Genomic DNA, 144,179 nt, shown 5'->3' with positions numbered 1-144,179 from the left:
TAGATCTGATGAAAAGGAACAGCTTAGAAAGAGAAGCTTTCCTGGAGAAAGAATACTACGAGTTCCAGTTTTGAACTTATTGGAGTGATGGAAGGACAAACAAATGGAGATAGCCGTCAAGGGACTTGGAAAGAGAAAATGGGCACAAAGTTTCCATTAGGATTAAAACATAGACTTCCAAGTCTTTTTGAAAGAAGTGCTAACTGAAGCTCTGGGGGTGAATCAGCTCACCATGGAAAACAGAATGCAAAGAAAAGAAAACGAGAGAAAAAAAGGCAACATCTTGGAGCGTACCTATAGTTAATAGGAGGAAAAAGAGCAAGGAGTCAGCATAGAGATCTAAAAGAAATTCAGAAGGATCTCTGCAGCAACACTGAAGTCAAAGGAATCTTTCTTGTTTGTGTCCCTGAGTAGGTGTCTGTGATGACTGCTTTGTAAAACAGTACAGATTATAAATAAAAAAGTCTGTGGGCAGCAACAGAAAAACAGCACATACATTTTCAGTGCTACTGGGTCTGTCTGGCCCTGCCCACCATTGGTTTGGGGAGCAACTTAGTTCAGACTGGAGAACACCCACGTGAAACTTCGCTCGATGGTAACACGACATGTCTTCCACCTCTTCACACTGACTTCTCTTCGCCTCCTCTCTCCTCCAAACATAGGTTGGAGATTACACCCTCTCTGTATCAAAACAGCATATCTGAAATCATCTAATGGCACCCACATTCTTTTACTTGCCCATAGTCTTCCAAATTTTGTAAGGTGAATTTGGCCTCTCCAACTCTTATCCTGCATTATTGCTGTTGTTATTAACATATATATACATACATATATATATATATATATATATATATATTTTTTTTTTTTTTTTTTTTTTTTACCATATCTACACCTCAAAATTTCTCTCTTCTAGTTGTTTTTGCTCTGTTGGCTAGACCACAGAGCTCCTTGAGAGTAAGCAGGTGGGGGAAGGGGCATTATTGCAATTCACTGAATCTCTTTGGTAATACTTTCCTTATCTCTACCCTAGGCCTACTACTGGCCAGTAGGAATTGCTTAGCTGCCCAAGTGACAGCACTAGAGACTACTGACTTTTGACCTTGAAGGCCACATAAGATGGTAAATCCATTAAAAACTTAGTAATCACACTATAAATATTCTGAATGACCATTATTTTTACCTTTCTGTGAATCAAATGTACTAAAGATGACCTTTCTCAGGCCAAACAACTACTCTACTTTACTTAAAAATTATGACACATATCATGCATATATGTGACATATATTCTTTCTTATTCACAGAAGAGTGTATAAGATTTACTTGTACAGTTTACTTAAAGAATAATTATAAAACAAACACCCAGTTTCAGAAACAGAACATTGTCAGCCCCTCAGAAGCCCTCCCTGGTCACAACCCAGTTCTCTTTTCTTAATAGTTTTACTATTTAATGTATGTATCCTTAATATTAGAGTTGAGTTTTGCATTTCTGAACCTTACGTAAGTGGAAACACATGGTATCTATTCTTTGATTGACTTGCTTCTTTCACTCAATACTGAGATTCATCATATTATTATAAATGGTTACAGTTGTTGTTCATTTTCATTGGTGCATTATATTTCACCTTATGACATCATAATTTATCCATTCTGTTGTTATGTTTGGATTGTATGTTGTTTTTAGCTATTACAAACTTGCACATATACAAGAGATTCTGAAAAGAATTGCTGAGTCATAGCGAATGTGTATCTTCAACTTTACTAAAGTCACAGCTTTCCAAAGTGACTGTATCAATTTATGTTACCATTAGAGTATGAGGATCCTCTTTGCTTCATCCTTCTTAAAACTTGCTATTGTCAGGCTTAATTATTCTTTGGTCTGGTGGGTGTCTACTAGTATGGCATTGTGATTTTCATGTTCATTTCTGTGGTTGCTAATATGGATGTGCATATTTTCTATTGGTCATTTGTATTTCCTCTTTGGTGTTGTGCCTACTTAAGCCTTTTGCCTATTTTTAATATTAGGTCATCTGTCTGTTTCTTATTGATTTGTAGGTGTTTTTTTTTTTTTAGAATTAATTTTTTTTTTAATTAATTTATTTTTGGCTGCTTTGGGTCTTCGTTGCTGCACGCAGTCTTTCTCTAGTTGCTGCGAGCGGGGGCTACTCTTCGTTGCGGTGTGTGGGCTTCTCATTGTGGTGGCTTCTCTTGTTGCAGAGCATGGGCTCTAGGTGCTTGGGCTTCAGTAGTTGTAGTTGTGGCTCGCGGGCTCTAGAGCGCAGGCTCAGTAGTTGTGGCGCACAGGCTTAGTTGCTCCGTGGCATGTGGGATCTTCCCGGACCAGGGATCGAACCCATGTCCTCTTCATTGGTAGGTGGATTCTTAACCACTGCGCCACCAGGGAAGCCCGATGTAGTTGTTTTTTACATATTCTGGGTACTAATTCCTTGTTATATGCTTTGCAAACTTCTTCTCCCATATTGTGACTTTTCCACTCACTTCATGGTGTTATTTGGTAAACAAAAGTCCTTAATTTTAATGTAGTTGAATTTATTGATCTTTTCCTTTATGGCTAAAAAAAAATTATTCTCAATCCTAAAGTCATAAAATCATTCTTCCATACAGGTCCACAAAATTTATCTGAAATACTTGGAGACAGATGTGTTCTGGAATACAGACTTTTTTGGATACTGGAAAGGTACCATGGAACGTACAACATATACTATGTAGCAAGAACTGGGACAGTACCTATAATCAAAAATATCAATATTTCTACAGCAAAACATATAGCCAACTAAGTGATATATAAATAATGACTATCGTGACACTAAGTCACATTTTTCACCAAATGAGTTCCAAAGAGTTTGATGTTTCAAGGTTTGAGGATTTTGTAATTAGTACAAAAGTTATGGTAGCCTCATACAATAAAAATGGAATTATTTCAAAGTTTGGAGGAACTTACTGGTGGAGCCATTGACCTGGAATTTGTGTGTGAACCTTCATTACTACTGATTCAAATTTTTAATGGTTTGGGACTATTCATATTTTCTTCTCTTTAGTCAGCTAGTTGTTTTTCTTGAGATTTGTACAATCATCTACATTTTATTTGCATCAAATTGTTTACAAGATGTTCTGTTTTGATTTCTAAAGTCTAGGTTTCGTTATTGACATAGGTTATTAACATCTCTCCTTTTATTGCTCAATACTGTTAAATATTTGTCAATTTTTAAAAAAAATTTATTTATTTATTTATTTAATTTTGGGTGTGTCGGGTCTTCGTTTCTGTGCGAGGGCTTTCTCCACTTCCGGAGAGCGGAGGCCGGTCTTCATCGCGGTGCGCGGGCCTCTCACTGTCGCGGCCTCTCTTGTTGCGGAGCACAGGCTCCAGACGCGCAGGCTCAGTAGTTGTGGCTCACGGGCCCAGTTGCTCCGTGGCATGTGGGATCCTCCCAGACCAGGGCCCGAACCCGTGTCCCCTGCATTGGCAGGCAGACTCTCAACCACTGCGCCACCAGGGAAGCCCAATATTTGTCAATTTTATTAGTCTTTTCAAAAAAAAAAAAAATCAACTTCTGGATTTGTAAAATCTACTGTATGCAGTGGTGTGCTAGTTAATTAGCTCTGAACATAACGAAACAAAACACTACCTTGTTGGCTGATTTCCAGTGTGGAGCTTCCCATCGGGGCAATTTCAAGCTACCAGATTGATACTATTGACCATGGAATTGGGAAGAGGTGTGCACAGTTGGCTCTCCTGAGCCAGTACAGGCAGTGTCTGGCACACCACTACTTTCATTTCCCATTTCATTCATTTCTGCTTTCAGTATTATGTCCCTCCTTCCACTTCCCTTAATTTTGCTCTCCTTTTTCTAACTTCTTGAAAGGGAATGTTTAGCTAAAGACCTTTCAGCCTCTTTTCTAATGTACTTACTTAAGGCTATAAACTTCCCTCTACGTACTATACGTTAACTTTATTCCGCAGGTGTTGCTATCGTATTTTATTATTCAGCTCAAAACATTTTCTCATTACCATTATGACTCTTTGGCTATGGGTTATATGGACTTGTTTTTATAGTTCTTTATTGATTTCTAGCTTAACAGCACTGTGCTCAAATAACACGTGCTGAATGATTTCAATCTTTAAAATTCGTTGAGAGTTGCTTTGCAGCTAAGTATGCGGTTGATTTTGGTAATATGTCATGTTTGTGTTCCAAAAAACATGTTCTGATTTTGGTTGTGTTTTTCTGTGTATATTCATTAGGTCAAGTTTGTACATCATGTTATTCAAATTTTCTATACCCTTACTGATTTTTCTTTTGTTTGTCTTAACAATGACTGGGAAAGGCTTGTTAAAATCACCCACTATGGCCATATATTTTTTTCTTTATAATTTTGTTAAGATTCCCTTTATATATTATATATATATCATTAAGTGCATAACAATTTTAAACTTTAAATATATATTTTTTCAACTCATAAGTCATTCAAGACTCCTTCCATCCTTTTTGTATCTCATTAGTCATACTTAAAAGATACTATCCTTATATAAACTGCCCTTGATAGACACAGTATAAAAGAATTGGTGGCCCTGGTAAAGCTAAAGCAATCCACTTATTAGACTCCATTAACTATTACAGAAATACTTCCCATATTGTAGAACATGTGTTTGGTGGTACTTAGGCTTCACACAGCCAACCTGAAAATCTGCGTATGTTTATTTGTAAAGGATTAAATACCAGCACTGTGTGCAGAGCTGTAAACTGCTTGTGAGTTTTATAAGCACTTAGAATTCAACAGGACTAGATGATGGAGAAGATGGGATCTTTAAGAGAACTGGACGACTGACCTGTATCTACACACGTGCTTTCAAATAAAGATTCTGCTGAGATATTCATTAAAATACTAAAAAGGGCATCTTTCAAAATATCTGGAGCAGCGCTTTTCATTCCTTTTAAAACACACCTCGGCGTTTAGGGAGTAAACAGAGCCACAAGTGAGATTAAAACAATAATACAGGTATTAATTTTACCCACTCTCCTGACCAATTTGTATTACCTCCGGCAACTTTCAGATCCAAGTCCAAGAATCTTAGCTGTAAACTCTAATCAGGCTCACATTTTAATCCCACGAACTATCAGATCTCAGCCGACTGGAACTTGGTTTATGTCATATTCTATCACTAGATGTCTCCAAATACCAACTAAAAGGATCTTGTCCATCTACAGAAGAAAGCCGCAAGGGTTCAAGCAAGGGAAAGGTGATAATGTTGGTAAATGTAACAGGATCAAATCTGAATCGGGAAACTGGGAGCTTGGTGCCCTGGGTTCTCAGCTCAGTCACTTATTCGCCATGTGTCCTGGGGCGTCACCCGCCTCTTTCTGGGACCGTTCCTTTTTCTTTTTTTTTCTTTTTTCTTTTAATTTAAAAAGCGAGGAGTTAAGCCTTCGCGGCCCTTTAACGCTTCGTCCCGCTCTCATCTCAGGTGCCAACTTCCACACAAAGCCGCCGTTTCCGGCAGGGCTCGCACGTTAAGCTTTAAGACGGCGCTTGGCGAGATATATGCAGAAATTTAGATTCATGAAAGAAGCACAGTTCGTTAAAATCACGAAAAACTGCAGGGAGAGAGGCACCGAGACGTTAACAAAGCCAAGGCCGCTCTGAGGAGTGACCGGATCCCACCCACTCTCCATCTCCACACCCCCAGAACCCGCCTCCCTCGCCCGAGCAGGCCCGGAAGTCCCTGGGACAGGTAAGGGAACGGAACAGGAAGTCCCGCCCTCCTGGAACAGCGAACGGTAGCCCGTAAGGATCATTCCAAGGCCAGTGCATTCGCCGCGTGAATTGTTTCCTTGAGGGGGTGGGGGGGGTCTACGCCGCTTGAGCTCAAGCGGGCGAGGCGACAGTGCGGCGCCAGTCCTCGGCCCCGCGCCCTTCTTTCTCAGTTGTTGGGCTGCGTGACTCTCCTCCCGTCGGCGCCGAAGGGAGCCTGGTTCTGGGCGGGCGGAGAGGTGGGCTTGCTGGCGGGGCTGGCGGGGCGCGCCGGGGAGGGTACGGACCCCGGAGGTCGCTGACTTTCCGCGAGCCTCGGGCTCCTCTTCTGCAAGACAGAGCAGCACTCCTTGTCCTGCCTGGTGATTTTGCCCTCGTGCATTATTTGTATAGCACTTTGGTTCGAACAGCAACCTCGTAAAATGGGCACCGCTCCCCTGTTTTACCGATGGGGAAACAGGCTCGAGAGAATAAATGTGTCTGAAGTGACAGACCGTGTGAGAGCCATAATTCTAACTCCGGCTTTCTGAGACCAAGCTGCCACTCCAGCAGTGGAGCAAATTACATGGTGTAAGGGATAAGCGTCAAAAGCGAGTGCTCTTACGATACCGTTAATGTAATAGAACTGATTAGTTTCAGCCGCATCGTTAAAATCCGGAGGCCTAACTTTAAAAAAAGAGGGGTTTGGAGGGAACAACAGTATTTTTTCTCTGGCTTACCTTCTCTCGAATTACAAGTTCCTTGTTAATATCACATGTTTTGGTTTACAGCTTGAGCCCACTAGGAATGGCAGCCCCATCTATGAAAGAAAGGCAGGCTTGCTGGGGAGCCCGGGATGAGTACTGGAAGTGTTTAGATGAAAACACAGAGGACGCTTCTCAGTGCAAGAAGTTAAGAAGCTCATTTGAATCAAGTTGTCCCCAACAGTGGGTAAGTCACACTGGGACGTGTTTCTGTTTGCTGTCAAAATACATAGCGCTTACGGTGAGTGGTGGGCTATGAAATGAGGTACTGTTTGAGGCGTGTCAAATGAGCGGTTTCCGTGAGCAGCAGAGAAAACCTTGTCTCGTAATCCAGGCTTGTTTTATGTACATAGCAGGCACACCTTTGGAAAATGTCACCTGACACTTTAAAGGTGATTGAAAAGCAAAACATATGCACACTAACCAAAAAATTCCAACCTTCTAAATTGGTAGATTTCTCCCGGCTCTTCTGAGGGGATAGTATTTAATCTTGGGCAAGAGATGGCAAATTCATTGGCCTAGAGCTGCTATCAGAAATAAAGCATTCCCAGTTGCCCACCCAAAATCATATGGTCATATACCCAAAATACAAATACAAAGGAGTTTAGAAAGTGGAAGAAACAAAACGATCATATGGCGGATTCTGCCACCAGCTGCTCCAGGTGCCTTGCCGACAGGCGCTCCTGCTCTGTATTGCCAGTCCTTAGAATGGGAGGGGTTGGAAAAGGGAACTAACATCACTGAGCTCAGTAAGTGCCCCGGCGTGAGTGCCATGACGCTCCTTCATCAATACCCTTTGAGATGGGCGGTGTTGCCGTCAATATCCAGAGGAGGCAGCTGAAGCCCAGAGCGTTGAAATAACTTGCTTTCTCACTGTTGGAGCTGGAGAATGGGATGCTCGGAATTGAGATGAGGGCAAGGCTGTATCTGTTGGTAAGGACGAGGACTAGGCTTTGATCCTGGCAGTAAGGTAGGTTGGAGGACAAGATCATTGAAGAAAGAGGTCAACGACCTGAGAGGCCAGGGTACTGGGAGGATCAACCACATGGATACTGAACCACCCAAGAGTTATGATGTGAACACTGTTAGAGAAACTGACAGCAACCTACAAAGTTATAGGTGACTCCAACAAAGAAGGGAGCAGTAGAGCAAAGCAATCAAAATAACTGCTGCCGCATCTGACAGTGACAGCCATGCTCCCGTGGAAAACCGTTGTCTTCTGCAGACTTTTTTTTTTTTAAATTTTATTTATTTATTTTTGGCTATGTTGGGTCTTCGTTTCTGTGCAAGGGCTTTCTCTAGTTGCGGCAAGTGGGGGCCACTCTTCATCGCAGTGCGTGGGCCTCTCACCATCGCGGCCTCTCTTGTTGCGGAGCACAGGCTCCAGACGCGCAGGCTCAGTAGTTGTGGCTCACGGGCCTAGTTGCTCCGCGGCATGTGGGATCTTCCCATACCAGGGCTCGAACCCGTGTTCCCTGCATTAGCAGGCAGATTCTCAACCACTGTGCCACCAGGGAAGCCCTGCAGACTATTCTTAGTCTGTAACTGACCTCCCTTTTCCAGCCTGCGCCCTCAGGCCTTTGCTCCCTTTTCACCCGTGCTCTCTACTCAGGAGTCATACCCAGTGGCCATAGAATAGAAACGAAAGATATTTACAGAGATTTGTGTAAGAAGGTGGGGAAGGAGACAGAGGGAGAAGTGATGGGAGTACTCTCTGAGTGCATTCTGTGTGAGAAATTGTGTTTTCATTAGCTTTAATTTTCATTCAGTCTTGTGGGGTACTATTGTATCTCTTTTACATAATAGAAACTAAGGCTCAGAAAGGTGAAATAATTTGTTCAAGATCGGCTAACCAGCAAAGTAGTAGAGAGGGCATTTGAAAGTAGATTGCAAAGTTTGTATTCTTTTACTTAGCTGAAGTCACAGCCAGAGAATAAAGATAAAAATAAAACCACCAAATAGAGATTCACAATGAATACTTCTATGATAAAACACTAAAAATAAAAATTTCTTACATAATAAATATGCCATAAAACTGTGCTGTCACAAAACCAAATTACTCTTCTCTGCCCCTTGGCTTATCCCTTTTATAGCACGCATCAGTCGGCCTTGTATAATGGCCCGATTTAAAGTCTCCTATTGGTTCCCAACTTAGGAAGGAGCAGGGATCAGGTCTGTCATTGTAGCATCATCCAACGCAGTCTTCCACAAATAGAGCAACTGGACAGCCAAGATATTTGATCCTAACATCAGTTTCAGATCCTGTCTTTTCCCTGTGAACCTTTGAAATGTCTCAGAAATTCCAGTATTTTGGCATTCATGCTACTATCTTGCATCTCATCTAATGGCTTAGAGGACACTAGCATTATACATACACAGTGCTTCTCAAGAAACGCTTGTTGATTTATTAGCCTTTTGGACATTAGCCTCTTTGAGGTGCCACATGTCGAGGGTCCTCAACTGTTAGTTGAATGGAAAAGACTATGGAGCAGAGCTTTTCAAGCAGAGAGTACGGTATATGCAAAGGCATGGAAGCAAGATGCATGAGAAATCAGCACATTCAGGAAATGGGGTAGCTCTGGACGGATTGCATTTCAGGGTCTGGTGGTAAACCCAGAAGATAGACAGATGGGCAGAGATTAAGCCATGAATGACCTGATTTGTCTTACTGAGGAAGTTTGGATGTTGACCTTGAAGGCAGTAGGGATACCTTGAAAGACCTTTAAACAAGCAGTGCCATGATCAAATTGGAATTTCAAAAAGATTATCCTTGGCAGTGGTGTGATGGATGGATGAAGGAGGGTAGAGAAACCAGTTAAAGAGCTATTACAGCAATCCAAGTGAGAAATGACGTGGGCCTGTACTGTCGCAATCAAGGGGGAAAGAGATCGGAGCATTTGGTTGGATAGTGATGCAGTCACTGAAATAGGTGACGGGAGGAGAAACATGTCTGGAGAGGAGCTGAGTTCCGGACAAGTTGGGACTGAAGTCTAAGTAGGACCACTAAATGGCATTGTCATTTAGGCAGTCGGAGATGTGACAAGAGATGCAAAAATCTATTGATTTGCCATAGAAACGTTAAGAGCATTGTGCACTTCTTCGTCTGGTGCCCCTTACATACAACACCCGTCCCAGCTCAGTCAGCCTAAGGACACCAGGGGTGCGGAGTCTGACAGTGAGATTTATTAACGTACTGTAACCAGGGAGCCCCACGCACCGGTGCTGCTGTGGGCGTCTCACCAACCAAGGGAAAGGAGCTGTCAGAGGGTTTGGGGAAGGGCGGAGTTCAGGTGAAACTGAAATGAAGTGGTGCTTTGATAGGCTCAGAGCAAAGCAGGGCTGTGTATAAGCAGGTTGTCACCTCTGGACTGAGAAGTGAACCCAGGGTCTTATTTTCCACAAAGATAAATGCTGCCATGTCGTCATGCTCAGAAATCCTTATGTGAAGTCCTGCAGCTGAGCTGGAAATCAAGACTGCTGCTTTTTGTCAAAGTGCCTATCAGATCCCCCAGGGAAAAGTGGGGTGTTTCATTCTTACCGAAAGAACTTCAAAGAGCAAATTTCTGATAGTTCGATTTTAGAGAACAAAGTTTCTTGGTGCATAAGAAAGCAGTAGGGACTTCCCTGGTGGCGCAGTGGTTAAGAATCCACCTGCCAATGCAGGGGACACAGGTTTGAGCCCTGGTCTGGGAAGATCCCACATGCCGCGGAGCAGCTAAGCCCGTGCGCCACAACTACTGAGCCTGCGCTCTAGAGCCCGCGAGCCACAACTACTGAGCCTGCGTGCCACAACTCCTAAAGCCCGCACGCCTAGAGCCCGTGCTCCGCAACAAGAGAAGCCACTGCAATGAGAAGCCCGCGCACTGCAACGAAGAGTAGACCTTGCTCACCGCAACTAGAGAAAGCCCGCGCGCAGCAACAAAGACCGAACACAGCCAAAAAGCAGTAGTCACTCAAAGGGGTCTCTTAGGACAGTGTCTGGCTGCGGTGTGTCCTGCAGAGGAACGTTAACTTTGTAGCTGGCTTTATCTGAGTCTCTTATCCCAGCTTGAGACAGGGCAGGCACAGTTTTACATTCTTAACTCGGGCTCTACTGAAATATTTAAGAATTAAATCCTAAGAAAAGCTTTTCTGTTCTGACGGTGAAAACGTGTGTGGTGTCATGCCTTTGTCTTGTCTGCAAAGCAGCTCAGATGCAGATGCTATGAGGATTTGGTGGTTGGCCTTGATTTTCTACTTCTGTGATTTTACTGTTTCAGGATATGGGGCTTTAAGATACTCCAAATTCCCTATGGCAAGAGGAGGATGTAAACAGAAATAATAAAATGAAATACTTAGTGTATTAAAGTTTTACCATCAATTTACTTATTCATAGTTCATGAATATAATTTTTTTTTTTTATAATTTTTAACTATGTGTCTATCTCCTTAAATGTATGTTTCTGGATAAGATAAACTTAATACAAATATGATGGCTAGTGAATTACAAAACTTGTTGAACTTACAGTTGACAGGAGAAACTTGTACAGTGTCTTTAAATCATGAAGTCTTATGACCTGAGAGTCCTATGGACTCTGAACTTGCATAGTACATTTCACATGTGTAAGCACAGATATACTTCTTGAGAAGGTGCACAGGGTACTCAAATTCTCAACACGGTCAGTAACCCAAAAAGGGTTAGGACTCACTGGCCTATACTCTCTTTAGAGACTCTTATACATAAGATGCACTGATTCAAAATGGTTCTAAAATATAAATTAGGCCACTTATATGATTTATATTGAATAATTAGTTACATTTAAATCTGTGCTTTTGTTTAAGCTGCATAGCTTGCCCTTATCTCAGACCCTTTTTTCTCAACAGATAAAATATTTTGATAAAAGAAGAGACTACTTAAAATTCAAAGAAAAATTTGAAGCAGGAGAGTTCCAGCCTCCGAAAACGGCCGCAAAGTCCTAGGCTGTTCCTGAACATTTCAGAAAGGTTGAAATTATTTTTTCTGGACATTCAGAAATGCTCTGTGGGACAACAGTAGTTTGAATGATGGCAAACACCAATGCTTGTTCCATATATACAACTCTTAATTTAAATGGTCAAGTAACAAGATTCCATTTTTCAAAAGACAGACTTGAAATAAAACGGTATGAAATATGCTTAATTGAATAAAAACCACATATTTTAAGGAAAAAACAAATTTAAAGCTTATTATGAAAACGTGTACTTTTTTAAAAAAATTAATTAATTTATTTATTTATGGCTGTGTTGGGTCTTCGTTTCTGTGTGAGGGCTTTCTCTAGTTGCGGCAAGCGGGGGCCACTCTTCATCACAGTGCGCGGGCCTCTCACTGTCGCGGCCTCTCTTGTTGCGGAGCACAGGCTCCAGATGCGCAGGCTCAGCAGCCGTGGCCCACGGGCCCAGTTGCTCCGCGGCATGTGGGATCTTCCCGGACTAGGGCTCGAACACGTGTCCCCTGCATTGGCAGGCAGATTCTCAACCACTGCGCCACCAGGGAAGCCCCATGTGTACCTTTTTTGTTGTTGGAGGATGGGTAGTGGGCAAATACTATTATTGATAGAGATATGGATATACACTGAAAAAAATAAGATTTGCCATCGTCCTGGGAGTTAGCATTTAAATACAGACAGAAAAAAATGAGGAATGGGAGAAGGTTCAACTTAAAATATACAGGTAAAATAATAGACCATCTACAAAAAACCCTACAGCTAATATAGTTAATGATTAGACAATGAATGCTTTTTCCCTCAAATCAGTAACAAGGGAAGGATACCCTCACTTCTCCTATTCAACATGGTACTGGATTCCTAGCTACCTCAAAAGAAAAAAAGCACACAAATGGGAAGGAACAAATAAAACTGGCTCTATTCATGGACAATATGATTAACTCTGTAGAAAATCCCAAAGAATCGACAAAAAGAGCACCTAGAATTAATAAGTGAATCTTAGAAAGGTGGCAGGAAACAAGGTCAATATACAAAAGAAAATCAGGGGCTTCCCTGGTGGCGCAGTGGTTGAGAATCTGCCTGCCAATGCAGGGGACACGGGTTCGAGCCCTGGTCTGGGAAGATCCCACATGCCGCGGAGCAACTGGGCCCGTGAGCCACAACTACTGAGCCTGCGTGTCTGGAGCCTGTGCTCCGCAACAAGAGAGGCCATGATAGTGAGAAGCCCGCGCACCGCAATGAAGAGTGGCCCCCACTCGCCACAGCTAGAGAAAGCCCTCGCACAGAAACGAAGACCCAACACAGCTAAAAATAATAAATAAATAAATAAATAAATTTATAAAAAAAAAAGAAGAAAATCATATTTATGTATACCAGCAATGAACTGGAATCTAAAGTAAAATTTAAAATATGCCATTTACAATAGCACTAAAAAAACTAAAAATAAAAGGAATACTTAGATGTAAATCTAACAGTATGTGCAGGACCTATATTCTGAGAACTACAAAACACTTGAAATCAGAGATCAGCTTAACTGGGGAGAGGTACAGTGTTCATGGATTAGAAGACTCAGTGTTGTTAATTTACTGTTAAGTTCTCCCCAGTTTGTTCTATGGGTTCAAAACAACCCCAATCAAAATCTCAAGATTTTTGGTAGATATTGACAAGCTGATTCTAAAATTTGTGTGGAAAGTCAAAGGACCTAAGATAGCCAAAACAATTCTGAAAAGAACAAAATTGGAAGATTCATATTATATGATTTTAATGCTTATTGTAAAGCTACAGTGATTAAGATAGTATGGTATTGACAGAAGGATAGACACATAGTTCAGTAGAACAGAACAGAGACCAGAAATATACCCACACAGTTAGAGTCAACTGAGTTTGGACAAGGTGAAAAGGTGATTCCATAAAGGATAATCCTTTCAGCAAATGGTGCTGGAAAAATTGGATGTCCATGCGCAACAAAATGAACCTTGACATAAACTGCACCTTATTAAAAAAAAAAAAAAAAAAAGCGAAATGGATCATAGCCTTAAATGTAAAATATAAAACTATATAACTTCCAGAAGAAAATATGGAGAAATTCTGCATGATTTGGGGTTTGGAAGTGAATTTTTATAACTTTTAAAATTTTTTAAAAATTTGTTTTTTGGTTTTTTTTTTTTTTGATTTTTAGAAATTTCATGTAATGTCTGAAACATTTATATTAACATATTTCCATACAAATAACCCAATGAAAGTTTAGTATTAGTTGTTTTGTTTGTTTGTTTTTTTATACTGCAGGTTCTTATTAGGCATCACTTTTATACACATCAGTGTATACATCTCAATCCCAATCCCCCAATTCAGCACACCACCATCCCCACCCCACCGCAGTTTTCCCCCCTTGGTGTCCATATGTCCATTCTCTACATCTGTGTCTCAACTTCTGCCCTGCAAACCGGCTCATCTGTACCATTTTTCTAGGTTCCACATACATGCATTAATATACGATATTTGTTTTTCTCTTTCTGACTTACTTCACTCTGTATGACAGTCTCTAGATCCATCCACTTCTCAACAAATGACTCAATTTCGTTCCTTTTTATGGCTGAGTAATATTCCATTGTATATATGTACCACAACTTCTTTATCCGTTCGTCTGTTGATGGGCATTTAGGTTGCTTCCATGACCTGGCTATTGTAAACAGTGCTGCAATGAACATTTGGGTGCATGTGTCTTTTTGAATTACGGTTTTCTCTGGGTATATGCCCAGTAGTGGGATTGCTGGGTCATATGGTAATTCTATTTTTAGTTTTCTAAGGAACCTCCATATTGTTCTTAGTGGCTGTATCAATTTACATTCCCACCAACAGTGCAAGAGGGTTCCCTTTTCTCCACACCCTCTCCAGCATTTGTTGTTTGTAGATTTTCTGATGATGCCCATTCTAACAGGAGTGAGGTGATACCTCATTGTAGTTTTGATTTGCATTTCTCTAATAATTAGTGATGTTGAGCATCTTTTCATGTGCTTCGTGGCCGTCTGTATGTCTTCTTTGGAGAAATGTCTATTTAGGTCTTCTGCCCATTTTTGGATTGGGGTGTTTGTTTCTTTAATATTGAGCTGAATGAGCTGTTTATATATTTTGGAGATTAATCCTTTGTCTGTTGGTTCGTTTGCAAATATTTTCTCCCATTCTGAGGGTTGTCTTTTCATCTTGTTTATGGTTTCCTTTGCTGTGCAAAAGCTTTGAAGTTTCATTAGGTCCCATTTGTTTATTTTTGTTTTTATTTCCATTACTCTAGGAGATGGATCAAAAAAGATCTTGCTGTGATTTATGTCAAAGAGTGTTCTTCCTATGTTTTCCTCTAAGAGTTTTATAGTGTCCAGTCTTATATTTAGGTCTCTAATCCATTTTGAGTTTATTTTTGTGTATGGTGTTAGGGAGTATTCTAATTTCATTCTTTTACATGTAGCTGTCCAGTTTTCCCAGCACCACTTATTGAAGAGACTGTCTTTTCTCCATTGTATATCTTTGCCTCCTTTGTCATAGATTAGTTGACCATAGGTGCATGGGTTAATCTCTGGGCTTTCTATCTTGTTCCATTGATCTATGTTTCTGTTTTTGTGCCAGTACCATACTGTCTTGATTACTGTAGCTTTGTAGTATAGTCTGAAGTCAGGGAGTCTGATTCCTCCAGCTCCATTTTTTTCCCTCAAGACTGCTTTGGCTATTCGGGGTCTTTTGTGTCTCCATACAAATTTTAAGATGATTTGTTCTAGCTCCGTAAAAAATGCCATTGGTAATTTGATAGGGATTGCATTGAATCTGTAGATTGCTTTGGGTAGTATACTCATTTTCACAATGTTGATTCTTCCAATCCAAGAACATGGTATATCTCTCCATCTGTTGGTATCATCTTTAATTTCTTTCATCAGTGTCTTATAGTTTTCTGCATACAGGTCTTTTGTCTCCCTAGGTAGGTTTATTCCTAGGTATTTTATTCTTTTTGTTGCAATGGTAAATGGGAGTGTTTCCATAATTTCTCTTTCAGATTTTTCATCATTAGTGTATAGGAATGCAAGAGATTTCTGTGCATTAATTTTGTATTCTTCAACTTTACCATATTCATTCATTAGCTCTAGCAGTTTTCTGGTGGCAGTTTTAGGATTCTCTATGTATAGTATCATGTCATCCGCAAACAGTGACAGTTTTACTTCTTCTTTTCCAATTTGTATTCCTTTTATTTCTTTTTCTTCTCTGATTGCCGTGGCTAGGACTTCCAGAACTATGTTGAATAATAGTGGTGAGAGTGGACATCCTTGTCTCGTTCCTGATCTTAGAGGAAATGCTTTCAGTTTTTCACCATTGAGAATGATGTTTGCTGTGGGTTTGTCATATATGGCCTTTATTATGTTGAGGTAGGTTCCCTCTATGCCCACTTTCTGGAGAGTTTTTATCATAAATGGGTGTTGAATTTTGTCAAAAGCTTTTTCTGCATCTATATTGAGATGATCATATGGTATTTATTCTTCAATTTGTTAATATGGTGTATCACATTGATTGATTTGCGTATATTGAAGAATCCTTGCATCCCTGGGATAAATCCCACTTGATCGTGGTGTATGATCCTTTTAATGTGTTGTTGGATTCTGTTTGCTAGTATTTTGTTGAGGATTTTTGCATCTATATTCATCAGTGATATTGGTCTGTAATTTTCTTTTTTTGTAGTGTCTTTGTCTGGTTTTGGTATCAGGGTGATGATGGCCTCATAGAACGAGTTTGGGAGTGTTCCTTCCTCTGCAATTTTTTGGAAGAGTTTGAGAAGGATAGGTGTTAGCTCTTCTCTAAATGTTTGATAGAATTCACCTGTGAAGCCATCTGGTCCTGGACTTTTGTTTGTTGGAAGATTTTTAATCACAGTTTCAATTTCATTACTTGTCATTGGTCTGTTCATATTTTCTGTTTCTTCCTGGTTCAGTCTTGGAAGGTTATACCTTTCTAAAAATTTGTCCATTTCTTCCAGGTTGTCCATTTTATTGGCATAAAGTTGCTTGTAGTAGTCTCTTAGGATGCTTTGTATTTCTGCGGTGTCTGTTGTAACTTCTCCTTTTTCATTTCTGATTTTATTGATTTGAGTCCTCTCCCTCTTTTTCTTGATGAGTCTGGCTAATGGCTTATCAATTTTGTTTATCTTCTCAAAGAACCAACTTTTAGTTTTATTGATCTTTGCTATTGTTTTCTTTGTTTCTATTTCATTTATTTCTGCTCTGATCTTTATGATTTCTTTCCTTCTGCTAACTTTGGGTTTTGTTTGTTCTTCTTTCTCTAGTTTCTTTAGGTGTAAGGTTAGATTGTTTACTTGAGATTTTTCTTATTTCTTTAGGTAGGCTTGTATAGCTATAAACTTCCCTCTTAGAACTGCTTTCGCTGCATCCCATAGGTTTTGGGTCGTCGTGTTTTCATTGTCATTTGTCTCTAGGTATTTTTTTATTTCCTCTTTGATTTCTTCAGTGATCTCTTGGTTATTTAGTAACGTATTGTTTAGCCTCCATGTGTTTGTCTTTTTTACGTTTTTTTCCCCCATAATTCATTTCTAATCTCATAGCGTTGTGGTCAGAAAGGATGCTTGATATGATTTCAATTTTCTTAAATTTACTGAGGCTTGATTTGTGACCCAAGATGTGATCTATCCTGGAGAATGTTCCGTGCGCACTTGAGAAGAACGTGTAATCTGCTGTTTTTGGATGGAATGTCCTATATATATCAATTAAATCTATCTGGTCTATTGTGTCATTTAAAGCTTGTGTTTCCTTATTTATTTTCATTTTGGATGATCTGTCCATTGGTGTAAGTGAGGTGTTAAAGCCCCCCACTATGATTGTGTTACTGTCAATTTCCTCTTTTATAGGTGTTAGCAGTTGCCTTATGTATTGAGGTGCTCCTATGTTGGGTGCATATATATTTATAATTGTTATATCTTCTTCTTGGATTGATCCCTTGATCATTATGTAGTGTCCTTCCTTGTCTCTTGTAACATTCTTTATTTTAAAGTCTATTTTATCTGATATGAGTATAGCTACTCCAGCTTTCTTTTGATTTCCATTTGCATGGAATATCTTTTTCCATCCCCTCACTTTCCGTCTGTATGTGTCCCTAGGTCTAAAGTGTGTCTCTTGTAGACAGCATATATATGGGTCTTGTTTTTGTGTCCATTCAGCCAGTCTATGTCTTTTGGTTGGGGCATTTAATCCATTCACGTTTAAGGTAATTATCGATATGTATGTTCCTATGACCATTTTCTTAATTGTTTTGGGTTTGTTTTTGTAGGTCCTTTTCTTCTCTTGTGTTTCCCACTTAGAGAAGTTCCTTTAGCATTTGTTGTAGAGCTGGTTTGGTGGTGCTGAATTCTCTTAGCTTTTGCTTGTCTGTAAAGCTTTTGATTTCTCCATCAAATCTAAATGAGATCCTTGCCGGGTAGAGTAATCTTGGTTGTAGGTTCTTCCCTTTCATCACTTTAAGTATATCATGCCACTCCCTTCTGGCTTGCAGAGTTTCTGCTGAGAAATCAGCTGTTAACCTTATGGGAGTTCCCTTGTATGTTATTTGTCGTTTTTCCCTTGCTGCTTTCAATAATTTTTCTGTCTTTAATTTTTGCCACTTTGATTACTATGTGTCTCGGCGTGTTTCTCCTTGGGTTTATCCTGTATGGGACTCTCTGCGCTTCCTGGACTTGGGTGGCTATTTCCTTTCCCATGTTAGGGAAGTTTTCGACTATAATCTCTTCAAATATTTTCTCTGGTCCTTTCTCTCTCTCTTCTCTTTCTGGGACCCCTATAATGCGAATGTTGTTGTGTTTAATGTTGTCCCAGAGGTCTCTTAGGCTGTCTTCATTTCTTTCATTCTTTTTTCTTTAGTCTGTTCTGCAGCAGTGAATTCCACCATTCTGTCTTCCAGGTCACTTATCCGTTCTTCTGCCTCAGTTATTCTGCTATTGATTCCTTCTAGTGTAGTTTTCATTTCAGTTATTGTATTGTTCATCTCTGTTTGTTTGTTCTTTAATTCTTCTAGGTCTTTGTTAATCATTTCTTGCATCTTCTTCTCGATCTTTGCCTCCATTCTCTTTCCGAGGTCCTGGATCATCTTCACTATCATTATTCTGAATTCTTTTTCTGGAAGGCTGCCTATCTCCACTTCATTTAGTTGTTTTTCTGGGGTTTTATCTTGTTCCTTCATCTGGTATGTAGCCCTCTGCCTTTTCATGTTGTCTGTCTTTCTGTGAATGTGGTTTTCGTTCCACAGGCTGCAGGATTGTAGTTCTTCTTGCTTCTGCTGTCTGCCCTCTGGTGGTTGAGGCTATCTAAGAGGCTTCATGGGAGGCTCTGGTGGTGGGTAGAGCTGACTGTTGCTGTGGCGGTCAGAGCTCAGTAAAACTAAAAATTTGTTTTATTTATTTTATTTTTGGCTGAATTGGATCTTCTTTGTGCTGCATGGGCTTCTCATTGCAGTGGCTTCTCTTGTTGCAGAGCACAGGCTGTAGACACACAGGCTTCAGTAGTTGTGGTTCTAGGGCTCTAGAGTGCAGGCTCAGTAGTTGTGGCGCACGGGCTTAGTTGCTCCACGGCATCTGGGATCTTCCCGGACCAGGGATCGAACCCGTGTCCCCTGCATTGGCAGGTGGATTCTTAACCACTGTGCCACCAGGGAAGCCCTGGAAGTGAATTTTTAGATGATGACCTCAAAAGCACAATCCATAAGAGGAAAAAAAAAAAAGCTAAGTTGGACTTTATCAGTATTAAAAATTTCTGCTCTGTGAAAGATACAATTAAGAGAATGAAAAGAATGAACTGGGAGAAAATATTGCAAATCACATATCTTATTAAAGAACTTGTATCCAGAATAACAAACTCTTATTTTAAAAATAGCCCAAGTTTGGGGGCTTCCCTGGTGGCGCAGTGGTTAAGAATCCACCTGCAAATGCAGGGGACATGGGTTCGAGCCCTGGTCCAGGAAGATCCCACATGCCGTGGAGCAACTAAGCCCGTGTGCCTAGAGCCCATGCTCTGCAGCAAGAGAAGCCACTGTAATGAGAAGCCCGTGCACTGCAACAAAGAGTAGCCCCTGCTCGCCACAACTAGAGAAAGCCCGTGTGCAGCAACGAAGACCCAATGCAGCCAAAAATTAATTAATTAATTAAAAAAAAAATAGCCCAAGTTTAAAAAATAGGCAAATTACGTGAATATTTTCACAACTCTATTCATAGTGTTAGAAATAATATTATATTATGAAAAGATGCTCCATATTATTTGTAGAGTAAATTAAAACCATGATGACCTATCACTACACACCTGTTAGAGTGCCTTAAATTAAAAAAAGTTGATAGTACCAAGTGCTGATGAAGATGCAGGGCAACAGAAACTGGCCTTCACTGCTGGTGGGGAAAGGGGTTGACTCTGAAAGGGTTACACAAAGGAAGTGTCAGGCGGAAGCTGTTTTCTGTGGCACTGTGGTGGTGCATCCACGTATGCACTTGTCAAAACCCACAGGACTGTATGCTGTAGAGAGTGACTTTGTGTGCACATTAAAATCACATCAACCAGGGGGACTTCCCTGGTGGTCCAGTGGTTAAGACTCTGCGCTTCCAATGCAGGGGGCCCGGGTTCAATCCCTGGTCGGGGAACTAGATCCCACGTACTGCAGCTAAGCCCGCATGCCACAACTACTGAGCCCACACGCTCTAGAGCCTGTGGGCCGCAACTAGAGAAGCCCGTGCGTCTGTAGCAACGAAGAGCCCACACAGCCTAATGAAAAAAAGAAAGAAAATACTAGTCCCATCCATCTCAAGATAAGTAAATAAATAAAAATAAAATCAACCAGGATTTTGGAGGAATTCTAGTTTGGAACGAAGAATGATAAATGAATCTAACTACTATATGACAAACTCACTGAAAGCGATGGATAAGAAAGGGGCTGACCCACGTAACTGTGAAAAATGGTGTTCTGACTGGATTCTGTAAGACTGAAGACAAAAAGAACTACGCAAATCGCTAAAGTTCACAGGGCTGTGGTGCAGCAATTGTGAAACTACCAGAGAACCAGGTTTGTGTTAAAAGACGCAGTTAAAAATAAGCAAGAGGTGCATGTTAGAATGAACCTTGTGTTGGTGTCAGAGATAGCGGGAAGAATTCCTGTGTATGTGAACATATCTGGATGTAGTACTTGTACACACATGGGCTGGTGGACACCCAGGTCCCCTAGCTCTGTCCACTGAGAGGGCCTGCAGTGACAAGTCCAGCACCCAGATGTGCAATGAGCACATCCAGCACCCAGACCTCGATTTCTAATAGTATTCACCAATAAATGGAACCAATGATCCTTGGTGAAATGTCTGACTCTAGAACTGGTATAGACAGTAAAGGTGAGCCTGGAGCATTGTGTATATAATATAAGAATGTAAGGAAGTACTTAAAAAAAAAAAAAAGAATGGGAGCGTGCCAAAGGACACAAGAGCCAACCATCCACCCTGCCATAAACAGATGACTGACGAAAGGACAAGACTTTCTTACAGAGGAATTCCAAGTAATAAAGGACATCCACTAATGAATGATAAAATCATTAAAAGAGAAAAGTTCAAGAGAAACAGCTTATTAGCATAGCCTCCAAATATCTCTCCCAAAATGTTTATTAAATACTGTGGCAGTTTTTTTTTTTTAATTTTATTTATTTATTTTTATATTTTTTAATTTTTGGCTGTGTTGGGTCTTGGTTTCTGTGCGAGGGCTTTCTCTAGTTGCGGCAAGTGGGGGCCACTCTTCATCGCGGTGCACGGGCCTCTCACTATCGCGGCCTCTCTTGTTGCGGAGCACAGGCTCCAGACGCGCAGGCTCAGTAGTTGTGGCTCACGGGCCCAGTTGCTCCGCGGCATGCGGGATCTTCCCAGACCAGGGCTTGAACCCGTGTCCCCTGCATTAGCAGGCAGATTCTCAACCACTGTGCCACCAGGGAAGCCCTGTGGCAGTTTTTTTTTAAAAAATTATTTATTTTTGGCTGTGTCGGGTCTTCGTTTCTGTGCCAGGGCTTTCTCGTTGTGGTGAGCGGGGGCCACTCTTCATCGCGGTGCGCGGGCCTCTCACCAGCACGGCCTCTCGTTGCGGAGCACAGGCTCCAGACGCGCAGGCTCAGCAGTTGTGGCTCACGGGCCTAGTCACTTCGCAGCACATGGGATCTTCCCAGACCAGGGCTCGAACCCGCGTCCCCTGCGTCGGCAGGCAGACTCTCAACCACTGCGCCACCAGGAAAGCCCAATACTGTGGTGGTTTTAACAGTTGCCTCTGAATCCTCTGATACTCCTCCCTCCAAGAGGGGAAGTTCATTTTCCCTCCCCTTGAGTGCAGGCTAGGCTTAGTGACTTGCTTCTAACAGACTGTGGAAGTGAAAAATGGCAGCTTTACAGAGGAGAACATGACAAACACTGCCTTAAACAAAAGATGGAGGTAGTAAAGTCATGCTGAGAGGTGATGAGAAGGGCACTTAATCCTTCCTTAAAAACCATGACCTCAGTCTGATAGGAGAAAACACCAGACAAACCCAAATTATGAGACATTTACAAAATACCTGACTATTCAAAAGTGTCAAGGTCATGAAAGACAAGGAAAGACTGAGAATCCATCAGAGACTGGAGGAGACCAAGAAGCAGCATCCTGGATGCCAAAGCCGGTGCTCCTGGAACCGAAGAAGTGTTACTAGTGGGAAACGGGAAATCTAGATATAGATCAGGATTGTGGTCTGCTTAGCGAACAGCACCATTATCAATGTTAATTTCTTAGTTTTGATAAATGTCCATGGTTATGTAAGATCCTATTAGAGGCATCTGGGTGAAGGACATATGGAAACGATGTACTATCTTTGCAGCTCTCCTGCAAAACAAAAGTTATTTTATTGAAGGTACAGAAGAAAAAAATACATACAGGTAACAAACTCTGAAACTTAATTATTATTAAAAAAGGACCCAGACATGATTGAAGTGCGTTGCTGGATGGTGATAGTTACCATTAAATAATAAAGTAATCCTAATAAATATCAAACAAAAAAACCTCAGAAGAACAAAAACAGTAAATCAACCCTCCTGGGTTCCATTCTCACTACTGGTAACCATGTGCAAGGGTAAGTCACCTCCTTTGGGTCCATGTTGACAACCGTCAGAAGATAGACTATTTCTAATCACTATTTGAACCCTGAGTGAAGATGGCATATGAAGATTTCCTAAAAACTTCATATGAACGATTATGGCCTCGTTTATGGCTTTAAAAATAAATTATGAACTTCATAGGGAAGCTGGTTTGGCACCTGGCCAAGCATGTTTCCTCCCTGCGCAGAAGGAGATACAAATCAGCAGAGAGAGGCCAATGACTCCTCCTCAGGCTGAAACGTTGCTTCCACCCCCCACCATGCGCTTGACAAGGGTGTGGTATTCACAGATCATTAGAGCTGCCTTAATTCTGCCTTCCTCCTACCACGATCCACATTTCTGACAATACTAGTTTCTAGGAAAGAAACGATCTTTTTAAAATACATTGCTTTATTTCCACAATTGCTTAAAATATTTTATTAAAGAAGCAACACAACTTAGCTTTAAAAAAGGTTTATTAAAGGGGACAACAAACAGCGATATAGTTAAGGCACGTGACAAAGTTTTGGCATTAAACTGCAAATAAAGAAATGCAAATTATCCCAATAGATTTCAGAATCTATCTCATCAGTCCAAATAGTTGTAAAACAATGTTTCAACAGCACCGGTAGATAACTCGATAACTTGATAAGTCGTCTCAGGCAAGGCACGAGCTTCAGGACCCGGGGTCCCCCTGCTTCAGCAGCTGCTGCCTGGTGTACTCCCAGACGAGCAGAGCTCCGCTCACGTGGACGTTGAGGGAGCGGGTGATGCCCTGCTGAGGGATTTCCACACACACATCCACCTGCTGGATCAGATTTGCTGGGATTCCTTCCCGTTCATTTCTGATTCAGAAAAATGGGAGAAGAAAGGTTAGTTTTCTTATGATAAACAGTTTTCTTCTCAGATATCCTGGATGTTACTGGAAGAGACAGGTTAACAAAATGACACAAGTCTATGGTACCAGGAGAATAAAGAAGAGTGTAACAAGAAGGTTTATGGGTCAATTCTGTGTTCACCTGATCATCCCAAACGGGTGAAATAAAATGAAAACTAGGGGGGCTTTCCATAAACCTTGCAAGTCAAAAGCCAGGTACAGGTGTATGATCAAGGGTACAGGTGTATGATCAAGAGTCCAGGTAAAACTGTAAACCTTCTGAAACGTTTTCTAGACAGAGACTCAAGACAGTGTTCTTACCCCAACAAGAGTAGAGACTTCTCAGGGAAGCAGTACTGGGTTAGGTCTAAACTTTTCACAGTCTGTTCCACACCCACGATGGTGTAACCTTCTGCTTTTTTCTGTTGCAGATAATCGATCAGCTGAGGTGGTTTTACCTTAATATTCGTTTAAAAAGAGCAGAATATTAAATCATGCCTTTATAGCCCTCCTGGGGGTAAAATCAGTTAAAGAAAAAAAAACTTTTATGAAACTGAAATTTGTTAAAAGGAAAAGGACAGAATTATACACTATAAAAAAGAACGCTCCCAACATCTCAAATTTATCAAACAAGAGTGACTTATAACAGGACACATTTTACTGAAAAGAATTCTACATTATTGATTTCTAAAAATACAACAGTGTGAAAGATAATAAGAATAGGAGAACAGAGTGGGCTGTATTTTACTTTTCAGTATTATTTTTAAGCTGTTAAAGGCTGGACTACTGCAAAAGGGTTGATAACGTGAAGACAGAGTACTACAAGAGAGTCTAGCAAATGAAAATTTTAATAATAAATCCTTCGCGCCCACCTCCACCAAAGGAAGCCACTGTTCGGCTGAAACGCTGAGGTGCTGAAACTGCTTGTCTCTGATGCACTGAAGGTTGCCGACCACGAGCGCCGAGGCCCCGAACACCTCACAGGTCCGGCACAGCCCTGCACAGGACAAGCCGGGGTTACTGCCGCCAGCCTAAGGCCAAGTTCTCTAGGTCCCAGGCATTGCTCTGAAGCTCCCGGAGAGGGGGAAATGTGGAGGAGAGGCCACAAATGGCACTGGGTCAATTACAGATTTTCAGGGTCAGAAGATGTTAAGCAAGCCCAGTGGAAACTCTAATTTTACCTCCTAAGTTGGTTGGTTTGTCAATGAGTGAGGCCACGACAATCAGTCTGCTGAGTGACTTTCCAAGTTTGGCCGCACGATCCTGAAGTACCAGCTCCAGGTCTAAGTCGGGGACACTGTTTCTCCATGGGATAATCTTCTTCTGAACATCACTCCACTCTGACTCGTTATCTGCTTCGCCTGAGTTAGAACCTGGGAAAGAAAAAGAAAATATAAATCTCTCTCTACTGATTTACATGCGTATATACTTTTTTAAGAGCTTAAAATGATAGGTTAGAATGAGATTCATTGACTAAAGAACTTTACTTGAATTCAGATACAACTGTCATTTTCAGTAACAGTTTAAAATGTTCAGATTCTACCCTGCTAACCAAAATACGACAACATTTCATAAAAATCAAAGATGCACATTTTTTTCCGTTTTAGCATACCCCAAATTGGGAAGCATCTTAGAATCCATGAGGGTATCATGGGTTTGGTAGCATTTTTTTCTTAGTTACATAAAATAATGGCATATCTTACAAACAATGGTGTTATTAGATTGGAATTTCCTGCAGAAATACTATATGCTGGAAAACAACATAAATAGTCTTTATCTTAAATTATTTTCCAAGTACTTGGGGGACCTTTTCTAAAAACGAGGACTGTTCTTTGGAGCAGTTATCTCCTGGCTACCCCGATGAGTACACGATGTCATTGACCTGTCTAATGCGCGTTGTGATCTCTAGTTCAGGACTGAGACTCTCCTTCCAGGCTCTCTTTCCCACTCCAAACCTGACTGAGCAAACGGGGGCACTTAGGTTACCTGGGGGGGGGGTTAGAGACACGCACGGAACCACGACGCGGTACTGTACTGAGGGTGTGCTCACACAGACGGGAGTTGCTAATGTCTGGGGGAGGGAGGGGCAAAAGAGCAAGACGCAGGAGGGCTCAAGGGAAGGGAGTATGAGAGTCTGCAAAGGAGAGCGTGTGGGAAGGGCAGGGCAGACCGTGGACACGTGCGCAGGAGCAGGACGCGGAAGGACAAGGACTCAGGCAGCCGCGGTGCCTTGGCGTTGCTCACAGCCTGAAGTGGAGGGAGGGATGTGACTCAGGCCAGGTCCTTAGGGCTTTGTGTATAAAATGATAAAGAATTTATTCTACAGACAGGAGGCAGTACAGGGTTTTAAGAAGGGGGCTAACAGTACTGGTTTTGTGTTGCAGAAAAATCTCTTAAAAACGATGTGGAGGATAAGTCGGGGAGGGAAAACCACTGAGAGGCTTTTACACTAGCCCAGCAAAGACGAAAACAATCTCTGCAAGAGGGGCTGAAGAGGAAGAGCAGAATCGCCCAGATCTGGTAACGGACGGATGTGGCTAGAGCAACAGCAGAAGAATGACTCCTGTGAGACCACTAATAGGAAGGGGGTTAGAGGAGGCACGTCTGGGCAGAAAGGTAACGTGGATTTGGATACCAAGTTGAAAGAGCTTATAGATGAGCTGGTGGGAGCATCCAGAAGCCTCAGGAAAGAGGCTGGCCAGAGATAAAGATCTGAAAGTTGCAGTTACATAGGTGGTGGTTTCCAGTTGTGGAAATTAATAAAAATGTGCAGAGAGAGCAAACAGAATGAGAAGAAAACCAGGCCAATGAAAGCATTTAGGGGACCCTAGCATTCACGTCTCAGCAGAGAAACCCTGTTGCAATATCCCTCTCTTTACCAAAAACAAACAAAACAAACAAAACAAACAGAAAGACCTCTGTAGCCTTCTCCCCATCCGGTAACTCCCCACTTCTCTGCTCCACTCCCTGCGTGGCAGAGCTCAGGTAAGATGTCCAGATGTGCCACTCCCCTCTCCTCTCCTCCCAGTCAGCCTGGCCCCTCCACCCGGAAAAGGCTCTCGTCACTGTCTTTTGCCCCCCAATCCACTTCTGCTCTTCCCCAGGCTTTGCGTGACTTGCTCTCACTTCATGTACGCCTCTGCTCAATGTCAACTCCTTAAAAAGGTCTTTTTAATCCTCTCTCACACTCTTTACCCTGCTTTATTTTCTGCATAGTACTTTTTACTACCTGACATCTTATCTGTTTGTTTAGGGTTGTCCCCCTGTAGGAATGTAAGAGCTCTGAGGGCAGGGCCTTTGTCTTCTGTTCAGCACACAGGGGGCAATCAGTAAATCTTTGTTGACTGAGTAAATAAATTTAAGGTGATAGTCTTAAAATGAACCATCTAGAGTATTTGATAAAAAAAAATGCACTTTCCTAGAACTCTCCTCCAGACAAAAATCTAAGGGTGGGACCCAAGAATCTGCACTTTTAACATGTTGTCCAAGGGATTCCTGAAAACACTAAAATTTGAGAGAACTATAAATATAAGGGACAAGGGAGGGGAACTCAAAGGAGAGTGAGAAAAGTCAGACTGAGGAGAAAAATCAGGATAGCAAGAAATGAGCAAATAAATGCTACATAAGGTCAGGTATGGTAAGAAAAGAGCGTCTATTTAGATTTTGTAACGAAGTAGACAAAGACAATTTCTGCTTTTCTGAAGGAAGTTTTAATGACGCTTACGGGTTGGGGAAGCCAGAAGGAGGACGAAATGTGAGTGACAGAAACGCTCAGAACGCAGATCACTACTACGCATCTCTTCAGGTTAGCTGTGACTTTAAAAATGGGCGGGGGACTTGATCCCTGGTTTTCTGGGGCAGCTGGATTGTGAAGGGAAGGAGGAGAAGCAACAGAGGGAAAGGTGGGTCCTGGAGAAAGCTCCAGGGAAGGATGGGGGCGGGGGCACGTGGAAGGAGGGCTGGAGCCACAGGGAAAAGATGGGTAAGACATGAGTAATGTTCAGCCAGACCGAGCCGGGAATGCAGAGCTCTGCTTCACTCCCAAATAGGACAAGAAAAAGAGATTTCTTAATTTGGTCCTTTTTTATATCTATATTTTTTCAGAAATATATAGTAGAAGAGCAATGAATATTAATTAACAATACTTCAAAGAAGAGAGAAGCCTTTAGCTTTATATAGTAAAGCAGATCAAGCTCTCTTTGGCTATTAAGAGCAAAGCCAACGTCAACTGAAAGTACTAGTCAGAGTGACACCACACTTTCTGTCTTTTCTCTAAGTGGAGGAGCAGAATTCACCACATCAGTGAAAAAGTGATACTATCAACCACCTATTCTAAGTAACGTGAATCAATGAGCCTGACCAAGGCAACAGGGAGAAAAAGTAAAACAAAAGTTTTTCTTACCTATGTCCTGCTGGGACCAGTCACCTGGTTTTAGTTCACAAAGTTGAGTTGGAGAAAGGTACCACTGAAATCCTGCATCTAAAGGAATGTCAGTGAACCTGGTAAATTTACCAATGGCAATCCATTCGTCCTCAACAAGGCCGGAAAGGCGTGGAAGTATGTAAAATATGGTCTGAAAGGAGAATTGTAAAAATCTAAATTTTTTTTCCTTAAAAATAACAAAGAAATACAGGATAACATGTTTAAAGTACAACTTATTATTACTGATGTGTTCTCCCAAACTATCACATCTGATCAAATTACATACTTTCATTTATATCTTGTAGCAATTGTCTATCTATACTTCTTATCTTCTCTAAGAAATTAAGGGATTAATTTAGGAAATCCTTGAGAGCGGCAGATCTTCCACTCCAGTATTTCTAACTGTATGTAACATAATATACACCATGCTCTTAATACAAGCAAGAAGTGTTTTGGAATTAATCAGCATTAATGTTGGACAACATTTGGATAAGTGCTATTTACTGACAACCAGACACCTCCATAAGCAATCAAGTTCAAGGTCTTGTGATGCCAGATCTTTACTATCGCTGCCAATATACAAATTTAGAATCTAGATTTTGCCTCGACTGTATCTTAGCTGTGTGACGTTAGACAAGCCATTAGCCTTTCTCAGCTTCAACTTCCTCATTGGTAAAATGAGGGTAAAATCGGGTAGAAGAGCACATGAAAGTGATTTGTAAACTGCACAGTGTGACACCACTGTGAACAGCAGTTATTCAGTCATTACATAACAATCCTCCTTCCCTTTTCTTACCTATGACAAGAAAACTGAGATCCAGATAATCCTTAAATGTGAAAAGGCACATAAGGAAGCAGAAGCACAGTAGGCAATTTTAAAATAAAGTAATAAACTTATAACAATGTCCAAGTCTTCATAAAAGTTTTTAGAATGAATATGGTTTTCTCTTTATTAGCAATATTTGTGCAAATTGAAACTGGCATAATGAATGCAAGCTGTTTATTAAGTAGGTACCAAGTATAGCTCCAAACGTATAGAGAAACAGAGTCTTGCGTGCCATTATTTTATTGATATGTACAGTTATGGTTCGTATAATTAATAGAGAATAAAATATATAAAACATATGAGGGTGAGGCAAAGTCAAGATGAAGGAAAAGGGGAAGCAAGGGACTTACTCCTGCTGGAGAACTGAATAGAAAAGGCTGACTTAGCACTAGAGAGTTATTAAGAGTCCTCAGAAAGATGTCAAACAAAGCATTCTGGGCGCTAAAGGACACAGAACAGAGCACGTTAAAATGTTTGAAAAATCCTAAATAATTTTTGCAATGAAGCAACAAAGTACACAATAATGTTCTATGATGACTATCTCACAATATATAGATCTGTATTTTTTTTAAAGGCCAGCTTATTAGTAATCCACACACACACACACAACCCAACAAAAAAAACTGCTTATGCACGGTAGCTAAAGTTTCTGATACTTCCAAGTTCCTAGATCACATGTTTTAAATTCCAAGGCAGAACACTATACTTGTAGTCGAAAAAGGGAGAAAGTAATATCGTATGTACAAATTTTAATAATCTATATATTAAGTTAATTAATTCACATGCTAACTGGAATAAGTTTAAAGAAATTATATAAGCACATTCTGTTATGATCAGTGAGATGGTGGATCATTTGCTATACAATTCCAGTCATCCAGAACCTAAAACAGGCACTTAAAAGAGTAGATCTTTTCGCCCTTTCATACCAATGGGCTTCGTTACGACAGATCTCACCTGCACAAATGCTCTCACTCATTTCCTTTTAATGTCAGAACAGATTTCTGTTCAGAGTTAAATATTCCCCCTCCCAGTGTTTACAAGCCAGACACTGCCTGAGAAACAGAAAGTGAAAATGACTCGCCAGTTTTCACTGCTGAAGAGTGAAGCGCAAGCAGCTATCTGCCCCAAGTGGCAACACGACACGGAGCACTTTACCACGTGAAGGCGGTGTTGCAGGGACAGTTAACCTCGTTATGCCTTCAACCACCGCGGCAGAAAGGAAGCACCCGGACTAAAGATACAGAAGAGAGTTCGCAAATGATATTCTCTGCTCACCTCCAGACAGTAATCCTTCAGTGGGTGGAACGTTGCAAAAAAGAAATGCTCCTGGATCCGTTGCCAATTCTTCTTCGCGTTCCTAGGTGTTAAAGATACAAGTGAGGTACAGACTAGTGAACCCACTCTGGTAAGGGGGAAACCCAAGTAGCTGTCTTAAAGAGGTACCGCAGAATTTAGAATGAATGGAAAATCTTGTGAATTTTATCCCAAGATTTATAACCCCTATCTCCAAGATCAATATCCTTTAAAAGCTGACCCTAAATCTGACATTTTGAAATGAAACTCAAAGAGACAAAGAAATTAAATAACTCTGTCACAGTCCTACATCAAACAATGACTCAACAAGAATGAAACTCAGGTCTCCACTCCATCAAAGAGACAGTCGTCAGTCAACAGACAACGATGGGAAAATCTCACAGGAACAGCTGCCGCAGGTACAACTCACATGCTTGGGGAAAAAATTCTAAAAGGGGACCGTTAAGAAATCTAGGCTGGGATCCTTATGTCTCTCTCTCTAGCCATAAATGCTTTTTTTTTTTTTTTAAGGAGAGAAAATCGTTACCTAAGTTACTTTTTTTTTTGGCTTCACCGCGCAGCATGTGGGATCTCAGTTCCCCAACCAGGGATCAAACCCACGCCCACTGCAGTGGAAGCGCGGAGTCTTAACCTCGGGACTGCCAGGGAGGTCCACATAAGTCACGTTTTCTACCCTGAAGATTCATGACACGCAGCCAAACTGTACCAACTTTCATAAGCCAAATGAAAGTAATAGGTTTTAAATACTTAGATACACACAAACAACAAAAACCAAAAATTTGTTAAGTTTTAGAAGGCAAAAGAGGTAGGAATAAAAATTACAAAACATGGCCACCAGCAGGTTTCAGTTTAAATTCATGACCAACAACCCAAAAGCTAAGCAGCAATTTCAAGACACCTTCCCGACAAGATCATTCTCCTGCTTCGGCCAACGTACCTTCTTCACCCCCGAGTTCCCAGCCCAGTTCCCAGTTCCCTGCCGGCTGGGCCTCAACATCAGTGGGGTGAGAAGAGGAGACCTGAGATGAGAGACTGGCCCCTCCTTATGCACCTGTCTTCTCTGCCCCTTGGCTTTCAAGGGTCTCCTCAAAGGACAACACCCCAATATGCGTCCGAGCTCCCATCCCCCTGGGTTTTGCTCTGAGTCGTGCACCCCGACCTACTCCATCACAGCAGCGGTGTTGTATCTGTTTGATATTGAGCATCTGAGTAGGATGTTGTTTGGGGGATAGAGAAGTTCTCTTAGAAAAGAAAAAGGCAAGAGCTTCCAGCTTTAACCGGGACATCTGAAGGCTTATGAGCATGGCTTTAGAGTCAGGCCATGCTGCTTCTCAGCAGTTCTTTGACAACAGAGGATGAAAACATTTGGCTACGCTGAAGAGAAACATCTAGAGGTCCCCAAATTAAAGATCAAGGATTAAAGAGCAAAAAAAGAAAGAAAAAAAAAAAAAGGTCTGACGGAGCTGACAGCACTTAGAACTGTAATTAAACTGCACATCAAATAGTGAGCTGCTTAAATGCTGCTTAATCTGAGCTCTGTGCCCTGCAGCGTGATGGGCTCAACAGAAGCTGCTGAAGCTGGGCACCCTCTATGCCCTCTCTGCACACAATGCTGGACCGAGGGGTAAGGGGACAAGGCCTGCTTACCCTGCTCCGTGCATGTTTTCCACTTGATTCAGACTGGATTCAATAATGGAAGTCAAAGCATCAAGTTCTTCAATGTGCAACGTCTTACACATGCTCCAGATTTTCTTAAGAGCAACTAAGGCATACAGTCGAATGCTAAAATTGTGATTAAAACACCAGTGCAGTACGATAATAAGGGCTTGCTTCAGAATTAGTTTCTGAAAAGGAGAAACATTCTTCAGATGTAAACGTGGACCATTTTACCCTTGGCTGTATGACCAAGAACAAGGTGTACAGGTGACAAAAATGCTACAAAATAAAATCTTATTTCACTGGTTTTACATTGTCATTCTCAGACAGATACAATGGCAGGAGTAATTTCCTCAAGAAGGAAAAGTATCTTCCCAGCTCCTTAGTTTTTATTTACCATGCTGCCACACATGTTTTCCCCCATACTCCAGTACCTAGGTTAATCTGAATGAAGTACTTTCATGCTAACCATTGTATGACCAGTGTTTTAAGAAGTCTCCATCACTTATTACCTTACCATGGGCTGAAAAAGTTAGAAATATTAAGTGAACTTGAGCAAGGTATCTCATAAAGTGCTGTTTTCCCCCCTGGTCTGAACTACTTACTCTGTTTTCCCTAATGGTGACCTTGGACCCACACAGCACTGAGTGGTGGCAGGAAAATTAAGAAGTGGGGAGAAAAATAATAAGAGTTTAAACTTTCCTGTAGACTTTTCCTGTGAATTCACAGAGTTTTTCACCTTTACAGCCAGGAGATTTTATGCAATGATAATCCCTGATTTCTAAAACCACACAGTTCAACAGATATTGAAAGGCAAAGGAAGTGACATGTATTAATGTGGAAACCAGATGGGCTCAAACTTTTAATAGAGTATCAGGAGCTACCTTAATGCTCCTACCAAATGGCTCGTGTGTAAATGTTACTGGGATGCACCATGCTAAGAGCCCTGCAATAGTACAGTTTCTTGTCTATCTTACTTCTCTCAACAGACTGCAAGCAAATCTCTTCCCTGCATATTTAAAACAGAAAGATAACAACTGCTATTATGTGATGCTAGAGCTCTCTTAACTCTTACCAGAAAGGTGTTAACCCAAGTTTTCACATAAGTATAACTAACACACTGCCATCTGGCTGACAGGCACTGTAACACACCATCAATTTTAAGATATTATCATGGTTTTTGAGGTTAAAATGTGGTGGGGAGAAAGCCCTGTTCTTAGGATTGATGAAATAGGTTAACAACGAAATCTGATTGTTACCGTGCTTAAAGGCAACACTTTGAAAAATTCTAGGAAACCTATCCCCCCAGTATTTTTACCTCACTTTCAACACTAAACAACATTTATTTCAGACAGCTGACCACTGAACAACAGGGGTTTGAACTGTGCAGGTCCACTTATACGTGGATTTTTTTCACTAAAGACGTACTGCAGTGCTACATGATCCTCGGGTGGTTGAATCCACAGATACAGATGAGGAACCTTGTATTACGGTGACCGTAAAGTTACGTGTGGATTTCCCACTGCGCAGAGGGTCGGTCCTCCCAACTCCTGTGTTGACCGAGGGTCAACTGTGTTAAGTTTCTCCCAGTTTGCAACATATAAGTACATTCTATGTAGATCCAATAATATAGAATCTTGCTCTAAATCTTTACCAGCAGGTTTTCCTGAATTCTCCTCAGTTGCCATAGTGATTAACCAGAATTAGCTAAGATCTCTACTTATCTAGGGAAGATGCTTTAAACCTGAGAAAGATGAAGAACTGGCTTTCACACTCTGAATAATGACAGTCATTTTATATAAACCTTCAATAACACAATGGCTTTTAATACTCTGACCATGAGTTTCTTTGTACAAGCATTTGTTAAATAACTCTGCCAGCCAAGGAACAGTTAAATGCAATAAGGGAAGTCTTATTTAAATAATCTTACGTAAATACTTGTATAAAGTTAAGCATCCTATCATTAAAAGTTGCCCATTAATTTGTCTAGAGATTTAACATGTGCTCAGGCGTTATCTCAGTGTGTGTGTGCCCGTGGGTAACACCTTATTGTGCATTTGTGTCTAAGTGCGTGTGCCATTAGGAGGGGAGCGGAAGGGAAGGGGAGAAATTGCAAAACACACAAGGACTACTCTACATGAAAACGATTAGTACAAATGTATAAGTTCTATTTTGATAGTCAAGTCTGAACTCTTCTTAAAAACAATATAAACTCACCTTTTCTGGAATATTTTCAGTAATGATGTCCAAATGCGACAAAGCTGATAAAAATGTACAAATGCTTGTTTTAAGGTTTTCTTCACCCTGAAAATAAATCAGATACACGGAACAGTCATTCAAGGCTGCCGCGAGCCCGTGCACATCAAGGCACCGGGCCGGACGCTTGGGGCCCAGGCCGTGAGGCCGGCTACTCCCCGACGCAGCCACGGCCTGGGTGGGGTTAGAGGAGGAAAAGTGAGAAAGGACAGGAACGTCCCAGAGCCAAACGCCCGCACACACAACACTCAGCAGACGCACGCCCGCTAACCACTCAGGCGAGGAGTAACTGGTGGGGACCGGGGCGAGCTCACTGCAGGGAGAGAAGGGCTGGCTGGAGAAAGGGGGGGTGGGCAGGGGAACAGGAACGAGGAGGAACAGGTGAAGGTGAGCAAGATGAACAAAGACAGGCAAGCGGGAGGCAAAGGCCCCCGTGCGGAGGGGAGCGGCAGAGCTTAAATGGAGCCCTGCAGCTGCTTCAAAAAAGCCTCAATGAAACGCTACTTATAAGAGTGTTCAACTGGAATTCGGAAACCTTCCCAATGATAGTGACTTGGAATTACACATTATTTTAATGATAAAAGACTGACGGACGCCAGGTAGACTGGAAAGAGACTACAGACACCACAGTTCAGAAACTGTTCCAAAAGGCGAATCAGATGATTAATTCCTTTATGTAACTTGTAGTTACTGACTGTCTTCCATGGACCAGTTACTGTGGCAGAAACAGAGGAAAACAAAAATAGATAAGATTCCTGCCTTCCTGGAGCTTACGGTCTAATGGAGAGGAAAGACAAAATCAAACCAGACAATAAATTAAAATTCCCATTATAAAAAGAACTATTTATGTGCTACAAAAACCTACACTAAGGGGATCTAAACTACTCAGGGAGGTAGAGAACTGCGATCTGAAGGAAGAGAAGCAGCTACGCAGGCAAAGAGGAGGAAGAACAGAAGAGGTCAGAGCGGTCCTCGGCCACGTGGGGGGGGGGGCCCGATGAGGCAAGCTGTCCGGTAATCAGGCCCTAATGCAGCCCCGCCCAGCTGGGGGGCTCGGTCCCGCCACCTGCTCTGGCCGACGAGCAGCAGGGCGCGATCAGAGGCTGGGAAAGCGTGGGTACACCAAGACGCGTCCTCCTGGAAGGCCCGTCCTTGGAACCCTGAGCAACCACAGAGAGAGGTGCAGAACCAGCGGTGCCTGGCACCTCGGCTGTCCCCACTGCTGCAGCCAAGGTGCCCAGCACGTGGCCGAAGAAGCCGTTTGCAGGTCCCAGCCCAGTGGACACCACATGCACAACAGCCCAGCCGGTCCAGTCAATCCAGAAGCTGGAAACATAGCAGAGTGTTGTTGTTCACACCCCTGGCCTTTGGAATGTTCCAGCAACAGAAAACTGAGCCCATCCATGCATCCATGACTCGAGTGCAGAGGTGGGGACGTGGGGGCACACGGACTGGACGGGGAGGAGGGCACAGACCACGTGAGACCTGCAGGCCACTCAAGACTTCGGTCTTTGTTCTGAGAGCAGCGTTTTAAGAAAGTGGACGACCTGATCACATTTTCATTTTGAAGAACCTGCTCTGGCCTCGGTGTGGAGAGCAGACTGAAAGGGAGGAAGAGGGGACGCAGGTGGTCCACCGAGGGGAGCAGTGCAGTGGACGATGCAGCCTGGACCAAGGCCAAACGCAGAGACGGGAGGTGGTGACTGAGAAACACTCGGGAGGTAAGACCGACAGGATCTGGTCCAGAGTCAGGAAAAGCGCTGAGTTCCCTGCTTTGTGCAGCTGTATAGACGGTGGTGCTGTTTACAATAGTAGAAAAAGATCAAGTTTGGGGCAAAAATAAGGCACCTGCTGTCAGACATCCAAGTTTTAGATGATTTATAAACATTCAAGAAGGATGTCCGCAGCGGGGGTCAGCAAAGCTTTGTGTAAAGGACCAAACAGTGAATAAAAATACAGCTGTGAGGTCCACACAGTCTGTTGTGAACAGTCGACTCTGTCCTTTCAGCTCAAACACAGCCATGAACGATATGTACTGATACGTGAACGGGCATGGCTGTGCGCCACCAAACGTGGCCAGGCCGGGAGTGGCTGCAGTCAGCCTGATGGAGCACTTAGGGGAACATGTCTGGAAGAGAGAGAGACATTATCGGGTCATTCACGTCAGATGATAAGTGAATCCATGACCCAGACAAAACTGACTATAAAACAAGGAGAAATTAAGGAAAGAAGGCAGCCCAGCCTTGAGAAGCACTAACATTTAACAGCTGGGGATGGAAGGAAATGCCCAGAAAGGACACAGAAAAGAGGAAACAGAGGGGCAGGAGGGACCAGGGAAGTGTGCTACTGCACCAGGAACAAGGAGGTCGTCTGCAGCATGGATGGATGTGGAGAAGCAGGAGGAGGCTGACCACCGACCCTGGCAACAGGGTCGTCTGAGAAGTGACCGAGCTGGAGGTGGGTCCGCTGGATCGAACTGTGGGCGAGGAGAGCATGAAAACCCCGAAACTGTGGCATACAGACACTTCTTTCAGCAAGTCTGGCTCTGACAGGGTAGGGAGATAGGTGATTATAGGCGTCCTCTACAGAGCAGCTCAGTGTAAATACCCGTAACAATGGATGAGAAACCATCTGGTTAAGAAGGGGAGACTAGGTATAGGAGAGAGACTGAGGGCTAAGGTTCCTGAGAAGGCAGACAGGAAGAGAAGCCAGAGAACAAGCAGAGGAATTACCTCAACAGCAGATTCAGGTCCTTGATGATAAAGGAGGGAAGCAGTCTTGGGTGGATGTGGACAAGGTATTGGGTTGGCCAAAAAGTTCGTTCGGGTTTTTCCAGAAGATGTTATGCCAAAACCTGAATGAACTTTTCGGCCAACCCTATATATTTATTTGCGTGACTGCTCTTGAGAAGGTAAAGGTATTCCTATGCGATGACTGCTATTTTCTCGGAAACATAAAAGCTAAGGTCACCTGCTTCAAATAAAGGAGGAAAAGGGTGTAGTGGACACTGCCTGTTTTGGGGTATCTATTCTGAATCCCCTTCCAAGTTCAGGGAATTCTTCACCTTATAGGTCTTGTGAGAAGCTGGAAATGCCAGACATTCATTTTCCCAGCCTCCTTGCAGCTAAGAGAAGTCACCTGACCTGGACCCAGGGACGCCTGCCCTGAATGCTGGGTTGAGAACCCGTTACCCAGAGAGGCAGAGCCCACAGAGAACCCACTCCGTGCAGGCGGCAGAGGCGGCAGGCGGACGGCTGGCCAAGGCTGCAGCACTGCCGCGATGGCACCAGGCGTCCCGTGGGGTGAAGCAATGGCCCTGGTGGACCTGCTCTACGGCACGCCTGTGGCTACAGTTCTGGAAACCACTGAGCCCCACCTTGTTCCTGCCTATTTTCCAAGCTGGATTCTGCAGCTTTCTGGGCGTTGTGTAAGCTACCTCACTTCCCCCATTTCCGCTGTTTTTCATCCCTTTGATTCAATCCGCAAACGTTTTACTTGCTTACAGTGAAAAACCCTGACTGATGTCCACAAGGAAAAGATGTGAAGAGAATATACCAGCTCTGAGAGCTCTTTATGGAAAATGAGAGACTGAGCAGAGTGGAAAAACAGGACGGTACTGGTGGCTTGACCAGGGACAGGAGAGTCAGGGAGGCTGGAAGCACACCAGAGCCAGGGGCCTTCCGTGAGAATTTCTGAGGCAGCGCCCACCCGCTTGAGAGCAGACAAATCAAGCAAGATTGATAAAGCAACAGGTCTGAGAAGCAATGCAAGGAAAAAATGTCAAAGTATGTTTCTTAATTCTATGGACATGAAGAGGAGAAGGAAGAGACAGGAGAGGAACCCTGGAACAGTGAAGACGAACGTGGCTTCTGAAATGAAACAGACATGTGAATTAGAGCTCTGTCGTTTCTTAGTGGTGTGACAAGTTACTTAATCTCTCTGGACTTCAGTTTTTTCACTAAGTAAAATGTAAAAATTCCGACCTACTTTTCAGGATCATTGTGAAGGTGGTGCCGCCATGCTTATAGTAACACCCAGGTTTCAGGAGAGGAGCCTGGGACAGTGAAGGACCGCGGTGCGTGCGTGCGTGTGTGTGTGTGTGTGTCAGGGATTTCAGGCAAGGACACGCTCGTCAATTTCATGTTATACAGGATGAAGTTTGAAGTGATTATGTGAGAGGGCCTAGGAGATGGCTGGGATGCAGGGAACCAGCAGAGACAGGGTGTACACAGCAAAGGGAGTACAGACAGAGAAGGACAAGGGACTGCAGAAGGGATCACCACAGTGCACAGTGAGCTGCAGAAAAAGCAACAGTCAACGAGAAAGGCTGCACGGCAGTAAGGAAGATGAAGACAAAAGACAAGGCTGTTTGTAGCTGCACATGAAGCCCTCAACGTGCGCCTTCTGAAGATGCGGCAGAGCCCAGTGGTTTAAGAAGAGCAAGAGAGAAAGGCGAAGACACTCACTCTCGAAGTTTAATAGAAGGAAAAGAAGACACTAGGACGACGGCCAGATGGAGGAAAAGTCAACAGAATAAGAGTGAAGAACTCAGGGTAAAGTCACAGAAGGAAATGCACATAAGGACACAGATACAGATGAGGAAGAGAGAACAACAGTTTCTCCCACTGAAACAGAAAGGAAGAAGCAGAAAGAGATACTTTTCACACACAGAAGGCAAGGTCATTTACCGAGAAAGGGAAGGGTGAACTTGGGAACCAGCAGAAAATACTCGAGGCAAGTATTTAGAACTGATGTTTGGGAACAACTTGCTATTTGTCAGGAAGCCCGCAACTGCAGACTCTATCCCTAATCTTAGTACCGATGCCTTAAAAATGATTTTCAAGATATAAGAATGTTGGGGATGGGGTGTCAGAGGTGAGCGTGAGGCTACAGAGGAGGTAAGAATGGAAACGAACTGACACTTGCTTTTGGCTGGGTGGTAGGGGTTCCCTTCTACTCTCTCTGCTTTGGTTATATTTGAAATTTCCCTACTAAGAAATTCTTTAAAATGTAAGGAATGCATTTAATTCCTCACCATTCTTAATTCCTCATCATTCTTTATTTTTGTTGTTTTTTTTACTTTTTTGGCTGCACCCTGCAGCATGTGGGATCTTCGTTCCCCGACCAGGGATCGAACCTGCGCCCCTGCATTGGAAGCACGGAGTCTTAACCACTGGACCACCAGGGAAGTCCCCAATTCCTCATCATTCTTATCTCTAAGATCAAACAAAGACACTGCTTGGTAAATAAACATGTAGAAGGCACCTATTTCCCTTACTTCTTAATAACGGAAGCCTTTTCCATCTTTGTTTTGTTGGAATAGAAGAACTCTCAAATAAAAAGTATGCTATACTCAAGATAAATGCCAGGGCTTTCTGTCTCCTAAATTAATTCAAATCCTGCAAAACACAATTTAGGATGTCAGTACATTAGAAGCAGGGCAACTGACAGCCAGAAAACTATTAAAGTGAAACAATCTCCCAGCATAGCTAAGATCTTTTCTTCATTAAAAAAAATTATGAAAAATCTCCTTTACTTACGTAAGAAAAACAGTCCCAGAACTTTGGAAGAAATTGAGGGAATTTATGAAGAATCAATATAATAATCCATTCTATAAAATATTTTATGGATGCTTGATTACTGATGAAACCAGCCTGGAAAATCTTGTCAATAATTCTATTCAAGAAATTCTGAGAAAAATAAAGCACACAAATTAAACTGTTATGGTTATTGATTTTAAAAAACTTATTTTTATTGAGCTATCACTGACATATAACGTATAAGTTCAGGTGTACAACACGTTGATGTGATGATACGTTTACAGATCGCAGTATGACTACCACCTTAGCAGCACTGGCCTCTATCATGTCACATAGTGATTTCTTTTCTGTGGTGGGAAAAATTAAAATCTATTCCTTATCAACTTTGAAAATGGTTACTAATTTTAATTAAGAAACAGTCACTATTTAAAAAACAGCTTAAAGTTTTATCGTGGCATATGAGACTTTAAACGGTTAAAATATTACAATAAAATACTGAGGGGAAAAATATATTAAATGGGGCCATGTAAATCAGTTTCCAATTTATTTCTACAACACCTAATTGCCTTAGTATTCTATTAAAAAAACTTCTGAATAAACTTCAATTTTAAGAACTGAAGTATAAATTTTAAGCAGATGACTTTCTCAATTTTAAAGCAGCACATGACAGTTTCTACTACATAGTTTATTCATATGAAAACATTATGCTTAAATGCACGAATGTAATAAATGTTATACCTGATCGAATCTGGGGAGAAGTACAAGCAGAGTCTGCCATATTCGGTTTTTCACTCTATGTTGTTGAGAATTCACATAGTATCGAGTTCTTGACTTGGACACCAATTCATCCTTGTGGGGGGGAGAGTGGGACCAATATTAAATTACCTACTGAATTTGTGATTAATGAAAACAAAATCAATGACAACTTCAAGTTTAAAAAGTATAAACTAGGCATAGGAGCCTGTTATACTCCAAAAGGCAGAAGGATAAGAAAGACACTTTCTTATGATACTTTTTCCAAGTTTAACTTATCTGCTTTTTTTTAAAAAAAAAAAGTTTTCTTATTCTTAATTAATTAATTAATTAATTAATTTTTATTTCTGGGCCATGCCGTGCAGCATGTGGGATCTTAGTTCCCTGACCAGGGATCGAACCCATGCCCCCTGCATTGGAAGCGTGGAGTTAACCACTGGACCACCAGGAAGTCTAAACTTATCTGCTTTTAAAATGAGAAAAGGAACCATACAAATTTACATAGTAAAAAAAGTACTTGAAAATATACTTCTCTTTCCTTGTGCCCAGTTAAGGGGGTGACATGGGGTCACAGGGGTGGACTTTGCACTAAAAATTTTTTTAAGTTTATCGTATTTTAGTAAATAGTGACAGATCTGAAGAAAATATATTAGCAAGGGAATATAATGCCCCTTGATTGTGTAAGTTTGGAATAATGGGATCTGCAATTTGATACAAACACCACTAAGACAGGGGCACCTCAGTAAATGGACAGTGCAATGCCATCACCAGCCACAAGGCAACAGCAGCACGGAGTCCTTCTACATTAGCAGCGCTCTCCCCGGCTTTAATGGTCTGTGCTGTCTAAATTCAGCCAACTGCCAGGTTTACTTCTGTTACGTCACTGCTAGTGCTTGAACTGTTAAGTTAAGATACTTAAAGGTAAAATAAAGCATATTTACTTTTTCTAATAGCTTGATTGCAAGATCTTCCATAAACAACTTATGAGACATATTTGAGCCATCTAATAAACACAGGAATTTGACAGCACAAATTCTCACATAATGGTCCTCTCTTTTAGTACTAAAAAATATAAAATGATAGATTATGTTAATACATTTTCAAAATTAAAAAACACATTAGACATTAATTTCAAAATATCAAAACCTTCCAAAGTTTTCTAAAATTAAGTAGCTTCATAGCTTCATATTTAATGACAATGCATTTTAAATCAGGATAGACAGTGGAAGATAACAAACAAATACATCAACAGGAGATCCTGTACACAAAGTCTGAATGAGCACAAATTCACCCAGACTTCTGGAAAAACAACGCACACACTACTGATACTGGGTCAGTAATACCTTATCTGTGGACAAAACAGATCACAGCTCATGACACTGTTCCTGGAAGAGGACCACTGACACCTCCTGCTCAGGGGCAAGAACACACATCAACACCTCGACGCTGTCAACACTGTGTACTCTAAGTGCACGTCTCCAAGTGAAGGGCAAACTCAGAAAGCACTCACTGTGTGTGCTGAGCGTCCCAGCATTTTCAGTATCCAAATGGGGAAAAATAAATTCACTGAAATTGTTAATTAAGTATTTCCAAGTTCATTAAAACTATTATAATGTGAATAAATGTCATTTTAATTTAACAATATCTGTCTAGTAGAGATCAAAATATTCTGGAGACGTCAACTAAAAAAATTTCACTTATTGTTATACTATAACCAGCCAAGAAAACAAAAAATTAATTAAAATAATTGACAATGAAAAATGTATATATTTAATGAAGAGAGGCAGATTTAAAACATAGCTATGACTCTTAGAATAATAAACACTTTGTGGTAACTGTACACAATTGTCATTTGTTTTCCTAAACAAACTCTAAAATCAAAGTGAATCATGACAACACAATTTATTATCTTCTTTATAAACACCTATGCACAAAGTTTTGAAAATTATGTGAGAAAATAAAAACTTTTAAAAAAGCTCCAAAAAAATTATTTCAGCAGTTAGATAAGAATAGGCTTACCCCAGACATCAAAACTTTAGGGCCTATTCCAACAGTAATTTTATTTTTGCGTGAGCATAGTGACTTGTTAAACAGTGGATTTTAGCCAAAAAAAAAAATAAACTATGTGCGCTGATGATCACCCCTCCACCCAAATAAAGAAGAGGGATGGGGATTGCATGTTCCCCACAGTTATTTCCTTATTTATGCTGGACTTTGCACTAAATTTTTTTTAAGTTTATCATATTTCAGTAAATAGTGACAGATCTGAAGAAAATATATTAGCAAGGCAATATAATTTCTAACACAATTTGGAAGGCTCATGCAATACCTTATACAGAATGTTTCTCATATGATGTTATATTTTGAATGCCGCATTTATATCAAGATATGGAGGACCCACCATACTTACTTTTCAATAACCATGTTCGCTGCACACTCATGCCCAAGATTTTCTATGAAGGTCTGTACATCCTGAATAAGTCTTTCCATAAAACACATGTGACAAAGAACAACAAGTTTTAGAAGAAAAAAATGAAAGTCCCAAATTAAAAATTAATCAATATTCTTCTAACTGAAAGCCTTAAAATAAAGACCCAATTCTACCCAAATAGACACTTAATGTAAGTTATGTGAGGCTGAAATAATGGCATCTTTTACCTTTGATCACGCCGAAACACTGTTCCAAATATACACGCCTCATAGACAAGTTCGCTGTAATTTTTAGCAGTAGATAAAGACACATTTGAAGCAGAAACTATCCAAGATTTGCAGCAATAACTTATCAATATATTGAAGACTCCAGTTTTTATAGTAGACATTTCAATTATCCTGTACATAATCTGGAATGAAATAACAATAGTTGCTTTATCCTTTGACCAATTTTTTTCAAAAAAAAAAAAAAAAATTCATGTTGCTAAAAACTGTTACTTGAATGCCTTCAAATGGTAGTTTCAACATAACCATAAATAGAGTCTAAAAAATTAAAAATTCTTTACTGTTTGCAAGATGCTACCCATTCACAGAATGCTAATTTTTCATTTCTTAATACTAAAAATAAATAAAATTTTACTGATACTGATATTCACCCAGAACTATCCCAGAGGAACAACTGCCCAGAGTGATAGAATGAAAGGGAGAAAAAACGCCTCACCCTTGACATTTTCAGTTTTCTTTGCACTTGCCAGGGGCCTCCCTTTCCTCAAAACAAAAGAGGCCCCACTCTCTAAGTGTGTACCGTGGGTCAGGAAAGGACACAGAGACAGCAGGGTAATAAATGGATTTATTTTCCATCTTCCCCTTTGGATAAGGAGTGTATGTGAATCTGAGGCATGATGGAATTCCATCACCGTATGTTCCCTACTACGTATCAGTGACTGTAAACACAAATGCCTCCAGAAACCAGAAAGACCTTTGGATAGGTTATATTCAGAGAAATATTTCCTTGAACAAGAAAAGCAACAGCACAGATGCACTGACACATGGCACATGACGTTTGCCCTCAGGGTCCAGGAGAAATCAAGCCATGGTCTGGAATGGAGCAAGAGAAAGGGTGTGCCCCACCTGGATGGGCCAGGGACCAGTCACCGCCAGGCCACTGCTGTCATGTAGCAATGACCAGTGCTGCCAGATCATGCAATTTTCCAAGAGAAGAGGAAATACAGGTTTTCATGCAAATTTCCCAATTCTTAGAAGCTGGCAACTAATTCAAAAAATTTTAATTTGATTATATGAACCAAATATGTTTGTAAGGCAGATGTGGTTCATGGGCTACCACTGTGCACCTACTTCTTTACATCTAACAGATTTTCTTGTTCTTACTCATGACACTGAAGAAGGTTCAAAATATTTACTGACTGAATAAATAAATAACAACAAATCTAATATGTAATTACAAATATAACTGTCTTCTTCATGTGCTACAGGTCACACAAATTAAAATGAAAACAAAAAGTTCCCTCTTTTTTCTAAAATCATCAGATTCACAGAAACAGAAAGTAGAACGGTGCTTGCCAGGGGCTGGAAGGCGGCAGGGGGGCAGGGGGGGAAGGGGAGATGCTTAATGGGGACAGAGCTTCAGTTCCACAAGGTGAAAAAGTTCTGGGGGTCTGTCACAATTATGTAAATATAGTTAACACTACTGAACAGTACACTTAAAAATGGTTAAGATGCTACATCTTATGTTATGTGTTTTTCAATCCCAATTTTTAAAAAAGTTACCTCTTTGATTTTGAAATATGCCTGGCCCTTGATTTTTGCAGCAATGGTAAGAACTTTGGGATCAAAAACAAACTGAACAAAAGCTTTTAAATTAGACCAGAATATCAGCTGAGTGTTGCTTAAAGAAGCTATGATTTTCCAAGCCATGTCAAAAGACACTATGCAGAGAGATTCAGAGGAGGTCAGAAGCTGGTAGGGAAAAAAAAAAAAGAAAGAAATACATAATTATCACAATTTCAGAAACTGATGGTCTGTTCTTATGGTTATTCTTCAATTCAGGTCTCACTGTATCTTACCTTGGGAACCAAAATTTTCATGCAGTGGAACACAGGTAAAACTTGATCAGAAGGAAGAATTGTGAGGGCTTCTAGTGCGGACTGCAAAGTCCTTACTGGCATTTGAACAGCAGGTAGAATGGGTTCCAGAATTTCATCCTCTGAGGCTGGTATAAGGGTGTGATATTTTTTCAACAAGAAAGAGAGGCAGACCCACTGATCATGAATATATTGTGCAACTATTTTCCCCCATCCTTGGGAAGATGATGACTCTTCAAAAAAACTGAGACAAAAAATAAAGTCACTACCCCATCCTTCTTTAAGTCTGTCTCAATTTCTTTTGCAGGTAGTAGTACACTATCCTTACAAGGGGAGAAATTAAACAGTCATTATTAAATATCCTGTCTACCAAAAAACAAGGAAACCGCATAAACCTCAATTTCCTAACTACACTGAAAGTAGGTACTTGCACTCACTTTAAATGATTCACTGAAAACTAAATGCAGAAAAGTTAATGGGTTTCCAGTAATAGGGATGAATAATTTGATAATATGTTATCATCCTGAATGAAGCCTCATCTTGAAGCTTCCGTAACCCTTCACGTAAGGTTGAGCGATCACTAATTATCTCAATGACTCAAACAAAAATGGATTTTTAAACATTAGCAAAAAAGATGCCTTTCATGTATATGCTGCTCTCCAAGGGGTGAACACACCTGCCGTCCTCCTCTGTGTGGGGCTTCTGCAGCGTCTGATTGAGCTGGAGGGAGGAGAGGAACCTTTCCGTGGCTCCCGCATCCTGAGAGTCCAGCTGTAGCTCTGGCTTCTGGTCAGTGGCCTCACACACCGTGGCCAAGGCAGCCATACTAACAACTCTCTGAATCTGTCTACCCAGCGTCGGTTCCTGGGGAGGAAATGGGACAATCTTTTACTGAACATAAGCAAATCCTAACCAATAAGGACCTGGGCTCCCAGTCTATGGGAATCTCATGCCCTCCTTTCCCTCTTCGTGCCTGCTACTGAATATCAGAGGAAATAAAAGGAAATCCAATATACGTCACTCAGTTTACCATTTCTGTACAGACTGGTGGCAAACAAACAAAGTGGCAATAAAAATTCAGCAATTCAGACTAAAAGACAATGTGGATACAACGTTCCTATGGGTGAGTCTTATTTCAACTGTTTGGCTAAAGTAGACTTAAAAAAAAAAAAAAGACTCCTGGCATAGATACAAACAACCCCTTCAGTCAGCTGTACGCTGCTTTTGGTGACACAGCACAGCAGTTAAGAGCCGGACTCGAACCACATGGCCTAGGTCTGGACCCTGGCTCTGCACTTACCACCAGCTGACTGTGGACACACTACACCTTGGTTTACTCATCTGCAAGATGGGGACAGTAACAGAATCTACTTCACAGGATTATTGTGAAGATTAAATAAATCGGTTATTTCACGTAAAGCACTTGGAACTCTACAGGCAGGAGCAGAAAGGAGGAAACCAAGACAGCCTGGCTTTGTTCTTACAGAGAGAAAGTCAATAATCTCAACCAAGAAGCCAGGAGTGGCGGTAAGAACCTAGATAGGGAAAATACTCCCCTGAGAGACCAAAGCAGTTCTCCCAAATACCGCCCACCGGTGACATCTCTACAGAAAGGAAACTTCTACTACTTATTTCATACCTTCCCTCACCACCACCACAGAAAATCAAGGATCTCTGCAGATAAATTTTACTTAGCAACACTGCCAATATAGGAAATAAAATTTAGGGCTACTTTTGAGCCAATACGGTCCCTATTAACCGTAAAGTAATTCAGTGAATTAGTAAAGAAAGTAAGCCAATCTTTAAAAATTACTGTGGTATGGTTCACATTTCTGATCTACATTCAAAACTCACAATGTCCTTTTGTAACACTAATACACTAATATGCAGTAGACAGGATGCTGAAATATTAATCAGTCCTCCTTATAATTTTCTTTTAATACAGTTCTTGAAAACTACTTTAAAAATTAGATTATTAAAGCAATCAAGTAGCTATTTTAATTAGCAGCCCAGACTAGACTATGATTCAGCTCAAATTTTTAAAACCCTTACCATGTGTGTTAAGTGAAAACAGCTAACATTTACTGAGGACTTTCTATGTGCCAGGTACTGTTCTAAAGGTTTACCATGCATGAGCTTGCTTTAATTCTCACATCAGCCTTATAACCCTTATTTCGCAGGTGCAGTAAATGAAGCACAGAGAGGTTAAGTAAGTTCCCCAAGGTCACACAGCTAGCAAAGATAAAGCCAGGATTCACAACCAGGAAGTCTAACTCCAAAGCCTGTGCTCATAACCACTATGCCTTATTATATCATGTTTCAGAAATGCCTCTAGGTCCTAAAATCTAGTGGAGAAGACATATACACATAAATTATTCCAAAAACAAGTAAGATGGAAAAAAAACACAAAGATGGAGGCATAAAGAGCAACAGATAAATGAAGAAAAGAATGAGACACTGATCAAATTTCATTTAAGAGAAAATGTAACTTGAGCTGGGACGAAAAGGATGCACCAGATACTGACAAGTGTATGTTGAGGGGAGGGCGCTCTCAGTGGAAGGACCAGACACAATGGAAGCCCAGATGAGGCAGGATATGGCACGTGCTTGTGATCTGTGAAGCTCCCTATGGTGGCCTAGCGTGACTGCAGCATAGGGGGCTCTGTGGAAAGGAAGGGGAGACGCTGTGAACAACTGGGCTAGAAAATGAGGTAGAAATCCAAGCACGGAGGCTCTGGACACAGGACTGGTGAATCTGGACACATTAACATGTCCCTTACTGGTACCCAGGCGAAAGACCTAGTGAAAATCCACTATCTGTATCTAAATGATTTTACTATTGCAGTCACCACACCTTTGTTGTGCACCTAATATTATGATAGGAGTCCCAATCTTCCTCAAATATTATGAACAAGGGATATTATTTTCAAAATTAAATTTCAGCAGATGCTTTTTATGTATCAAAATATTGTCTAATAGTCCAATATGTATTCTGCGTATGCCTTACTCAACATAATTACAAGCCTTGAAGCAAAGAGGATTACCTGTCCACGGTCCATCTCTTGAAGATGCCGAATGGATGCGTTTTTCAAAGGAGAAATAACTCTCCAAATAGGGTTGCCTCTTTTCCACCCAACCTTCAAGTGGAGATTTATAAGTTCAGTTAATACCATCAGGTACAAATGGCAACGATCCAGATCTGAAACCTAAGAGAAACCATAAAACACTTAACAAGCAAGGTTCATGATTTTCACAAAGCTATGAGAGTTTACGCAGGAAATAAATTAGTTTATCTAAAAGTACTGAGAGACGACATTGATGAGAGGAGAAGTCATCTCTTCCAAGAAGCCTTCCATCAACTCCCCAGGCAGAGCTAAGCACGTCCTCCTCTGTGCTTAGACGGTGACTCTGCATTCAGCACGACTTACTCAGCTGGCTCCCCACCTTGATTATGAGACCCTGGAAGGCAGAAACTATGTCCTACCAATTCTTGCATCCCAGGCTAACACATCATAAATAATCACAATAACAAGTGTAGCAACTGCCACTGCCACTTCCTTTGCTTCAGGCAGCTTTAATACTCCATTCTCACAAGGAATGGTCACTGTTCCACTTTCCTAAGACTAAGTTCAGAGAGGTTAAACAACTTACCCAGCACATCAGAGCTAGTAAGCGGGATGGGGGGCAGGGAAGGGGACAGAATTAAAGGCAGGGCTTCTCAACTCATAGACACAGGCAGACTGGGTTCGGTCCAGCTCTATCATCACCAGCTCTGTGACCTACTGCAAGTGACCTAACTTCTTTGGGCCTCAGATTCCTTACCTGTAAAATGGGGAGGGTAGTATCTCTCCATCACAGGGTTTTTGTTGAAAGAATCAAGTGAGAGAAAGCATTCTGAAGGGACTGGCCCTGAGTGGTAGCCCTGCTTATTATCGCTGTGCCAATCACTCTACCCTCAGGCTTCCGTGGCACACAGGAAGCACAGAATTCATTCAGTTTATCAGTTTTTACTGAGCAACGCTTAGATGCCAGGCGCTTTGCCGAGCGCTAGGATACAATGCAGAGAGAAGGGAACAATGCCAGTGCTTGGTGCCAAGACTGAACACAGGGGGTGAGAGTGAGGGATAAAGCTGCCAGGATTCCCAAGTTTTAGGCTTGAAGAAACCGGCTGGATCATGTACATCCACCGAGAAGGGAACCTGGGGCGGGGGAAGGCGGATAACCTGCAGGAACGATACGGAGTTCAGTTTTAAATAGCGTATATGGGGGAAATTCAACCGGAGTTGTCAAACGGCAACTGGGTGAATGGGTGCTCACCTCAGAAGGTCAGTCTGAGGCAGAAACGAGTGTGAGGGGCCCTGGCATAACTAAAGCTGGGGATGCCGATGAGGTCCCCTAGACAGGAGAGAATGAGAAAAGGAGGGGCCCGGGCCAACCTGAAAAACGCTGACTTCCAAGGCTACGCAGCAAAGAATGGACATTCATGGGAGTAACGGCCGGAGGGATGGGAAACAACAGGAAGATGATGTCATAAACGCCAGCGTTTCAAGGCGGAGGCGTCAACAGTGTCCATTGGGGCGGAGGGGGGTCACGAAAAACACGGTCTGAAAAGCATCGCCAGGTGCAGGACAAAGGAGCCACTTCTACTCAGAGGAGCTGAGGGGTTTGTTTACAGACCAGCTCACAAAGGGAAGGAAACAGGGTACCAGAAGGAACGCGGAATTGAGCGGGTTCTTGTTAGATGAGGGACCCTTAAAGCTGTTTCAACGCTCACGGAGAGAATCCAGGAGGAAAGGAGAGGTGAGAAATACAAGAAAGAGAGAGGCTGATCAACAGGGTAAAGCCGCTGAGCAAATGGGAGAGGATGAGATCCAGACCGCCTTCCTCTCCTGTAAGGGAGGGAAGGCGGGGAGGATGGTTTCAGGGGTGGGTGAGGCAGACACAGGGCAGTCTGAAGCGGGGGTGACGCCGGCCCAGGCTGCTGTTTCCTCTGTGAAGTGAGGGGGACGGTTCAGCTCTCCCTGATTCACGGCCCCGTGCGGGTAGCTTGAAATCAACCACGGAAACTGATAAACACTACAAATCAGGGCTTTTCCCCCAAGAGCCAGTTGTTAGATACTGACCATCACGCTGCTGAGGGGAAGGAAAATGCGGGAAGAGATTTTTTTTAAACTCTAATAAGCTACCAAACAAATGTGCCTAATTGGGAATTCTAATACCTAATGTATTAAAGAGTGGATTTTTCAAAATAATTTTAAACTATTATATAATGAATTTACTTTTTAAAATCTTTCCATCTGAAGGATAAAATCACATTAACCTTTCCCTTTTTAAAGCAAATTTTAGCTTCAAATTCCAAACAAACGAAAACAGTTATGTTATATAACGGGTACATGGGGGTTCACTATACTTCTTTTGTGTATGTCTGAAAACGTCCACAATAAACTGGGAAAGTAATACTGATAACAATAAAGCAATATTGGAACAAAACAAGAAAAGTTACATCTTAATTAAATGCCTTCTTGGAAATGTAGGTGTAGCAAAACTACTATTAACAATTATTTACGAGAAATGCAAAAGAGAAACACTCCCCCCTCCAGAGGATTTTTTCTTTGCCTTCTTATCACAATAACTCAAGTCTTTCGGTATAAAACTTGTCTTTTTATATTTTCACACTTGCTTATCAGCTATCAAACAAATGTCCTTAATTGGATATTCTAATAAAAGTTGTTAAAATTAGTATGTTTTCTCACTCTATTGACAAGCTAATGATTGTGACTGCTTCAACATTTGTCCCTAGAGATTTCAAACACCCCCAAAATTAATAATAGGCATTTCTATAAAATTGATATTTTCAAAATATTCTTGAAGAAAGGGAGAAAACTTTCTTTCAGATGTCCTAGAAAGAACAAAGTGTGTGGACAGTAGAGACAGAGAAGACAGCTACATTCACAGAGCACCTTCTTTACCTCAGATCAATTGTTCCCAGCTCTAATTGCATTTCAGGATCACGTACAGAGCTTAAAAAATATGTGTGTATTGATACCTGATACCCAAATCCGCCAAGTCAGAATCTCCGGATACTGGGACCAAATATGCATTCAATATGCTAAGTACTTCAAATGTGTTTTACCATGTGACATTCTCTAAGCCCTAATAAGCAGATGTATTATCTCCACTTTGCAGATGAGGAAACTGAGGCTCAGAAAAGCTACAACTTTCCCAAGGTCAGTTATACAGACTGAACTGGAACTAGGAGACTCCAAAGCTTATATTTTTTTCTGCTCCCAAAGGCCGCTTTTTGAGAAACTATCACGTTAATTTTCAACTTAATACAGTGCCTGCCAGTCAGTAATCACTCAAAATATTGGTGAAAAGACTGAAAAGTTACTCCAATACATACTTACACTACTTAGTTCCTTCATAGTAAGTCTTCTGAGAATAAATTCCGAAATGCTCTCTGTGGTAGACATGACAAAGTTCTGAAGAAGAGTACACACCTCATCTGTAGGCGCAACTAAAATGATAGAAAAAAGTTTATTTGGTACAAAGTACACCCGACAGTCTAGTAAAAGCTCACCTATGTTAAGCGTATACATGAATCACTTACCAAAAATGAATTCTAACGATATAATAGTCATTAATACCATGGGGATATCTACAATTAATCTTAAAAATCACTTAGGCATTTTAGTTCTGGATACGATGCAACAAAGACACACTGCCCTCTCTCACTGAATTCAGCTACAAAACCTGGACGGAATATTCGAAACAGCCATTTGAAGACTCTGAAAGGCAAAAAGCAGCAGATGGATTCAGAAAGAAGTAACCCTGAACAGCAGTGAGTTTGCTCCTGTCCTCCTACAGACTGGACCCAGATGGAGAAGCGGTCAAGAAAGTGGGCAGCAGACTGGAAGCCCACCTTCTGGTCAGGGAATGAAAAAGGAGGATCTCAGAGAACCGGACGGTGAGTACTTAGGAGATTCCAGAGAGGGAGGCGCTCAGGAAAATGGCCCCAGCAAGTGGCTTATGAAGTGCTGGGCTCACCCCTGAGCTGCTAGGCCTGGATGTGATAATATTCAGCACGTCAAAGACTTTCAGAACGGAACTAACAGACAACTGCACAGGTCCCAGCCTGACCACCAGATGGAACACATGGGGCACAGGTCAAGATAGCACTGCAAAGGACATGAAAACAAAACTGACAGTGGAACCAGCACCCACAAAAGCTGGAACATCAGGAATTGAGGCCTAAACCAAGCCAGGCTGACTGTCTGCTACACAAAAATATCAACGTTGTCCACAGGATCTGACCAAGATCCAGGGTCTCACAACACAATATTCAAAATATCTAGGATACAATCGAAAATAACTGGGTATATGAAGCGTGAGCTATTCCCTATCTCACATGGGAAAAGAATCTACAAATGAAAACACCAAGATGATGGTGATATTAGAATAACCTGACCAAGACTTTAAAGCTATTAAAAAATGCTTCAACAATCAATCAACACATACTCTTGAAACAAATGGAAAACCAGAAAGTCTCAGGAAAGAAATAGAAGATATACACAAAAACCAAACAGAGATTTTATCACTGAAAGTACAATAACTGAAAATTTTAAAACTCACTGGATGGGATTAATAGAAAGGAGATGCAAGAGAAAAGAATCAGTGAACTTGAAAACAGATCAATAAAATATGCAATCTGACACGGTAGAGCCAAACTGCTGACAACCGAAAACAAAGAAACAATCTTGAAAGCACAGAGAAACAATTTATTACCTGGGGGAAAAACAATGTGAGTGACTACAGAGTTCTACTGAGAAACCATGGAGGCCAGAAGCAAATGGAACACTTTTAAATTGCTGAAAGAAAAGACCTATCAAACCAGAATTTTATATCCAACAAAAATATTATTCAGAAGGCAAAATAAAGACATTCTCAGATGAAGGGAAACTATGAGAATTCATTGCCAAGAAACTTGCTACAAAAGAAATATTAAAAGACATTTTTCGAACAAACGGTATACAATGCCACAGGAGAACATGGAACGTCAGGGATGAAAGAGCAAAAGAAACTGCAAATATCTTAGTAAATACAACAGACCATTCTCTTGAGTCTTTAAAATGTGTCTGATGGTTGACAGCAAAAAACATAACATTGTCCAGTAGGATTTTCAACAAGAGTAAATGTAAGATATCTGTAATAAATGGGGGAGAGGAGGTTAAGGGACCTATAAGGTAGTAACATTTCTATGTTAATTTTAAGTGGTAAAATATTAATTCTAAGCTGACTGTAAAAAGTATGTGCATCATAATCCCTAGAGTAAGAGATAAGTCCATAATTATAGTTGGGTTCAACAATCCTAAAATCAGCAAGAATACAAAACTGAAAAACACCATGAAGCTCTTGAATACAATTGAGATTTATAGAACACTCCCCCCAACAACAGCACACATACTCTTTTCAAGTGTACGTGGAATAGTCACCAAAATAAACCATACCTAGATCATTAAATAAACCTTAACAATTTTTTAAAAGTTGACATTGTACAAAGTATGCCCTTTTGACTAGAACAGAATTAAATTAAAAAGCAATAACAGAAAGACAACAGGAAAATCTCTATATACATTTCCAAATAATTCACAGGTAAAAGAGAAAGTCTCAAAAAAAAAACCCAGAAAATATTCTTAACTGAAAATACAACATACCAAAATTTGTGGGATGCAGTTAACAACAAAACTTAAGAAAATTCATAGCATTAGATGTCATTTTAAAAAAGAAGAGAGATCTAAAGTCAATCATCTAAGCTTCCACCTAAATGTCAATAAAAAGGCAAAATAAACCAAAAGCAAGCACAAAGACATAAACATAAAAACCCAGAAATCAATGAAATTGAAAAGAGAAAAATCAACAGAGAAAATTCAATGAAACCAAAAGTTGGTTCTTTGAAAAGGTCAATAGAATTGATAAACCACTAGCCAGTCTTAGAGAGACAGAGAGAGAGCAATACCACTACCACTATCAGGAGTTAAAAAGGAATTACTTCAGACCCCAGATCCTGCAGGCATTTTAAGGATAAGGGAACACTACGGACAACTCCGGAAATATAACTGTCCTCATTCACAAATGACATCATTGTCTACCAAAAAATCCCAAGGACCTATTAAAAAAACTGCTACCACTAATAAGTGCTTCAGCAAGGTTACAGGATACAAGGTCAACACACAAAAATCAATCACATTTCTGTATACTAGCAATGCACAACTGAAAACCAAAAAATTTTTAAATATATCATTTACAATAATCTTCCGTCAAAAGACATAAATCTAACAAAACCTGCACAGAATCTATATGCTGAAAGCTAAAAAACTCTGATGAAAAAGACAGCCTAAATAAATCAAGAGACGTACCATATTCATGAATTAAAAATCCCAATATAATAAAGAAAGCAATTCTAAAAAAATTGATCTGTAGATTTAATGCAATTCCAATCAATTCCAGCAGGATTTTTTTTTTTTTTGGTAAATGCAAACAAGCTGATTATAAAGTTTATACTGAAAGGCAAAGGAGCTAGAATAGCTAGAAATATTTTTGACAAAGAAGAATAAATTTGAAAGAATCACAATACCCATTTAAAGACTTACTGTAAATCTACAGTAACCAAAACAGTACAGTATTGGCAAAGGGATAAAAATACAGATCAAAAGAATCCAGAAATAGATCCACATAAATACGGTCAATAAATTATTGAGCTATAAATCACATATCTTACAATTCACCCTTTAAAAGTGTATAATTTAATCGTGTCTAGTACAGACACTCCCATTTACCACTGCAACAAAAAGAATAAAATACCTAGGAATAAACCTATCTAAGGAGACAAAAGACCTGAATGCAGAAGACTATGACACTGATGAAAAAAATTAAAGATGATACAAACAGATGGAGAGATATACCATGTTCTTGGATTGGAAGAATCAACATTGTGAAAATGACTATACCATCCAAAGCAATCTACAGATTCAGTGCAATCCCTATCAAAATACCAATGGCATTTTTCACAGAACTCAAACAAAAAAATTGCACAATTTGTATGGAAACACAAAAGACCCTGAATAGCCAAAGCAATCTTGAGAAAGAAAAACGGAGCTGGAGGAATCAGGCTCCCAGACTTCAGACTATACTACAAAGCTACAGTAATCAAGAAAGTATGGTACTGGCACAAAAACAGAAATATAGATCAATGGAACAGGATAGAAAACCCAGAGATAAACCCATGCACATATGGTCACCTTATCTTTGATAAAGGAGGCAAGAGTATACAATGGAGAAAAGACAGCCTCTTCAATAAGTGGTGCTGGGAAAACTGGACAGCTACATGTAAAAGAATGAAATTAGAACACTTCCTAACACCATACACAAAAATAAAGTCAAAATGGATTAAAGACCTAAATGTAAGGCCAGACACTATACAACTCTTAGAGGAAAACATAGGCAGAACGCTCTATAACATACTTCACAGCAAGATCCTTTTTGACCCACCTCCTAGAGAAATGGAAATAAAAACAAAAATAAACAAATGGGACCTAAGGAAACCTAAAAGCTTTTGCACAGCAAAGGAAACCATAAACAAGATGAAAAGACAACCCTCAGAATGGGAGAAAATATTTTCAAATGAAGCAACTGACAAAGGATTAATCTCCAAAATATACAAGCAACTCATGCAGTTGAGTATCAAAAAAACAAACAACCCAATCCAAAAATGAGCAGAAGACCTAAATAGACATTTCTCCAAAGAAGATATACAGATTGCCCACAAACACATGAAAAGATGCTCAACATCATTAATCATTAGAGAAATGCAAATCAGAACTACAATGAGGTATCACCTCACACCGGTCAGAATGGCCATCATCAAAAAATCTACAAACAATAAATGCTGGAGAGGGTATGGAGAAAAGGGAACCCTCTGCACTGTTGGTGGGAATGTAAATTGATACAGCCACTATGGAGAACAGTATGCAGGTTCCTTAAAAATTAAAAATAGAACTACCATATGACCCAGCAATCCCACTACTGGGCATATACCCTGAGAAAACCATAATTCAAAAAGAGTCATGTACCACAATGTTCACTGCAGCACTATTTACAATAGCCAGGACATGGAAGCAACCTAAGTGTCCATCGACAGATGAATGGGTAAAGAAGATGTGGCACACATATACAATGGAATATTAGCCATAAAAAGAAATGAAATTGAGTTATTTGTAGTGAGGTGGATGGACCTAGAGTCTGTCATACAGAGTGAAGTAAGTCAGAAAGAGAAAAACAAATACTGTATGCTAACACATATAGGTGGAATCTAAAAAAAAAAAAAAAAAAAGGGTCTGATGAACCTAGGGGCAGGACAGGAATAAAGATGGAGATGTAGAGAATGGACTTGAGGACACGGGGAGCAGGGGAAGGGTAAGCTGAGACCAAGTGAGAGAGTAACACTGACATATATACACTACCAAATGTAAAACAGATAGTTAGTAGGAAGCAGCTGCACAGCACAGGGAGATCAGCTCAGTGCTTTGCTACCACCTAGGGGGTGGGATAAGGAGGGTCAGAGGAAGAAGCAAGAGGGAGGGGATATGGGGATATACGTATGCATACAGCTGATTCACTTTGTTATACAGCAGAAACTAACACAACACCGTAAAGCAATTATACTCCAGTAAAGATGTTAAAGAAAAAGAAAAGTGGTTAAAGTGTAAATTTTGCTATGTATATTTTACCACGATTTTTAAAAAATAAAAGCTACCTCAGGAAGAAAAGTTCAAAGAGACACAACAGATCAAGGCCAGAAAACAAAAGCAACTCAGGAAAAAACTGACAGCAACAAGGATTACACGTGGATATTATATGTGGATATGTCCACATATACTGGGTTGGGTTTTTCCATAAGATGGTATGGCAAACACCGAACGAAGTTTTTGGCCAACCCAATATATTGTATGTGGGTATTGTGACACAGTCAGCGAGTAGTTAGGACAGAAGAAGTGTGATTAGGCCAGTGACTTCGACCCATATAATCCAATGCAACAAAGGGAGAGTTACAGTGTAACTATAAGCACGTTTCCTCAAACATTAAAATAAACGTTGTACAGTTATTCTGAATTAAAAAAAATAACCACTGGAACATCATTTATTTAGAGCTTTAAGCTGACAGAAGCAGCAGAGACCATTTAACCAAAGTTATGAATTAGGCTTTAGTTTATTTTGAACATTTTAGGACATCTTTGGGGGAGTTTTTAAGTAAAATGGGTTTTCCCACGTAAGCCATCATTGCTCATAAGTAGGTGAAAATGTGTTTGCATTTCCCAGGAGTATGTTTTAATTTTACACGTCTTCCCTTCCGCAGCAGACCCAGGCTTAGCCAAGTATCCTTGTATATACTATATAAATAGCTGTAAATACAAATAGTTGCTGGAGCACGGCAAATTCAAGCTTTGCTTTTTGGAACTTTCTGGAATCTTTCCCCTGAATATTTTCAGTCCATGGTTGGTTGAATTCATAAATACAGACGGCTGACTGTACCTAGTTATTTCTGACTTTACCATTATGTGTTCATTGACCCTTGTACTATTAGTTAATCCTAGATTATTTACTCATTTATAAAATGGAAAAACTATTTTCCTCTTCCCCCATCAAAGAAATCCTTTCAGGATTTAGATCTATTTAAAGGTAGTTAAATAGATCTAAATTAGCAGATGTAAGCTATTATAGATAGAATGGATAAACAACAAGGTCTACTGTATAGCACAGAGAACTATATTCAATATCCTATGATAAACCATAATGGAAAAGAATATTAACAAAACGTAAATATATGTATAACTAAATCACTTTACTGTACAGCAGAAATTAACACAACAGTGTGAACAACTATACTTCAATTAAAAAAACATAAAGTTAATTAAGCTTATTATGGTCTACCAGTTATCTGGAAGTCAACTACTATCAAAATTACACACTGATTTCTTTGGCTCTTACTTGTAGTATAATGAGAGATGCATGAGGAGCAATGGGAACTTACATTCTGCAGATGAGAACATAAAATGTGTACACAACTACTTAGAAAAACAATTTTGCATTATCTTAAAAGCTGAATATGCACATACTCTAAGAACCAGTCACTTTGGCCCCAGGGGCACGCATGTGCCCTGGAGAGACACAGGCCTAGAAGAGACACGTAGACAAGCATTCAAGGCAGCACTGTACATAATAGTAGTAGACGAAATGCAGTCCAGTGTCCAGCAATAGAAGAACACATAACTGTGGTGTCATCACACAATGGAAGGTAACACAACGGGGAAAATGCGGAAGTGTAAGAAAGGACATGCATGGATGATTCTTAGAAACCTGCTAAGTGAAAAAGTTACAGAAGACTTCTTACAGTAAAGTAACATTTCTATAAAGCTCAAAAGCAGGAAAATGAGACAACATATTGCTGAGGAGTATCGATTTATGTGGTAAAACCATTTTTTAAGTGCATGGAAGTAATACAGATAAAAGTCAAAATAAGGAGGCAAAAGGCAGGGATTGGGGAGTCATAGGTAAATTCATTCTTAGCAACAAATGCCATGGTGGTGCGTTCATGGGTGTTTATTTAATTATTTTGCATCATAATTACATATAACCATCACACGTTCTTGTGTGTATCAACTATCACAACAATTTTCCAAAAGGTACCCGTAACCCAGTCCTGCACTTGAAGGCACTGAGTCTAGTGCTTTCAACAGTCAAGACATGTCAAATGAGCCCAAATTTATGCCCTTAAAGGAGTTAGAAGTCTTATAAAAAGTTACTGTTATGTGTACAGCATTCGGTTCTGCTACCATTACCAAAAATACCAGAACTTGGAAACAAGCTTTGATATTTCACAAGCCTATATTAAAATCTAAACTTTCGTATTATCCTCAGGTTTAACCTAATACCAATGCTTCTCTAGAATACTCTTTTCTAAATAGAAAATTTCTAAAATTCCAAATGAAACTGGTCAGAAAGATTGGGAATCAAGGCTTACCCATCGATATTCTCATATCTGATGTCCATGGGTTTTCAACTACTGTTTTACATAAATCTTAGTTTAAGGAACGAAGAAAGTGCTCAATGCTTCCATCTACCACCACTGTACTTCCTGGATGAAGTATTTTCTACTTAGAGGTGCTGAGGGGTGAACATATTTAAAAACAAATAATTATAAAATTATTGCTATTCTCATGCTTTAGTTTACTTTCTGCAACATCCAGCAGCACAGTGGCAATCAGAAATGGATCTTGGCTTAAAACATGTATGAAATAGTGATCATTTTCAATAGTCTGGAAATCAGTGAGAGCCCATTGGAAAAAAAAAAAAAGCAAAAGCAAATGAAATCACATTCTAAAATCAACAGTGAGCAACAAATGTAAACATTAAAACGTCAGCTCGGTGAGGGCAGTTTGCTACTTTGCCTCTGCATCCCCAGCACCACCAGGAGATACTCAGTAAATATTTGTTGAATGCATGAAGTTAAAAGGTCAGGAATTTCCTCTCATTCTGAGTACCAACGATATATCCAGCAAAACACCAACAGAAACTAATGATCCTCACCATCTTGGGTACTGGAACCTTTCAACAAGCAAGTGTGCAGTAACTTCAACAGCAACTGCAGGCATCTGTCAGTTTTCAGCAAGGGCATGTAGGCATTTGTACCAAACTTCACAAGGGCATCCAGGAGAGGATCTAAGAATATCCTTAATACATTCTGTGTCCTCCGCTTTTCACTAGACATTAAAAGACATGCCCAAATCAAGCATTTCAAAAGCATAAAGAAATTGTTTTCCATCTACAGTCGTGGAACTGGTTAGCTAATGATTCCATTGGACACAGTTACTCTTAGGGATGATCCAAACACCTAGAACCTGTTAGGATGGACCTTTCTGTTTGTGCTTTTTCAGTGAGTTCAGCGATTCACTGGAGAAGAAAGCACAGGGAGCAACACATGTTCTCAACTCTGGGCACAGTATGAATGAAATCCTATATCCAATTTACTGGCAAATTAAAATGCTGAGACCCCGCTTCCATATTTCAAAAAACCAAAAACCAAAACAAATATATGCCAGTCAAGGAAATGAGACATGTTAACAAAAAAATATATAAAGAACTAAAGATTTGTGAAAAACTGTTATCACTAACTTTAGTACTAAAACTCTGTCTAGAAAAGAGATTTGATGTTAATCAAATTAATTGTATTATCATGCAAATAAATACACTACCTAATGAAGCTGCCTTTTGCAACAATTATAATCTGGTGACAATCTGCTCACGTTTCTCAAAATATAAATGAGATTGTTTTATCTTTATTACCTTTTAAAAAAATAACACATTTTACAGAAGGGTAAAATCCAGTAAATGTCTTTACCTGATCTTATGCTAGGACCTTACAACCCATTCTTCTAATATTCTTATACAAAACCTGTGATTCGTGTATATAGTTTTTTTTTTTAACCTTCTCTAGTTTAAACCTCTAATCTTATGAAGTTATTGTTAATTTTAAACATTTTTAAAGTATACTGCCAATGTTCTAGTTCTTTCCTTTAATACACTGTGATCAATTCCATACCAATCATTTAAAAGTCTGAATATGTACCATAAATCTGATTAGCCTTTTTTAAAGAAAGTTTTCAAGTTTAGAAACACTTACCTATATTGACTCTTCATTCCTTCCACATCTATGGCCAGCAAGACCATCATAGCAACAAGCTTGGCTTCAAGCCAATCAGGCATACAGCAGTTTTCTCCTCCTTAAATAACAAGTTAAGGTTTGCAAAGCATTAACAAAATCCTTCCAAGATGATGTTTCAAAAATAACACAGCTACATGATTATGTTTTATCCGTATTAGAGAAATACAGCTGAGAAGAAATATAGTAGAACACCCCACAGCATAGCTCATTGTTGTTACATACTTAACTGTGAACACAAAGACATCTCTGCATGCCGACTACATGCCATGCACTGGCTTCAGTGCTGCAGACACAATGGTTTCTGTCCTCATGATATTTACCGTGCAGGAGAAAAGAGCATTCATCAAAGAATATGCAGAGAAATGTAAAATGATGACTGTAGTGAATGCTCTAAATGGTGCAAGTAGAGTGTATACTGGGAAGACAAAGTCACTCTGAAGCAATGACAGTTGAGCTGGGTATAAAAGCTGGGAAAGAATGAGGTAGGTGAAGGGAGACATGACCTTTCCAGGCGGAAGGAAGTACATGTCAAGGGCCTCCAGCAGGGGAGAGCACACCATATTCCAGGAAAGGGCTGGGGTACACAATAGGGGGGAGCACCAAAGATGAGGTTACAGGATCAGGCGGGAGAGACCAGGGACTTTGTAGGCATGTAACGGGTTTCTGTCTTCATCCCAAAGGCAAGAGGAAGACACTAAAGGTCAAAGTGAATGTGCATAAAGAAGTGGAGGAGACGTGTAAGATCAAAGTTTGTATTTTAAAAAGATTTCTCTAGGTACAATGTGGGAAAGAGATTTTAGAGGAAGCAAGAGTAGATGCAAGGTGACTGGTTAAGAGGCAATTCTGCCATCTCAGTTGAGGTGAGAGTTCCCTAAAATGGAACCAGAAAGGGGATGGAATGGATACAGACACAAAGGCTTTGCTTCTTAGACCTGTGTTCAAACCCCAGTCCTACTGTTTGTTAGCTGTGGGAGTCCGGGACAGCCGAATGTTCTCTCAGAAAGCTTAGGTCATCTTCTATGAAATCAAACTAAATAAACCTATGACTTTCCTTGGGTTTATTATAAAAATTAAATAATATATGCAGAGTTCCTAGAACAACTTTTGGAAGACAGAACTTGGTTAACTGATAAAATTATTTTCCTATCACTGAAAGCCAGTTAAAGTAAAATAAATCATAGATAGAACATTTCATTTTCATTCTATTGTAAGATTATACTCTTCATCTCAACTCCCAAGAAAAATTTAGTTAAGGGATCTAGTTTTCCAGCCCAGCGGTTCAGATACTTAAAACATATTTTAAAATATTCTAATATATTTGGGGAGTAATTTAATATATTTTGATACAAATTTGTTAGAATAGTACAGAAGACAGACAATACTAAAAACATACTTGTATGGAGGGTAACTTAGTTTAAAAATGCAACAAAAGGATAAACTTTATGCTTTAAAATGTTATAAATATCATTTAGTTATCAGTAAGAAATCTGTAGTTTTTAGAAAATCTAAAAGTTGGTGCTCTCCAAAATAGGTTAAGTTGATAGGTGTTTATAAAAGTGAATTATTGAAACTTGTTCTCTGAAACATTTTTACTCACATTAGCTTTATATCCCACATTTACATATAAAAACTCATTAATGAAGACTAAAATGAAATCAAGTGCCAATTCAGTATTCAGTTGCCTATAATTTCTAGCAATCATATAATCAGATACCTTTTGACCTTGTAGGAGGCAGGGGTCAGGTAGGGGTGCTATTTGAGAATGAAATGTTTCCAATCACAATGCCACTTTTTGAAGTCCTAAACAATTTTTCACCTCGGATACTGAAAGGGAAGGTTATAAATCAGAAGTTTAGTGGATTTTTAATGATTTCTGATTTCAAGGAGAGCCACAGGACCAGGCTGATAACATTAGAGTGCCTGACCCGCCCCGTGGAGGACACTCCTGCAGAGATTTCTGCCAAGTCCTCTACCACCACACTAGGGAAATCCAGGCTACAGAACAGTGGGTCGCAAACCTCAGCATGTATTAGAAGTCCCCCAGAGGGCTTGTTAAAACCCAGAGGGTGAGCCCTACACTCAGAGTTTCTGATTCAGCAGGTGTGGGATAGAGTTCAAGAATTCGCATTTCTAAAATGTTGCCAGGTGATGGTGATGTTGCCTGTCTGGAAATCCTTCTCGGAGAACCACTGGCAGAGAATCCTTTATACACGCTCCCCCCTTTCTCTCTCTGAGGCTAGAAAAGTGAAAGTAAGCAGCAATGGTCTTAAAGAAACAAAAGGTCACTGGCTATCTTCAATCACCTTAATTTACCCCTGAATTATCACTCAAATCTTGCTACCACGAATTCTAAAAACTGAGTGTAATTCTAGAAAATGCAAAGTAATCTATAGTGTCAGAAAGCATACCAGGGTTGGTCTGGGGATGGAGAGGGACAGGCAGAAGTGGGAGACAAAGAGGTGTGAAAACACTTCGGGGGGTGATGGACGTGTTCATTATCTTGTTAACCTGATGGTTTCCTGAGCATACACAGAGGTCAAACCCATTACACTGCACAGTTTAAATATGTGCAATTTAATGTATGCCAATCACACCTCAATAAAGCTGTTTCTAAAATCTGTTACACAGCTGCAGCATACTACTTTGGGATTATTACCTATCTTCAGCTTGGTTACATTTTAAGTAGGCACATCATTTTACTACAAAATCTTTACTCAAAATATCCTTTCTGATGGACTCTCTAATTTAAGTATAAATTTCTTCATATATATTTCACTTTTTGGTTGATCTTAACATGTCCAAGTTTTGACAAGCTTTTATTGCTGCTTCCAAACTATATCTCACTTTCTCTATTTCAGAGAGCCTTCTCTGAAAGCTCTCCAACATTTTTGCTTGTTGATGATGCTGGTTTTGTGTGGTTTTAGTTGTTGTTGCTTTGTTTTGCTACATATCACATATATGGTATGGTACATATATATCTACCTAACATATATCCATCCTTATCTCTTAACCATTCCTACCTGGGCTCCATGCTATAGACAGACAGAAACAGATGGATGCCTACCTACTTTCAGTTCCCTGGACGCAAGTTCATCCAAGCCTTGCAGGGTACGCCTTCTCCCTTTCCGCCTAAATTTCTACCCACTCGTTCGCTGTCACCTCACCTGGTGACCTCTCCTGACCCCCACAGGTCTACCTGTTCTGGATCAGTATTGCTCACCCGGGTTCCCCATCCCAGCGCCTATGGCTTTCAAGGCCTTGCGCTAAGATTATCTGCTTACTTATCAACTCCCTTGCTAGACCATGCTCTCTCTGAGGGTGGGGGACATATCTTTTATTTCTGTAACTCCAGTGTCTGGCACTTAGAAAACACTTGATATATGGTTGCTGAATAATCAGTGTAAAATCTATCTGTACTGACCATGTCAAACCCAAAGAAAAAAGCTACTTTAGGTGTAGGATCTGATTAAAAACGTTTGAGCTGATGAGTCTTTATATAAAAACAAATTTGAATGTTATATGTATTTTATGCTCAAAAACTCAAGTTAAGTAATGTTTGCTTTGGAATTTATTACCTTGTTCTGAAAACTGCCCAGTAATTGATAACTAAACTAAAATTTTATAAAGGCACTTAGCCAAGGGCATTAAGAGTCAAAAATATTACACACACACACATCTCCTTTGCACTTGAGATCAATTTTTTAAAAACTTAAAATAGCATATTATATAAACAGTATGTTTTAAGTCCTAGAAATGTTAAGGAAGAAACTCTAAAAATCTTATTTTATCCAATTTTGAATTATTTAATCATACCTGATGCTGTTATGCACTGAATTATAAGACAAGTTCTATAGATACTTCAGGGAGTTGAATCTATGTTTACTCTAGTAGGGACTAAAATTTATTTACTTTTATAGGCCTAAGAAAAGAATCTCGCAAGTAACAGTACAGAAAATTTACTAGACGACGCAGAAAATAAAACATAAAAGAGAAATGTTCTAAGAAGAACAAACAGATAAACTCATGTATTTTGGAAGGATAATTATCTAATCATTTAAGACCTATTCCATGATCAGATTAGAGAAATCGGGAGATGAAAATGACTTGGTCTGAGACAAAGCTAGGAAATTTAAGACACGTTAAATTCAAAGATGCAATTTACCCCAATTATCACTAATGACTTTAATGATGAGGAAGCATTAGAAACGTAAAATGAAACTTAATTAATGAATCTGCTAATGGTTCTTCTCTCACGCAGTCTTAACACATTTCCCTAAAGAAGATGCAAAACTGATCTTTGCTAAGTATCTGGTAAAAAGAAGAAACTAACAAACATAATTTTTCTCTAAAATTACTTTTCATAATCAGTTCACACTAAATGTAATGCTTTGAAAACAAACAAAAGATGAACAGATTTATCTACAAATATTTCCACTACCGAGGCTCCAAAAACACATCTGCAGATGGAGCCAACAAAGATTCAGTAATTGTAGAATAATAAATGTATTTGTGTCCGAGTCCTACCCAGGCAACTTCTTAAAACGTTTAAAATAGTTTAAAATCTCAAGTTCTAGAACAGATAAAGTACAAGTTAGGAAACAGTATTTTTACATTCTGTTTATTCACATTATTTGGCTGAAATACAAGTCTGACATCCATAAATCGGCATATATTTGGTTAAGCCTGAATCTCCATCTGAAAAACTACTAAAAAGCTCTTTGAAAATGTTTTGGATATATCAGTCCATAAAAATGATTTCAGACTTACCTTCCCAGGCAGGTGACTTAATATACTCTTGGACTAGGTTCTTTACATAAGCATTTAAAGAGGATGTCTCGTGAAGTCCAATGGAGCTACAAGTTGAGGGTCGCCTGAAACAGCTTTCATTAACACGCAGCCAATCACAGAGCTAGAAAAGAAAACAGTTACTACTTATTTTAAAAGCTTAACTGAACAAAAGGGTTTCTAACTCCCCTAAGCCAATTTTCTTTCCTCCACAATAAACTGAATTTAAATGACTGAATACAACAAAGTAACAGAACATTTATTGTCATGATTGAGTTCCACAGATAGCTCAGACAGAAAAGTGTTCGCATGTATGTGTGTATATACACATACGTGTGTGTGTGTGTGTGTGTGTGTGTGTGTTTTCTAACCTCTTCAAAGAACTTATAAACTTCATTAACAGGCAAGAATTTTTAAAGGACCTAATATAAAATGCACATTTTGATAAGGTGTTCTAACAAACAATCTCTACGAAAAATAACTCATTATGCAAAACAAATTACAGTCTTAAATTAAAATTTATTCCAGCTTCATATACTAAAACAAGGATTTATTTATGAGAGAACGTAGAATTTGAGATCTAAGTTATAATGGAAGTTCCTACCCTCCTTGCAAGTTTATTTTCTATGATATGTGCATTTTAAAATACAGTTGATCCAAATGTAAGGCCAGGACTTCCCTGGTGGTGCAGTGGTTAAGAATCCGCCTGCCAATGCAGGGGACACGGGTTCGATCCCTGGTCTGGGAAGATCCCACATGCTGCAGAGCAACTAAGCCTGTGTGCCACAACTATTGATCCTGCGCTCTAGAGCCCGCAAGCCACAACCACTGAAGCCCAGGCACCTAGAGGCCGTGATTCGCAACAAGAGAAGCCACCACAATGAGAAGCCCGTTCACCACAACAAAGAGTAGCTCCTTCTTGACGCCAACTAGAGAAAGCCCACGCGCAGCAATGAAGATCCAACACAACCAAAAACAAACAAACAAACAAACAAAAAGAGTTAGGTTTAAAAAACACACACACACCACACAAATGTAAGGCCAGACACTTTAAAACTCTTAGAGGAAAACATAGGCAGAACACTCTGTGACATACATCACAGCAAGATCCTTTTTGACCCACCTCCTAGAGAAATGGAAATAAAAACAAAAATAAACAAATGAAAAAATGACCAAATGAAACTTAAAAGCTTTTGCACAGCAAAGGAAACCATAAACAAGATGAAAAGACAACCCTCAGAATGGGAGAAAATATTTGCAATCAAAGCAACTGACAAAGGATTAATATACAAGCAGCTCATGCAGCTCAATATTAAAAAAACAAACAACCCAATCCAAAAATGGGCAGAAGACATAAATAGACATTTCTCCAAAGAAGATATACAGATTGCCAACAAACACATGAAAAGATGCTCAACATCACTAATCATTAGGGAAATGCAAATCAAAACTACGATGAGGTATCACCTCACACCGGTCAGAATGGCCATCATCAAAAAATCTACAAACAACAAATGCTGGAGAGGGTTTGGAGAAAAGGGAACCCACTGCACTGTTGGTAGGAATGTAAACTGATACAGCCACTATGAAGAACAGTATGGAGGTTCCTTAAAAAACTAACAATAGAATTACCATACAACCCAGCAATCCCACTACTGGGCATATACCCTGAGAAAACCGTAATTCAAAAAGACACATGCACCCCAATGTTCATTGCAGCTCTATTTACAATAGCCAGGTCATGGAAGTAACCTAAGTATCCATCGACAGGCGAATGAATAAAGAAGATGTGGCACACATATACAATGGAATATTACTCAGCCATAAAAAAAAGGAACTGAGTTATTTATAGTGAGGTGGATGGACCCAGCGTCCGTCATAGAGAGTGAAGTAAGTCAGAAAGAGAAAAACAAATACCATATGCTAACACATATATATGGAATCTAAAAAAAATGGTTCTGATGAACCTAGGGGCAGGACAGGAATAAAGACACAGACGTAGAGAATGGACTTGAGGTCATGGGGCGGGGGAAGGGTAAGCTGGGACAAAGTGAGAGAGTGGCATGGACATATATACACTACCAAATGTAAAATAGATAGCTAGTGGGAAGCAGCTGCATAGCACAGGGAGATCAGCTTGGTGCTTTGTGACCACCTAGAGGGGTGGGATAGGGAGGATGGGAAGGAGACACAAGAAGGAGGGTATATGGGGATATACGTATGCATACAGCTGATTCACTTTGTTATACAGCAGAAACTTACACAACATTGTAAAGCAATTATACTCCAATAAAGATGTTAAAAAAAATACAGTTGATCCTTAACGACACGGGTTTACACTGTGCAGGTCCACTTACACATGGATATTTTCAACAAAAAAATTACCTGCCATTTTATTATCTGCCATTACCTTACTCTATGCCCTCATTATTTCACGCCTGAATTATTTTAACATAATCCAAGCTGATTTCTCTTGTTTCTCTCCAGGCGTACCTAGCTGGAATTGCTTTCTAAAGGAAATAATCACATCTCTAGCCTCAGTGATCTCTTAGGCACTGGAGAAATACAAAATTTAAAACAAAAAAAGGTTCCTGTCCTCAAAAAATATATAACCTAAAGAGGACACAGATTAGGATTCTGGATAAGAGCTACCAGCAGTTATGGATTGAGTCCCACGGTTTAAAACAAAAAGGAGGAGGACACAGACGACTGAGGAACCCGCGGAGAAGGGCAGCCCCTCGGACCACAGCAGGACCTCACGGCCCTGCACGTGGGGGGAGCAGACAGGGCTCGGTGAGAAAGCAGTCCGCGCAGGCAGGGGAAGGTCTCCACGAGCGGTGGCTGGAGAAGAAGGCAAGACGCTTATGGTTTCATGGTGAATGAGCTGCAAAAAGTTGGGAAGAATTATGGATCACCTACACGTCAGGCTGGGGAGCCTGAGTAGATGAAAGTGCCAAGAACCGACAGAAGACGACAAACAGGAGGGTTGTGTTACTGGTTTTGAGTCTAACGTCATCGTTACTCCCAGTACCTCTCATCCGGAATCAGAATCTGCCCACTAACACTGCCCTCCCCCCCCAAACCGGTCCTTCTCTATTCCAGATCCTTCCTGCCCCTCCCCGTTTCTCCACAGGAACCTCAGCAGCATTACTGGTTACATCCACTCAAAGCAAATAAACAAGTTTTAAAAACCTCTGGTGACAGATAGCAAAGCAATCATATTTTACATAAAAGGCTAGTAATGAATTCAATTAGATAACAATTTTTCACAAAGTTTTCAAAGACCTTATCATTAAATTATTTTCAGGCTCACCTCTGTCCACAATGAAGTTCCTCGTCCGAAGGACTCCTCTTGTCTCACTGACATGACAAGAGATGAGACATCAGAGAGGGACACTTTCTCCTGGGGGGGTGGGCAGGGCAGTTTTAAAAAATTACTCATTTAAAAATGTTTGAATCAAACATCACTGAATCAAAATCACTGCAAAAGCAGTCTAGCAGACTACTTACAGTAGAATACTGTTAGGCAAATCGAAAGCTACTTTTTAAAAAGAAAACATTATTCAACTTTTAATAGGAAGACATGGATTACAAACGCGCAATTATATGCAATTATATACAACCATTATAGAAAATGAAAGATCACTTTATAAATCTAGTTTCCTTAAAATCGAGGTTGCTATCTTAGAGGTAAAACAGTCACAGATCTAAAAGCAAAAACAGAAACAGCCTATAAGAAATTACTGATTACTTAAAAGTGAATCTTACTTTTCAACGCCGCAAAAATGACCCCGCCTTAAGAAAACCACCCAGGTCTTTTCATTCCCTGAAGGTTGCGCATCTTCAGTTAAGATACCTTGCTCTAAGTCGGGGGTCGGCAAAACCACTCACAGCCTCTTCTGTAAGTAAAGTTTTACTGGAACACAGCCCTGCCCGTTTGTTTATAAACGGTCTATGGCTGCTCTTGAGTAGGTGTGACAGAGACCGTATGACTCAAAAAGCCTAAAATATATACTAATCTAGCCCTTCACAAAAAAGTTTGCTGACCCCTGTTCTCAGCAGTAGTGTTACTGGAGCTCTGTGAAAAACACAGAATAAAGGATTTCCTTGAATGTCAATTTCCTGGAAGACGTGCACAAAAAATACAGAGGAAACCAGGTGAAAGCTTCCAAGAGTCCTCTCCCGGTATGGTCACCCAGCTACCCCACCGACGTGTAAAATGCCTACCAGGGGAGCTCCTTAGAGACCCAGCACCCGGGGTTTTTACTGGGAGCTGGTCACACAGACACCCCCTGCATCGCACCTACAATTCCAGACCCCGGGAAGGAAAGCAGGTGTTCAGTAGAGACCACACTGTTTGTATGAGTACTGCAGGCACAGTAGGTAGGATGGTGGGAACCCTCCTGAAATCCAAGTTCCCAGATGCCAGCCAAAGGCCAACCTTATAAGCAGGGCTTTCTAACGACAGCATCACAGGCCTGCTGTGTTAACTCTTTTATGAACACCGGCTCACTAAGAAAGACTAGGAAACTGGAGTTAACATTAGGAAGAAAGATAAACTCACCACGTCTACCAGATTCATGGCCGCCTGAAGGAGGTAGCACTGCGCTGCCCCTCGCAGCAGGATCTGATGTGTGATCATGGTGCACTGAAGAACGTCCCTGACATTGGAGAAAACACATGCACTTCCATGGTCTAAGGACAATTCTGATAGTTTGTAATAACTGACAACTTGATTTAATATAGCTATACTTTCTAATGCAGTCACTGCCAGGAGAATTTCAAAGCTATTAAATAATTAAGGCCTCTAGTGGAGCTCAATTTTAAAATGAAACAAATCTTCTTTTAAAAACAACAAGATAAGGACTTCCCTGGTGGCGCAGTGGTTAAGAATCCGCCTGCCAATGCAGGGGACACAGGTTCAATCCCTGGTCCGGGAATATCCCACATGCCGCGGAGCAGCTAAGCCTGTGCGCCACAACTGCTGAGCCTGTGCTCTAGAGCCCGCGAGCCACAACTACTGAGCCTGCGTGCCACAACTACTGAAGCTCGCGTGCCTAGAATCCACACGCCGCAGCAAGAGAAGCCACCGCAATGAGAAGCCCACGCACCGCAAAAAAGAGTAGCCCCTGCTTGCCGCAACTAGAGAAAGCCCGTGTGCAGCAATGAAGACCTAAGCAATGAAGACCTAAGACCTAATGCAGCCAAAAATAAATAAATAAATAAATTTATTAAAGCAAAAAAGACAATTTCAAAGTAAGAATTTTACATTTTTTTGAAATACTTTGTAATCAATATTAATATTTGTTATTTTATCTCTAGTTTCCTACATATCAATGTAATAAAAACAACTTACTGGCCTTATTTTTAAAGTGACCATAATCCAATAGTATGTATTATGGCGTATATTTAAATTAGTAATTCATAAAACAAAATAAGTTCAACTACATGAATAAATTTTTTTACTTTTTTATTATATAAAATTAAGAGCAAAAAATCCTGATGCCAATATTAACTAAAACCACTATGGATTAAAGCAGAAGGAAAAACAGAATTTACTAATGGAAAGGTACGACAAATATATGTGAATATACTCAGAGTACATTACCTCAGGGCAAGAAGCCCTTCTATACCCAGGGCTTTACATCTTGGGATATTTGCCAAAGCCTTACATAGAAACAAAATGGGAATGGCACACCAATGTCGGCTTGTCATCTTCTGAATAAACTTTAACAGGAAACCACCTGAAAGAAAAAGTTTTAAGACATCTTTGTTGCCAACAAGCACATGAAAAGATGCTCAACATCATCGGACTTTATGTAGGGAGATGCAAATCAAAAACCATAATGAGATACAACTTCACACCCATTAGGATGGCTATAGTCAAAAGGACAGACGATAACAAGTGTTAACAAGGATGTGGAGACATGCACTCTCAGACATTCTTGGTGGAAATGTAAAATGGTGCAGCCAGTGTGGAAAACAGTTTGGTGGCTCCTTTAAAAGTTAAACATAGAGTTACTATTTGACCTAATAATTCTACTCCTAGGTATATAATTAAGAGAAGTGGAAGATTACATTCATATAAAAACCTGTATGTGAATATTCATAGGAGTTATTCATAATAGTTAAAAGTGGAAACAATCCAAACATCTATCAACTGATGAATGGATAAACAGAATGTGAAGTATCTACACAGTGGAATATTATTCAGCTACAAAAAGGAATGGAATATTGAAAAATGTTGCAACATAGGTGAATCTTAAAAACATTATGCTAAGCAAAAGAAGCCAGACATAAAATAAAAGGCCACATATTATATGATTCCATTTATATGAAATGTTTAGAAGAGGCAAATCTAGAGAGACAGAAAGTAAATTAGTGGCTGACAGGAGCCAGGGGAAAGGAAAATGAGACTTGATTACTTATGGGCAAGGAGTTTCTTTTGGGGATGATGAAAATATTGTGGAATTAGTGGTGATAGTTGTATAACTTTGTGAATATACTAAAAGCCACTGAACTGAACAATTTAAAAGGGTGAATTTTATGGTGTGTGAATTATATCTCAATAAAGCTGTTGGGAACAAAAAAAAAAATCAATGTCATTTCAATTTCATTCCTTTTTAATAAGGTAAGTATTCTAGTGTATTGTAGAAATTCTGATAACCATGTAGCTATATATTTAATAGTTAAGGTAAAAGATAAATTTTTTACTGTTGGAAACCATTCATCTGTTGGAGATATTAAAGAAACACAGGATAAGAAGTACCTATGGTAGCTGGCCTCTGGTATCTGCAAACAGTAATATTAGATCTTTCTCACAGGTTATGTCATACCTACCCTGGACCTAATCACTGTAATTAATTTAAGTATTTTGAGATACAAAAGGATGGAGCTCTATCCTGCTTTCTCTGCTAATATGTGGGATCTTAAGGATCTTCAAGTCATGTAGTTAATAAAAATGTCTGTTTCCTGAGATCATCACTTAGAATGACTTTTAAGAAATCCCTGGACGCTCCTGAAAGGGTATTACATGTATTTTGTATCTCCCAAAGTGCCTAGCCCAGAACTAGATACGCTTAGGATATTGTTGACAGAAAAAACTACAAAGTAAAAACTGTAAATGAACATTCTACCTGCCCTCCCTCCTGTTGGACTAATTAAGTTTCCATCTTCTGCCTCATAGCTCTCTCATGACACAAGGAGGATGGCAACAGCCAAGCCTCTATTGCTTATTCACTCACCACCCTGACAAGGGTCACACGGCCACAAACTCTAGGCGCTCAAACTCTAGGGGGCACTGATCACCGTCATGTCACTCACACTGAGCTGTGGACGTGAGATGTGCCAATGTGGTCGGCAAGTTAATCCCCAGACTGTAAACTTCCAAATCCTAGCAAACTAAAGAATGGCTCTGACAGTTATCTTCTCCAGTTTAACTTTTTAAAAAAGTAATCAAAACAATCCGTTTTCTATAAATCTAAAGTTGTGATATACAGGTGACCATCTTTTCTCTTTCTCCCCTGACTTTTGAATACACAGTACCACTGGTCATCGTTCACCCTATTTGCAGATTAAACACAAAAGAAAAAGTATATATATTTCATAGCCAGGGTCACTTTCTAAGTCACAAAGCCCAGAATGAAAAAAAGACTCGGAAAGAAGAGTGAGTGGGCCCTGCTACTCAAGCAAAAATAACACTGGTTTTGTGCTTTGCTTACCAACATAGCTCATCAGAAAGAAAAATACATCTCCAACCTGAAGAAGTGGGATATTTCTAGGATACAAGGTCTTACAAAAAGCATTTTTTTCTTTCTTATCCTTCTGAGTCAATATCTATAAAGGGACAACTTTGCCACAATAGATATTCTGTTTATAACTTTTTCCTAAGCCCAGGTTCTTTCTTTCTTCGACCTATTTTTTCGCTAATTTTTGAAACTGAATAGAGACAATTGGAAAGAACGGCAAACTGCAGCACACATTCCAAAACTGCTTCCATGCTACGGATACCAATACTGGTATCATGTTATATACAAAAGTAAAATTGTGTACTCAGTTTCAATGGACATGTGTATAATTCGGACAAAATTTGCATATTCTGGAAAAAGGAACTATTTTGATAATACTGATTATAATAGTCATAGGTTGGTGCTTACAACCAACATACTAAAAATTTAAGCTAATAAAATGAAACTCTTTGCTGACACATACTCTTTATTTCTTCTGGAAGAAGAGAAATGTAAGTGACTAAGAACTTCTGTAATTTCAATCCCAATGGAGAACCACTTCCTATCAGCTGGCCTGGGGACCTACAGACAAAGGGGAAAAAAAACAAATATTTTAAATCTATTTACAAATAAGTATACTGAAACTAAATGGAATATGGCCCAAATGTCTTTCAACAATAAAACAATAAAACCATCTTCTTCTTCTAAACCTGCATTTTATTTTTCAGTAAAATCTTGAGGATCCTTCTGATAAAAACATCAGGGATCTTCTAGGAAAACAGACGTGAGTTAGTGATGTGCTATACTAAGCAGGCATGGATTTCTTTTTTATGATACTTTCTCTGACACACATACATGAATCTTGCCAAATAGTATCGTTTTAAAAAAAGTCTAAAAATGATAATTTAAAATTATATTTTATTGTTCCCAACACCTAATCCAATGATTTTAAATCTTTAAGTATTAAATAAAAGAAATAACATTCACAGAAAGACATATGTTAGTAATAAGTAACTTTTGCAAGAGCATTTAATTGTTAACATCTACTAAAGTCACATTTTTTTTCTTTTGCTATATGCTTCGGCCAGGGACATTATCTGTTAATTGAACACATTAGGGTGCTAAGGAACTGAAGGCATTTCGTAATAAATGTGTTTGTCAACTCTCAGAAAGCACCAAGTTGGTTTTACTGCTTTCCAGTCGTCTAATTGCTTCAGAAAACTATTCAACAGTAATGATTATTTGAAAATCAAAAATAATTGGCAAATCTAGCATTGCTATGCTCTTTCGATATTAAATCGGACTAAATATTAATATAACTTAGCACAGACTAACTTAAAAGTTTTAAAGAAGTTGGTGGTGAGAGTTTTTTTCTATTAGAGATATACCAAACAAAAGACTTGCAAGTATAAATAAACTTAGTTTTCAAAATTAGACAACATAATTTCAAAAGCAAGGGAAATTTTTGAAGATATAATTCAAGAGTACAGGTAATGCTCAAAAAATGAGGAAAAGGGACAATACTGACAAGCTCTTCCCAGTATCAACCTTGACAAAGGGTAATGGTGTCAAATAAGCGATATGTCATGGAGAATGGCCTCCACCGTCAGATATGGAAAGGGGAAAGTTAGAATGAACCCTGTGGTAGTGGACTAGAAATGGGTGTGCAGGTGTGAACTGATGGTTTTTAATATGGATGGATGGACGGACAGACAGACACTGAAATATAGATGGTAAGTCTGCTCAGCAGACAGAGCTAAGAAACAGAGGTATACACACACACACACACACATACACACACACACACAGGGAGAGAGATGACGATTAAGCAAATATGGTTAAACAGTATCATTTAGGGAATGTGGATAAAAGATAAATGAGAATTCTTTGTATTATTCTCACAACTTTTCTATAAGTCAAGATCAAAAGTTTAAAAAGTGTCAAGTGTTGGTCAGCCAAAGCCACTACAATTTCCAAGAAGGCAGAAATCAGGAGTAAGGGAAAAGAAGTAGCTATGTAAGATATCCTTCCCAAAAGCCCAAGAATGGATGGGTTCAAAGTAGGAAAGAAAAGAAAAAGAGAAACACCTGACACAACTACGGGAAGAAAGGCAAGAAGAATAACAAACACAGAAGGGATGCCATGGTTAGAAAAAGCTGAATATCTACAAGGCAACATATATTCATGTACCAAATTCATTAAACAATCTGGTCATATTTCATAATCACATTAAATTTATATACCAAATACATATGACTGCATTGCTGCTAAATAACAATGTTTGTTTACCTGCTGTATAGAGAGCTCTCTGAAAGTGCATCCATTAATGGCCCAATAATAAACTAAAAAAAAAAAAAGGAAAAAAGTATTTGATGTTAAGTTGTAACTGTAATTTTCAACAGTCAGCTTGCTGTAACTGCACATCCTACACAGGGCACCAGAAGAGTTGTTACAAGCAAAGCTGATCTCTCATGCTGTAGGTTGGTGTATAATAGTCTTGGAGGATACCTTAATTCCACCAGAACGACAAAACAAATACCGAATTTTCCCACCTGATAAAAACATGGAATACTGAGAGGAGAGTACATGTTGTGCTAAGAAGGAAGAAAAGAATCCAAAGAAGGGACACAGGGTGGAAAATAAAGGTAGTAACAAAGGAAAAACAAAAAGATACTCAAGAGAAAATTCAAGCCCCTATGCCTGGAAGATAAAGGGGGAAAAGCATATCTTCAAAAATATTACTAGACAAAACCAAGCTTCCAGGAAATGCAAGAAGGCTAGGAGAACGTAGAAAAATGATGCATATTAAAACACTATACATGTAGTTGGACAATTAGGAACGTTTACTTCAGTTACCTCTAAACGAGAGGTAAATTACTATACCTACGTCAGTGATCACCTGATTCATGTGGCACCATAATATAAAACTTTAAATCACAGCTGTAGTTCTCACAATCTCTTTGCTTTGTGTGACTTCTGATAAATGGAAGCATAGACGCTAATAATATAGCTCTAAAGGCAACCTCTGCTCAGTACAGTAGATAGTAATTCATTGACTCAGAACTGGGGGTGTAGCATCACTAAACAAAGAGCGATAATTCAGTGATTCAGAACTGTGGAAACAGTATCACTAACACGCTCCTATACCAGTTTTCATGCTGTTGACTTTTGATCAGAATATTGATACCAAAGAACTACTGGTAATGATGCAGGAAGCCTATCGACAAACTACGTTACAGAAAGCGTTCTCCCAGTACGATAGCTAAGTTTAGAGAAATAGGATTTGTTGTATGCAAATCTCTAAAATGTTACTTGCGATTTTCAAGCCCTAGTATATATTTTTGAAGATCACATAGGATAAAACAAATACCTTCGCCCCCTCATCTTTTGACAAAGGGAAAAAGGAAAGGGAAAGGTTGTCATCACCTCAGAAAATTCTGCTGAAAATGGAAGAACCCTTGTTTCACAGAGCTCCAAAAAATGGGTAACGCCTTCTTTGGTCAGGATTTTATTTTCACTTTCAAACATTCTTTTATAAATGCACAGATGCCAGGATGGGTGAAAGAGCCAACATCCTGTGGAAATAAACACCGAATGTTGACTTAAGATTCTCACATTATGTTGCCCCATGTAAACTACATATTCAAAAATAAACACAAACACATTAACTTCATTATAACACCGCAAAAGTGAGTCTCTTTTTAATCACATCTGAGGGTGTTTAATTACTGAATGACCAAAATAACTTCAGTATTTGGTATTCCATTTTCAGAGAGATTCATTTAGAAAGACTGCAAGCTAATGTCATAGTGGCTACAGCGTACAAAAATTAAATAAGGCCCCACACAGGTTGAAACTTTAGGTTTGGGGTGATTTCAACCAATTCTTCTCTCACCTTACTTCAATCCATTTTTCATACAGAAACCTGAAACTGTCCCTGCTCTATTTAAAACCCCTGCGTGGCTTCTCAAAACTCAGACTAAAAAACAAGCGAGGCATGAACTGCTTCTGACAACTACTCCAACCTTACCCCGCCTTCCCACGCCACTGTGCTGTGGCTGACTGGTCTGGTCCTCCACCCCACTGAGCTGTTTCCATCTCAGGGCTTCTGCACCCAGAGCTGTCTCCTCAACTTCCGTGTCACTCTTCAGGCGGGTCTTTCCTAGCTGCCCTCTCCAAGGTATGGCCTCACTCACTAGATAACTCCATTTCTGCCTCTTGTTTGTTGCCTGTCTAGAACTTATAATCAAAGCTATTTTTTCCTGGAAAACAGACAAAAATCAAGTGAAAAACAGTACATCTGTCTCACCACTTTATCCCAGCGCTTAGCATGTACTGGACACTAAGTAAACATCTACTAAGTAAATATACAAGTGAGTCAGAAACAAAAAATGGAGTATGTACCTTGGACATACTTTAACTTTTTTGAAATATCCTTTAACACTATTAGAAAAAAAACTCTGCATTTTTAACTCATGGCATTCTATAAATAAATCAGTCCTTTTTTTTTTTTTTTGTAATTTACACCAAGATGCTTGTTCAATCCTTTGGCAGTGGTGATTTTTCAAAATCTGTCACTGCTATTTGATTTGGTTTGCCAAGAGCTATGGGCAAAACGTGGTAATAACAGAATCATTTTAATAGTAAATGCATAAGTGAAGTCACAACAGGATTCAATTAAATTCTAGCCCCAGGTGGGACTACAGACTCTTATGGTCTGTGAAAAATCCCAGTGTATCAGAAAACAACCATAGCAATCAGCTGAATAAAGCTCAATTCCTAAGGGGTCAAACTATTAAAGTTGTAATTATCTAAAGTAGGCACTAAAACCCATTTACCTAGGTTATTTCTCATGTGCAAACATGATAATGTAGCATTTTATCATTCATATGAATACAAAGCACCATTAGCTTGCATTTAGCTGTCTCGTTGATCTAAACTTAATTTCATAAAATAATTTTAGGAAGCTCCAGCTTCATTTTATTTCTCCTAAAAAGCTCTCATAATATAGAACTAATAAAGGACTTAAAAACCATATTTAAAATAGCATCTTGGAATTTTCTCTTCCTAAGAAGTCCAACCTACAGAACAATAGCTAAAACCTCAAGAAAATAACTCTAACAATGAAATAGATATATTAAGAGAATAAGGATGGAAAGCACTTAAAATATATAATACCAAAGAGCTCTTATTAAAAATGAATAATACACCATGATCAAAACATTACCAAAGAGTCCTTATCTTTTAAGGATATATACTGAAAAAAATTACAGATGAAATGATATGCTGTCTAGGAATGTGCTTCAAAATCATTTGATGGGGAGGGAGCAGGAGAGGCCACCTATGATGTAAGACAGAGACTGGCGTAAGTTGATCACTGCTAAAGCTGGGTGGTGGGGTTCATCATACAAACTCTTCTCCTTCCGTGAATGTCTGAAATTTTCTATAATCAGAAGTTTATAAATTACCATACCTCTAAATTATAGAAAACTCTGCAGTCATTTAAAATTAAATTCTCAAAGACTATTTAAGGACATAGGTAAATGCATTTGGTTATACTGCTGAGTGAGAAAAAAACATTATGAACAATCAATCCAGAAGGTATGTATCTGGAACGTTAGCAGCTGTCTCTTGGTAGCAGTAAATTCATATATTCCTATAACATGCTCTACAATGAATAAAAGTTAATTATAAAATTAAGGGGAAAAACTATCAGTGTTATAAAAAAGCAAAATAAAAGTAACTGTTACCATTTTCCTCTGACACTGCATATTCAAACAGATTGTTTAGCTTTGGTAAAACTGGCTTTATAACATGTATCTGAAAAAACAAAAGCAAAAAGCCACAGGAAATGAAAATTCACCGTTCAAAACTCAGAAGACTTTTCATCTATTTATACAACAGTCACTCTGTTCCTCCTCACCACCCTGGAAAATAGGCAGGGCCTGTATACCAATATATTACAAAGAGGAAAAAATACTGCAACGCTTTATCTAGTTACTCACGTTGTTCAAGGCCACACATTTAGAAGTAGAGTCAGTTCAGAGTTCAGTGCTCTTCATTCTTAGACTCTGCTACAGATACCAGCGTCTAATTTACATACCCTTACAAACTAAAGGTAAATCACAGTTTCTAAATAGTGAGGGTCTTGAGGATATACTGATTCAGGAAAACCGTAACAGTTTATATGTGTTTAGAAATGCTTTTCCTTTATTGCTCATCCTTGTATCGACATATATTTAGTTCATATGAGTAATTATTTTAGTCCACAAACAATGCATCTGGACTGACACCTCCCAGTGGCTCCACGATGGCGGGCCCCGCAGCTACGGACTGGGAACCCCTACAACAGGGGTTCTCCAAGTGTGGTGCCCAGACGGCGGCTTATGGCTCTCCTAGGAACATGTAAAATATCTGAATTCTCAGGCCCCACCACAGACCTACTGAATCAGAAACTCTGTGGGCCGGACACTTTCATAAGCCATCTGGGTGATTCTAATGAATGTTAAAGTTTGAGAACACTGCACTAGAGCAGGTAATCTTAAAGAGATTCTTCTCAACTTAAAAACTCTACGATCCTACAAAAATGAACTCAAAGTCAACTGCAAATGATTTTTCAAGTTTCCATTCTCAGGACCAAGAATGCAAAGATGTAACAGAGAGAGGAAGGGAGGAAGAGAGGGAGGGACGGAGGGAGGGGGAGGGAGGGGGAGGGGAGGGAGGAGGGTGGGAGGGAGGAGGGAAGGAAGGAAGGAAGGAAGGAAATCTACAAAATCTAAGGGCCATTATAGGGTCATTATTTACTTAATAACAATTTACCTCAGACTTTAAGTAACATTTCCCTTAGTGTGTATTTCTTAGGAGATTATTCATAACATCAAGAAACTAAAAACTGGTAAACATTTTAGAAGTAAATGTCAAGGGAAGATCAAATAAGACTGAATTCTTTGAATGATAACTTAAGTCAGCTGAAAGTATTCTTTAATTTCCTGAGTTTATAGTCAATCTTAAATTGCACCTATGCCAGAAAAAAAAGTACGCTTGGACTCCATTATGCTATATCCAAGTTGGCCTTTTTGTATTGCTTTTACAGAATGTTTGGGAAAAAAACCCCCAAAACTGCATCTACATAGGATTTGTTAAAATATGAAAACACTTACCTGATTTCCTTCAAGAGTTTCCATAATTAAAATATAGTTTTCCCAAAACTTTAGAAGCTCATCTTTTTTCTTCTCAGACCACCAAAACAGACTTGGGCCTGATATGGTTTAAAAAGAAAATTAGTTCCTAGATTTAGTTCCTAAATTAGAAAATTTCATAAACTTCTAAATGATAACAGTTCTTAAAATTATGCTACTATTACCAAATGTTGTTTTCTCTAACAATGGAGGGTGCCCCTGGATTAGAGCCTAGGTAGGAGGCTTGGCAAACAAGAATCTCAAAAGGAGGTTTTTTCAAAAAAAATTAAGGTTACTACCTTGGAACTCTGGGTAAGGATGACAGATTTGAACACATGTACTCTACTTTCTCTCCCTAAGAATCTCACTATAACAGTAAGAGATTTTTCAAAGGCAAAAACCCAAGAATGGAGAAAACAGGGGAGCAGACAACAGCAATGAAATAAGGATCCACGAATCAGATGAAAAGCGAACAGAATCAAGAAAAGTGACTATTAAGTTGGCACAAGGAAAGCAAAGAAAAAACATCTGATTCACACTACAAAATCCCCCCAAGTCTAAGGAATTGGCAGCAAAAAATACTTCAGTAAGTAGAGGTGAAAATCAAGGCTAAACTAAACAGGATTTGTTTAATGTGTTTAAGAAACACATCCCCAGATGCCCTTTCCTGTGTTCTGAACAGGAAAAAGACTGGGATTTATTCTCTGGGAAAGGTAAAAGAGTGGGTCTCCAGATTGAGGGGCACTGGACACGGCTGAGGTAAGGGTGAGTGCCACATGAAAACTGGAAATGAACATGTATGCACCCTGGATGCTGAGACCCCCTTCCACCTGCCCCCATCACTGTCTTGGCCTCTCAGGTCCCAAAGGACCTTCTCCATGGCATGTGGCCACCCCAAGAGGAAAGACCTGAAAATACTTTCACCAGAGATTACCTAACAAAATGCCCTGGCCAGATCACCTTACAGCGAGGTGCACAGTCAACAAGCACCACTCATGTGTTTAGAGCTTTAAACTTGACATTTCGTCCCACATTCTTACATAGAAGCAGGTGTCTAAGGCTCACCAGACATCTAGGGAAACCTCTACACTAAAGATCTAGACCAAAACAAATAAACAAGGAAATCTGGAGAAAACAAAACTACACAGGAAAAAGAAAACCTAAAAAAGAAAAAACTTTCACTAATATTTTAAAGGGAGATAAGATAGTGTAGTTATGATATAAAAACAGGATACTATTAAAAAGGGGGCACTGCAAGAACAAAAAAGATCTCATGAGAATAAAAATCTGAGAGCAAAAAGAAGAAACTCAAAGAAAGGACTGGAAATAAAGTTGAGGAAATCACCCAGGAAGTGGAGCAAAAAGACAAAACCATAGAAAACAGGAGAGAAGAGATGTGTTAAAGGCCAGTCCAGGAGGTTCAATAACCAAAAAGAGAACAGAAAGCAAAAAAGGAAGGGAGGAAATCAAAGTAATACAAGAGCAGTTCTCAGAACCGAAGGACATGATTTCCAGATTGAATAGGTCCGAGTGCCCTACACCAGGATGTAAACAGGCCCTCAAAACCGAAATGGCAGAAAGCTGGGGACACCGTCTCTATAATCACCCATGGAGAAGAAACAGATCACTCACAAATAAACACGATTCAAATGGTTTCAGACTTCTCAACAGTAACAATCGGAGCTCGAGCTTCTAAGACATCAGATGGATGCCTTTAAAATTTTGAACAGAAATGTTTTCCAAGCCAGAATTCTACCCCAATCAAACCATCAGTTGAATGTGAGGGCAAAATAAAAGTGTCTAGATACGCTTGGTCTTGGCTTCCAAGAAAACCACAAGAAAACATTATTGCCACACCAACAAAGAGAAGAAAGAGGCTGGATTATCAACCAAACCCTAAACTTTGGTGGGGGGGTGGGGGGCGGTCCATCAGAGAGCTGAGATTGCATTGCTCTCTGAATTCCAAAGGGCAAAAAGCCTCTCCAAGAATAAGACAGGACACACGAACTGCAGTTAAAAAATAAAATAAAAAATTGACAAGTTTTTAAAGGCCAAGAGTGCACAACTTAGAAACTCTGGGAACCCCAAGGGAGTCCACACCCATTCAGCAGCTCTTTTCCTCAAGGCCGCTCCCATGTGTTCAAGAAAGACTGTGGGCAGGGCAGGGGACCCTGGAGGCGTGGGCATGCAGGGCCCACCGAGGTTTGAAAGGACAGCCCATCCATGCCCTGCAGGAGTACAAGGTGGCGGTCAACTGAAGACGCCTGCCTGCACCCTGGACCCTTCCCTGACAGGAGGCCAAAGCTGTCGGCCCCCGGAGGAAACCCTCCCACAATCCCACCCTTGTCCCTGCTCTCATACCAGGCAAAGTTGGCTGCCCCTGGGGATGGCTAAAAACTTGCTCTCCCCTCGACCCTGCACTGACACGAGGAAAGCCTCTTATGTGTTCGGCACTCACATGAAGCAGGTCTGCTGCTGTGGAGGAAGGGCAGAATATCAGCACCCAAGACCCTCCACAGATACAAGCAGAATGCAGCCGCCACAGGAGAAGTTAAGGAAACTCTTAACCCTTCATTAAGTGGGAGGCAGAGGTTATGTGCCACCGGAGAGGGAGCAGAGATGGCTAAAAAGTTTGAACCCTAAGGATCGGGCACATGGGGCCTAAGAAGAGGCTGTTGTAGGAGAAATGAAAAGTTCCCTCCTTCCCCATCTCAAGCTTTGCACCAGGTAACAAACATCAGCAGTCTACCCTTGAGGGAAGGACAGAGGCATGCAGGAAGCTCTCCATCCGTGGAGTCGGCATCGAGGGCTTGAGAAAAACTACAACACTGAGAAAAACCTTACAGGCTTCACACTAAACATCAGGAGGCAACAATCCACCACCAACAAAATCCAAAGCCAGCTCACCAGAGTGACTCAACCCAAAGAGTCTAACAGAGAGGAGTGCCTATCTCGAAGGCATAAATATTTCAGTCTCTGCTGAAAAAAGTGATCCCACTGCCAAGAGATAAAACAGAAAACAAAACCCAACTCAGATATGGTCCAAGTACAGAACTTGTACGTAACTATGCTGAGTATGTTAAAGGATCTAATGGAAAGGTAGACAACATGCATGAACAGTTGGGGATTTTCAGGAGATGGAAACTATAAAAAAGTGACAGAAATGATAACAATGAAAACATATTAGACATAAAGGATCCTTTGATTAAATTATCAGATAGGCAAGGTCTTAAAAAATTTTATCTCAGGGAACTATTAGAAAATACACTACACCAAAACAAATGAGTCAACCAAAAAAGAGGATGAACTCCAGGAAACAAGAGCTCCAACACAGAATCAGGTGAAGGGAATCCCCCAGATGACAGGGAAGGCAGATCTAAGAATGCCAGCTGTGCACCAGACTGAGCTTGTAAGAGGACTCTAGGAGACACTTCTTCAGGAAAATTCATAATGCCTGATGATCTGACTTTGTACAGGAAGGATTTAGACAATTAACTAAGAATCTGGGGCTGAATTAGTGATAAGTATGGAGACAACCAAACATAAATGACATTAATCTAGGAAAAACCTGCAGGAAGGAAAAAAAAAAACAAACCCATCATATATACATAGGTCACCTGTGAACAGTATTTTCATAGTCATAATTTTGTTGAACTCACATTTAACCAAAATTACAAGTATGACATTGGACTTTATGACATTACTAGATCATTTCAAGATATGGCGGTAAATACCAAAATAATCAGCTAAAAGAGGTAAAAGTGGCTACCCTCTGAAATGAAGGAAATGGGCGGGGGCACAAGCATAAGACCACTGCTTATCTTTAAAACTGCAGAATGACTGACTCTTTAAAATAAATGAGTGTTTAACTTTGGTAATTAAAAAAATGTTTTCCAGTGACAACTCTCATTGGATGATCAACTTGTGGACTGTTAAAATATTTACTACCTGATGTTTTAAGCTTATATAAAAATCTAATCTACTCACAACTTCAGCCAAACAAAAATCCTTTACCAGTATAAATAAGTAGGCAGCTCCAGTTGAAAAAGTAGACATTTTCTATCTATTGAGGCAGTTTTGAATCAGTCAATCCATTTTTGACTTTGATAGCTCAGAATTAATTTAAGATGACAAGTGTACTTTCACATAATTTCAGTGAACAACTCAATCAATGGGAACATACCAAACTGAAGGGAGGCCCTGCTACTTCATCTAGTCTTGTTCTGCAATAAAGTGGTAGGAAGCACAGGCTCAAAATGTAAAAAAATTAAAACCTCATTCAACTAAATCAATTTCAAAAATACTCTCCAAAGGTCGACTTAAGGCCCATATGCTTAACAAATATTAATAAATCCTGCTAAGAGAACTACCAAGGGAAATTTCAAAAGAATGTGATAGAATTGTGTCATGGAAACTAACACTCGAGACTCAATTCATCGCTCAGTGAATTGTGAAAAGGAAAGGAAAAATAATTTTTTCCTTTCAATAATTTTCGCTCAGTGAAAGGAAAAATAATTTTCCTTTCAATTTGATGGGCGCTAACTCTTCTTTTCTGCTAGAACGGACCTACCACGATACAGTGCAAATTTGGTCTATAAAATCCTGCCTGGGCTCGTTCCTAAATTATTCCACGGATACAGTATTCCACCTGCTCTGAGTCAGAAAGTTGAGGAGATGCAGACTCTTCTCGACTGCAGTGATCTGTGTCAGTTCAGAAAACACCCTCGACATGAGGTTCCCAAGGTTTTTCAGGCTTTATGGGGACCATGAGAATAACCCAATTCAGTACGTATCTCGGAGACGACCCCAGGAGCTGACTGTCGGAAGCAGGGGGCCTCCCTCCCAGTAAAGCCAGGTAGGGATGGGCCCGGGGGCAAAGAAGCAAGTACCGGTTCCTTCCTGGGGGGCGCACGCGCAGTTGGCCCCCAACTCCGCCGACACCTCCACCGCGCGCTGCAGCAGGTAGCGCGCCCGCTTGCGCGTCAGGGCGTCCTCGGCCCGGGTCAGCCCCGCCTGCACCGTCCTCCAGAAGCGCCAGCAGCGCCGGGCGTCCGGGCCCGCGTCGCGCGCCGCCGTGGCGCGCTCCGCGCCGGGCTCGGGCAGCAGCTTCTCCGCCAGGGCGCTCAGCACCAGCAGCTTCGGCTCGACGCGGCCCGGCCCCTCGGGCGCCCCGGGGGCGACCAGCCCGCCCCACACGGCCCGCAGCGCCGCCCCGCCGCACCGGCCCAGCGCCGGCAGCAGCCGCCCGGCCACCAGCGCCGCCGCACCCTCGGCGGGCCCCGCCTCGTCCCCGTCTAGTGCCAGGGCGAGGGCGGCCCGCGCCACCCGCTCCAGCAGCGGCGCGTCCTCGCGGGGCCGCAGGCAGGGCCCCACGGCCACCAGCACCTCCACGGCCGCCTCGACGGCCCCCTCGAGGCCGGGCGCGGAGCCCGCGGCGAGCAGGTCGCGCAGCGCCTCCTCGGCCAGCGCGGCCGCCAAATGCGGGCCCCCGGCGAGGCGGGCGCACGAGTGCAGGGCCGCGCCCGCCGCTCTCATCACGCGCCGGCGCTGGCGGGCCGCTGGGCCGGTGTCCGCGCCGCCCGCGGGGCGCCCCCGCAGGCCCCGCAGCAGCGGCACCAGGTACCCGGCGGCGACCTCGCGCGCCGCCTCCGGGAGCGCGCCCGCGCCGCCGCCGCCGCGCGCCTCCTCGTCCTCTAGTCGCTGCAGAAGAAAGCGCAGCGTCTCCACGCGCTCCGCGGAAGCCTCTTCGCAGCACAGCGCCCCAAGCAGGACCCGGGGGTCCCGGCTCTGCGAGAGCAGTGCATCCGCCAGCACCCACTCCATTTGCCCCGCCCGCCGCCGACCCCGAGCGCCCACGGGAAGGCGCCGGCGTGCGCTAGTGCGTGCGCGTGCACGGTGGGCCCGGGCGCGCGCCCGCAGGTAGGGGGCTTGCAGCCCCGCCCTAGTCCCACTAGGCGAGCTTTGGGCAGGTCTCACCAGAGCTGCCTTGCATCTGATACTCTCGCTTCTGCCCCTTACTTTTGTAAGAGGAAAAGAGGCCCTCGTGAAACGTTAATGTCGTATCTATACCAACTCCATCGATTCCTAATTGGAGATTGGCCTGCCCGAGGGCTTTAAATCATTCAGGCGTGCCTGTGAGGATGGGCCAGAGGTACACCAGGAAGGTGTACTCACCATCACCTAGAAGCTCATTTTCAAAAAGGTGCAGCCTGGCACCACCCACACAGAGACTGACATAGTGGGTCCGGAATGGGTTCCCGACATCTGCTTAAAAAATAAATAACGAAAACCCAAGAATGAGGTAGAGGCCCTTAAAAGTACCATAGCTATGAGCCTAGGGCTGAAAACGAGATACCCACCACGACGCTGGCAGTCAAATGCCCAAGCGGACTCTTGCATGCAGCCCTTCGCACACAATGCTTATGCTCCCACATGTGGTCCCCCAAATAGTCCACGTGTCTGTATGTTCTGTATATCTGACAGCATCTACTGCTAAGTACAGAAACAGAAACCTCACCTTAGCATGCACGGTACTGGTTTGGTTTCTAGCTCAATCCTAGGCGAACTGAATCAGTGACGTGGGTTTTCACTTTGCCTTCAACCATAGAGATCTCTCCCTTAGTCCATGGAGAAGTCACAATCTCACCTTCAAAGAGCTTGATGTGTAATAAACATAATGGATAAAGTGTAATTTAAAGTTATTTAAGTTTGTTTTATGAATTTAAAATTATTTAATTTTTAGATTTTTGGTTTTATATAATTTAAAGTTATTTACAGTTATCTGACATCATATACACAAGATTTTTTTTCCGTATTTCAGGGTCATTCAGTTTTCCATTGACAGATACATAAAGAGTTCAATTGTAAGCCTACGTAGAATGTGTCAGTAAATATCCATTGCCTTCAACATTTAATGTGCCAATAAACATCAGTTTCCCTCAATATATATTCTTCATATATCTATCAAACAAAAATGTGCAAATGTCTTGAGCAGACACTTAACAAATGAAGATATGCAAATATAAGCATCTGAAAAGGTGTATCATTATTCCTTAGAGAAATGCAAATTAAACCCTCAAAGAAATACCACTTCACACCCATCAGAATGGCTAAAATTTCAAAGATTGAAAACACCAAATGGCTGTTGAGGATTTCCTTTTCTTGAAACTCTGTCTTCCTCTAGTTTTCATCATATAGCTTCTTCCTGTTTTTTTCTTTTTCCTGTTTCCCCAGCTGTTTCTTTTCCATCTCTTTGGGGAAGAATCCTCTTTCTCTTCCTGACCTGTTCATATGGATGTTTCCAGAATTACAGCTTCAGATCCCTGCCTGTTGTTCTCACTCTAAATTTTCCCTGAATAACTTCATTAAAACTAAAGATTCAACTATGATTTACATGCTAATGATGAAAAAAATCTAGATATCCTGCACAGATCTCTCTCCCAAACTGCAAACTTATCTACCTACTGCCTACCAGATGTCTCCATTGGATATCACTCAGGGCATCATTCTCAATCTCCACTTTTATGAAGGTCACCTCACTACCTTAATTCCCCCATCATCATTACTGCACCCCCCTACCACCAATATACTTCTTCCCAGGTATTTCCTATTTAGGGGAATGGCTGTCACTCACTGAGTTGCCCAAGTCAAAAAACATGGGAGCCAATATGTTACCAAACCAACCTTGGGTCCCCTTGCCTGCATGCAGCAGTCAATCTACTGACACAGGGTTGTGGTGAAGGAAAGTGCAGCCTTTACTGCAGGGCATCAAGTAAGGAGTCCAGGTAGCTAGTGCTTAAAAGGCCCGAACTCTCTAAAGGCTTTCAGGGAAAAGTTTTTAAAGACAGAGTGAGGGAGGGGCGTTGTGGGGTGTGTGATCAGCTCGTGGACACTCTTCTGATTGGTAATCGGGAGTCAACATCATCAGCCTTCTGGTCCCGACTGGTCTGCGGTTTATGTGCGTGTGGGCAGCCTACAGTTAACTTCTCCCACCTGATGGGGGTTTCAGTAGCTGCAAAACAGCTCAAAGACTATGGCTCTGAATATTATCCATAGCCCTTGAGGAGGAACTAAAGGTCCTTGACTTTGTTTAATGGTTAGACTATTATTATTTTGTCTTGCTTGACTGCTTTTCTTTCTTTCTGCATTTTCTCACTTCTCTGATTAAATTTACTCTTTGCAACTCGGGGAAGGCCTAGGAGGCTAAAGTTTTTTTACAGACAAGAGGCAGGCAGAGAACGTTGGGGTAGGTGTGGTTTGTTCTAGGAAGGCCCCATAGGGTCTTGCTCAGTTACAAACAGACTTCCCACTCTCTTCTTTGATTCCTCAAATCTATCCATGAAACTTCCTAAATTTTTTAGTGTCCCCACCTCTCTGTCCCCCACTAACACCTTAGTTTTAGACTCTCCTCATTTCTTACTAAGATAACAGCAATAACTTCCTGCCTGTTTCACTCCCCACCCCCAATACACATGCCGTATTACTACCAGGATGATCTTCCTAAAATTAAACCACAACTATCCATAGCCCCCAGAATGATGGCTGAATTTCTTAGCATGACATCCCAGATGCCCCTTGAGGTGGTCCTACCTACTTCTCCAGCCCCATCGTCCTCATGCCCCATATACACCTGGATTTTGAAGTCCCTAAAGACAAAACACTTTGTCTTTTCAAAAGCCCTTTCATTTTCTGGTAAGCCCTTCTTACCTCTACTCCACTTGTTCAAGACACATGGTCAAATGTCATCTCTCCAGAAAGTCATTTCTTAATACCTCGCTCCCACCACCAACACCCACCCCACCTAAGTGAGGTCACCCTCTTCCAAATTCCCCAAACATCCTAGCGTATCCCTAACACAGCATTTTGTCACGCTGTTATAACTGCAGGTTTACTTCTCTGCCCCGTCCCCTCCCAAGAGCAATTTGAGGGCTAGGCAGGGGTTATGGAGTTAATATCTTTTATCACATGAATCCCAGTACCTGCACGTCTGGTTATATCATGCTCAAGAAATGCTTATCTTCTACTCCTCAATGAAGACGCAAATTACAAGGCATCTCTGAGAAGCCCCTCACAGTGCACCTAATCATACTTCTTCTGTCTTCCCCAAACTTTCAGTTGTGATAATAATAATGGCTAACAGTTACTTATCATACTTATAAAGAAGACATGGTAATATCTTTATACTACTGCACTGAATTCTCAAAACAACTCATAAATGAAGTGCTATTATTTTTTCTCATTTTATGGATGAGGAAACTGAGAATAGGAGAGGATAAGTAATTTGTCTCGGTGTCACACAACAAAAAAGCAGCAGAGCTGTCTGACTCAAAGCTGTGCACTCTGCTACATTACCTCCAAACCATCAAGAAAGAGAAGTCTACAGTTACTATCAGGTTTACCGCCTACATAATCTGCACTCCCAGGGTCTAGCAGACAGTAGGCACTCAGTAAATGATTGTTGTAGGAAGAAATGAATGAATATGTGTGTTTCTGCCACAGTTTATGAACTCCTTGCAGATTAGGATTTTGTTTTTAATTCATTTTGTAGCCTACACTCCAAACACAGTACCAGAAGCGTGGTAGCTACTCAAAAAGTGCTTGAAACTGGGTGAACAAGAATTCAGTATTTTATAGTGAGAGTGTTATAAATTGATCAGTCAGAAAATTTCCAGGGACATAATGACTCTTGAAACATGAGCATTTGAAAGCTGAAGTCCTTGTCGCCTGGTTCAACATGCAATAATACACTGCTTTGAGACACAGAGGAGACCCCGTGAGAGACCCCTCACGAAGATGAGGGGTTGCATTGGAAGTGATATGTGAATAGGGTTTACAAGGGTTTGCTTCCCTACCCCTTGCAAGTTTCCTATTTTATCCATAAATGAATTAGGGTTTATGACAATTTTTTTAACGTATAGTTGATTTACAATGTTGTGTTAGTTTCATGTGTACAGCAAAGTGATTCAGTTATACATATACATTCTTTTTCAGATTTTTTTCCCTTATAGGTTATCACAAAATATTAAGTATAGTTCCCTATGCTATAAGTAGGTCCTTGTTGGTTATCTATGTTACATATAGTAGTGTGTATCTGTTAATCCCAAACTCCTAATTTATCCCTCTCCCCCCTTTCCCCTTTGGTAACCATAAGTTTGTTTTCTATATCTGTGAGTCTATTTCTGTTTTGTATATAAGTTCATTTGTATCATTTTTTTAGATTCTACATATAAGTGATATCATATGATATTTGTCTTTGGCTTACTTCACTTAGTATGATCATCTCTAGGTCCATCCATCTTGCTGCAAATGGCATTATTTCATTCTTTTTCATGGCCGAGTAATATTCCATTGTATATATCTACCTCATCTTTATCCATTCATCTGCCAATGGACATTTAGGTTGCTTCCACGTCCTGTCTACTGTGAATAGTGCCACAGTGAACATTGGGGTGCATGTATCTTTTCGAATGATGGTTTTCTCCAGATATATGCCCAGGAGTGGGATTGCAGGATCATATGGTAGCTCTATTTTTAGTTTTTTAAGGAACCTCCCTACTGTTCTCGCTAGTAGCTGTACCAGACTAGTTGTTATTTTAACCTCAAAAACAGGTGCCAGTATGGGCAAGTGTTAGAGTTGCCCTATCTTCTGTTCAGCAACTACCCTCTAGCCCATACATTCATGTATTCATTCAACACTCTCTGGCATCACTTAGACCCCAAGCCTGCCCCATGCTGCTTCCTCAGGCAACACATGTGTGTGGTTCTGAGGAAGAAACTCTGCCTGTGCTTTGCCTTGTGGATGTGAGTGTCCAGAAGTGGCCTCTGAGGACCCATTTCAGGGGATGCGCTCCATCCTCCGCCTCTGGCTCTCACAGCTGACCAACTGTCTATCCTCTTAGGTGCTCACAACACTGGTTCCAACCTATGAATAACTCACATGTATGAGCATTGGTTGTCTACACCATATATTTTACATCTTTCCAAGAGATCTCGGAAGATGGATATCCTTGATTCCCTTCCCATCTGAAATAGAGCACCCATGAATGTGATTGCTGGGAAGCACCTCTGAATTTTAATCCCTTCTCACTTTCCCAACTTAAAATGGATACTGCTTCCCTCTCAGTAAAGGTAATGGAGAGAAGAGCAAGAGTGACTGGGGAAAAGGATGTGTGTAAGTGAGGGAAAAGGATCCAGATGGATGTTCTCTCACATGTCTCCTTCCTTTAGCAGTGTTTGCATGAACTCACTGTTTGCTACTGTTGAGAGCCCTGCAGATATTTAATTTGGTTTTTCATGGTGCTGCCAGGGAAGCAGTGGGCAAGACCACCACGACAGGACGAATAGATATCCACAGAAAATAAGAAATGATGAACATGCTGACTTCAGATAGGTACACAGGGTGCAGCCACCAAAGAAAACATTGTGGAGCCTCCTCAAAAAATGAAAAATAGAGCTGCCGTATGATTCAGCAATCCCACTTCTGGCCATGTATCTGGAGAAAACCATCATTCGAAAATATACATGCACCCCAGTGTTCACTGCAGCACTATTTACAGCAGCCAAGACATGGAAGCAACCTAAATGTCCATTGATAGATGAATGGATAAAGAAGATGTGGTATATATATATATACAATGGAATATTACTCAGCCATAACAAAGAATGAAATAATGCCATTTGCCGCAACGTGGATGGACCTTGAGATGATCATACTAAGTGAAGTGAGTCAGACAGAGAAAGACAAATATCATATGATATCACTTATATGTGGAATCTAAAATATGACACAAATGAACCTATCTGCAAAACAGAAACAGACTCACAGACTTAGAGAACAGACTTGTATTTGTCAAGGGGGAGGGGGATGTGGGCATGGATTGGGAGTTTGGGGTTAGCAGATGCAAACTAGTATATATAGGATGGAAAAACAACAAGGTCCTACTGTATAGCACAGGGAACTATACTCAATATCCTGTGATAAACCATAATGGAAAAGAATATGAAAAAGAACATATATATGTATACATATACATATATATATTTGTATAACTGAATCACTGTGCTGTACAGCAGAAATTAACACAACATTGTAAATCAACTATACCTCAGTAAAATAAATTTTTAAAAAAGATGGGTACCCAGGGCTCAAAACCCACTGAAAGAGTTCTTCTTAAGTGCATGCATCTTACATGACTATATGCTCTGGAATGAATGGGCTGTGGCATAACCCAAAACTCTGATCTGTTGAGAAGCTGACATTTCTTTGGACAGAAGATGGTGCTATTGTCAGTGCAGTGTGCTTTTTCCATCCTTTCAACTTAGTGCAAAGTGGAAGTCAGCTACAGAAAGAAAATAGCAATTGCAGAGCAAGATTTCAGCTGGAGTCTTCAATGAGCCTCTGAGGGTTTAAGAACAGACTTGAGGACATGGGGGGTGGGGAAGGGTAAGCTGGGACGAAGTGAGAGAGTAGCATTGACATATATACACTACCAAATGTAAAAATAGATCGCTAGCGGGAAGCAGCCGCATAGCACAGGGAGATCAGCTCGGTGCTTTGTGATGACCTAGAGGGGTGGGATAGGGAGGGTGGGAGGGAGGCTCAAGAAGGAGGGGATGTGAGGATATATGTATACGTATAGCTGATTCACTTTGTTATACAGCAGAAACTAACACAACATTGTAAAGCAATTATACTCCAAAAAAGATGTGGAAAAAAAAAGTTTCTGCCACTAATGTTCCTCAGGGGCTCATATTTTTTCTCATCTTTTCAATCATTTCAAATAAAAGTCCATAGAGCAGCAAAAAAAAAAAAAAAAAAAAAGAATGGGAGGGAGCTGCCTGATAAGGTCCTGAGATTCTTGCCTTGTGATGTCTCCCCTGAAAGCCCTTCAGAGAATCTCCATGCACAAAATTGCCATCACAGTATCGGTAATAGGTTTATGTGAAGGGCAACATCTAGAAAACTCAAATTCCCTGTGGGGAGTCAGTATCAGCCACCATTAGTTACTACCCCGGTGTCCATCCTCCCTTCTCCTTTGCCCACAAAACTCTGGTTTCCTTCAGGATGTCGGTATGTTAACCCTTGAGGCAATGTCTCGTGCTCACAGCACCCAACCTTCCTTACAGTTAGGAAGGTGTGCCAGTCCTGGGCAATGAGACTTAAGCGGATGTCGGTTAGGGTATGTCCGAGAAAGCTCTTGCTTTGTGATGAAAGGAGAGAGACCATTACTGCCTCAGCGTTCTTCTACCCCTTCCTGCCTGAACACAGTGTGTTCTCTGGACCTCCAGCAGCTATCTCCAACCCACGAGACAAAGGACCAGAGGACAAACTCTGCATTAAAGGTAGCAGGGAAGGAGACTGAGAAGAAGCCTGGGCTCCTGGGAGCTGCTCAACCGACGAAAGTATCCACTTCTGGACTTACTATTCTAGGAGAAAAATTGGCCCCTATTTGCTTAAGCTTCTTTTGTTGGATTTTCTGTACTTGCAGCCAAGTATTCCTCCCTGATAAGAACTCCTACCAGTTGTATATTATTTAGTATTATTAGCTCAGTTCGTTTTGAGCATCTTACTCTTTCCAAGCTGAGGAAGCTCTTTCTGACCAATCGCTGCCATCATTCCTGCCTTGAAACTCACGTTCCCTGGGCCAAGCTGGCCCAACGCAAAAGGAGAAGGTTGCACAATTGGTTCTAGACAGCCACTGCCCCTTTCCCTTTTCCTCAACTCAAAGTCAAGTGACTGATCAAGGTAAAGTTTGTTAGGACTGTCACAAGCATCTGATGAATACGTGCATGTTAGCTCTGCCTTTCTAGGAAAAAAGATCTTTACTTGTGTCGGCCTAACCCAGGGGTTCGCATCTTGGTACCCAGTAGAATCACCGGGAATCTTTCATTCCTTGGAGCAGCGTGTTTACACAGAATGTCTGGGCCTCACCCCAGACCAATGAAACCAGAAACTCCGAGTGTAGGGCTCAAGCATCTGAATTTTTTAAAAAGCTTCACAAGACGGTTGAGAAGTGCTGTCCTTGCTCTTGCATCTCCACTCTCATTATAGATGTTCACAGGAATTAGGGGAGGAAGGGGAAAAAATATTTGGGGAGTAGCCGTCCTTTCAACCCTCAGCAAATTACCCTATTATGGACAGATACCGTCTCATTTCCACTCGAGATGGCCTCGCTCATTTTGGAGATGCCCAGAAAGAGAGGTACGGGGTGCTGAACGATTCACTGGCCTAAGTACGAAGAGGGAAGGGGAGTGACTGTGGTCCCCAGGAGGGACACGCCTATTCTGGGCGAACCAGGTCCGTGTCTCGCCTGAGATCCCAAGGAAACTGCCATGAAAGCCACCAGATCTTCCACCAGTATATCTTTAAAAACAATCTAAGGGCTTTTAAAAAGAAAAAAAAAAAATCACTCTTACTCCCATCTTTCCTTTCCTTGTTGATTTTTCCGCAAACAAAAGGGGTCCCGCGTGAGTGTGCTTCTCCAATGCAGTAGTTGTAGAATGACCCACGAGATGCTTCAATCCACGGGTCTCAGTTGAGTCGGATCTGCAAGACTTTGGCAGGCAGGGAGTGCAGGACAAAGCCTGCTCATCCGGTCTGTTTCTGAGGCAAAATCAGAATTCTCAGGCCTTCTGTCACTGTCAGAATCTCACTCTGCTGCTTCCGGCCCAGGGAAGCAATGGCAATATATTCAGTCACACGAGGATTCCTGTTAAATGATGAATTGTGATTCCATAGCGAGTAGCCCATCAGTGCAGGAGAGGTTGAAGCCCAGGGAGCTGTCGCCAGTGTAAGAGCACTGGAGGGGCCTTGCACGGCTGCAATTGCAATAAAGAAGGAGGTGAAATCCATTAGTGGCTGTCTTTATTTTGCTAGCCCACTGCTAAGCGAACTCTACAGAAAGCTCTTTCCGTCATATTTTACCTGCTTCTTTTAGCCACACTTGGACCTATCAGGCCAATCAAATTCTCACCAATAATAGCAGCTACTCAAGGAGCTTTTCCTGGAGTACTGGGAATTTCCTTTCCCTGCAGGATAAGTAGAAGTCCTTAAAGAAGGTTTGGCACATGGATTTAAATGTTTGTACCTGGGTTTAGAGCCAGAGAGCAGTAAGTAGATATTGCTGATTCCTCATTTAGGGGTGTGACAAGGCTCTGACGGTGAGCTCTTGAGACAGTTTCCAAGGTTTTGTGCAGGGATATTGTGTGGTTGATAGTTTTCCTGCTTAGCTAAGGCAGGAGTAGTTTATGACCCACAGAGCAGATGCCATTGGTGTCACTCACCTCTGCAGTGCAGTTTTCAGGCTTGGTTCTAGTTCTTGCACAGGCTGGCACCTACTTTTTTCCCTCACTTATATGTGTTCTCTACCGGGTTCTCTCTCTTTGTAAATGTGTGCATACAAGAGACGATTCATTTTATATGTCAACTTAGAGGGTGTTTGGGGTTGAGATTAAGAGTATATTGGTGAACTCTGAGTAAAGCACATTGCCCTCTCTAATGTGGGTGGACCACAGTTGACGGCTGAATAGAACAACCAAAAAACCCCAGTCTCCCTAAGCAAGAGGAAACACTGCAACAGATGGCCTTCAGACTTCATTTGCACCGTTGGCTCTCTGGGGTCTCCAGCCTGCCAGCCCACCCTGCAGACTTGAACTTGTCAGCCTCCATAATTGCGTGAGCCAATTCCTCAAAATAAATCTCTTTCTCTCTATATCTATAAACATAACCTATTGGTTCTGTTTCTCTGGAGAATCCTGACTAATACACACGAGTTTCCAAACATGTAAGTATGTCTGAAAACATTGTTTATTAAACGCAATGTTAAAGTAAAAAAGAAAAGACGTATTTGCTGAGTGTTTCAAGTTCATTTTAAAGACTGTTGTATTTTTAAGTTGGAGATCTCATATCTTTCTAATGATGGACAGTTTTAGTTAAGTTCAGTGTTGTTCTCGTTGGCTAATAAATATTTCAATGTTTCTGAGTCTATAGGAGGTAGGTACTCTTTAACTATCTCATTTTTTGCAATCAAGTAGTCAGTCAATCAAGATGTATTTATAGGGGCTTCCCTGGTGGCACAGTGGTTAAGAATCTGCCTGCCAATTCAGGGGACACGGGTTTGAGCCCTGGTCCGGGTAGATCCCACATGCCATGGAGCAACTAAGCCCCTGCACCACAACTACTGAGCCTGCGCTCTAGAGCCCACGAGCCACAACTACTGAGCCCACATGCCACAACTACTGAAGCCTGTGCGCCTAGAGCCCGCGCTCCACAACAAGAGAAGCCGCCGCAATGAGAAGCCCGCGCACTGCAACGAAGAGTAGCCCCGCTCACTGCAACTAGAGAAAGCCCGCGCACAGCAACGAAGACTCAACGCCGCCAAAAATAAAATAAAATAAAAATAAATAAATAAAATAGTGAGTTTGAGTCAAAAGTGATTTTTTTTAAAAAAAGATGTATTTATAAACTGTATAGTTTATAAAAATCAACATAACAAGGCAGGTTTATCTCCCTCCCACTTTCCCTGTTCCAGCACCTCCCCAGGCTAAGGTAGAAGAAGGGGATAGAAGGAAGCAGACAGCCACTCAGCCTAAGAACATACAGGAGAGGTGCTAGGAGGAGGCTGATCTTTTCACCGTAAAAGGTTGAATTGTTTTTTAAGGTCCTCTACCAAGAGAACAGATGAACAGACTTTGGAAAAGACCTCTTCTTGCTCTCTCCTACACATACACACACACACACACACACACCCAGAGCATTCCACCCCTTATCCAGCAGCAGATGGTGAGAATTGAAAAAGTGTGAACATTCTAACTTCAGGAGGCCAGATCCAAGAAGAAGAAGACTTTGGGGGCAGGTGGAGTTGGGGGGGTGGGGAAAGGAGAGTTATGAGCCAAAGTGTTAAAAAAGGACAAAGTACAGAGGAGATAGAGAAATAATCCTTTATCCATTCATCTCTCCATGGACACTTAGGTTGCTTCCATGTCCTGGCTATCATAAATAGAGCTGCAGTGAATATTGCGGTACGTGACTCTTTTTGAATTATGGTTTTCTCAGGATAAAACAGAAACTAACACACCATTGTAAAGCAATTAGACTCCAATAAAGATGTTAAAAAAAAGAAAATCCTTGATCTTGTTTGCTTTCAACTTGAAAATCTAGGTATCGGCAAACTACCATTAAATCTAGTATTTGGACAACTTTTTGTATCTAGAGCTGACATGATGGAAACTTCAGGTCCCTGTGAGTGGGCGGGACCATGAGTTTAGCTCGTGCCCACAGTTCTCTGTGAATACGGGTTCCCATTGGTTATGGACTATGGTGGAGCTTGGTATTGCTTACATTAGGAACCACAGACGGCTGTACGCAAATGAATTTACATTGCCTGGGGTCTTTTGTCACACCCCTGCAGATGGGAGTGGCAGAAAGAGTCCACATCAGTAAGGACATGAAATTGGGCTTGTTCATCCAGCTCGTTCGTAGTGCCTGCTCTGTGCCAGGCACGGTGTGTAGGGCAACGAGTAGCCCTGTCCCCAGGGAGCTTATGATCCAAAAATCTTTATAAATAATTAATAACTGTTAGGATAAGTGCCGTGCAAGAGAAGCAAGAGCATGCTGAGAGCCTGCAACCAGGGGCCCCAGTCTGGTCTGGGCTAGGACTGACTTCCTTCTTAAAAAATATGTCAGCTGATAACTAAAGAATGAGGGGAATTAACCAGTTCCCCAAGGGAAACCCTGAGAGAAGAGGGAGCAGGGACAAGGGTGTGAAGGGTGAAAGAATGGGGGGTGGTGGGGAGAGATGAGGCCAGCCAGGTGGGCCAATAGACAAGGTTAAGAATCTCAGACTTGATTCTTGGTGGGAAACCACTGTAGGGCTTCTTGAGGGGAGAAGGGGATGTTGAAGGATGTGATTTGCATGTCTTAAAAGCCTAACCATTATGTTGAGAGAGCGGGACTGCAAAGTTACAGTGGAAATCATCCACAAACTCCTTAATTCAACATTCCAGGCCTATTTCTTTCTTTTTTAAAATCGGTGTAAAATACACATAACATAAAACCTATCATCTTCACTATTTTTAAGTGTTCAGTTCAGTGGCATTAAGTACATTCACACTGTTGGGCAACCATCTTGCAAAACTGAAACTCTGTCCCTGTGAAACAGTAACTCCCCATTCCCCTCCTCCAGCCCCTGGGAACCAGCATGCTACGTGTGTCTCTATGAATGTGACCTTTCTAAGTATCCCATATAAGTGGAATCATACAGTGTTTGTCCTTTTCTGATTGGATTATTTCACTTTGCACAGTGTCCTCCAGCTTCATCCATATTGTAACATGTGTCAGAATTTCCTTCCTTCTTAAGCCTGAATAATATTCCTTTGTATGGATATAGCACACTTTGTGCAACCATTCATCCATTGATGGACACTTGGGTTGCTTCCACCCCTTGGCTATTGTGAATAATGCTGCTATGAACACGGGGGTACAAATGTCTCTTTGAGTCCCTGCTTTCTTTTTTTTTTTAATTAATTTTTACTGGCGTATAGTTGATTTACAATGTTGTGTTAGTTTCAGGTGTACATCAAAGTGAATCAGTTATACATATACATATACTTACTCTTTTTTAGATTCTTTTCGCATATAGGTCATTATAGAGTATTGAATAGAGTTCCCTGTGCTATACAGTAGGTCCTTATTAGTTATCTATGTTATATATAGTATCAATAGTGTGTATAGGTCAATCCCAATCTCCCAATTTATCCCTCACCCCTCCCCTTTCCCCCTTGGTAACCCTAAGTATATTTTCTACATCTGTGACTTTATCTCTGTTTTGTAAGTAGGTTCATTTGTACCATTTTTTTGAGTCCCTGCTTTCAATTCTTTTGAGCATATACCCCAAAGGCTATTTCTTGAACTCCCTTTTCAGGTATGACAGTACACTAAATACTATAGGGGTTTAGAAAAATGAAGATGACACAGTCCCTGCCATCCCAATGTAGATAGGACAATGCCTCCTCTCTCTCTGAAGATTTTGGTGGAGTAGACAAAGAAGAGATGGCTGATACAGTTAGAAAGACAGGGCTGGTTAAGGGTATTAGGTTAATTCAGTAAAAGATATTGAACCACTGAAGGATTTGGTTTTTTGTTGTTGTTGTTTTTCGTTTTTGCCTGCTTGGTTAATTGGCTGTTTGATTTGTTAAAAGCCAAATGAAATTAAAAATAGAACAACCTGAACTGAATTGGGCTACAGAAAAATGGTTTTGTAGTCCATAAGTAGAATGCTTTGGGGTGGGCAAAATTGGAGACAGAGGGCCCAGATCAGAGGCTATGGCACTGGCCCAGGTAAGAAAAAAATCAAGGTCTTAATGAGTGTGATATCAGTGGGGATGGAAAAAAGGCATTTTGCTTTAGAGTTTGTGTTAGCCATGGCCAAAGCCCATGTGCTCTTGGTTGATTTCAGAATGGCCTGGTCTCCACCCACATGGCAGTCTCTCCTCTCTCTCAGGAACCATCAGCCTCTGTCAGAGGGAGAAAATCTCTTCCTCCAGGGTTTCCTACAATTAAGGAACATCTCGGTCCACTCCAGCTCCTGCTTCCTTGTGACCGGATGAAAGGCAGCCCAGGAGAGCGCCCAGCGCACGCCAGCTCTGGGGGCTATTTGGAGCAGCAGCTTTGAAGGACAGATTCTTGAAGCAGCAACTCCCACCGGGCAACTCAAGAAGGCCCTGGGCAGCTCAGTCCCTTTAGCTATTTTTAGTGTGCCTTTTAGATTTAGAAACAGCAGCATTCTGTAAAAACTCATTTTTTTCTTCTTCCCCCAGGCAGAAAATTTCAATCCCAAACCTTTACACTAAATGACACAGCATCTGAGTGTTCAGGTTGCTTTCTTCCCTCTCTGTTACCTTTCCATCATACCTTGAAGGATGCTAAAAGCTTGAAATCTTACAGTCCCAACTCAAGCAGCAGACAACTGCAATTCATGGGGTCCCTAACCATATGAAGACCATGATGTCAAGCTGTGGGGAGAGGATGCAATAATTGCACAGTAGTTGAGAGATACGAACCTCAATGCCCACCCCCCCAAAGTAGTACCCCAAGTCTGAACATAAACATACTCTAAGTGGTCCTGAGATCCTGGGTTCATCTTAAGAGATTCATTCCTTTTAAAAGTACTCTTTGGGAGTATGAGAAATCTAGTTTAAAAAAATTCTACCTTATCCTCTTCACATGGTACCATTAGGAACTCTTTAAAAAAAAAATGGAGCCATATGACAAGAGAAACATCAATGTTCCATTTACTTATTCTTATTTGTGGGACCCACTGCTAAGAGTCAGATGGCTAACAAGTGTCTGTAATTGGCCACTCTCAGAAGTGCTGAGAAGCACCCAGAAGTATAGGACATGGGCCAGCTACATGCTTAGCTGGGAATATGATATAAATTTATCCTTTCAATTTTGTTTTTCATCTTGAAAATTGTCAAATGTACAGAAAATTTGAATGAGTGATAGATACTCCATTCAAGGACATCATATGACTTTCACCTAGATTCACTGGTTGTTTATATTTTACTATACATGCTTTCTCTTTCTTTTTCTCTTCATACATATGTATAGATATAGATAGATAATATGTGTGAGAATGTACGTACACACACACGCCAAACCATTTGAAAGTAAACTGTAGGCATGATACTCCACCCTAAATGCTTCAGTGTGTATCTTTTGAGAACAAAAACATTGTTCTTTATAATCCCAAAGCTATGATCACACCCAAGAATAATAACGTTGATATGTTAAAGGAAAATTTTCGAAAAGGGAAAATTATGATTCTTATCCAAATATAGAATGAACATGTGTTAAAGATTTTAAGTCATGATCAGTGAGGGAACTGTTAAGATATCACAACGAGTTCAAAAGAGAATCCAAAGAACAGGCACATTTGCAGAAGAGGGAGGTTGAAAAGAGTGAGCAAATGGAGGAAAAGCTGGCTTCCTTGTGTCGAAGGGCAAGGATTATTTTGCATTTCTCTCCATTATCTACAACCTAATAAGCTGTAGAATAGCTCAAAGGTAACAAAAGGTGCAGAGCCCCCAGAGAGTCAGATAACCCTGAGGGGTGTGCTCAAGTAGTTGGCAAACTTTTTCTATAAAGGGCTAGATAGTAAATATTTCAGGTTTTGCAAGCCATGTGGTCTTTGTTACGACTATTCAACTCTATTGTGAAACAAGAAAGTAACCACAGATAATCCATCAAGGAATGAGTGTAGCTTTGTGCCAATAAAACTTTATTTATAAACCCAGGTGACAGGCCATATCCGGCCCACTGGTTGTAGTTCGCTGACCCTGCTCTAAAGAATGCAGTTTCCCGCTGAAGCACAAATTTCCTCTAACAGATACAGAAACAAGATGGTCTTATGAGTTGAACTGTGTCCGCCTCAAAATTCGTATGTTGAAGTCCTAACTGCCCCCCTGCCCCAGTACCTCAGAATAGGACTGTATTTGGAGATAGAGTCTTTAAAGAGGTAATTGAAATGAGGTCATTAGGGTGGGCCCTAGTCCAATATGGCTGGTGTCCCTATAAGAAAAGGAGATTAGGATGCAAACACATACAGAGGGAAGACCATGTGAACATACAGGGAGAAGACAGCCTTCTACAAACCAAGGAGAGAAGCCTTAGAAGAAATTGCAAGAAAATAAATTTCTGCTGTTTGAGCCACCCAGTGTGTGGTACTTTGTTATGGCAGCTGAAACAGACTACCACAGACGTCTTTCACTTTTAAGATATGGCTATCTAATCATGCGTCAAAGGAGTAGGATAGACTAATTTCTCGCTAAAGTTGTTTTATCAAATGCATTATCTTCAAGACGCACTTGAAGGTGGAGATGGGAAATTTTCAATGTCAAGTTTAGAAACTATAACAAACTATAGTTCCTTCTTAAATACTCCCTACAATGTCAGTACGTCAAAGCTCTTGAGATGTCTTACGGTAATACCTGTTTTAATTTTGTGTCACCCAGAGTTTCTCAAACTCGGAGTGGCTTTTTTTTAAGATACAGTTCTTTTGTTTTGTTTTGTAAATAAGTTCATTTGTATCATTTTTTATTAGATTCCACATATAAGTGATATCATGATATTTGTCTCTTTCTGTCTGACTTATTTCACTTAGTATGATCATCTCTAGGTCCATCCCTGTTGCTGCAAATGGCATTATTTCATTATTTTTTATGGCTGAGTAGTATTCCATTGTATATATGTACCACATCTTCTTTATCCATTCCTCTGTCAATGGACATTTAGGCTATTTTCATGTCTTGGCTATTGTAAATAGTGCTGAAATAAACACTGGGGTGCATGTATCTTTTCGAATTATGGTTTTTCTCCAGATATATGCCCAGGAGTGGGATTGATGGATCATATGGTAGTTCTGTATTTAGTTTTTTAAGGATCTAAATAGACATTTTCCCAAAGAAGACATACAGATGGCCAAAAAGCACATGAAAGATCCTCAACATCACTAATTATTAGAGAAATGCAAATCAAAACTATTGATACAATGAAGTATCACCTCATACCGGTCAGAATGGCTATCATCAAAAAGTCTACAAACAGTAAATGCTGGAGAGTGTGGGCAACAAAGGGAACTCTCCTACACTGTTGCTGAAAAGATACAGTTCTAAATAATAAAACCAGTATTCTTGGAACTCGCTTCGGAAACACTAGTGAGAGCGAAAAATGAAGCAGATATTCTGAGAATGTAGAGGTGCCGTGAAGCGAGACTTGGGAAGTGTAGGATTCTGAAGCCTGGAGAAGAGAACCTAAGTGTGTTCCAGGCAGGGGCAAGAGGGAGACTCTTGTGCCCAAGTCTGTGCGATCGTGACATGGAAAGGAGAACAAGAAAGGCTGGATGGCCCAGAGCTGAGTGCTTCTGGTGTTGTCCTAAAGGAAGGATCAGTTATCTCTCTTTCGAGGAGATCCTGCGGCCTCGATCATCCCGCTGTAGAATAAGGAAAGGAATTTAGAACAGCTGGCTCTTAGTGTCTTCCTCCGGGACCCCTGATGATCACGTCCCAACAGAACTTAAAAGCCCACAGTACGCTCCTTCTGTGAAATTACTGCAGATCAATGGGATAAAAGCCCGGGTGGTGCCCTCGATGTCAGCCTCTGGCCACCAGATGGCGCGCGGCATCCACAGTGCACGTGCGCCCGCCTCGGTCCGCCCAAGCGCTGGCCCGGGGCCCAGAGGAAATGTGTTTCCGTGTCTCCTCTTACAGAGTGCCCTGCAACGTTTTTACACTTTAGAAAGCTCATCTATAGAGGAGCATGTGAAACAGCACACTACACAGCTGTGCTCTTCCTGTCCTATCCCTCCTGGGGACACGTCAGCTGCGTTTCCCCTTGTCTGTAGAGTTTCAGAGCCTTCTTGCACATTTGTTCTCACTGCAACTAGACGTAGGGAGTATTTCGCTTCCATTTTGAAGCCCGCAATCCTGCTGAAATAGAATCTTTTGGAAAAAATATCCCAAGGATTGTTTATTAGGGCAGGCAACCACATTGCTGGCGTGAAAACAAACTCTGCCAACACTTTGTTACCCTGGTATTCTGACAGCTGACACAGAGGGGTGGAAGATTTTGACGTCATCCCAAACCTCAGCCCCAAGAGTTAATGATGTTACTCATGCCACTGGGGCATGGAAGAAAAACTCGCATTTTTGGGTGGTTATTGCTTGCCCAGAGCGGTGGAATGAGCCATAGGACTGAAGGCCAAAGGACTCGGGCCACCCATGCAGTGAAATAATCCCCCAGAAATGCGCTGCCTGGAGTGGAAATGAAAGTCAAGTGAACGGTCATTCCAGGGCATTTCCTAAATATTATGAACAGTCATTCAGTCTAAAGTTTGTTTGACTCTCAACGCTGCAAATCTCACATTTGGGATACATTACATAGATACCGAGAAATGATGGAAATCAAACAATGGTCAAGTTCTGGGTCATAAGCAGTGAGGCCTGTTCTTATTTTCTGTTCCAATGGCAATGAATAATTAATAACCTAGTTTTTGAATGGAAAGAACATTCAATAGATGGGTGATGCTTTCAGAAGGGCCTCTGCGAGTCACTGTTTATTTCCTTCTTTCTTTCTCTTTCTGAAGTAGGGGCCTGGAAGGGAAGACAAAAGCAATATTCAAATATGACCTACATTTTTGACCCAATCAGAGACTTGTATGAATAAAGAAAAGCAAACCTTGGCACCTGCATTTTTCCAGGCACTCTGTTCCCTGTCTTAAAAGTACTTTAGTATTTAATCTTCCTGACAATCTTCCTGGCTTTGGCCCAGGTTTTCAGATGAGAAACCTAGGTTCAGAGAGGTTATGTAGCTTGCCAGAAGTCACACAGCCAGTAAACGTGAGAGCTAGGAGATGGACCCAGATCTGTCTGACTTCAAAGCCTGGGTTTGTTCTCCTTCACCAAGGCATTTCATAGACTCACAGAACCTCCGAGTTGGGAGGGATCTGGGAGGTCATTTAGATAAACCCTCTAAATAATGCAGGAATCCCTTTTCCAGTATTCTCCATAAGTTGTAAGGATAAATGTGCCTGAAATCAAAAGCTGAAGCCTAGAAGGAAATAAGAGCAAGACTTCAGAATGCAGACAGGGAGCCTAAATAAATGTAATAGATTACTATCTCCAAACACCTTCCCATACCAGAAAGATCGTTCTGGTAAAAAGCCCCCTTTCAATACTGCAGACAGTTAACTACATGGAGTGAGCATAGATGACCGGCCTCAGGCCACACAGCAAGTCATGGCTGAGCTAGAAATAGAACTGAATGCTGTGTGTCCTAGCTGTGCCTCAGCACTGCTTGTCCTTGCCACCTCGCACTTAGTCCCTTGTCATGACTAGCTCTGTGTGAATTTGGTTAAGGAAACCCAAAACCGGGTTTCAGTTTTCATTACATACCGGAAACTTGGCCTGAGATTACTAAAAAGTTCACTATGGTGTGTGAACCTTTCAAGCTGATGGAGCCAGGTTTCTGCCACGTGCCTGCCCCCGCGATGCCAGGAGGGATGTTGGGTGGGAACCAGGTACAATTCCATAGCCTCAGCAGTGCCATGTCCCAGGTACAGGCCAGCCTGGGGTGACAGTGGGAGACCAGAAGCCTCTGCAAATCACAGCTGCTGTGGAGTTTCTTTCCACTCCAGCCAGGGAGCGAGAGAAAAGGAGGGAATGATTTAGGAGGTGTGCGTATTCATTTGCAAAGAAAGTTATGGAAGTTGCTAGTGAGATTTATATTGGTAATTAAGTGATAATGGCTGTGTAAAGCTGCTTGAGTTGGAATTCCTGGAAAATACAGGAGGGACTGAGGCCCTTTTGAGAAACATCTTATTGTTAACATTTTCAGAAACAATTTGGGTTCCTATAGTCCTTTGTATCCGCTAACGAGTAACTCCTCGAAACACCCTCGTGGGGCAGGCCCCTGGCCAGCCCATCTGTGCAGACCCCAAATATGGATTATCTCTTGCGGGGCTTGTATTAGGCTCACCCGACGCCTGCCCCAGGCCAGCGAAGGAAGGTCAAGAAGATGTCCTTCAAATGGCATGGCCAAGTAGGGAATGGCTTGTTTTGTTTTAAATCATTAAGACCCTCTGTACAACCAGCTTGAAATTATCCAGTTTAGTTGAGGGACTTAGGGGAATTCTGAAGAAACCAGGTTCAAAGGTCTTGCAAGAATTCAAGTTCAAACTACCATGGAAAACAGAAATGGCTCTCTTCCCTTGCTGGCTGGCAGTGGTGGGTCAAACATCCACGAGGGTGAGGAAAAGGAATAAGGGAGAAAAATATTCTCTAAATATTAAATATATCATAAGACATATAAATATATGATATATACTTCTATGTATTCCAATTATATTTTAATTATATATTATAAGATATATAAATAAATAAGATATATATTAAATATAATATATTATGAAATATAGGATACATATTATACATTTGTGTATATACTTTATATTAATATACGTTATCTTATATTTAGAGAGAGACTCACTTATGTGAGCATGACATGTGTGCACTGTAATGAGGTACATCTCTCAAAAAATTGGTCTGTGGTGTTCTTAGTTTTCTCCTTTGCCTTAATCGCGGAAATCTAAATAAATATTGTCTTAGGACCAAGAGTGGAGGAAATAGTCCCCTACTTATGAGGGTTCGACGGAATGATTTTTCGACTTCATGATGGTTCAAAAGCGATATGCAGGACTTCCCTGGTGGTCCAGTGGTTAAGACTCTACGATTCCACTGCAGGGGACATGGCTTCGATCCCTGGTCGAGCAACTAAGATCCTGCAAGCTGTGCAGTGCAGCCAACAAAAGAAAAAAAAAAAAAGCGATATGCATTCAATAGAAACCGTACTTCCGTTTTGAATTGCGATCTCCCCCCAGGCTAGCGATTTGTGGCCCGATCCTCCATTCTCTCTGCTGATGCCCGGCCTGGAGCCACAGCTCCCAGTCAGCTCCGCCAGCACGCGGGTTCACAACTGACACACTTAAAACCATTCTGTCCCCAGACAGCCACTCTGTTTTTCACTCTCAGTACAGTGTTCAATAAATTGCATGAGCTATTCAACACTTTATTATGAAATAGGCTTTGTGTTTGACGATTCTGCAGGCTAATGTAAGTGTTCCGAGCACGTTTAGGGTGAGCTGGGCTAATCCATGATGGTTGGTGGGTTAGGTGTGTAAATACATTTTCTACTTGCAGTATTTTCAATTTCCAGTGGGTTTATAGGGACGTGACCCCATCGTAAGTCAAGCAAGTTCTGTATTTTGAATGTTCAATGTGCAGCTTGCTTATGGGAAGTAATGAAAAGCTTAGTTTCTTTTCATGTTTGTCCCCTCTCAGGGTTTTAAAATGCTCTTTCAATTCTTGCGGTCATATGAGCAGGCTTGGGGGTGGGTATGTCTGTAAGCTGAGGACAGGGACTACCCAGGACTGGCTTTAAAATGCTGGTGCACCTTGATTCAGGGAAGGAGGGTAAGGGCCGACTCTTCCTGTCGCATCTTTGGGGTTGGTATCTGTGGTCAGCATGTCTGAACAAAGCTGGTAGTGCAGGGGACCCAGTGAGGCACCCAGGCTCAGTGGGGACCCTTGGCAAGCACTCCCTGTCTGTGTAGTTTTGAGAGGAAAGAGAGGGCCACACAGGAGGCACCATCAAGACTTCAGAGGGGCCTATTTGAGGCTGTGACGATTTGGGGAACGTTCAGAGGGAAGAGGAGGTGGTCTTGCTGGGTCCTGAGGCGAACCTAGGATTAAGGTCATGGGAGAGAGGAAGGGGATCCAGGAATCAGAGCTCAGATGGACAGGCTGATGACCTGTCAACTTGGCCATTCAACACGTGGTGAATTCCAAACGTGCTCATTGACTCAAGACGATACTAACTGTCCTCAAAATATGAAGAGAAAATCATTTACATTAATAACCATTTCATCACCTGTCTGAAAGCGTAACACGCGAACGTACCAACCACGACTGAGCTCAGCTCTTATCCATCAGGGTGGATGGTGGGAGCTTTGAACACCCTTGGTGTAGCAGGGGAGGGGGTCTGGGGTCCGTGAGGGTGCAGTGAAGCCCTGGGCTATGAGGGAGGATGAAAGGAGGATGACCTTCATTCTCTGGAGGGCATTAGTGTCAGAGATGTAAGGGCAGAGAAAACTGGAGAACTGGGAGGATATTTTGTTTTGAGTGACTGATGGCTGAAGATTCATGCTCGAGCCAGAATGTTACAGCAATGCACACCTTCTCTTTCTGGGGGTCCCTAGATTATGTGCCCTACAAATACAGGTCTCCTACACCTGGCTGATTAACAGTCCATGTTCCCACCTACCTTCCTCTGCCATTTCCTGGTTGTCCTATTGTTTTCTTAAGACTAAAGGGACGTTGGAGAACCTGAAGGTGATGGAGACTTAACAAAGGCCTGTTGATTAGAATATGAAGTATGTATGTGTATGTGTGTATATATATATATATATGTATGTGTATATATATGTATGTATGTGTATATATATGTATGTATGTGTATATATGTGTGTATATATTTATGTGTATATATAGATATGTGTATCTATATATGCATGTATGTATATATATGTATGTATGCATGTGTATATATGAATGTATGTGTGTATAGTGTGTATATGTATATATGTAAGTGTGTGTATATATGTATGTATATATGTGTGTATATGTATGTGTATATATATGCATGTATGTGTATATATGTATATGTGTATATTTATGTGTATATATGTATGCATGTATGTGTGTATACATGTGTGTATGCATGTGTGTATATATGTGTGTATGTGTGTATATATTTATGTATGTGTGTATATATGTATGTGTGTATAGTGTGTATATGTATATATGTAAGTATGTGTAGATATGTATATATATGTATATATGTATGTATGTGTATATATATGTATGTATGTGTGTGTGTGTGTGTGTATGTATATATATATATTTTGGCCACACAGGGTGGCATGTGGGATCCTAGTTCCCCGACCAGGGATCAAACCCGTACCCCCTGCACTGGGAGCCTGGAGTCTTAACCACTGGACCACCAGGGAAGTCCCTATGAAGTATATTTTGAAGATAATTGCTTGCTGGGGATTTCCAGAGGTGACCTGAATTATCATATTACGTTTTGTATAATTAGTTACCTTTTTCCTATACATTTTTCCTTCCCTTGCTTAGCTAATTCTGGTTCTTCCCAAAGGATATTCGTCTGAAAAATTGACAACTGATGTTCAAAAGAAACAGGCCAAAATCTTGGTTCTTGAAAGACTGTAAAGCAAAATTATCTTTCAGGATTATCCAAAGACATACAACAGAAGACAGGATTAAAAAAATGTCAACCGGGCATCTGACCATACAAACACACACTTACAATGGCGAGCACTCATTGGAAGCTTATCAGGTGACTGACCCTTCATTGTGCAGACTGTAAACGTGAACGTGTTTAACAATGGAATAAAATGAACCACCACCCAGATGGGTGGCAGCTATTTGATCACTGGCTCCTCTTTTTCCCTCACCCCGTCCCCACAGACTTTTTCACTGCTTTATGATCCATTTTAGCAAACACGTCAAAGATTTAAATATCAGGTTTTCACCAGCCCCTCCCAAATTACATTGTTATCTGTGAGCTTTCTCCTATGTCTACAAGATAGCTTTACTCAATCCAGTCATAACATGAAAAAGAGAGAGGGCTCTCTCCCCGCCAGAGGGCTGCGCAGCCTGGGTACATCACCGCATCTTCTACCTTCGGTTCCTGCGTCAATTAGATTTCATACTCTGGAGGAGTGCATGGGTTAAACTGTATCCCCCCAGAAAAAGATATGTTGTGGTCCTGACCCCCAGTACCTGCAAATGTGATCTTCTTTGGAAATAGGGTCTGTGCAGATGTAATCAAGGTAAGATGAGGTCATGATATTGTAGGTGTGCCCTTGATCAGTGCGACTGGTGTCCTTGTAAGGGGAGAAGAAACACCCACCAAGACAGACACAGTGGGCCAAAGGCCGCATGATGACAGAGAGACAGAGAGAGAGAGATGAAATGCCACAGCTACAAGGCGAGAATTCCTCGACTCACCAGAAGCTAGACGAGGCAGGAAGAATTCTCTTTAGGCCCTGCCTGACCTTGATCTCAGACTTCAAGTTTCCACAGCCATGAGACAATCAGTTCCTGTAATGTAAGCCACCCAGGGTGAGGTACTTTGTTACGCCAGCCCTAGCAAACTAATATGGGCGTGCTATGGGGGAGCGGTTGAAGATACTGCAGTTTGAAATCAGATCTGAACTTGAGTCAAGTTTCAATTACTTACTAGCTGACGATTTGGGGCAGATTTCTCACTGAGCCTCAATGTTTCCTGAGACCTAAGTGGTCCAAGAAAGGGGAATAATCAGACTAACCTTGCAGGACTGTTGTGATAATTAAATGGGATACATATGTATATCAGTTAGGAAGGTTGTTTTAAAATTTATTTTATTAAAGTATAGTTGATTTACGATGTTGTGTTAATTTCTGCTGTACAGCAAAGTGATTCAGTTTTACATATATATATTTTTTCATATTCTTTTCCATTATGGTTTATTACAGGATATTGAATATAGTTCCCTGTGCTATACAGTAGGACCTTGTTGTTTATCCATCCTATATAGAATAGTTTGCATCTGCTAATCCCAAACTCCTAATCCATCCCCCTTCCCCCTCCCACTTGGCAACCACAAGTCTGTTCTCTATGTCTTTGAGTCTGTTTCTTTTCGTAGGTAAGTTCATTTGTGTCATATTTTAGATTCCACATATAAGTGATATCGTATTTGTCTTTCTCTGACTTACTTCACTGAGTATAATCTCTAGGTCCATCCATGTTGCTGCAAATGGCATTATTTTGTTCTTTTTGATGGCTGAGTAATATTCCATTGTATATATGTACCACATCTTCTTTATCCATTCGTCTGTCAATGCACATTTAGGTTGCTTCCATGTCTTGGCTATTGTGAATAGTGCTGTTATGAACATTGGGGTGCATGTATCTTTTTTTTAAAAATAAATTTATTTATTTTATTTATTTATTTTTGGCTGCGTTGGGTCTTCATTGCTGCGCACGGGCTTTCTCTAGTTGTGGCGAGCAGGGGCTACTTTTTGTTGCAGTGCACAGGCTTCTCATTCCATTGGCTTCTCCTGTTGCGCAGCATGGGCTCTAGGCATGCGGGCTTCAGTAGTTGTGGCATGTGAGCTTCAGTAGTTGTGGCTCCCGGGCTCTAGAGCGCAGGCTCAGTAGTTGTGGTGCACAGGCTTAGTTGCTCTGCGGCATGTGGGATCTTCCCGGACCAGGGCTCGAACCCGTGTCCCCTGAATTGGCAGGCGGATTCTTAACCACTGCGCCACCAGGGAAGCCCCACATGTATCTTTTCGAATGATGGTTTTCTCTGGATATATGCCCAGGAGTGGGATTGCTGGATCATATAGTAGCTCTATTTTTAGTTTCTTAAGGAACCTCCATACTGTTTTCCATAGTGGCTGCACCAATTTACATTCCCACCAACAGTGTAGGAAGGTCCAGTTAGGAAAGTTTTTATTGAAAGGAACGAAACTCTACAGGACTAAGTAAAAATGGGACTTCGGTCTAAGAATTATGGGATGTCTTGCAGAGCCCAAGTGTGGGAAGGTGGCTTGGTCTCAGGTGTGAACACTGACCAGCTCTTCTCCATCCATCATCCCTGCCCCCCTCCCCCCATCCGTGCACTCCTGCTTCTTCCTCACTCCCTCTCTCTCCCTCCCTTCAGACCAGCAGCCTCCACTTTTCCAGTCTTTCAAACTTGACCTCTTACAGCTTCAGCCACCAGAAAGAAACTCATCTGAACCACTCTTGGTTTCCAAACCCAGAGTCCAATGGAAGGGACTTAATGGCCCACGTGGGGTGAGATGCCCCCTACCCTCACTCCAGCCAGCTGTGCCCCAGGAACTTGTCTTCCTAAACTTGTCAGTTAAGGACGAGTTGGGGTGAAAATCGCAGGAGACAACATATAAAATCGCTTTGAGAGCCGTGGCAAAGGTAAAGAGTATTCTTTTGCATCTTTCTGCCTCTCACTCCCTCATCTCTTCCCCAGCCCTCCCCAATGTCCTTCTCACCTTCCCGCTCTCCACCCAAATCCATTCCAGGTTCAAGTCCTTATGAGCATTTCCCCTCTCAGAAGTTCCCTCCAACTACCTGTATCCACTCAATTTTCTTCCTTTTTAAATCCCTGTTACCCTTACACATATACCTTAGCCCGAAACCTCTTCTGATTGGACCCAAGTCTAGATTCAACCTGCGGGCAGGAGGACTGCCTTACTGGGCTCTTAGATTCCCTCTGCTGTTTAAGACACCTTCAGGCATTAGGAGCTGCTGGGCAGTAGCTCTGAGCCTGTCACAGCCTTGTCAGCTCTTTGGGGGACAGCGGTGCTGTCTGTAGGCTGCACAATCACCCCTTCACCCCCCTGGGACTCCAGAGAGGCTCACGGTGAACAGGACAAAAGATCTTATTTCTAGAAACCAGAAGATTTAGACAGAGTTGCTGTTCTTCTAGGTCTGAGAGCTATCTCGCCCCAAATAACCTCAGGAAGTAACCAAGTCAAGTATCTGGGCCCCATTTCAACTCCAGGCTGTTGGAGTTTCTGTCTTCCTGAGGTCCTGGATCCACCAGCCCTTTCCCAAGCCAGTTGGGGGTGCCTGCAGCCTGTTTTCTAACTTCTCCCTGGTTTAGTTTCACTCAGGAAGCCTGGGCTGGCCAGGTGGGTGCCCCCCGGGCTGATACTGATGTTGCGTCAAATGGGGGAGGTGGTAGAGAAGCTTCATTATGAGGACAGCAAATTAGGACCTTTAACAAGAGGAGGCAAAGTCTTGCCTGGGAAGAAAAGAGCACATGTTAGAGGGAAGAGGGCTTCGGAGACTTTCAACCTGAGAAGGCAGTGGGGCCCATCTCCACATGTAACTCCATATGCGAACAACACTACACATGAAAAGATGCTCATTATCATTAATTACTGGAGAAATTCAAATCAAAACTACAGTGAAGTACCACCTCACACCAGTCAGAAAGGCCATTGTTAAAAAGTCTACAAATAACAAATGCTGGAGAGGGTGTGGAGAAAAGGGAACCCTCCTACACTGCTGGTGGGAATGTAAATTGGTAGAGCCACTATGGAGAACAGTATGGAGGTTCCTTAAAAAACTAAAAATAGAGTTACCTGTATGGAATCTAAAAAAATGGTACTGATGAACCTAGTGGCAGGACAGGAATAAAGACACAGATGTAGAGAATGGACTTGAGGACACGGGGGGAGGGGGAAGCTGGGACAAAGTGAGAGAGTGGCATTGACATATATACACTACCAAATGTAAAATAGATAGCTAGTGGGAAGCAGCCGCATAGCACAGGGAGATCAGCTCGGTGCTTTGTGACCACCTAGAAGGGTGGGATAGGGAGGGTGGGGGGGGGCTCAAGAGGGAGGAGATATGGGGATATATGTATACATATAGCTGATTCACTTTGTTATACAGCAGAAACTAACACAACATTGTAAAGCAATTATACTCCAATAAAGATATAAAAACAATAAATAAAAAAATAAAAATAGAGTTACCATATCATCCAGCAATCCCACTTCTGGGCATATACACAGACAAAACTATAATTCAGAAAGATATATGCACCCAAGTGTTCATAGCGGCATTATTTACAATAGCCAAGACATGGAAGCAACCTAAATGTCCATCAACAGAGGAATGGATAAAGAAGATGTGGTACATATAGACAATGGAATATTACTCAGCCATAAAAAAGAATGAAATAATGCCATTTGCAGCAACAGGGATGGACCTAGAGATGATCATACTAAGTGAAGAAAGTCAGAACCATATGATATTTCTTATATGAGGAACCTAAAATATGACACAAACGAACTTACATATGAAACAAAAACAGACTCACAGACGTAGAGAGGAGACTTGTGGTTGTCAAGGGGGAAGGAGAGTGGGGGGATAAATTAAGAGTTTGGAATTAACAGATATACACTACTATGTATAAAACAGGTAAACAACAAGGACCTACTGTATAGCACGGGGAACCATATTCAGTATCCTGTAATAAACCATAATGAAAAAGAATATATGTATGTATAACTGAATCACTTTGCTGTACACCAGAAACTAACACAACATTGTAAATCAACTATACGTCAATTAAAAAAAAAAAAGAACAACACTAAACCTAAAATACAAGATGTTCAGGTATGCTGAAATTAAAATAGCTTGTTGCTATAGACAGGTTTTCCTGTCTATAAAATTCTAAATATGTTCATTGAAGCTGAACTTTTGTTTTCTCTCTCCCTCCCTCTCTTTTTTTATTTCTCCCTTCTTCCCTCCTTCCCATCCTCTTTCTTTTTGAATTTGTTTGCAATTTCCCATAAGCAACTTACGGAGAATGCCGGAAAAGGATTCCTGCATTATTCAGAGTGTTCATCTATGTGACCTCCCAGATCCCTCCCAACTGGAAGATTCTATGAGTCTGTGAAATGCCTTGATGAGGAAAACAAATCCAGGCTTTGAAGTCAGATAGACCTGGATCCATCTCCTAGCTCTCACCTTTGCTGGCTGTGTGACTTCAGGCAAGTTACTTAACCTCTCTGAGCCTAGGTTCCTCATCTGAAAACCTGGGCCAATGCCAACCACCAAATCATGGATCAAAGGATTAAATGAAAAATTATTTATAAAACATACAGCAAAGATAGAGATGGAAGGATGAGTCAGAAAATCTGCTGCTGGGGAAGCTGGGAGGCACCTGCCTAAGGAGAGAAGCTGGGGTCTACAGGGTGTGGCATGTGTGTGGACTGAGAGAGAGAACAAGTTCTCTTGGCCAGTGCCCAGAGGGGTCAGCACTGCTGCTCGGAGGGGCTCCTTGGGTCCGTTCATTTCCCAGGGCCCTGCCCTGCTTCTGTCTCCCTGTCTTTCTGTCCCCTAGATTCTCGTGAACAAGCCAGACCTGTACCTGGGACTTTTGCCACCACTGTGCTGTCTGTCTGAGGCCACACACCCTGGCACACGGTGATTTCTCCTGGGCTTTGCAACCTCTAACTTGACTAGATTTATCTCCCCACCCCCATGTGGACTTTCTGACTGTCTTATTCACTTATCCACTTATCCTCTTATCCCACAAACATTCTGGGGGATCTATAGGGAGCCAGGCCCTGTGCCAGGGCTCTGACAATCCCCAGCACTTGTGCCCATCTATGTGCCCCGGGACCCTGCTGCTTCCTGTCGGCTCGGGTATAAGCCGCACCCTTGGAATTGTCCCTCCTTTCCCAGAGGCTGCCTGCTGTGTGGCAGGGGTCCCGACCCCCTGCCAGGAGCAAATCCTGACACTCAGATGTTTGTTGATTAAATAAACACATAGAAAAGGCTTTTTTTTTTTTTTAAATTACCACCCCTTCCAGATCTCCAGCCCCCTTCCAGAACTGACGTCATCCAAATGACTCTGCACGGTGATGAGTTAAGTGCTGGCGGCTTGGGGATAGTGCAGAAGCAAGCTTCCCAGCTCTCAGGCAGCCATTACCAGCACCTCTTAGAGTCTCTGATTTTCAAGTATCCCTAGGGCTTAAAAACGCTAATGCTAGCTCTCTTCCTATTACTATAATAATACTTAGCACTCGTGTCCTGCTACAGAAAATCAGTTCAAGGGTGCCCACTCCCCCTGGAGAGGTGGGTCCCCTATTAGCACCGTGTTATAAATGAGCAGCTATGGGGTGACGGGGCGTGGCTAAGGCACCTGGGCTTTCATCTGAAATAGTCATCTCGGCTCCTGCCCGGGAGGTATATGCTGTCCCCTCAGAGGGCAAACAAGCAGTATTTCCCCAGGACCCCAGCCCCCAGGGGCCTTGCAGGAGGCAGCTGGGCCCCTTACTTCCCAGAGGCAAAACGGAAATCCCGACAGAGATGAGCTAGGACAATCCACTGTACGTGAAATTAACCATGGAAACTGTGTAACACTCAGTTACAGTTCTATAGACTCAAAATAGCGACTTTTCCAACAACGGTGAAAAAAGTTGAGGAACGCTGCAAGGCTGGGGGCAGTGCGGTCAGTCCCAGGTTAGGAGAAGGAACCTGCCCCAAGCAGGGATGGATACAGATCACCTGGGGTGGTCCAGAGCACCTGAAAAGCCCACATCTCTCACCTGGCGGCCTGGGAGAAATGAGACACTCCACGTGCCCAAAGCATGCCCCATACTGTTCCCCTCCCTACACACAGGCTGCAAGGCAGATTATTTCCAGGGAGAGCGGAGAGGAAGGACGCATGGAACGGGAGAGGCAGAGTCTCTGGAGTGATATCCAGGGATCCCTTGGTTATCTCCTCATCACACTGTGAACAGTCCTGCCCCAAGCCCACCTGGGCCCTTCAGAACCACAGCGTATAGATACTGGAAGAACCAGAAACAGCCGAACCCAATGCCTTCCTTTTCCAGTTGGCGAAACTGAGTTCAAAGCATTTAAATGACCGGCAGGAGGCAGCCCACCTAATCAGTGCCTGAGTTATGTTTTTCATATTAATAATATTATCAAGATTATTAATAACGTTGCAAAGGCTATCAGCCTGCCTACTAAAAATCAGCACATGTTCTTCGGCTAAAGTGAAACAGATATGGAAGTATAATGGCAAGAAGGAGTAAAATTAGTGGAAAAGCAAAAATATGAAAACCACAGTAAGGAGACAGTGGGGCTGCAGTCAGGGCAGCATTTTGACCCAGAAAGCACATGTGTTTCTCGTCCCTACGTGTGTTTGCAGGGTTCTGGGCAATTCAGTGTAGTGTGAGCTCTGAGTGTCTTTTGACCAAATGGGTCTTAAGCTTCCTGGTATAGCCCCTGAAAACTTTTTGCACCATCTTATGTAAAAACAGCAAAATATCCTTATGCCACCTGAATGTGCACTGCCTGACTTATTTGCCTAGAAACTGGAAACTTTATCTCGTTATGAAGATGCGAGTCAGAGCCACAAAATGCCGAAACCAGTGTGTGGAACAGGCGATTCTGGAGAGGCTCTTTGAGCGTCGGGCAAGGCTCTTCCCAAGGTCATGGTCGATTTCCAGGGGTCTTTATGGTAAGAGGATGGGGTACTGCTCCGGGAATCCACATGCCCTGTTCTAACTCAGAGCAGCTCTGCAGATGCTCTAAGGCTGCCTCAGTCCCTGTCAAAAATCCTCAAATGGCAAAACCTAGGTGCTCAGTTTCACGGAGCAAAATAAAATTCCCCTTCTGAAACTGTCTGCTAGTTATTCCAGGGACCTTCTTCCTGTCAGTCTTTTATTAATTATTCAGGGGAAGTGATTCTGTAAAGCAACACACAGGGAAATGATTCATCTGACATAACTTCCTCCATTTTCCATCCAACTGAAACAAGTCCAAAAGCCTCAACTAGCCATCAGGTTGGGAGAAAACTAAACTGAATGTCCTCCAAACACACTGTCACATCCCAAGTTGAGTTCCCCAGCAGAAGCACTGGCCTGAGAACAGATTCTGGGTACATTCTATGTCCCTTCCCCTCCCCAGGTGTTTATAATGAAGCATGGATTCTATGAACACATTCTAATACACAACTGAATACATTTTAATAACCAGCAACTAAAATTATGAATAAGAACACCCCAGAGTTTTAAATATATATTTAAAAGATTTTATAGCTACTTTATTTATTTATTTTATTTTATTTATGGCTGTGTTGGGTCTTCGGTTCATGCGAGGGCTTTCTCTAGTTGAGGCAAGTGGGGGCCACTCTTCATCGCGGTGCGGGGACCGCTCTTCATCGCGGTGCGCGGGCCTTTCACTATCGCGGCCCCTCCCGTTGCGGGGCACAGGCTCCAGACGCGCAGGCTCAGTAGTTGTGGCTCACGGGCCCAGCTGCTCCGTGGCATGTGGGATCTTCCCAGACCAGGGCTCGAACCCGTGTCCCCTGCATTAGCAGGCAGATTCTCAACCACTGCGCCACCAGGGAAGCCCAAAAGATTTTAAATGCTATAAATTATAGATGTTTACGTTGTAAACCACTATTACATAAGAAACTTAAAATATTAACAAAAATTGGCTATCAGGTTATTACACAATTACACAAATATTATCAGTTCGTGTCATCTTGCTATAATCTATGCCTACTACAATAATACATGTTAATTAGATATAGGTTATCTTACTATTTTTGTTCTGTTCTCTTTTTTTTTTTTTTGGCCATTCTGCGTGGCATGTAGGATCTTAATTCCCCGACCAGGGATCGAACCTGCACCCTCTGCATTGGAAGCGAGGACTCTTAACCACTGGACCGCCAAGGAAGTCCTTATCTTACTATTTCTAATACTTCAGTGTTTTTTTCCCCTCTGCCTCACTACTTTTCTTTCCTGAAAGATACGTATACATACCCCACCCATACATATCTTTTTAAAATTTAATTCAATCAGATAAATGTCTGGGAGGCAGAGATAGAAGGTAACAAAAGTGATAGAAGGTTTGTTTAGCTTTATTGAGGTATACTGATAAATAAAATTGTCATGTATTTAAAGTGTACCCCACATGATGATTTGATATACTTTGTGAAAGGATTCCACAAGGATTCCACAACTGAATTAACACACCTATCACCGCACATATTTACTTTTTTTTTTTTGGTGAGAACACTTAAATTGTACTTTCTTAGCAAATTTCTATTATACAATACAGTATTATCAACTATAGTCACCATACTATACAGTAGATCCTCAAATCTTTATTCATCTTACAACTGAAAGGTTGCCTTTTTTTATCATCCTCTCCCCATTTCCCTTGCCCCTAGTACTGGCAACCACCATTCCACTCTCGTTTCTATGCAATCAGTGCTTTTTTCTTCTTCTTCTTCTTTAGATTCCATGTATAAGTGATCTTATGCAGTATTTGTCTCTCTCTATCTGGCTTATCTCACTTAGCATCATGCCCTCAAGGTCCATCCACGTTGTTGCAAACGGCAGGATTTTCTTCCTTTTTAAGGCTGAATAATATTCCATGGTGTGTGTATGTATACCACATTTTCTTTATCCATTCATCCGTTGAAAGACACGTAGGTTGTTTATATACCTTGGCTATTGTGAATAATGCTGCAGTGAAAATGGGTGTTATACAGATACCTCTTGGAAATAATGATTTTGTTCCCTTTGGATATATATCCAGAAGTGGGATTGCTGGATCAGATGGTAGTTCTCTTTTTAATTTCTTGAGAAATCTCCATACTGTTTTTGATAGCAGATGTACCAGTTTACACCAGCAGTGCATGAGGGTTCCCTTTACTCCACATTCTCACCAGCATTTGCTATCGCTTGTCTTTTCGATAATAGATATCTTAACAAGTGTGAAGTGATATCTCATTGTGGTTTTGATTTGCATTTCCTTGATGATTAGTGATTTGAGCATGTTTTCATGTACATGTTGGCCATGTGAACATCTTCTCTGGAAAAATGTCTGATTGGGTACTTTTCCCATTTTAAAAATTGGGTTATTTGTTTTTTTGCTATTGAATTGTGTGACTTCCTTGTATATTTTGGATATTAACTCCTTATTGGATATATGGTTTGCAAATATTTTCTTCCATCCCATAGGTGCCTTTTCGTTTTGTTGATGAAAAAGCTGTGCAGAAGCTTTTCAGTTTGATATAGTCCCACTTGTTTATTTTTGCTTTTGTTGCCTTTGCTTTTGGTGTCAAATCAGAAAACTCATACCCAAGACTGATGTTAACCAGCTTTTTCTCTATATTTTATTCTAGAAGTTTTACGGTTTGGGGTCTTATATTTAAGTCTTTAATCCATTTTGAGTTGATTTTTTGTGTATGGTGTAAATAGGAGTCCAGTGTCATTCTTTTGCATGAGAATATCCAGTTTTTACAGCACCATGTATTGAAGAGGCTGTCTTTTCCCCATTGTATAGTCTTGGTTTTTTTTCTCAAAAATTAATTGACCATGTATGCCTGGGTTTATTTCTGAGCTACCTATTCTGTTCCATTGATCTATGTGTCTGTTTTTAATGCCAGTACAATACTGTTTTGATTACTATAGCTTTGTAACATACTGGTGACCCTTGAACAACACAGTTCTGAATTGCATGAGTCCACTTATATACAGATTTTAAAAATAGATATCTATCTCAGTACTACACAATCCGATCCCCAGTTGGTAGAATCCGAGGTTGCTGAACTGTGGATGTAGAGGAGGGCCGACTGTAAAGTTATATGCAGATTTGTGACTGTGTAAGGGGTCGGCACCCCTAACCCTTGTGTGTTGTTCAAGGATCAACTGTAGTTTGAAGTCAGGAAGTGGGGTGCCTCCAGCTTTTTTCTTCTTTCTCAAGATTGCTTTGACTATTCAGGGTCTTTTGTGGTTCCATACAAATTTTAGGATTGTTTGTTCTATTTCTGTGAAAAATACCGTTGGAGTTTTGATAAGGATTGCACGGAATCTGTAGATTGCTTGGGTAGTATGAACACTGAAACAATATTAATTCTTCCAATCCATTTATTTGTTTCTTCCTCAATTTCTTTCATCAGTGTTTTATAGTTTTCAGTCTATAGATCTTTCACTTCCTTGGTTAAATTTATTCATATGTATCATATCCTTTTTGATGCTATTGTCAGTGGGATTGTCTTTTAATTTCTCTTTCTGAGAGATTGTTGTATATTGACTTTGTATCCTGCAACCTTACTGAATTTGTTTATTATAGTTCTAACAATTTTTGGCGGAGTCTTTAGGGTTTTCTATATATAATATCATGTCATCTGCAAACAGACAATTTTACTTCTTCCTCTTGGACGAAAGCATTCTTTTAAATGCACAGGCTGAATTTAGGGAAAGCACATGTGTGAAAGAGCACGATGCCATGCCCATGCTACAAGACTAAAAACTTACTTCCCCTTCTCCACAGTTGGCTGCTGGGTGCACTGAATTTCAGGAGCATTTAAAAGAGAAGATTTCATCAGTCATTCGGAGGCATCGATTTTAAATGCAATTACTGTATATAATTAGCTGTTTCATCTTCAGTGCCAGTGAATTTGGAATTTAATCTCTGATTGCATGAAATAGAATACTAATCAGCTTACTCCATCGAAGGGCTGATGGAGTAGTTTATTGGTTGGTGGATAACGCCAAATTCCTTACAGCCACTATAGATAAATGTCAGAGAGAAAAGGATGGAGAAAAGGCACCGGCTCTTATGAAATACTTAGGTATCTTTTAACTCATATGGAAGACACAATTCAGGTGTCCTCTTTTGGAGCCCCTCCCTCTGCCGTGCTCTTGCTGGGTGGACCCCATCACCGCCCTCACCTCAAATACAGCACCTACTCCAGCTTCCTGATTGTCTCCACGTCTGTTTTTCTTACAGGATTATAAGCTCCAGGAGGCAGGGGCCATGTCTTATTAAACTTTGTGTTTGTATCACCGAGCACATTGCCTGGCATTCAATAAATGAATAAGTGGATGAGCTGCCAATTAACATCAGCAAAGGGCAGATGTACAAAATCAGCAGTTTATTTAAATAGGTGTTTTCTATGTCTCTAAAGAAAAATGAACCATTTAAATGATATCTACTTATCAGTCCTTTTCCAAGATAAGCCTTCAGCAAAACCCAATTTTTTTCATAGGTTGGAAGGTTCCTTTCCAGCCCTATAGCCAGACCCTTGTTATCACCAGAGGAGAATTCACAGAGTCCTAGATTTGCTGTGACACCGCCCCTGTTTGCAGGCTGCCTGGTAGATATCTGTATACAGCAACAATCAGTAAAATCAGGAGATGAGTTTGAGGTTTCTGAAAAGAAATGCAGCCTCAATCCTCAAATTCAGATCACCAAATAAATGACTTGATAACAATATTTGGAAATATATGAATAAAGGTAGGCCATCAAGTTCAAGTGTGGCTTCATGTATTGGCCTGAATTCTAGTTTTGGTTTATAGCATATCTGTGAAGTTTCTTTTAGTTATTACTGGGATGTAAGATTCCTGAAGAGAAGAAATGTATCTGTGTGGTTCAAAGCTGTATCCTCAGTAAACTCAACAGTGCCTGGGTCACAGAAGATGCTCAAAAATACTTCCTGAGTGACTGAATTTGTTCATGTGGTAGCCACTGAGATAGAAGCTGGCTATTAAAAATCGTGAGCTGGGACTTCCCTGGTGGCGCAGTGGTTAAGAATCCGCCTGCCAGTGGAAGGGACACGGGTTCCATCCCTGGCCTGGGAATATCCCACATGCCACAGAGTAACTAAGCTCGTGCGCCACAACTACTGAAGCCCGTGTGCCACAGCTACTGAAGCCCGTGCGCCTAGAGCCCATGCTCCGCAACAAGAGAAGCCACCGCAATGAGAAGCCCGCGCACTGCAACGAAGAGTAGCCCCCGCTCGCCGCAACTAGAGAAAGCCCGCGCACAGCAACAAAGACCCAACGCAGCCAAAAAAATGTTAAAAAATCGTTAGCTACTTTCTTGTTTCCAAAAAAAAAATTTCAGTGGACCAACCACGAAAAGAGCATAGATGCCATAGGCGTGAAAAGTTTTTCTTGTAATGATTTTTATCCCCAAAGGAGTAAAAGAAACCCCTAAAATCTGTAGGGAACATGAAGCAAGAAAACCTCCCCCGTCGAAACATGTCTCGAGTAAAGGCTTTCCTTTGGTGCCACCGGAAATGCAGGGGTGCCCCTCCCAGGACTGTGGCAGCCCAGCTTACCCTGGGAGTGGCTTAGCCAAGTTAGTGCAACAGAGACCCAAGTGGTAATGCCAGAGAGAAACCGTGATGGCAAACGGAAAAAGTACATCCAGGGTCCCCCAGGCTGAATGAAGCGTATCCACCTGCAGGTGGAATGAATATGTGTAACCTGTGTGTGGTTTGTGATTCCCCCGTATCCCTCCTGCTGCGGAAGTGAGGAGAACAGCAAAAACCAAACAAAAACAAACAGAAACCTCGCTGTGGTTTCTGAAGACCAGGGTTTCCACAGGTGACCTGAGAGGTTTGTAATTTCCACATGAAGCCATTTGCCAAATGACTCATTCCAAAGCTGGAGGGAGAAAGATTGATTTTCCCATCAGCCCCCTCTCCGTTGTCATGGTGGCTAGAGAGAGACACTGGGGAACAAAAAAGGGGACATTCCAGTTTTTCCTGTGCCCGGTCTCTCAGCCCCAGTCCATTTGGGGGAAACGATAGCTCCGGATATGGGGTCGGTTTGGAGGATCCTTGGGGCAGCGGGTTGGGACCTCACCTCTGCAGGCACTGATGACCCCCCGGCAGCTGCCACCAGCAGAGCACAGACCCGGCACAGTCAGGGCAAAAGCTGGGCCCCCTGGCCTACGCCCTGCCTGTTGGTCACTCACCCTGTGTGCACATATGTGTGTCTGTGCGCGTGCGTGCACACACGTGAGTGTGTTAGCAGGAGGAACGTGCAAGAAGAGAGAGGCAAGTCCAGGCCTAACTCTCAACAGTTACTCACTCTTCAACCTGAGACAAGTCCTTTAGTCCTAAGAATGCGTTTTCATCTCGAATAAGGTGATAGTGCAAAACACGAGGTCCTGCACTCCTCAGACACCAGCCAAGCCCCCTCTGCACTGCAGTGAGCCATGGGAATGCTCACCCTTTTGACTTCTGTGCTTCTTTTCTCTCTTTTCCCCGCAGCCGTGTCCACGGTTGGACGGCCTGGTGGAGCCGCGTGCCCCCAGCTAGGGCTGTAGGCCACTGAAAGCAGAATTTAGGGCTTGCCAGATAGGACAGGCTGTCTCCACCCTCTATATGGGATTTATGTTGATTTGCAGCCCCATCAAGGTGTAGGTCACCTGTGTGGTTTCCACCAGCCCATCTCCTTGTCTGCAGCTGCCCTTCCTGTTCACCAAGCCCAGACATTGATGACTGATGCATTCCCACCTGATAACTGAAAAGGCTTGTGCTTATAGAAGTTCTCTAAGTGATGATAGCAGTAGCCACTGAGGTGTACCCATCACTTTTGTGCTGGGCACTTGGCCAAACCCACTGCAGACTTCCTCTTATTGAATCCTTACGATATTCCTTAAACTAACTGGTATTATGTCCATTTTCCAGAGGTGGAAACTGAGGCTTAGAGAGGATAAAATCCTGCCCAAGATCACAGGCTCTCAAGCGGCAGAGCCTGGATTGAAACTCGGGAGGTGGGACCCCAAAATCCTTGCTCTGAATCGTAGTCATCAAGCTCAGTCAGCTACGCACTATCTCAGCCCACAGGGGACGCGTGGAGTTTTGGGAAAGGGAAGAAGTGAAGGATGAGAAAAACTGATTCTGGATGTACAGGTCCTGGGTGAGGGTTAACACACCCCCTTCCACTGCCTTGTATGTGTCTATGTTATTTTCCCCCTTGGTTCCCAAGGGAAAGGGAGTGAGAGTCTAGTTCAAGGCTGTCCCAGCACCATCCAGTTTCTCTGCCTCTGGCCCCGCAGTGACCGCTGGGCTTCTCTTGCTGCCTCTCCAGTCCTGCCAGGGGACAAGTGCAGACTGGGGACGGTGGGCGCCGTCTGGTCCAGGTGGAGCGCAGCAGGAAAGCTCTCCTGTGGGTACCCAGTGAAGTGAGGAGAAGAGAGGTGGGTCCGGGTGACCCCCCTGGAGTTGAACTCCATCCTTACGCTCATGTCCATGCCGCCCATAGCCTCAATGGCCCTCGAGTTTCACACTCCACTGGACAGGGCACCGAACACGGCAAAGAGGACCAGGGTCTGCCTCCACCCCACCCCCCACCCCCCCACCCCACCGGGTCCTGCCCCTGGAGAACCGCAGGCAGCTATACTGAGAAGGGCACAGGCCAGGGCAGAGAGACCGGTTCTCCTCCCAGGCCTGGCACCACCTTGGCCACACCAGCAAACACGTTCACCTTCTCTGGATTTCGGATTTCTCATTCCTAAAATGAATGAGGAGCTTGGGTTTGGCTAAGTCTCTACAAATTCCTTTCAGTGCTAAGACCCAGTGATTCTAAATCTCTCCCCTTCTGGGCAACCCCATTTCCATTCTCCTCCTGTGAACCAGCAGGGACCTTCTTCAGTGGGGGTGATGGCAGAGCTCCCAGGAGGCCGGGGACCGAGGGCACGGGAATTACAGAATAGAAGGGGGATTATTTCATCATCCGGCCGAGGAGGAAGTGGCGCTCTCCACAGCCCCATCCCAGAGGCAGATTCCGGGGCCACAGAACTCTCAGGGCTCTTAGTGCGTTTCCAAAGGACAAGACTTGTGACCCCCCAGAAGCTGGTACCCCTCCACAGTGGAGACAGATGCTCACACAGGCGGAAGTGGCTTTTTCCCCAAATATTCCCTCGTTGTCACTCATGATTAAGTGAATTTAATGACACCCTCCCCCTGCACCAACCAAATGACTTCTCTCCAAATTTACGATGTTCCAACTGCTGACTTTGTTTGATTAACTGCTCTAGCCACTGCATAACGATCCGGAGGGCTATTGGGCAGCGGGAAATAACTGAACTTCAAGGAGCTCTGTTTACATCCGGTGAGAGAGAAGGAAGGGATATTAGCTCGAGGCTCCCTTAACCCACTTGGCTATGCTACTCTTCAAAGTAAAATATTCCAAGATGAAAGTGGAGATCAAGTTACCAGCAAATAAAGACATGGGGAAAATGAGGAAAGAGATATCACGTGGGCAACGGTTGACAAATCTTTCTTATCCGTGGCTCTCGGTATGCAGAGGATGCTCAAGGTTACTGCCCACGTGTTCTTCTGTCTCGCCGACTTTCTTAAAGCAAGATCAGAGAGCAAATCATAAATGGGGGCAAATTCCAGCTGGGTCTTTCAACCAGCCATTTTGCTCTATGAAGTGTCACAAGGTTACAGGATAATTGGAGGGTTTGGATAAGCTGGTGAGGGAATAAGGGCTTTTCCCAGGGATGATAAAAGCAGAGGAGCAGCTCTCTGCACTAAACTGGCTGCCCTGTTTCTTCAAAAATAGGTCCTCTAACGTGCAGAAGCAGAAATCGAAACCTCCTTAAATCCCCTCGAATGTTTGGAACGGAACAAAACACCTATTTCATGAAAGAAATTACATTTTGGAAGATGCCAGCAACAGGAGGCACCAGCCGCTTGGTCACCTAAGTGTTTTTGGAAAAGGAAAAGAGCTATTCAGCATGAAAGATTCAGGAATGTCTGTTGACATATTAAGGAAACAACCTCAGGGGACGACAGCTGACAAAGCTCCAAGAAGCATCACCAAGGGAACAGTGACGCAAACGCGTTCCGTTTTCACAGGCTGGCCCGCTGCCAGGCTCCCTCGCCTGACGGCTGATGTAATGCTAATCCCTATCTGGGTTATCGTTGCTTGGATATCAACTCAAGCGGCTCAGTCAGCTGCAATCAATAGCAAGCGCCTTTTATAGAAAATAGTAAAGGAAAAAATATGTATACACAGAGAGAGAGAGAACTTCAGATTCTGGTGTGCTCAAAACCTATACATTGTGCCAAAAATGGGGAAGGAAAAGAAAGGAAGGTCCAATACAAATCTAAGGAGCATCTAAACACACTCAGGTGTCTTTTTGTGGAGTAAGGCCAGTTGTCGACAAAAGATGCTACTATTTCATAATACTAGTTTCTTTTAAAGCATAACTAAGGAATATGCCTAATTCCCAGCTGAGCCAAATGAGGATGGAAGAAAACAGAAGACATTAGGTGGGAATGTGAAAATAATGATTTTTTTCATTATTGAATAAATGGACTGATTCCTTTTAAACCTCTGTGTAAAATATTGCTTTTGAAAAACTTCTATCTTCAAGACCACTGCTTTCCAATTATTTTAGAATCAATAATAAGAGGAAGAATTATGCAAATTTAAATCAGTCTTGGATTGAACGCTTATGTCAAGTGTCCTCTAAAATGTGCTGAGGGGGCACTTTGCATTTTCTCTCTCAGGGATGGCAATTTTAACTGTCCGAGAGTGATGAAGAACCCATTTTAAAAACTCACTTCAATTATGCATATTCTTCTTTCTTTTCTAGGTTATACTTAGATGGAAGGAACCAATGTGGTCTTACAGAGAACACCAACGGCGAAAACATCCTTGGTTCCAAGACTTTCAGAGTGTAAATGATAATAAAAAATCGGGGTGCGGGTGAGAGGGAAGGATGAACGCCAATGGAGATAGAGTTAGTTTTAATAATAATGAGATGAAAATAATGATGATGACACAGCACATTAGATGCATGAATCAAGTCCACTAGGATGGCAGTGACGTGATAAAAATGACATATTATTCATCTTTTACATGTTTAAAACACTTTCCTTCTAAGGTAGTGGAGTTTTTTTCCAAGCTAAATGAAGTTTAAGCTTCAGAGAGTCTATAAACCACATGAATTTATATGAAAAGTTGATGGATATACACATATTTTTGTGGGAGAAGGGCTCCCACCTTTCATTAGCTTCTCAAAAGGGTCCAGCAGCTCCTCCAAGGTTAAAACTGATGAATTCTAAGGAGTTAAAAATCCTTCAGGAATTTGATCTCAATTATCCTTCACTTCCCAGTGAGATCATTTATTTACAATTAGAGAAAGTGGGAAATTGAGAGGCTAAGTTGCTTGCCCAAGGTCAATGAAGGGGTCCGGCCTATTATTATCTGTGACACTAGATCAGATGGTCCCCTTGCATGAGTTTCTGTGGCATGTCCATTAGTCAGGAATGTCCCTTTAGAGCACTGCTCACAAGGGAAGGACCAGGGGAAGCTCGGGATGCCTGCTGATGAGGTCAATTTCAACTCAACTGATCCGCCCCATTCTCCATCCTTTCCCATGCCCGCCCACTCTGCCCTCTCCACCCTCCCACTACCCGAAGTCTCCTTTCAGTGAGGCCAGGGCTAAGGAGAAGACTCAACTGCAGTATTTCAACATTTTAACAGTCTCCCATGAGAATGTAATTTTAGCACCACCTTTCTTTGATAAGGCAATGTTTGCTTCAGAATCTTGAAACCCTTCCTATCTGGCAGAAAGGATACAGAACAGGAAACTAGGGCACACAGATAGGAGGGAACTTCCCAGCATTGTAGAAAATAGGATGCAAATTTAGTTCTCCAGACTCACAGCCTGGTCTGTTCTACATTGACTTAGAGCAGCCCAGCCTAGGAATCGAGCAGTGAGTTCTCCAATTCTTCCTGCCTGAGAGGAGGAGTCAGATGGCACAGGAAAGTCCTCAAGTAGGGAGCTGAGAGAAGAGAGTAGACTGGAAGACATGAGAGTGGGGATTTTTAATATTAATAATAAAAATTGTAACATTTGATGCCATTTTACCATTATAAAATAATATTTGCTCATTGTAGAAACTCTGGAAGAAAACAAAAGTGAAAAGAAGAGGAAGGAAAAAAATATCTGTAAGTCCGTTTCTCCCAGATATGATCCTAAATGAACAAATTTCCTTGTTGTTAGGACCATTCCTCCTCTTCCTAACCCTGACCCTGAAGTCACAGACTCTCGGTTTCTTTGGGAGGAAAATGCAGATGATAAAACCTTTTTTGCATGTCTCCCAGGGTTGCTAAACAGCTCAGATAAGATTATGGATTTGAAAATGAGAAAACTTATTTGTAAATCACAAATATCTGTGTTATCAATATAAGGAATTCATACTATTAACCTTAGAGGTTGCTTCGTCACCACTGTACTCACAGCTGCTAAAACTATCCCCTTAAAAACACTGCTTCTCAGGCTCATTCCCTGCTTTAGAACTTGCCGTGGATCCCTTTGGCCCCTTCTTCAAATCCAAGTGTCCCTGGTCAGACTTTCCTCAATCCAGAACCCAATCTCGTCTTTGGTACCACAAACTGTGATCATTGACACCAATTCTACTCCATCCAGGTAAATCTTAACAACACTGGCCCACAAATCGTTTTATATTTTGAAACTTTCCATACGCTTTCCCTCATATAGGACATTTTAGCCCACCTTAAAATGCAGATCACTTTTAATGCTTCATTTCATGTCATTTCCATCAAAAGATGGCATGCTGAGGAAAATGGGTAACGTACACGGAGCTGGTTTTATACATGATCATTACATGACATGTCACTTAAATTCACGTCCGTCTTGTGATTTTTCTCTTGCAAACTTTTGTTTTCATTCCCTACATCCTTTTCTAAAATGCTTAAAAAATAGATTTTTACAAAACATGGGATGTGAATGTCATTTGTTGTGTATGAATTTGCTAAGAAATCGGGTGTACCACAGCTGTTATTTTTTTCCACATATCCTACTCAATCTGTCATGCATTTACTATGTTTTATAAATATGTGACATATTTGGAAATATATTGTTCACATATCTTTCATGTTTTCCATTCAAGGCATGCTAAAAATATAGTATCAGTTTGTCAACATCTTGCAAAGAAGACAAGATCTCCTCACTTGAAAATTCCAAGAGAGTCCAGAGTCCAGACCAGGCAGTTATTCCAAGAGATTTCACTTCCTGTTTCTCACTTTGCCATGTTTGGCGATGGCCCTGTGTCAGGTAGAAGTTGTGCTTTAAGCATCTCGGGTACAAAAATGTCTGAAGTGTGTGACTCAAAAGCAAGGTGGTTTACTCAGACTGCTTCACGTCCTAGAATGTGTGTGCAACTGGACACAGGAACACAGGCGAAGTAACGGTCTGGGTTCTCTCAGGTTCTTTCTGATGATTCAGCACCATCCCACGGAGATAGTGCTGTTGGGACGTTTCCATTAACTGAACGCTCTGAGGTGTGCAAATCATAAAATGAGCTGGCTTCCAGATCATTAAAAATGCTTGTTTGCTTTTCCGTGTATATGACTACAGCCCTGGATGGAGGTTAAGTCATGTAGTTTCCTGGAGAGTTTAGAATCCAGGCATGGCCTTGTGTGTCTGTAACGCTTGACTTGGGGAAACTCAGGAGGGGATGGGAGACATGGAGGGTAGAATCTAAATATCAGTTCTTTAAAAAAAACAAAAACAAACGTACTTCTCCTTTCTTGGTCAAAAGAATAAAGCAGTGGTTAAACCAGGAAAACGAGTAGGTGTTGTTCAACTCTTTTAAAATTATCTTCAATTTTATAAAGTACGTCTGTCAGTTTCTCTTAAATAAGGGCAAGATTAGCCTAAAAAACCCATCCTCTAGATCTCATATTTTCAACAGATAGAACCATTGCAGTGACAACCACGATTATTACACTGTTATTATTTATTACATGTTTATTTCCGACATTAATCGGATCTTAACACATTAGCAGTCAACTCTTTCCTTGCAGGAGGGAAGCCTGCTCAGCGGGCCCTCGCTCTGCAAAGCTGTCTCCCCAGCCTGGACAGTATCAGCATTTGTTCTGCGCAGCTGCATGGCTCGGGCTGGCCCCAGACTCCCCAGTATCTATCTCCCTTCCTTAGTGTGCCTGGTACAGACACCCAGGGGACCAGGGGATAATGGAAGTTGGCTGTGAATGCTGCAGAAGAGACTTTTTTAAATTTAATTTTTATTTTACATTGGAGTATAGCTGATTTACAATGATGTTAGTTTCAGGTGTCCAGCAAAGTGATTCAATTATACATATATATATATCCATTCTTTTTCAGATTCTTTTTCCCATATAGGTTATTACAGAATATTGAGTAGAGTTCCTTGTGCTCTACAGTAGGTCCTTGTTGGTTACCTATTTTACATATAGTAGTGTGTATATGTTAATCCCTACCTCCTAATTTATCCCTCCCCCCGCCCACCTTTCCCCTTTGGTAACCGTAAGTTTGTTTTCGAAATCTCTGAGTCTGTTTCTGTTTTGTAGATAAGTTCATTTGTATCCTTTTTTAAAGATTCTACATATAAGTGATATCATATGGTATTTGTCTTTCTCTGTCTGACTTACTTCACTTAGTGTGATCATCTCTAGGTCCATCCATGCAGAAGAGGTTATTGATCTAGAGCTCAACTTCGGAGTAAAGCTTTGAAGGAAGTTCAGAAGGGGTTCTTTCTAACGTGTGCCCAGAAAGGGCATCCCCCAGTTTATGGGAGACGCTTGGACTGTCTCTTGAGAGTGCCTCCCTGCTTATCACTGAAAAAAAAAAAAAACCTGTTGGTTATGTGATCACACGTCCACCTTTTGAGATAGCGGTGTATTATTAATCACCAGCTCCTTAGCAATCTGCATCAGGACAATAAAACCTTTGTACCCACGGTTTGTTCTTTCAAAGCCTTTTCCGCCCATCGTCATTTTGCTTGTTCAGCAACCCCGCAAGGAAAGGCGGATACTATTTCCCCCACTTTCCAGGTGGGGAAAGCTCACACAGCTTTTAGAGGAGGAGCTGGAATGGAACCTAGCTTTCCCAGCTCGTTTTTCTTTCCTTTCAGCCACAGACTCTTTGGATTGTGACCTAGCCACACTTCCTTCCACCTCAACCCATGAAGACCTATGGAGGAAAAAAAAAAACAACACCTTTTTTTCAGAGTGTGCTCTGGAAGAAACTTTGTGTCTTAAAAATATTAATTTATTGCCAATCACTAAATTCTCAGTGTCCATGAATTATTTTTCTATTGTTTGCCTAATGCTCTGCTAAGCATAATGACAGATCAAAATATATAAGACAACCTCCCTATTCTGAAGTAGCTTATTGTCGAAGGCAGATGGTAAGATGACCTCCAAGGCCCCTTGCTCTTGTGTAATCTCCCCCTCTTGAGGGTTAGCAGGGCCTTAATTTGCTTCCAGCCAATAGGATCCAGCAAAGATCATAGGATATCATTCCTGTGATTTCATTATGTTATGTGGCAAAGGTGAAGGGATTTTGCAGATGTAATTAAGATCTCTAATCAGTTGCTGTAAGTTAATCGAAAGAGAGATTATCGTGGGTGGGTCTGACCTAATCAGATGAGCCCTTTAAAAGAAGGTCTAGAGGTCAGAGACTCAAAGCAGCATGTTCTCTCTCTCTCCCTTGCTGGCCTTGAAGAAAAACTGCCAGGAGATCTACACCTTCACGGAAATGAATTCTGCCCTGTGAACTTGGCTGAAGATGCTGAGTCTGGCCGGGACCCCAGCTCCAGGTGACAGGCTGATGGCAGGCTCCTGAGACCCCGGGCAGAGGACACAGCTAACTTGTGGTAGCTGTGAGGTCATAAATGTATGTGGCTTTAAGCTGCTAAATTTGTGGTAATTTGTTCCACAGCAATAAAAAATGAATGCACTTATGATCTAGGAAGGGGTTACTACTCAAGAGAATTTAGTTAAGTATCTGTAAAACCTAATATTTGTAAAAAAAAAAAAAAAAAAATTTTTTTTTAACTTCTTGGAGCATTACATAAATAAGATATAGAGGTGATATGTAACGCTAATAATTATACCATGGTAATAAAAGCAGTCTTGTCATTTAGAAACAATAGTGACAGCTGTATCTTCTCTCCCTGTCTGCCTTTGTCTCATACACACAGTAGCTCAACCAACTGCTTATAGGAAGATCCTTTTAGTACCATTAGCAATCACATTTAGAAACATCAGATAACTATTCCAAGAAGGCATTTTCTTTTTCATCTTTATTGGAGTATAATTGCTTTACAATGTTGTGTTAGTTTCTGCTGTATAATGAAGTGAATCAGCTATACGTATACATATATCCCCATATCCCCTCCCACCTGCGTCTCCCTCCCACCCTCCCTATCCCACCCCTCTAGGTGGTCACAAAGCACCGAGCTGATCTCGCTGTGCTATGCGGCTGCTTCCCACTAGCTATCTATTTCACATTTGGTAGCGTATATACGTCCATGCCACTCTCTCACTTCGTCCCAGCTTCCCCTTCTCCTTCCAAAGCATTTTAAATTTCTCTCACGGCCCGAGCTGTCACCTTGGAGAGGAAGAGTTGGGTTCTGTGCCAAATCACAGGAAAAGATTTCTCTGGAACGCCAGGATTTCCATAGGTGCCCATTCACCCCCTAAGCATGTAGACACTTTGAGGCAGTGCCTGAAACAGTGCCTGGATTAATAGGAACACAGTAGGCACATAGTAGGTACTCAGCAAATAGCAAATATACAAAAGTGGCATCTGCTCTGGAAAATAATGTTCATTTTAAAACTGTCAGATGGGGGGTGCTTCCCTGGTGGCGCAGTGGTTAAGAATCCGCCTGCCAAATCAAAACTACAATGAGATATCATCTCACACCGGTCAGAATGGCCATCATCAAAAAATCTAGAAACAATAAATGCTAGAGAGGGTGTGGAGAAAAGGGAACCCTCTTGCACTGTTGGTGGGAATGTAAATTGATACAGCCACTATGGAGAACAGTATGGAGGTTCCTTAAAAAACTAAAAATAGAACTACCATACGACCCAGCACTACCACTACTGGGCATACACCCTGAGAAAACCATAATTCAAAAAGAGTCATGTACCACAATGTTCACTGCAGCACTATTTACAATAGCCGGGACACGGAAGCCACCTAAGTGTCCATCGAGAGATGAATGGATAAAGAAGATGTGGCACATATATACAATGGAATATTACTCAGCCATAAAAAGAAATGAAATTGAGTTATTTGTAGTGAGGTGGATGGACCTAGAGTCTGTCATACAGAGTGAAGTAAGTCAGAAAGAGAAAAACAAATACCGTATGCTAACACATATATATGGAATATAAGAAAAAAAAAAAAAAGGTCATGAAGAACCTAGGGGTAAGACGGGAATAAAGACAGACCTACTAGAGAATGGACTTGAGGATATGGGGAGGGGGAAGGGTAAGCTGTGACAAAGTGAGAGAGTGGCATGGACATATATACACTACCAAATGTAAAACCGATAGCTAGTGGGAAGCAGCCGCATAGCACAGGGAGATCAGCTCGGTGCTTTGTGACCACCTAGAGGGGTGGGATAGGGAGGGTGGGAGGGAGACGCAAGAGGGAGGGGATATGGGGATATATGTATACATATAGCTGATTCACTTCATTATACAGCAGAAACTAACACACCACTGTAAAGCAATTATACTCCAATAAAGATGTTAAAAAAAAAAAAAGAAATAGTGAAAAAAAAAAAAAGAATCAGCTTGCCAATACAGGGGACATGGGTTCGAGCCCTGGTCCAGGAAGATCCCACATACTGTGGAGCAACTAAGCCCGTGTGCCACAACTACTGAGCCTGCGCTCTAGAGCCCGTGAGCCACAACTACGGAGTCCATGTGCCACAACTACTGAAGCCCGCACACCTAGAGCCCGTGCTCTGCAGCAAGAGAAGCTACCGCAATGAGAAGCCCGTTCACCGCAACAAAGAGTAGCCCCTGCTCGCCGCAACTAGAGAAAACCCGCACACAGCAACGAGGACCCAATGTAGCCAAAAATAAATAAATAAAATAAATAAATAAAACTGTCAGATGGCATAGAGAACAGACTTGTGGTTGCCAAGGGGAGGGGGTTGGGGGAGGGGTGGATTGGGAGTTTGGGGTTAGCAGATGCAAACTATTACATATAGGATGGAAAAGCAACAAGGTCCTACTTATAGCACAGGGAACTATATTCAATATCCTGTGATAAACCATAATTTGGAAAAGAATATGAAAAGGAATGTATATATGGGTATAACTGAGTCACTTTACTGCACAGCAGAGATGAACACCACACTGTAAGTCAACTATACTTCAACAAAAAAATGAATTAAAAAAAAGTCAGATGGAATGGTTTGTGCATTCATCACTTATCCATGGATTTGACCTGAAAGGTTACATTTTAGTGATCCTTTCTAATACTAACTTCGTTAGTGCGGACTTTTCTTGCAGTGGTGGTGATGCCTAGTGAGTGGAATGAGGCAGGGGAGTGAGAGGAAGCCTGGCCAGGTGGAGGGCATCCCAGACCTGCTCTGAGGACTCACCGTACACCTGGGGGGACAAGGCTGGTGACACAGCACAGCACACAGCTGAGCCCATGGGTAGGAGGAACTGAGAATATTCGTTTCTGTGTGTAACCTGTATGGAGTCCATTTTGACATCCAATGCAAAACTAATATTAATGCAACAGGACGGGGGTGAGAAGTGAACAGTGCAAAGCCCCGGGCAGTGATCATGTGGTGACTTTACAGGACGCCCCGAATAGCAGCCCCCCACTTACTACAGTTTGTGAGCTTGGCCAGGCCGCTTTGCCCACCCAAGCTTTCATCCGCTCAGTTGAAAATTAGGGATAATTATGTTGCCTACCTCACAGCAAAACGGTGATAGGGCTCCCACGAGAATGAAGATAGTTCACATTGACATGCCGAGAAAGGAAGGATGGTCCATGAATATTTATGATTATGATTCACAGAGGTGAACCTAAAAGGTAAAGACAGGAGTGACTGGCTGGGTGCTACAACGTCAGGGGAATGCTTCACAGTCTGATTCTGATTCCAGAAAATTCCATGGGTACCCTGGTGACCTCACTAACTTCAGTGCCTGCTGGTTTGAACAGGTAGACAGTACCTGGCCTCTGGGGCGCTGGACAGGCAAAGCCGCCCTTGTGCTGTGAGTGAGCTGTGCGCCTGCCTGGTGGCACTGTCTTTGCCCGGAGTGGCAGTGGCTGGCGTGGCAGTGGCTGGCGTGGCAGTGGCCTCCCTCCCCTCCCCCAGCCCCAGCCTCCATCCTCTCCCTCTGCAGTGGCCAATCAGTGGCGTTCTGTGCTCCTTTCTGTCCACGCTTCCACTGTGGCTGGACTCACTCTGATTCACAAGCTCTGGATCTTTCCCGGGCAGCCCCAGAGCACAGAGACCAGGTGGGGCCCGGCTTCCCGGGGAGCGGGGAGGGGGACTGTCTTCAAACTGAGAAAGGAAAAAGCCCTTGAACTAATCAGGATTTAAAATCCCCCAGTGATGGCCATCACGAAGAAAACAACGACCGTCACGGGGGAGAGGAGGCGGGAGGCCGTGGGAAGGCAGGCGCCGCGCACACGTGGTGTCCGAGGTGGAGTCCCAGACCTTCCCGGGAAGGGAGAGATCCTTTCTGGCTGACTCCCCTGACTCTGTGTTTCCTACAATTCTACAACAAAGATCCAGGAACATGAGAAAAGGAAACTGAGAAAAATGTGTCCTGTAATCCAAATTTAAGAAAGAACAGGACAGACAATGTGAGCCAGATAGAAATGAGGCCAAGAGTGCTTTCTTGGGGCCCCAGCACTTTTTTTTCTTTTTTTTTGTGAAAAGTCCAAACCTGTTTAACTGCTTCGTGTGAACGATGGTTCTGGGATGCAGTTCACGATGGGAAAGGAAATCTGATTAGCACTGGCAACTTCACCTTCAATCTTAGGTCAATCTAGTCCAACGGCACATTAAGAGTGATTGCTACCAACTGATTCCTAAAAGAAAGAAAAGTGAGAGGACGGGAGGGAGAGAGAGGGAGAGGGAGAGGAAGCGGAAGCGGAAGCAGGGGACACAATTTAATGAAGGGTTATACTGAGAAAGGTCGTCCTACATCAGCCGCAGAAAGCGAGCATCCCTTCTCATTGCCGACCCCGATAAATCCCCAGGTTCCATTGCACATGCATGGGCACTGCTAGGACCCCTCCCTCCACTCTCTATATCACGTTCCTGGTAATTTAAGTGATCAGATTTCTACAATTAGGACTGGAAATGTACTATTAACAACCCACATTTGTATGCTGCTCTACAGTTTGTGAAGCAGTTGTGTCATTGTTATCACATTTGGTCCCTCACCACCGAGCTAGGGGCAGGATGGGACTGGCCCCATTTTACAAGTGAGGATGTTATACCGAGACTCAGGAGATTGCCGCTCGAGGAAGGTCACAGAGTGACAGGAATCCAAGGCAGAGACTGATGCCAAATCTCACGACCTTTCCCCTGTCCTGGGAGAATGGCCACAGCGGACACAGAGAGGGAAACAGAGGCACAGACTAGTGTAGTGATTTAGTTACTCATTCACTGTGTAAATGACATAGTGGAGACCATCAGCTCTTAGCTAGAACACCTTAGAGTTTCGACCTATTAAAATCGACGCCGTTATCTAAGACAAAAAAGACCTCCAGCGACTTTACAGTTCTCATGAAAAGGGCTGTGTATCAAGAAGGCATTGGACCCAGTGGGAATCAGAAGGATTTAGCTGTGCTTTCTGTGTCATTATGTGCTAATATGATTATCGCATAGTAGCTATTATCTGTGTCCTATGAATAATGTCATCCCAGCGATTCTGGAGAATAAGAGTAGAGTTCCAGGCCCTTAAAAACAATCCTGGGCAGAGTCTGAGTAATCTAGTACCTTGAATCACAAGCAAGAGGCAAGTCTCAGTTTGGAATCAGAAAAGAAGTGATGCAAACCTTTTTAAGCTTTGGAAGGGAGGGAAGCCCGGGCAGACCCAGGATGTGACTTGAAAGGTTGGCTGCTTCTCTCCTGCTTGCTTTCCCCCTGGCCCGCTGTGGCCTGCCCTCCTGGGCCCACCCTCCGCTTCAAATCCTGCCAGATGACTGACAGGCCTGCAGGACCACGAGGCAGACCCAGACACCTCCAGGCAGGGCTGCGACCTCCACGCAGAAGAAGCACATTCTGTGCACAGGTTTGCTTCGCAGACTGATTCAAATCCCAATTCAGGCCCAAATCCCAATTACTGGACATGCCGAATGTAAGGTGTATATGTTTTTCCCCTTCCAAGTTCTTTTGTTGCATTGCTTTTCCTACGGAGATATTAGGCTGTTTCCATGATGTGAGACATCCTTCCTTTCTAGAATTTCCAGGAAGCGCCGTTGCCTCCCACGTGTTAGATTTAATGTAATTCAAACTGAAGTTTGAGGCTATTTCTCCTAATTCAGGAAAAGTTGTGAGCTTGGCAGCTCTGATGGAAAGAATTTTTTTCTTTAATGATAGTGGATTTGGCGGTGGGGGGGGAGGTGTTTTTCTCATTTTGGTTGTGTGTATATGTTTCATAAGTGCATAGGAGAATTAAGCTCAAAAAGCAACTGCTTGGAGAGATAGAAGCTCTTGTAATTCGTGTTGTGCATAATGGATTTGGCAGGGCCCAAGCACAGAAATTTCCAGAAGTGTTTGCGTGGCAGCAGTTCTGAGCCAATTCACATTTTTTAGCTGTCCTGGCGAGCTGCCCAGCCTACAAAAAAAGTCTTGTATCTCCACAAGTTTGGCTGGCCTTTCTGATGAGTTTCCAAACTTCATGGCAACATTGGATGAGCTTATTTTCAAGTGCCAAAAAAACTCCTGCTACTTATATTGTTACTAAATACCAGATGTGCTTAATACAGAGTGGGCAGAGCCAAACCTAGGGTAATCACATAACCTATCATTAACATTTTCTAAAAACAAAAAATGCAATTGGAACCCCAGATTACTGTTTTTCTTTGTTTGCTTTACGCCCTATTACTGGAACCCCTAGGGTGATGGGAACAGGACTTCGGGTGGAAAGGCCGGCTCTGGCAGCGACAAGGACGCTGTTTACCATCACACCCCTGCACATCTGAAACATGTGTGAGAAAGCCTAGGCCCCAGCAGATTTCCTCCAGCCTCATCCCCTCACCACCCACCCCGCCGGGACACAGCGGGCCGAGGCTCTCACCGCACGGGAGAGCCCTGACAAGTTGAGGTGTACTGGGACTTGACCTTGAAGGAGAGAAATGTACAGGGAGATGGGCGGGTAGGGTTGCGAGTTGGCAGATGAGAGGCTGGGCCAGAGTTGGCAGCTGTTGCTGGAAAAATGCAGAGAAATTCTGAAAGGCTTGAGGAGACAAGAGGATGCTGTGTGGCTTTGTCAGAGGCCCTGGCTGGGCTTCAATGGGTAGAACTGGAAGGAATTTCTCCATGCAAAAATCTCCAATTCTAGCCCCCAGCCCCCCACCCATTGCTATAATGTCTCTTCTTTTCCTGCTTTCTTTCTTCTTTTCTTTCTTTCTTTCTTTCTTTCTTTCTTTCTTTCTTTCTTTCTTTCTTTCTTTCTTTCTTTCTTTCTTTCTTTCTTTCTTTCTCTCTCTCTCTCTCTTTCTTTCTTTCCCTCTCTCTCTTTCTCTCCTTCCTTCCTTCTTTCCTTCCTTCCTTCTTTCTTTCCCTCCCTCCTTCCCTCCCTCTCTCCCTCCTTCTTCCTTCCTTCCCCTCTCTCCCTCCTCTCCTTTCTTTCCTTTCTTTCTCTCTGCTAGTTTTCTGGGAATCCAGTGGGGAGGGATGTGTGCCTGGCTTTTCTTGCTCTATTCCAGGCCATTCCTGCCATCGGGCTCCATCTTCCCTACCTCCACGCCCTGAGCACTTGATTCTCCAAACCTCTATGCTTTCTGTCTTTTAGTCCCGCCTCCCAAACTCACAGTTATGCAAAGGGCATCCTTCTCACCCCAAGGTGGGTGACCCCCGATAGACAGATGGCAAGCATGTGTGTTGGGCTGATTAGAGAGGAAGATGGAATATGGCAAAATGAAATTTTATGGATGGAGGGGGAATCTCACCATAAGGAATTTGAGAGTTAATAACTATTCTGAAAATATTGGTTATCTGCATTAGGACAACTGTATAAATAAAGGAATCAGTGACTCAACCCTTAGAGAGCTGTCTTAGGAAACCTGTTACTAAAAATATATTGTAATCCAACTGTGCCTTGCATGCCATTTTGCCAAGCCAAACTCAGCGAGAAGACTGCAGGCTTTCTCCACTGTGTGGCATCATTAGGGGGATAAACCATGAGCCTGGTCTAATGAGCAATGAAACACTTTGCAAATATTTGATTTAAGGGGATGCGAATAGTAAAATAATGTGGAACTGATGTCTGCAATGACTTTTGAACTTTCTTCCTAACTACAGTCACATGTGTTTTACACATCAGCTGTGTTCCTGAAAAGTCAGGTTTGAATCCGTATGCTAAGTGGAATTATGTTTCAGATGTTCTAGGGAGACTCCTGACTTGGGGGAACCAGGAATCAGTGAAGAAGCTACAGACAAAGTCTCACTCACGACCGCTTCGTCTCTGCTCAGTTTGGACGCCCCCTCTGCCCCTGGCCGAGGCTGAGGCTTTGAAGATGCAGTCAGCATCAGCAGTGGCTCATTTCATCGCTGGGTCTGGAGAGGAAAGGGCTGGTCCTAGGGCAAGGTCAAGGGCAGGCTGTTTTGTTTTCTAGCAGCAAAACAGAGAAGGCTGGAGGAAACCACCCAAGCGCCAAGCTCTGCAGAGGGCAAGTGAAGTCGGAGTTTAAAAACAAAAGTGGAGGAGTCCATCTCCTTGAAGCTGTTTATATTACATAACTCAAATAAACACAGCAGTGCAGGCATGGTTCCCTCGGTGAGAGCCAGGACCACAGAGCCCAGAGGCAGACAAAGGGCACCTCCTCCAGCCTCTGGCTAGAAATGGCTCCTTTAAAACAACAACAACAACGATAATAATATTCAGGGACATACCAGGACACTTCAGGAGGATATCCTGAATAAATTAAGTAGAGGACTCCTTCTAATTAGGACTTGTAAGGTGACTTTCTTTTCTCTTGCTAAGGAAAGAAATCCTAATCAGAGCAATGGGAAGAAGCAAAGTTGACCCGAAATGGCTATTTTCATTTTGCAAAGGAGGGACAAGAGGCACTTGATCCTGCTGTGAAATCCTGCAGGAGCACAGAGGCCGCTTTCTCAGGCACTGGGGGGCAGCTGGCTTTCTGACTTCAGCCCCTTCTCAGCCCACGGTGACGCAGGGGGACCCCAGCCTTCTGGGAAGCATTGGGCAGTTTTATGGAATCTGCCTGAAGAATAAAAAAAATAAAATAAAAGTTACGCACTCGGTAAATGGACACAGACCTACAGGCCCAGCGTCTGAACGAAATCAGAGAGTCTTGAAATTGAGAGCAGGCAAGAACCGACTGCAACCTTTTTCGTCAGTCGCCGGCAGTGTCCCAGGACAGCAACCCTATCGTATGCCAGGGGACAAGAATAGAAAGAAAAATTGAGAACACAGCCCTGAGCACGGGCTGGTGGTATCGGTTGCCAGCAGTTGCCCCATTAGTAGGCTATGGGGACATGCGAGGGAAATTTTCTGTACGAGGCTTGTGTTTAAAAATATATCTTGCTTCAAAGCTGGCGTGGGAGTGGCTGGGGAACGAGAGCCTGCTTTGTCTGTGCAGAGCAGTTTGCTCAACCTTCTGTGATTTACTGCACGGCACTTACCTCTCTGAGGCTGCCCTTCATGTGCCACATGACAGTGACCAAGACCTCAACCTGGCTCTTAGAAAGCTAACATGTTGGACGATTCCTGGACGAAAGCCACGCTCCAGAAAGATCCTCCCCAGTGGCTTGCTGGAAGCACACGGGGCCGGGGATGGAGGCTGAGGGGAACGCTTCCCCACCAAGGCCTCTGACCCTTCTCACTTCATGGACGTGTCCCTGGGGATACTTCCTTCCCCATGTCCTTATTCTCAAAAGGAGGCCACCAGTTCCTACCTACCTCCTAAATGCGTTCAGGAGTAATAGCTAATGGAAATGACTTAAATGCCCTTGGCAAATACAAAGTTCAAGATCAAGTGCTGAATGGTGGCCTCCCTCACCTACCCTACCTAAGGCGTTACTTATGTGCCCCCCCCCTTTAAACGCTTTGCTGACAGACTGCTCCATGGGATGTGAAGCTGGTCTGTGCCGAAGAAATCTCAGGTTCCTCCAGAGAAGTTTGCCTTTGCAGGAACTGCTGAAATCCTTACACGTCCAAACGCATATTCTGGGTAGGAAACAACAGGTGATGGGCTGCCAAGGCTGAGAGGCTGCCAGGATCCACCCATGGGCACCCAGGCTTTGGCACCCGTTTCCCAGGGAGAGATGAAAGGGAACAAATCAACACGGCAGGGTCAAGTTCAAGTCTGCCTCAATGAAACTCTGGAGACCTCCTTCTTGAAAAACAACTGGGACAGTGTGACAGCTGTTTAAGGATGCCAAAGAAAAGTGTCCCCGGGGAAACCTCCCCAGGGAATGCTCTGTTTGCAAGAGGCAGTTGTGAGTGACACACAAGACAGACAGCAGGAGTGGGGACGGCCCGGCCCCTGTGAACTCTCTAACGTCCCAGGGATCGGGACCACCCACCAGATGTGATGTCTTGTATTTGGTGCCGAGGATGATGGCAATGATACCCGTGACGATGACTGCTGTTCTTCGGTGCCTGTTAGAAAATAGATTGCTCTGGGCTTCCCTGGTGGCGCAGTGGTTGAGAATCTGCCTGCCAATGCGGGGGACACGGGTTCGAGCCCTGGTCTGGGAGGATCCCACATGCCGCGGAGCGACTAGGCCCGTGAGCCACAATTGCTGAGCCTGCGCGTCTGGAGCCTGTGCTCCGCAACAAGAGAGGCCGCGATAGTGAGAGGCCTGCGCACCGCGATGAGGAGTGGCCCCCACTTGCCACAACTGGAGAGGGCCCTCGCATAGAAACGAAGACCTAACACAGCAAAATAAATAAATAAATAAATAAGTCAGGAGCTCTTTAAAAAAAAAAAAAGAAAAAGAAAATAGATTGCTCTGAAGCCATGCCTCCTGGAAGGGTCCTTCCCGGGAAACGTTTACCACTTTGGACTCCTCACAGCTCCTGTGGTTGTTTCCTCTGGGGGTCTTTATCAACCAGACACAAATCAGGTTTTATGGTTGCCCGTTATCTGCGGCTACTTCACTTTTTTAATTTTTAATTTTTGGCCGCGAGGCTTGTGGGATCTTAGTTCCCCGACCAAGGATCGAACCCACACCCCCTGCGGTAGAAGCGCTGAGTCCTAACTACTGGACCACCAGGGAATTCCCTGCAGCTACTTTATAATCTGGTCAGTGGTTCCACATGGCAAATGGGTGATGGGACATCAAGACAAGAAGATGGGGACAAAGTGTCCATCCAGAGATGCTACACCCTGGAGGTGAAGGCGGACCACACGACGGTCCCCGTTTGTGTGGGAGCTGCCACCTCTGAAGCAGGCTGGGTAGATGTCTCTGATGGAAAGCACTGGACTCGGGTCCCAAAGACCTGGATCTGACTCCTGGACCAACCACTACCTAGCAGTGTGGACTGGGGCACATTAGTGAACCTTTCTGAGTCTCAGTGGTCTCACCTGTAAACTGGAGCTGAGACCTACCTGTCAGGACAGTTAGGGAGTTCCAAGGAAGCACCTCACTCCCAGAGACACAATAAACATTAGCTGAAACAGCAAAATCTGATGCTGTATATGGGCGTGACCTCACCTCCAAGGGCGTTAAACTCAGTCACCTAGCAGGTAGGGTGTCCTCCTGTCTCACCCCCAAGAGCAGGGCCACAGAGCCCGGAAGTCAGCCTGCCACCTCCCCACCAAGAGCCGGTGACAGAGCCCAGGCCGAGCAGGAGCTGTGCGTCCCCGGAGATCCAGAGCGCCTGCTACCACGCGGTTGTGAGCTTTTCCAGAGCACGCGGGTTGGACCATTTGCCTGAGTCCCATCGCTCCCGGCTACTCAGGGGGCATCTCTTTCCTTCAGGCCCCTAGGGTACCACTCTGGGAACTGAAGCCCCAGAAGAAGTACAAATAGAAGGAAGCTCAGCGTTATATTCTTTCTAGATGAATCTCCAGGCTGCAGCCGCCCCAGGCGAGTCCCAGACCGGCAGCAAACCTGTCTGTGTGGGTCTGCCTCAACATGCTATTTGGAAAGTCAAGATTTTCAATGTAAACTTTGTTCTCCCTTCCCATTCTTCGGGGATTCACAGTTGGAGCTCTTTGCAGCCCTTCCTCTCCACGTCTCCTTGGTGCTGAAATGGGAGGTCACACGACATCCCTGTAAGAACAAGTCCTTGGTGCCACCGTCCTATCGGAAGGCAGAGCTGAGGCGGCATCGGCTCCTGAGTTTGCCTGGGTGTTGGTTTCTCAGTGGCACTATTTTTGGCAGATTTTTTTATCCTTGTTCTTTATCACAAGCCCGTCGGGCAAATGACAGCGGAATTGCAAGCTTGAATGGGCTTGTCTGACAGGCCAACTTTTATCCTGGGCTCTGCTGCCTGACTTTTAAAAAGGAACTCCAAGCAAAGGATAGTAATTTCACACCGATTCCTTGCTGTAATTTGCTTTTGGGTTTAAAATGTCACGTTTCAATCACCTTGGCTGCGCGGCGTAAGGGAGAAGATGGGCCACGCGTGTGGTTAACGTCTCTGTAATAGATACACGCAAAGGCACTGCTTTGCTCTGAAGCAACAGCCCTAGGAACACTGAGCTGCAGACCAAGGAACTCTCTACCAGCCACAGACAAGTGCATGCAAAGGGCTCCGTAACAGATGACCGGCTCCCGCAGAAATAGGGCCACTTGTAATAGAAGCCTCACATGGAAATCTCCACTATTCAAGCATGTGTTAGAATACCTTTATGCTCCAGGCTGTGTTAAGCGGAGGAGTTGGGGTGGTTTTAGGAAACCCTGCAAAGTAAGAGGATCTGAAACCCAGATCT

At 42.0% G+C, this 144,179-nt stretch overlaps 2 protein-coding genes across 9 annotated transcripts; one reads left to right on the top strand and one right to left on the bottom strand.

Annotated features, from left to right (window-relative positions):
• The first annotated feature begins 5,750 nt into the window (after positions 1–5,750).
• Positions 5,751–11,717, top strand: LOC118882705 (cytochrome c oxidase assembly factor 6 homolog). 3 transcript variants are annotated; one of them, XM_036828883.1, is made up of 3 exons: positions 5,751–5,816; positions 6,537–6,696; positions 11,372–11,717. In XM_036828883.1, the coding sequence occupies exons 2-3, from the start codon at positions 6,553–6,555 to the stop codon at positions 11,465–11,467; spliced, it is 240 nt and encodes a 79-aa protein (XP_036684778.1). In that variant the 5' UTR covers positions 5,751–5,816; positions 6,537–6,552; the 3' UTR covers positions 11,468–11,717. The 3 variants fall into 3 exon arrangements, with proteins under 3 accessions (XP_036684778.1, XP_036684776.1, XP_036684777.1); XM_036828881.1 differs by having other exon boundaries at positions 5,774–6,336; XM_036828882.1 differs by having other exon boundaries at positions 5,780–6,005.
• An 11,322-nt stretch (positions 11,718–23,039) lies between these two features.
• TARBP1 (TAR (HIV-1) RNA binding protein 1) lies at positions 23,040–87,003 on the bottom strand. Of its 6 annotated transcripts, XM_036828481.1 has the most exons (30): positions 85,156–86,969; positions 80,249–80,346; positions 78,839–78,908; positions 76,515–76,663; positions 75,378–75,430; positions 73,573–73,670; positions 70,970–71,105; positions 69,926–70,022; positions 68,675–68,764; positions 65,344–65,485; positions 60,535–60,634; positions 59,442–59,614; positions 51,206–51,315; positions 47,843–48,004; positions 45,475–45,662; positions 44,781–45,042; positions 44,485–44,673; positions 42,925–43,106; positions 42,677–42,748; positions 41,208–41,328; positions 40,252–40,362; positions 39,514–39,663; positions 33,935–34,021; positions 31,709–31,905; positions 30,023–30,104; positions 27,901–28,072; positions 24,680–24,871; positions 24,371–24,495; positions 23,820–23,956; positions 23,040–23,466 (listed from the first exon to the last, which is right to left on the bottom strand). In XM_036828481.1, the coding sequence occupies exons 1-30, from the start codon at positions 86,087–86,089 to the stop codon at positions 23,298–23,300; spliced, it is 4,848 nt and encodes a 1,615-aa protein (XP_036684376.1). In that variant the 5' UTR covers positions 86,090–86,969; the 3' UTR covers positions 23,040–23,297. The 6 variants fall into 6 exon arrangements, 2 of the variants coding, with proteins under 2 accessions (XP_036684376.1, XP_036684377.1); XM_036828482.1 differs by lacking the exons at positions 76,515–76,663; positions 78,839–78,908 and having other exon boundaries at positions 85,156–86,968; XR_005016800.1 differs by lacking the exons at positions 23,040–23,466; positions 23,820–23,956; positions 24,371–24,495; positions 24,680–24,871 and adding exons at positions 28,718–28,748; positions 29,098–29,799 and having other exon boundaries at positions 27,987–28,072; positions 85,156–87,003.
• Positions 87,004–144,179: the final 57,176 nt, after the last annotated feature.

The sequence above is a fragment of the Balaenoptera musculus genome, chromosome 16 (genome assembly GCF_009873245.2).
Source record: "Balaenoptera musculus isolate JJ_BM4_2016_0621 chromosome 16, mBalMus1.pri.v3, whole genome shotgun sequence".
Classification (NCBI taxonomy): Eukaryota; Metazoa; Chordata; class Mammalia; order Artiodactyla; family Balaenopteridae; genus Balaenoptera; species Balaenoptera musculus.
The sequence above is the reverse complement of the archived record's forward strand: the minus strand, read 5'-3'. Positions and strand labels throughout refer to the sequence as shown.

Bases quoted from the DNA above. Each gene is read 5' to 3' on its own strand.
- LOC118882705 (XM_036828881.1), top strand. The intron at 6,697-11,371 runs GTAAGTCACACT...TTTTCTCAACAG, and splicing joins CAAGTTGTCCCCAACAGTGG to ATAAAATATTTTGATAAAAG.
- TARBP1 (XM_036828481.1), bottom strand. From the start codon at position 86,089: ATGGAGTGGGTGCTGGCGGATGCACTGCTCTCGCAGAGCCGGGACCCC. The intron at 24,496-24,679 runs GTAAAATTAGAG...TGTCCTGTGCAG, and splicing joins CAAACCAACCAACTTAGGAG to GGCTGTGCCGGACCTGTGAG. The intron at 23,957-24,370 runs GTGGGCGCGAAG...ACGAATATTAAG, and splicing joins AGTGGCTTCCTTTGGTGGAG to GTAAAACCACCTCAGCTGAT.